Genomic DNA, 129,373 nt, shown 5'->3' on the forward strand with positions numbered 1-129,373 from the left:
TTTTTTAACAAGTAGGGCTTTCTTTTCAAATAATAATTATATATATATATATAAACCATCATTAAGTATGAAAAATATCTAAAAATGTGGGTGAATTAGGAAAAAAAAGGAAATATTTTGACATGTTCACCTATAAAAACTTAATATAACAACTCCAAAAGTGTATTTAGGTATTTGTCCTGTTTTTGGAAACACCTCATATGCCTGGTATTTATTTTGGCACTTACAGGGTTAAATATGAATGACACGCATCGCTGTTTCTAAACAAGATTTTTTTTTAACCCCTTAATGACAAATGCTCAAAATGCATTGTTTTCAATGGGTTTAGGGACCGCCCATTGTCCTTAAGGGGTTAAAAGTGGTATCCTGGGAGTTGCGCCCCTGGAGTGGCCAGAAAAAGAAAAACTGCTTTTTTTTGTCCTAAACATTTCAATAAAATTTCATTTTTTTTTTCATTTTTAACAAACCCATTCTATCCGAACAGTTTTTCAGTTTTTTTTTCCTGGCTGAAAAATGACTGAAAGAACTTGTGATTTGTATTTAGAAACACCCCCCCAGTACAGGAATACCCCATATACATGGGTAGGGTATGTCTCTTTGGCACTGCGGGTTCAAAATTGGAACATGTGCATTTCAGTTTTCGAACATGGAATTTTGACAGATCAGTTTGCTGGGTCCAGGTCTCATCTGAGACACGTAGACGTCCCATATTTCATTTTAACCCCCTAAAACTATATATTTCCTTAAACTAGACAGCTCAGGGTCTAGTTAGGGGCATATTGGCCTGTCCCGAGCAACTGATTCCACACCGGCCCCTTCCAAATGTAATCTAACAAAAAAAAGAAAACATTTTGTGGATGTGTGAAAAGACAGCGATACCCCACATGCATAGATAAGTCCTGCTTCTCAGACATTGTGGAGTCAAAACTGGAACATGCACATTTCAATTTTTAAACTTTTTAAAATATTTTTTTATTAGATTACTTGTAAGCGACAAGTTTAGGCCGCTGACATTGATCAGGGAGACCGATCAATAATCAGTGAAATGTTGTGTCAGGTCGTGTGGGGACCCAATCAACAAACAACCCCCTTCCCTGAAGCTGCCTGTTTGCTCCATCAGTGCAGCGTTAACCCCTTCAATGCCGCGATCGCAACATTTTATGAAAACGGATTTTGAGCTGACAAAATCATTCCGTGGGAGTGACTGAAATCACTGCTCTGTCAATCACACTCTCCCCCCAGCCAGATGCATATCTGGTAAGGGGCATTCCTGGATGCCTCTTCATTGATGCAAGACTGCAATGCCCCAGAGGGGGCTACACAACCTCAGTGTATAGTAAAAAAAAAAAAAAAGTAAAAAAAAAAATATATATGGTAACATGTAAAAAGTGCAATTATATTTATATATATAAAACTTTTTTTACGAGCAAGTCCTACAATTAGCGCTATTTCTTCCCAAAAAATATTGGCATTATAAATGCCCATAGGGAGCCTAGTTTTAAAAAAAAATTATGATTTGATGGGGTAAATCGAATTGGCCGGGTTCAAAGATGTCCCAAATATGGGACGTGGGCACAGAGTGACCAGATGTCTAAACTGCAAAAAAATACACACCTCACAAAAGGTGGCCTTTAACCTTCCAAATAACCCAACAAACCCATGCATGTGGGGTATCGCCGTACTCAGGAGATGTTACTAAACACATATTGGGGTGTTTGACACGGACATATACCAGGAGCGGTAAATTCATACCTGGAGTACAACGTGTGTGAAAAAAAATACAAAAAAATGTTGACTACCATAAAGTTTGACAAAGGCTAGTGGTAGAATTAGTGCATGGAAAGGGTTCAAATACAAGCATTTCAAATATCTTGGGGTGTCTAGTTTTTAGAAATATATGGTTTGATAGGGTAAACTGCATTGGCCGGCCTCAAAGATACCCGAAATAGCACATGGTTTTGAAATAGCTAAACACTACTGGTACTTATTGCCCCATAACGTGAGTAAAAGATTTTTCAAAGAAAAGTGAGAAAAGGTCATTTTTTTTAACAAAACAAATATCACATTTTATCTTTTTTTTTTTATAGTAAATTAGATATGATACAAATAATGGTATCTAAAGAAAGCCTTGTTTGTCCTGAAAAAAACAATATATAATGTGTGTGGGTACACAAAATGAAAAAGATGAAAAATACAGCTAAACAGCAACACTGAAAAATGTTAAAAGAGCCATTTTCCCAAAATGTACTACGAGAAAAACAGTATTGTCATTAAGGGGTTAAAGAAAAGCCACAATAAACCACATGTTACGTCTATACTGGCGTGTGTATTGGGAGTTTCTTGTCAAAAACCCGGCCCATCCTGCCACAATATGCATTTTCTAAATTAGCGGTTCACATTATCAGTGTAGATTGACTCACAAGGAGGTAGATGGCTAGCTATAGAACTCAGGACTGGATAATATAATTACATATATACTCTACTTATATGCATACCAAAATATATACTACTTAGTTCACTAACTAGTACATTTAATTAGTATTCAGTGGTATGCAATAGCGCAGTATGACTTGTCACAAAAGTAATCCATTAATCCTATCATGAGGATATGAAGATTAATATTTGCAGCTAGAATTTGTAATATTGTAAAATTCAACCATACATACAGCATTCAAAGCAACCCCATAATAGTTAGTGCTAAAAGGCACAAGGTGGTATTAAAGCCAGAAGTAGAAATGAGCAAAAACTTTCACCCACCTCTGTAAATGAAACATAGGATCTGATTGCAGATTAGATCCATTCAGCCCATCTACCCTCAAACGTTATTTGATCCTTGACCTTGTCTTATACTTAGCATAGGCTTATACGTGTTTCTGGCACGTTTACATTCCCTCCCTTTATTAATCTCTACCACTTTTTTGGAAAGCTGCTTTTCCACTGAGTGCTGCAATATTTTAGGAAACGTGTAACACGCTACAATAATAACAGCTCATTCTGCATGCATACTTACTTTTCACTCCTAAAAGGATTCCTGAAGAACACCCTCCTACAAAATAGTTGAGTGGGTCTTCTGGCTTCTCCCGAATTTGAGCACTAAGGCAGGTAGTCAGTCCAAAGATTGCACCAAGGGAGGCTTAAAATGAAACAGGAGATTTCTCAGCAAAGTAGATTTCATGCAAACCTTTTCCGATTCTCTATAGTTTGGCTTTGCAAAGATCCTTTTCGGATCTATAACGTGCCTGGCCTGTTCTGAGGGATTTATTTCAGGGCTCTGTACAGACCAAACCAAACTCATCAAACCATTTCTTTATGGACATTGCTATGTGCACAGGGGCACAGTCATGGTGGAAAAAGAAAGGGCCTAAACTGGTTCCACAAAGTCGGAAGCATACAAATGTCTAAAATGTCTTTGTATGCTATAGCATTACATAAGTTATGTGGGTAAAAGGTGATGGAAACCCTTCCACTTAAATTTAAGGGGTAGTAGAAGTATTATTAAACACTCATCTACAGACACCAGACAAGCCAGAAATCTCATGGTGCTTCCACAAGGGATTCTGGGTAGGCACGAGGCACAAGACAGCCTTTAGACAAAACTCGGGAAGAGGTACAATAGCCAGATCACCACTCATGGACAGCTGTTTCGTCCTTCATGGGACTCGTCAGCATGAGGTTGTGATACTGGCTTCCCGAGTTTTGTCTAAAGGCTGTCTTGTACAGCGGGCAATTACTTTCAAGGGATCCATGTATAAAGTGGATATAGAGGCAAAGGTGATAATTGTTAACCTTATTTGCATGCGCCTACCCAGAATCCCTTGTGGTTGTGGAAGCACCATGAGATTTCTGAGGGAAAAACAAGCCTTCTGGCTTGTCTGGTGTCTGTAGATAAGTGTTTAATAATACTTCTACTATGCTATAGCAGTAACATTAACCACTCTCACTGGAACCAAGGGGTCTAGCCCAAACCCTAAAAAAAGCACCCCAGGCCATTTCTCATCCACCAAACTTTACAGTAGGCGCTACGTATGTTAGCATAAACCATTTCCGCTGTTCCAGTGGCCGTGAGCTTTACACCATTCCAGCCAACGCTTCGCATTGTGATCTTTGGCCTGTGTATCGCTGCTCGGCAATGGAAACCTATTTCATGAAGCTCCCGATGAACAGTGCTTGTGCTGATATTGCTTAAAAAAGCAGTTTGGCAATATGTAGTTGGTGATGCTACAGAGGACAGGCAATTTTTAATTCAAGGCTGCACAGTGGACCAGGGTAGCTCTATGAGGGCACTAATTTCACTACATGACTTGACTTGTGTCAAGAGTGGTATCCTATACCACGTTTAAAGTCACTGAGCTCTTCAGTACAACCCATTCTACTGCCAATACTTTTGGTCACAGAGTGTATCTCCACACCAAACACTTTTAAAGACAAGACTAAGATTTAAATTAAGCTAAAAGTATTGGGGAAATAAACTAAGTGAAATATCACTATTCTGTAAAACTAAAAATTCTACAATTTGCTACAATCGTGTATTCCTTTTGTTACACAGACTTTGTGTACCATGAAGCTACAACTCTAGTCTCCAGTATTAGAAGGAAAAAAAAACAAAGAGGGTCCCAACCCATGTTTTGCCAAAACCATTAACTTCATTGGTTTATGGTTTTTTTTTTTTCCTATGCTTGAATAAATGTTCCATTATAGTAATAACTTTATCTAACTTTCCATAAATTTTAGTTAGGGATCGAATAGCCTTATTTATTCTGCTGGTTGTGCAGACATTGGTTTTAGGTGTCTTGTTTAATAATGGAATCATTAACATACTTAAAAAAAACCTTACTGTTCCTTACCCATTGTGAGGGTCCCCATTGTTGCTCTTTGTACTCCCTGTATTGCTGTTTTAGGCTGAAAAGCCACAATATGGTATGCAGACCCAACCAGACCTAAAGAATAAAACCCAAGAGTGTGTTAATCAACTTGACAAAAGTTCACATAAGAGGAATGTGAGTATGTCACAGTAATATTCTGAGTTCACAAACAATATGGCAGATGCATGTGTGGTATATTATTTTAAATATGCCCCATGTCAAATAGATTTATGTGCCAAAATAAAACAGCTATGCTATAAATATCCTTCCCTGTCACATGTCCGATATTTATAACCAAACCTATATTCCCACTCCAATAAACAGGGCCCTGATTCGATGTCAAACCTAGTAATCAATCATTTCAGTTAACTTGTTAAAGAAATAAGAAAATAAACTATAATGCAGCCATCATGTAAGGGACATTTGGTAGAGGCAATTTTGTATTTTATCAAATATCAGTTTCCCAGACAGGATCCATGCTTTAACTGCTGCACTTTATGGTAACGTCAAGGACAAGGAATGAGACTGAGGCGCGATTACAAAATGTAACACAGACAGTGCTGTTTAACAGCACTTTATTAGTAACCCAAATACTAGTCATTTCCAAGAAAACGTACATTATACACAACGGGAAACAATTGCCTTTGCTCAAGACGGTTGTGCGGTCTCACACACAGTCATTATATGCGCCTTTTTCTAATATAAGCTTTGCTTGTAATGTCCACATCTATAAAAATATAAAAAAAAACACTCATATTTAACCCACCGATCGCTGCCCCTAATTTCGTGGTTATCCATGTCTTCTCGACACACTGGGTGCCGTCTTCAATATCCCAGTACCCCATCTTCCTAACGAGACCAAGGACAACGTCGCTCCTCTGACGAAACACGTCCGTCGCTCTGGCTGGCAACGTAAGATAAAACCTAAGGCATGAGCGCCATCTTTTGGCTGTCACTGCGTCTCTCGCTGATTACGCCATTTTGTGCTAATGGCGGCGCCATGTTTTTACTAACGTTGCCACATACTAAAGCGCGAGAAGGTGGCGTGATTAATTAAAACTCAATGCCATACACACACATATATATATTCATTGGAGACACTTTCTAGTAGTACGGAAGACTGTCTCACAAACTATGCAGCATTTCACTCTGTGTGGGCTACACTGTTTTGTGGACTACAGCTCCCATCGCCCTTGTCGGTATCAATGTTGAGCCTCATGGGAGGTATATCCTCATGGGGATATAAATTCATCACCTGCCTCTTTTATGGCGGCATTATTGGTGGTGGCAGTGTGGGAAGGGGTATTTGTAATGTCACAGCCTCTGGATGCCAGTAGGCATATTGGAGGTAGCAGAAAGCAGCACACCAGCTTATCAAATGGCACAAAGCAGGCACTGATGGTTGTCGCCATACAAAGTGAATGAGTCGTTTTCAGGTGTGCGCTGCATGCCTTTATCACACTTATTTGATAACACAAGCCAAGATGACCTTTGTCTTCATTCAGCAGGCAGGTTAAGGTCCATTGTCGAGAGGGATAGGCAGTTAATGTTGAATACAAGAACCTCAGAGCCTTTGTGACAAAGTGGGATCTTCTGTCCCTCAAATCAGATGAGCAACAACAGGAGCAGGCTTCAGTGAGTACACGCGAAGGCTGTATATAGAAGTGTTTAAGCTTTAATTACACATTATTATAAATGCATAAATTTACCTTTTAGAAGTTAAAAAAACAAACTGTAGCTAACCTGCTACATAATTTCCACGCCTTTTAAACTTACCTTGGGGATTACAGCAACATATTATATATAGTGATAAGTACACAGTAATAGATTGTTTCCCTAACTAGATGACACAAGTATCGGTTTGTGAGCACACGATGATTGTCTTCTTACCTCCTTTTTCCAGTCATTTGCTTTCCATTTCTTGTGATGGCGCCATCAAATTCCGTAGCGCTGTACAATGGGTGGACAGGGCAAAACAAGTAGAATGTAACATAACAAATGGACTAACAAACAACAGGTGAGGAGGGCCCTGCGCAAACGAGCTTACGTTCAAACATATTACCATCCATTCTCTATTACAGATTTCTTTTTTTCCTCCCGCAGGTAACATCTTTTTTACTCAATAAATCGTCCTATACATAATGTAACATTTTCTTTGTACTAATCTCCCAGCACAGTTATCACTGTTCTTTGCCCCCCCACCCCCACTTGTTACATATACCCCCTCTATTTCTTTCCCCATCTCATCTATGTGTCCTCATGCCCCTTCGTGGTAGATTGTTTTTATACCGGAACAAACCTCTAGATTAATATTATGGGATAGATAACCCAAGAGACTGGTAATAAATTGTATTAAACTTTATTATTTATTATTAGAAATAGTCATATCACTTATACCCACTTTTTTTTTTTTTAATCTGATGGCCCACTTTAGTTTTCAAACCAGCTTTATTTATTAAAGCTGATTTTGAAGCTATTATCTAAAAAAAAAAAATATCACTTTATAAAACCGTTAGCTCTGTATTTACAGATCCATATGCATGCAAAATACAATTGTTGGACCCGCTAATTTGGCCAGAAGTTTTTTAATACATAATTTTCAGAGAAATAGATGTTTTTGACATTTTTACTTATTCTTCAGGAGAGCCTTTTACACATATTAGGCTTTTTTGGAATGGTTTTACCATTAAAAAGGAGAGGAGCAAGGTAGTAGAACATTGCAAATAACTTCAATCTGCATTATGAGAGGCCAACATGTGTTTCTTCTGCATGGAGGACCCATCTGGCCCTGTATAATGAATAGTTAAATTAGTGAGATGGCGTTCAAGAAATTTCCCCATATTAAATCCACATAATGCTAGAACATACCAGTCCTATTTGCATAGAAAGCTTACAGGTTTTGACCAATCATAATGCCTAGTTAACTCTGCAATTTCACATATGGGGCTCTCCTGCAAACCCTGTGTTGGTGAATACACCTGAAATGACTACAAGCCAAAAAATTATTTTGACACAGAAAGAATATGAAGTCTGCTGGTTCTTTATCGATTAAGCACTGTTCCTCCCATTTAATTGTGTGTTTTGTATAGGAACCATGATGAGTGACTATATAAAGTTTAATGTATAAAATGTTCCCTAAATGAACAACCTCATTTTTCAATTGGAAAATTACCCTTGTACAGAAAAATGTAATTAAATGAATGTATAGAAAACAAGTATCATTATTTTAACATACTTGATTAAGAATATATCTTTAAATATAAAAATTTTCTTATCACATACAGTCATGTTCCACATCCCATATGGCTAAAAATAAACTAAAGAATGTTGTCATTTTCAAAAGCAAATGAAAACAATCACAGTTTTCCATCCCACAACATCCTGCGTAGAGTTAATTGTCAAACCCTTTCCCATACCTATTAAAAGTAGTATGCCACAATGTCCACAAAACTGTAGGTTACGCAGATTATTGATATCAGGTAGAAATCCGGTAAAAGGGAAGTATTTATCACACTGTTCAGGGATTACACACTTCCTCATTATTTTAGGTGGTACAACTGGAAATTCAATTCAAGACACTTATTTCCAGCATTTCAAAAATGGTCATTGACCATTGAAGAACAGACCCCTACAGTAAAATGGATAGAATTACAGGAACCCTGAAAAATGTCAGAGGAAAAGCAAAAAAAAAAAATCCACAAAGCTAAGTACCATAAATATAGACCCAACTCCAATGTTCAGCTGTGATGTGGGTCGAAAATATCCTGCTGTCTCAATGTAGCAAAAGGAGACTAAAGAGAATCAGTGGCAACCTTTAGCACTTACAAAAAGAGTGATCCGAAACACTCGATGACCATGATTGCGTGAAAATTTTTTTATCAAAGCTTTAAAATAGCCAGATAAAAAAAACAAAAAAAAACCAAACATACACACTAGAGGTGCACCGTTTTTTGTATCCCATTTGCCATTCTAGGATCACCCCTTTGAGTGCTAAAGGTGGGCACTGTCGGTCCCTCTTCTCCAGAAGAAGAAAAAATAAGTGCCAAAACATTAGACTGTTGTCCCAAATAGTGTTCTGTCTACATCAGAGTCATCAAGGTCATCTTCGCTTTGTAGGTAGTCTGGAACGTTCGAAAGACCGTTTCGATCATCCACTGCTGGCAGGCATGGTACACCCTCTGCTTCTACCATGAGGGAAACCAAGGAATCCAAGAGAGGACGACTACGACACATTTGGGCCAAAAGATGACCGTGGTGTCTCAGCCGTTCCAGCTCTCTGTCCTTTTCCTTGATAGTGGCCACCAGTCTCTGCATTGCCTCTTCAGACTGTACCAGTCTCTGACGGAGTTCAGAAATTTCACTAGAATGCAAAAGGAACAAAAGGTCAGTCTATTCCAAAACACAATACTGCATATGTTAGCCTGGTCCTCTATGACAATTAATAGCATAATTCAAACAATTGAAAGTAACATACAAGTTAAAATAAAGCAGTTAATCAGAAATAGAGGGTCTGTTGTATGCAATGAAGTATCATATAAAATAGCTAATCCGTTATTAAATTGAAGATTAAAAAAAACAAAAAACTGTTGTTTAACACAACATACGGGTGCCAGTGTTCTTTCCCCAGCTATCAGGGATGTTACATGTGATGTAACTTGCACGCAACCACATCCATGACATTTGAGTTTATTCACTAAAGAGAGAGTTGTGGAGTCTAAAAGCCTTAATGTTCATTAGTCCACAGTAAGACACATTCTATAAATGGAGACAGAGCAACACTCTCTGCCTAGGAGTGGGTGTCCAGTAAAGACGACCGTATGAGCAAATGATGCTCAACGAGGTTAAGAAGAATCATGGAGTGTTTGCTAAAGTCTTACAGAAATCTACGGAACGGGCTGATGTCTCGGTTGATCATAGGTAAACTTAGTAGGCTCAGTAAGCTCCTGCTGTCCAAAAAACCATTGCTGCAAAAGAGCACATGCCCTATTGGCATATTATTGTGTGGATACATAAAAACAAACAAGTTGTTAGGAAGGAACACGTCCTGCCATGTATTGGGAAGAAACGACACAGTCGCCAACATCGTCACATCTGTGAAGTATGGTGGAGGGGATTTGGGGCTGCTTTGCTCCCTTAGGGCCACAATAGTTGGCCATAGTATATGGAAAAATTCCCAAGTTTACCAGGACATTTTGCAGAAGAATGTAAGGTTCTCTATCAGCCAATATGCCAATTGAAGCTCAACAGAAGTTGGTTGCTGCAACAGGACAACAACACTACGAACAGAAGTAATTCAACAATATAATGACTCCAACAGAAAAAATACACTTTTTGGAGTGGTCCAGTCAGGGTCCTGACCTCAATACTGAGATTCTGCGGCATAACCTCAAGCGTGACCGATTCACACCAGCTGTCCCAAGAACATTGCCAAATTGAAACCATTTTGTAAAGTACAACGACCCAACATTCCTTCTGAGTTGTGCAGGGAATGTTTGGTTCAGCTTATTGCTGCCATAGGGGTGTTAACCAGTTATTAAACTGAAATCCAGGCAATTCCATATATGTTTGCACACTGTACAAACCTGTCTTCATTCAATACTGTTTTAAAAAAATTTTGAGATCACAATTGGAGTATTTATGTCTCCAAAACTGTTTCTTAGTCAGCGCCAAAGAATAAACGCGTGCCCCGCTTTTGCTCTGACCACTAAATGACACCTACGCAGCAAGCGTCTGCAGTCACATTAATAAAAACATTACAGGGACAATCCAGCCATCATATACACTTTAATGCAGGTGAGAGGCCCCTTTACATTTCCATTGTGTCCCTTTTGTAAATGCACAGCCACTTCTACCACCCAGCTATTTTCTATGCAGGAGATGCGCTCGGCTGAACACATCTTGTAGGACACAGTATGCTTACCATCAGTCAGCTCCAGCGCTGGCTTTGTGAGCGCTGTGGGTGGGGTTCATATAAACGATGGGTATTAAAGTGATCATAAAGTACTTCAGTATGATTTGCTCCCCAAATATACAGACTGGAGGGCAGCATTGGGGCATTTCCCTGTTACCTCTTGGTGGATGTACACCATGAGAGCATGTTATTTCTACCAGATCCAATGGGATGTATTCCACTGAACAACCAGCACACACTGTATTAATGCAGTCAATCTATAGAACGTTGTTAGGATCATTACCTATATACCTTATGCAAAGACACAACTGACCTGTCCTTGTCATCAGCGATCTCCCTCATGGCGGCCCGGTACTGCTCGTCTTTGCGGATTAGACTCTCTGCTTGTTCCCTCACAGTGCCCTCCAGTTCTGCCACCCTGTGGTGTAGAGCTGCCAGGTGGGCATTGGCCTCCTTTATCTGAACTGCACTCAGAGCAGACATGTTACAAGTATCCCCAAAGCTCAAGTTATATATCTGAAAAAGTCATCTTTTCTCATGTGCAACCAACCTAACAAGTGCCACATCTGAGAGCTACATACGAATTATAACATATGCTGTCACTACATCAAGACATTCATTTAGATGATGTTTACAGGCAAAGGAACAGAACTGATCCAGTGCAACTAGGTAGTGCCTAACTGCGAGCAGACGACTAGACCGTCCTCATAATTCCACTGCCAGCTTTTTGAGGGGTCCAATTCCAGCTGTAGTAAGACCGAAATCTCTGTGACCCAGACCAGTCTCTCCTGTCTGTATTGCAAACCGGTAAGACACTATCACCGATGCGATAATCACCTAGGGCTACCTCAGCATCCCACAGTCTCTACCGTCAGGTCGTTAATTAGCTATGTAATTAACCAAGGAAACTTCTGCAAATATTTAACTTTCTGCAGTCACGGATACAGGAAGCGTGCAAATAGGGGCTGCTGATTGGACGACATGCTACCGGGGAATCTACACGCTGGTTGGATGGCTGCTTTTTTTCCTCTTCGTGCTCTGATTGGCTGTTTAGTTAGCTGAGCTGGTTTGGTTAGCCAATTAGGTATTATAGCCGGGGGGCGGGCCGTAGTAGGTACAGGGTCTTAGCTGTGCCGTTATGGCGCGTGGGCTGATCACAAGAAGTCTGGGTACGTCTAGAGCGGTGTTGGTTAAGTCCGCAAGCAGACGTGCGTTTTAATTCTGAGGGGCGTATTCTTTATTATTTCGTTAGTTTATTATAATATCTAGAAGGGAATCGCTGGAACTGTGTACAATGAAACATAACGTGAAAATAAGTAAATTTGTTCCCCAAAATGATCTGGACGCCTTGCGTCAGGACACAATGGACCTTTGTTGAAAGAAGAGTCTATTTCTCCAGCTACTGTTATAGATAAAGCATTCCACGGGTATACAGTCTAATACATGCTTTGCAACCAATTTGAAAGTACTGTTAAATAAAAGTACTGCAGAGAACAGATGAATCAAGGCATATTTATGTTCACGTCTCCTCTACTTCATCATTCTAGATTGTAAGTTTGCGAGCAGGACCTTCCGTAACTAATGTGTTTGTCGATTCTAGTGTTGTTATCCCTTTTGAATGTATATACTGTAAGAATCGCTGGGTAAATGTGGTACTCCCCAAGCACATGATGGCCAAGCACCTGTATGATTGCAGATATTACTAAGAAATGCTTGGATTCCCTTCATATTGTCAATTTGCCACTAGGTGGCGCTAATGTACTTTCATTGGCATGTTTTGAATAGCCCTGGCTACATATAAAGGGCTGGGCTGCATTGTAGGGGTTCAAATAAAGGTCGGGCAGGTAAGTTGAGGTTAGGGTCAAGAGTTTAAATTTTTTATATATATATATATATATATATATATATATATATATATAGATGGAAGCGTCTAGGTGCAATCGCATTAGCTATTGGGAATAGGTGGGAATATACACTATAAAGGTGTTTTGGCTGCAAGCACATTGCCTGAGGGGAAACTGCAAGCTGTCTGCACTGACCTTATACAAGAGTCTGGTGAGCAGCAGCACAGTGGGAGAGCCAAAGGTAGAAGCATGGAGGAGCTTCTTTTTAGGCTCCTATCGTTTCACCCAAAAGGAATATTCATTTTAAATAAATTATTTTGTGGTGGCTTTTATTGGGGTTAAAGGTGCCCTCTTGTAAGGGTTAACTCGTTGTTTTTAGTTTTCCTTCTGGCTTAATGGCGGGTGGCTTGTGTTTAGTGTGAATGCTCAATAACTTTGAGACACAGATTCTTCCCAAAAGAGTTGAATAAGCAGATTTTATTGCTCGTGCACACGAGGGAGTGTCATCAGCCAGACTACTCTCTCTCCATGAAAAAAACACGTCTTATATACCTTTTACAAACAAGACAGCTACGTGCTAAGATCTGTCTACGTAGCAAGTGTCCTGAAAAATACATACAGAAAGATACAGAAAACCATTCATCCTATTATGGTCAATTTATGTCAAAGACCATGTTTGCAGCTGAGATGATCAATCACTTCTGACCCCCTTCATTGTGGTCCTTGAATAGACTTGGTCAGTTTCTTTTAACTTACTTGGAGCAAGAAATAGACAACCACCTGTCCACTCTTAACCTTTCATTGCACATAGAGTCACACAGAAAAGGACACTCAGGGTTAACATAATAATGTCTGCTGAGAAGCTGAAGGCACATATTCAATATTCACAGTCCTCCCTTTTTATTCTTAACAGATCCTGTTAAGTAATCAATAATTTGTTTTTGGACGAGATGGAGCTTGTTGCATAGTGAACCATGCGTCCATTAATTCCTTTTGGTCTTTAAAATCGGGGGAATTCTTCACCTTCCAACAAAGGCATTACGTGGCTAATGCCAGTACACTATGGATCCCATTCCTCATTGCTTTATAAAACTAAACCCATTACCTAGTTCCCGTGAAACCCCCGACCTGGCACAGGGACACCCAACACAGGGAGCACCCGCAGCATGTGGAACAAACCCACACACCCAACATGACTGATCCACACCCGAAGCTCCACAAAACATTCTGCCTATGTCAATATGCAAACCATCTCTCTCCCAATATTAAGATATCTCCTAATATCTCCCTTATGTGTCTGACAATAGAGTTGACCACTTCTGTATTAGACCGATAAAGGGAATTCTACCAACATGCACAATCCCATAAAAATCTAACAAGACATGCAAAAAAACATTTAGATCTTTCTTTCGGCTTTTCCAATATTTTGCTGCATGGTTTCACGAGTGGCCTCTTGACCTTTCTCGGCTTTCCCACGTAGGTTAGTCAGCTAGGATTATTGAGGACTAACTTGTTGATTTCCTTGGAATTGGGAAAAGCATTATATGGCTGCAATGAATCCAAGAAGCAATCTCAGCTACCTTTACAGCTCTGTTGGTTACAAGCAGACTTGATATGGTTGAAGGTTGAAGAACTTTCTTTCTTTGAAAACTTTTGACAAACAATACGTATTCTCCTAGTTGGATTTGGTGAATTGGTTTGTCGTCCTCTGTGTCCGTGCGCACTGCTTGCACCTGTGATTTGAGAGTCTTACAATACATGCTAATTGTGTCATCTATCAGCATAATCATGCACTAATACTTCTAGAGAATTAGCTGCTAGCATAGGATGTCCCATTATGAGCTTGTGAGGTGTAACCTTTATGGCTGCATGAACTGAGTTAGCTCTTTCTACTTTTCCTGCACTCTGAGGGTGATATGGACAATGCAGATGGTACACAATACCTAAAACTCTAGCAAGCTCCTGTACTATATCAGCAGTAAAGTCCGTTCCTTGATCTGAAAAGATGTGCAGAGGTATACCATATCTAGGAATAAATTCCTGTAGTAGATTCTTTGCTACTGTTCTTGCCTCTGCACGTTGGCATGGGTAAGCTTCTATCCAGCGGGAATATGTACACACTATAACAAGGACATATTTGTAATGCAAAGATCTTGGCATTTCAATAAAGTAAATCTGCAAACTTCTAAAGGGTCCCATGGGACACGGAATCCTCCCATGCCCTTGTATTTGTACTCGCTTACCCACATTGTGCTGTTGAGAAATAACACATTGTTTACAATATTCTTTAACAAGGGGCCGTATACCTGGGGCCCACCAATCAGCTTGTATAGCTTTAACCATTGCTTCACTAGACACATGACTCAGGCCATGCCTAAATGTTGAAAAATTTGAGGGCCATGCCAAAAACCAAAAAACATTTTCTTCCACTCCTCCCTTTTGTTCCCAATATTGTTGCGTTTTCTCATCAATTTGGGAATAAAATGTCTTTAAATCAATGGGAATTGTTAGTGAGGTGGAGTCTGCATTCGCAGCTCCTTGAAAAAGTTCTGTGAAGGGCAAGCCTGCCGCTTCTTTAGTTGATTTATCAGCTAACTCATTGCCTTTCAATTCTGCATCAGTGCCCTTGGTATGAGCTGCAATTTTAATTACAGCTATTGCACTAGGCATCATGAGAGCATCTAACAATGCTTTTACATGTGTATGGTTAAGAATAGGGGAACCTGATGAAGTAAGGTAACCTCGCAATCTCCAGATGGCACCAAAATCATGTACAACTCCAAAGGCATATCTAGAATCGGTATATATGTTCACTTTCTTTCCTGTAGCTATTATGCATTCTAGTGAGAGCCACCAACTTGGCCACCTGTGCTGAAAAATTAGCAGGTAAAGGTCCTGACTCAATCACCTGAAAACAGTCAACAACTGCGTAGCCAGTCCTTCTTTGTCCTTTTGGGTCAATGAAGGATGAGCCAATCTACAAATTTAGATCAGCTTCTGTAAAAGGTATCCACTGTCTACAGTATCCTGCCATTCCCAGAAAAGCACGTAACTGTTTCTTTGTACAGGGCACTGGACAATTGCTAATTAGTTTTTTTAATAATTTGATAACATGTACAAATAATACCCCACTGATGTCAGCATCAGGGGAACCACCAGTTCCAACAATGTTTTTTTAAAAGAAGTCTATATATATATATATATATATATATATTATATATATATATATATATTACTGTTTTTTATGTGCAAGTCCTAAAATTAGCGCTATATCTTCAAACAAATTCTCACATGGAAAGAGTTAAAATATTACCATTTTAAATGCCCATGGGGTGCCTAGTTTTGAAAAATTTATAATTTGATGGGGTGAATCAGATTGGTCGGCTTCAAAGGTGTCCCATAAACAGGACAGATGTTGAAATTCCCCCAAAAATGCACGCCTCACAAAAGTGGCCTTTTACCTCCCAGATAACCTGACACTGTATCAGGGTATCACTGTTTTCAGGAGATGTTGCGGAACACATATTGGGATTGTTTGAGAGTAACTTATACCAGGAGCTGTAAAATCATACATAAAGTAGAATGTATGTGGAAAAAACACACAAGAAAATACTATGGCAAACTGTGACAAAGGATGGTGGTAAAATGTGTGCATGGAAATAGTTAAAATACCAACATTAGTATCACTGTACTCAAGAGATACTGCTGAACACATATTGTTGTTTGGCTGTGGCATATACCAGGACGTGTAAATTTATACCTGAAGTAAAATATATGTGGGAAAAAAACCACACAAAAATACTACTGCAAATTTTGACAGAGGCTGGTGGTAAAATGTGAACATTGCAAGTGTTAAAATACCAGCATTTGTAATACCCCAGGATATGTTTTGTTTCAAAAATATATGATTTGATGGGGTAAATTGAATTGGCCAGCTTCAAAGATCTCCCAAATAGGACATGGAGGCAAAATTTTCAACATTACCAATTTGAAAAATTCACACCTCCCAGATACATCATGGGTCCTGTAAGTCATGACATGTAACTGGTACATTGGTCATGAAAGAGCCAATGCTCAATTCCAGGGCATTTTTTTTATTTATTTTTTAACCTAAATAGCATTTGCCTTGTTTTATGACAATTGTTTTTTTTATTTTCTGTCTTCCACATCTGACCTGTGCATGGTTATTCTGTACACCTTAAACAACATTACATACTCTTTTAAGGCACTTGGTGCATTATAAGACTGTACATATATATACAGTGGATATAAAAAGTCTACACCCCCCCATTAAAATGCCAGATTCTTGTGACCTATAACGTGAATAATTCAATTGCAAAACAAGCTGAAATCTTTGAGGGGGGAGGGATTTTTTTAAAAAAAACCTCACAATAACCTTTTGATTTTATTACAGCAGTCTATTAGCATGGCACATCTTGACGTGGCAATATATGCCCACTCTTCTTTGCAAAAACAGGACATCTCCTGTGCACAGCCCTCTTCAGATCACCCCACAGATGTTTAATTGGATTCAGGTCTGGGCTCTGGCTGGGCCATTCCAAAACGTTAATCTTCTTCTGGTGAAGCCATGCTTTTGTGGATTTGAATGTGTGCTTTGGGTCGTTGTCGTGCTAAAAGGTCTTCAACTTCTGAACGGATGCCTGAAGGTTTTGTGCAGGTAGAATATTAAACCACCTTCTAATTATGAGATCCAGCTGAGTGAACTCTGGGAGTGTTGGAACTGCTGGTCTGGGATCCTCGGCTGCCATATGTTACAATTAAGACGTAAAGTAGAGTGCTGGCCCACCCTAAACTCCAAATGGATAAACTCCAAATCAGGATTGTTCCACATTTTCTTAACATAGTTCATATGAGCACGTGCACAGGTCTGTGTATATACATTTGTATGTATCTGTTCAAGTATTTATGTATATGCTTTTATTGTTGCATTTTTGTTTGGTCGTGGCAAATAACATTCAAGATTAATGCCCTTGTAGCACTTATTTGCATCAACAGTGGAATTGGTCGTCTACATTTTGATGACAATTTATGTGCCAAAATAAAATTTAGTGGACCAGAATCAAAAGTTTTCTTTTTTGTGTATCAATGTTTTTTGGTTTCTTTGATTACTAGATAGTACGTATCTGAAGATGATGATAACGCTCAGCAGCGGGCAGGGTTGTGCCTGCGACTATGTAAGTGCTGCAGTGACGCACAGAGATGCTAAGGTTACCACAGATACAGAATTCAGAAAACATCTGTATCTGGTACACAGTGCTGCAGCTTTCACCAAGGAGGACGCACGAAGTCGAAGCTGAAAGATTTAACTAGCTTTACAAGACAGCGACACATAAAGAGGTAAGTCTACATTAAACAGGTAATTCTAGAATGTTTCTACTACAAGAAGGGTCAACTTGGCTCCATTCTACATGGATAAATCATCAAGGTTTCTTGAATGTCATCTCTCCATGTACAATTATGTGTTACACAGGGAGAAACCCAGCCCTTTACTGTAGTGCAGGGGTGTCCAAGTTTTTTCTGCAGTGGGCCGCTTCATCAGAATTGTATAAGTGCGAGGGCCGCACTCATTTTTCACTGAGAGAAAATATGGCCTTTAATAAAATATGCAGATTAAAATAAATTAAATGACACAAAACCTTTACTTTTCCTCTCACTGATTTCTGGGCCTACAAATTCAGGATTCTGGAAAAGTAAAAATAAAATAGTTCTATTTATTTTAGGGATGCACTAAAATGAAAATTCTGGACCAAAACCGAAAATTCAGGGTTCACTTAGCCGAAACTGAAAGTGACCCCCCCCACATTTTAATAAAAGTAAGTTACACACTAAAATTGTACAAAAAACTTATATATTATGATTGTTAACAGCAATCTCAGGCATACCCAGATTCCAGCATGTACTGGTTGGCTGGGCATTGTATTTTTTGTCCAATTTTAGTGTGTAACCAACGATAAATCAACGATATGACTTGGCATGATAGGAGTGTGATTGCTAACAGCAAACACACTCTTTTTATACCTAGGCAACCAGTGAATGCTGGAACCTAGGCATGATGGGACTGTGATTGCTGTTAGCAGATTGCTGTTAGATGTTAGCAATCACACTCCTATCATCCCAAGTCAGCCAATACATGCTGGTGCAGACCCCATACTGCTGGCAGCATCAATACACAAGGGGGGCAGCTAGCCAGGTTTCAGCATGTACTGGCTGACTTGGCATGATAGGAGTGTGATTGCTAATAGCAATCACAGTCCCATCATGCCTAGGTTCCAGCACTTACACATCCATGCTATCACACACACAAATTAATTCATTCACAGATTCATTCCCTTAATCAGACATACTCATTCACACACCCTCCCCCACCCCCTTACCTGCTCTACTGCTCTCGATGCCGCTCACAGACTTCAGCAGGAGGCACGGCCTCCCTCGTTCTCCCCACAGAGGAAGAAGGACGGAAGCAGAGAATAGGCCCTCCCACAAGTAAGCAGCAGGGCTCTTGTGATCCTGGCTGCCGATCTCACGCGGGCCACACCTCGAGGTTTCGCGGGCTGCATTTGGCCCGCGGGCCACACGTTGGACGCCCCTGCTGTAGTGTAATGCTTCATTGCAGTGCACAAAACTAGAATAATTTAAGCTCCCAGGGCACCTGCTTCTTATAACCATATATAGAATATATATCATAGAATTTTAGCTCAATTTGTAATATGATTTCAAAGAGAATTTAGCAGCCAGGGAAACTTGATGGCCTACATGAACATGTGAAAAGGATGCATCAGCATGCAGAATTTCTTTTAGCTGAATGCTCAGACCATGAAGAGATGTCTTGAATATATAACTCAATGGAGACAGGCAAAATGCATAGATAAAGGCGCCTATTCACTAAAGGGAGAGTTGCCAGGAGAGTTTGTTGGAGCTATGTGGTTTAAACTCTTTCATTTAGCCATTCATTTTGAAGGGCCAACCCTAGAATAATATATCCCAAAGTTATACCCGGATAGGTAGTGACACCGTCACAAGTAGTGACATGCATAGAAGTAAAATGTGCAGACAGCTATGACATTGGCACATAACTATATGAAAAATAAAAAGTGTATTAATAGGGATACGACTATAACACCACACACACACGCACCTAAATAGGACAAATAGCATGGTTTAGTAGAACCATTTATGACTTAATGTATCACACAAAACAGAAATTGGGAAAGTAATAGATAAAAAGTATGGTTAAGGCGTAGCAAAGTCACAAGAGCAGAGCCTGTATGCCCTTATGTCTGTTTGTTATTTTCAGTTTTGTTGTCACTTTTTGTGTTATTTTGTATTGCCCCTTTTGTAAAGATGCTTAAGAATCTGTATGTGTGTAAAACAAGTAGTTTAATGTAGAATGTTATGGCAACCACAGACGTATTCTCGTGGTCCCTCCAGGATTATGTGATTATAATGATCCCTCAGCTATTTTTAGCTTCTGGTACCTGCATTCCCGGATACAAAACACACAACAACCAACAAGGGATTTCCTGTGTAACAAGGGATCATAACACGAACTGTTGCTACCAACAACAAAACACAACAAAAAAGGCTTCTGGAGTTGAGTCATTCAGTCATATATTTCTAATATTATTTTAGGATTAAAAAGAACCTTATACCACTCATCAGGGTCAGATAGCTATTGTTTTTTTTTAATACAACTCCCGTGATTCACTGTAGATTTATAAGGGACATCAATTATTTAATTTTTAGAATTTACAATACAAGTCATTTAAATCATGTCCTAAAAAAATCATAGTAAACTTTATTTGTGAATGCAAGTGGCGAGATAACAACCTGAGGGTCCATGTCCTGGCGTGTTAGTAAGAAAAGAATAATAGTAAAAAAAACGGAAAACCTCAACCAATAAAAAGGAAACATTCCTAAACCTAAAATATTATTTTTTTTACTGTGGTTGCCAGTAGCAAAGGGCAAGGACCTAATATTAGTAGATGGAAAAAAATAAAAGGGAGAAAAGTGTTACGTCTCCAATTAGTGGAATTCAACCATGCTGCCCAAATATTAGGACGTGTTTAGCCATATTCAAAAAAATATGATTTTAATTGGCAATATACCGACTATAGAACATATGACAAAACATTCTCCTAACTTATCTCCATTGTCTAGCAGGAAACTGTGAAAGAAGTTTAAGGCAATGTCACCAAAAGTAATAGTGACCCTATTTCCCCTTAAACTTCTCCAACGTTCTGCAGAAAGAGGGGGATACATTTTAGAAATACAGTAAGTAGCAACTGAAACTTAGTCTCAATAGCTCCCTATTCCCAAGGTCACACATTAGGATTAGCACATGCTAAGAAAAGCTTAATTCTACTCCTTTCAAGAAAGGGGTGGCCTTTTAGCATAAATAGGTCCATTCATTAAAAATACCAAAGGCTGTGTGTTTTACGGTCCACGTGTAATTGCTCTAGACATATTAAGTTCACCTTACCTCGAACCAATTTTCTATCCTGGAATTCTCTGTCCTCCTCATTCCATCCTTACAAAAGCTGTTTTGAACCAACTTAAAGAAGGAGATAAGACACTGGGCACACAATGTGTAAATTGCATATTCTTATCTATAAACACAGTTACATTGTAATTTTATTTTTTATTTTTAGTACATACAACCTTATAAAGTAGAATTTGGGGAAACTGAAAGTAAAATATTGGCAATTCAGCAATTAGCAAAGTCAGAAATCTCTGGGTCTATGTATATCTGGCTGCTACCTATCTCCTGGCAGCACAGCCATGGGGTATATCCTAGTTTCCCGGTACTTTCTCCCTTCTTTCAGGATTTCAAATTTAGCCCTGCCAACAACCATCTGACACAGTGGCACAATAGCCTTCTAAACAGAATAACTTAAAAGGGGCAGGAGATTTAATATAATTAAGGAACAGAAATATCAAAAAATAAAAATCTGATTTAGCTATTTTTAATTGAAACTACAATTACTAGACACTGTGTTTGATGACAGATCTTTTAGATATAATAGTTTCTGGATACTAGCACCATCCTTTAAATACTAGAACATATTTGTGTATTATCTTCCTTATTTTAATTAAATAATGTCTATCGTAGACATTGGTACCTCGGTGACTTCTACTCAATAATTTGAGCCCTTCTTGGGTCTGGAAAGAATCAATAAGTGATAACACCACACTACTGTGCTATTAGTGCTTATGAGGACTGGCCCTAGACCAAATGGCACCCCAGGTACGAATACTCTCTGATCTGCCCCCATGTTTTCCATTTAAGAAATGTGTTTTTAATGCAATTATTGTGTATTAACACAATTTAATTTGTGCATCGCTCTTTAATCTAAACATTACTGTGACTTGATGGCTGATGAACTCCAAACATTTAGAAAATGGGGACATTGGGGAGGAAAGAGGCACACAAGGATTTGTGTTCCATTAATTTGACTGGCCTAGGTGCTGCTGTTACTATACAAATGTCTCATGAGGAAGACTATGTTCCTGAATAGTGCCACCTTGATTTAGTCACCACAGACAGATGGCTGGGGCTTAGATCGACCCTTGTGCTTATCAAAAAGCACTCTAGGGTTGTGGACAGTTTCCATTTGGTTTGCAAACTGACTCTGTTATACCCATTATTTGTTGATTTAGAGCTGTGCATTTCATTGGAGCTACATAAATAATAATCATAGCTATCAGGCTATCATCAATTACTGTGCTTAAACATTGTTACCTGTTCCACTTCCCATAACCTGAGTACAAAATCAGCAAGTTGCTTTTGCGTGTTCTCTACTCCCTTTGTCTTGTGTTGTAGCCAGAGAGCATGGCTGGAATATCTCAGCTGGAGAGAGACATGATGACCAAAGCTCGGCGCAAGTATCCACTCTGCCAGGACCCCGTGGAGAAGCTGAGGCTTCAGTGCCTTGCTAGAGGGGCATCTGGAATTAAAGGCCTGGGAAGGTAAGCAAAATAAGATGCAACATGGTCTATGTATCTGTGTAGAGTATTCAGGTATAGTCACCATGTGAGCTTTGCTTTCCTTTCCCCTATATTACTGTTGATGTTCAGTCTATTAAGTAACTGTTTTTGTGTTAAAAATGTAAGCAGAGAATAGTTTAATTTTTGTTTGTTGCCAAAGCTAATGAATGAGTAGTGAACAATCATTGATTCTGTTTTTTCCTTATGTGAGATGCACTGATAAACAGCAAATGCATACCTAAGTCAAGGCCAGGAAAATACGGCCATTGAATGAAGGTGCTGTATAAATAGATATTTAGCAGCTAGAGCTGAGCAAGCCAACTTTGGTACAGCATGATGCCAGGCTGAGCTAGAACCCTGAGCCCAGGAACATTGGCCATTTATGGAATTATAAAATGTACCTGGTGGTCTTAATTATTGATTTTTAAGCAACCTAGGGACAGTCACCTCTCACCCCTTTTTATTTTTTACAGTTTTTTTTCTCACATACTCCCATCTTTGAATTTTTTCTGCCCTCTCAGGGCTTTTAGAATCATGGATGATAACAGGAGTAACGGTCTGGACCTAGAGGAACTCTCCAAGGGTCTCCAGACATATGGATTATTCCTACAGCCCGAAGAGGTGCAGGAAATCTTCCAACGGTTTGACACAAATGGAAATGGTACTATTAACTTTGATGAGTTCCTGAACTCCGTTAGGGTAAGAGAAAATTATATGTTGTATGTGGAGTAAATAGCTTAATTTAAATGTATTATTGATAAGTGTTAACTGAATTCACACAGATCATAAGTGACCTAAGTGGACCAAATGAGAGCAGAACCTTCATACTTGAGAGAAATGGGATCAGTAACTTCAAAGTCACATTTAACCTTTATTACCATATTTGCTCGATTATAAGACGACCCCCCAAATCTGAATATTAATTTAGGAAAAAAAGAAAAAGCCTTAATATAAGACGACCCTATAGGAAAAAGGTTTTACCAGTAAATGTTAATTCATGTAAACTATTTTTTTTAATAAAAGCTATGATTGAGAAAAATATTTTGGTTTTATTTCCTTCTATTTTCCAACCTGCCCCCCCAGTTATGCACATCTGCCCCAGAAATGCCTTATACCCTCTATATGCCACTGTGCCCCATGATATGCCTTTTGACCCCCTATGTGCCACTCTGATAGATCATGGGATTTGGATTACCATGTATTAAACTGTGGCCGTCAAGGGTACCTAAGAAGGAGGAATAACATTACTTCCTTTTAACCTTTTGGGGTCTTAGGGCACGTTACTGCATTTGGAAAAAGTGGCTACAATGACCACTAGGATATAATAGTACATCCTATTTAAAACATTACAGGGCGTGCATCTTTTATGTTACCAGCTGGTTCCCAGTGCATGGATTTGCCACACAACCAAGGTAGTCTTGTTGTAACCAATGGGAGCTGGGCTAAGTCATGTTATCACTTTGATCACCAGTTTCAGGATATCCGGTTGGGTTAGGTTAGTTCGGTGGGTACAATGAATTGGGGGTTGAGGAAAGGAATTTAATGCTAGCTTTCTTCTTTTTCCCTGTTTGCACATATTTGAGGTTGTTGGCTCCTCATCAGTCTGGTTGCAGCTTGTTGTCCAGGGGTTAATTGGGAGGAGGTTTAATTGCACCTCCCCCAACACATTAATAAGGTTTTGGTAGCAGTATAAACTGCTTTGTGTGCCCACTATGTAGGAGGTGAGAGTAGGTTCTCACGCTATTGAGAGTGTGCCTTGACATGGCGGGTGAGCTTAATTTTACAGCAAGACAGGAGGCTTCATATTTTGCATAACCTTCTTTACTGAATAACCTCCAGCAGCAAAGGAGTTAACAACCATCATAAAAGAACCAATCAAAACAGACATAACTCTATATCAGTCCCAACATCTAGCAACTCCTCCTCTTTCTTTGCTGCTTGACCTCCAGGTGAGCAATTTCCAATTACAGTCTTTATCTTATTTTTTAAGATATTCATTATAAGTTATTATTGTTTTCTCATATATATTATATTCTTTTGGGTTAGGCCTTTTCCTTTGGTTTTTTCTATTCATACCGTTTTATTTCTGTTTAGCCTTTTATTTCATTACTATGGTGCTGTTTTCTTCTGCTAGGCCCTCCTTGTTTCATCAGCAATATCTTTCTGGTGACAAAGTCCGGGGAGTTCCGCCCCGTTATAAATCTCCGTTCCCTGAACACTCTAGTAGTTTACCGTCACTTCAAGATGGAGGGTATCCATCTTTTGCGGGATCTACTCCGCGAGAACGATTGGTTCAGGCGGTTGGATTTAAAAGACGCTTATCTGACGGTTCCGGTCCACTCAGAACACAGGAGGTATCTCCAGTTTCGTTGGAAGGACCTCCTCTGGCAATTTACCTGTCTCCCGTTCGGCCTCAGCTCAGCTCCGTGGTGCTTCACGAAGCTTCTGAAGCCGGTCATGGAGTTCATTCGCGCTCGCGGCGTTCGGTGCATCGTCTATCTGGACGATTTGCTCCTCATGGCTCCCGACAAAGACTCTCTCATTCGGGACACGACCCTGGCAGTCCGGCTATTGCAGGACCTCGGGTTTATCATCAACGAGACCAAGTCGGTCCTCGTCCCTACTCAGTCCATCCAGTTCCTTGTATTCAACGTGGATTCTGTTGCGGCAATGCTCCGCTTGCCACGGGACAAGGTTCTGGCTATCAAAAAGGAGATTCGGAAAATTCTTCGTTCTCCATCTGTCTCCCTCAGGTCACTGGCGCGTGTCGTAGGTCTTTTATCGGCCTCCATTCAGGCCATATTTCCCGGTCCCTTCAGAGGTTGAAGACTCGGCATCTTCGGGCGTCGGGTTCCTACGACCTTTTCGTTCCCCTTTCCGACGAGGCACGGCTGGAGCTTCGCTGGTGGCTCTCCCACATGGACGCCTGGAATGGCCGGGCCATTTTTGGCTCGGCTCCAGATCTCGTCCTAGAGTCGGACGCCAGCCTGCTTGGCTGGGGTGCGGTGTGCAACGACACGGCGACGGGGGGTCTCTGGTCAGACGACGAACGCGGTCTCCACATAAATTGTTTGGAACTCATAGCGGGTTCTTTTGCCGTCCGCAGCTTTACCAAGGCTGTCACTCATTGTTCCCTTGTCCTCCGCATGGACAATGTGTCCGCGGTTCGGTACATCAACCGGCTTGGAGGCACAAGGTCTCGACTCCTGACGGAGCTCACCAAAGAGCTCTATCAGTATTGTCTGGACAATCACCTGTCCATTCGGGCGGAGTACCTGCCCGCAAAGACAATTTAGTGGCGGATTGGTTTTCGCGCCATTGGAGGGATGCCAGCGACTGGGGTCTTCTTCGGGGGGTGTTTCTGTCCCTGGATCACTCCCGGGGTCCTTTTCACCTGGACCTCTTTGCCTCCAGGATGAACCGCCAGACGGAAGATTTCTTCAGCTGGCTTCCGGACCCTCTCTCCCTGGCGGCGGACGCCTTCCTCCAGTCCTGGCCCCCTCTGGGCGCTTATGCGTTTCCTCCTTTCTCCATGATTCTGCGCACGCTCCACTGCCTATCCAGGCAGGGGGTTACGGTTCTTGTGATCACTCCGTTTTGGAGGACTCAGCCGTGGTTCCCGTTGCTGCTGGAGTTGTCCTGCGAGGACCCTCTTCTCCTCCCCTCCTCTCCGGACCTGATCCTGGACCCGGAGGGGAACCCTCATCCCCTGATTCTTCAGGACCGCCTGGCACTAGTGGCTTGGCTGGTTTCAGGGGATCCTGGAATGTGCCGGGCCTATCGGCAGCGGCTAGGGAATTGCTTTGGGGCTCTTGGGCCCCTGGAACTCGGAAGTCCTATCTCCTGGCCTGGGGTGTGTGGTGTCGCTGGTGTTTGGAACACAATTTCGATCCCGTTACGGCTCCTGTAGTAGCTGTACTTAATTTTTTTGCGCACCTTTATTCTCAGGGTAAGTCTTACCGGTCCATGAATTTGTTCCGGTCGGCTATCTCTGCAGCCCACGTTCCCGTTGCTGGTCTAGGCGTCGGTAAGGATCCCTCTGTGTGTCGCCTCCTCCGAGGGATCCGTATTTCTCGTCCCCCTTCGGCGTGCTATTCCGCCTTTTGGGATGTCTCGAGAGTTCTAGACTTCCTTGAGGCATGGCCAGATAATTCCCGCTTGTCTTTACGTCAGCTTTCCGCTAAGACCGCTCTGTTGTTATGTCTGGTTTCCTTTCGTCGGGTTTCCGATGTCCGGGCTTTTGACGTGGACTCTTTTTCCTTTTCACCGGTCGGGGTTTCCGTCTCCGTTTCGCGTCGGACTAAGTCTAATTCGGTCTCTGTGTCGTACCCTTACTTCCCCGATAGACCTAGACTTAGCGTTGCTCAGTCTGTTAAGGCTTACCTTTGCGCGTCTCGTCCCTTCCGTAGCTCTTCCTCGGGTCCGCTATTTATTTCCTATGTCCGGCTGTTTCGTCCTGTTTCTTCTCCGACTTTGGCCAGGTGGATTAGATGGATCCTTGGCCTGGCTGGAGTTGAGCCTTCGTTTGGGGCTCATTCGGTTCGGGGTGCGGCCGCCTCGGCGGCTTTGTCTCTCGGGAGTTCTCTGTCCGATGTTCTTTCGGCTGCAGATTGGTCCCGGGAGTCCACTTTTCGTACCTTTTATTTTCGCCCTCAGCCGCATGCTTCCTGCGCTCTGTTGCGGCGTTAAAATTGCAAAATATGAAGCCTCCTGTCTTGCTGTAAAATTGGGGATTACTCTAGCCTTGGTGCAGTATTAATCTAAATTTTATTAAAGACAGGAGGCGAGTATTTTCCCCCCCTTTCTATGCCCTCCCTATTTGTTTTGGGGGGAATGTCTCGAGTTGTCCCTGCTCCGCTGTGTTTTACGGTTCTGTTGGGGATGTCTATTTTGTGCCTGGTATTGTCACTTTGCTTCTATTTTCCAGGCCGTTCTGCAACTCTTTGAGTATTCCGGATCCAAGGTCCTGTTTACCGGCGGATTTCCTGTTGGTTCTGCGGTTGCTGTTCCTATCTCCGGCTGTTCGGTGGCTTGCCCTTCCTGTTCGGCGTCACCGCAAAGAAAGAGGAGGAGTTGCTAGATGTTGGGACTGATATAGAGTCATGTCTGTTTTGATTGGTTCTTTTATGATGGTTGTTAACTCCTTTGCTGGAGGTTATTCAGTAAAGAAGGTTATGCAAAATACTCGCCTCCTGTCTTTAATAAAATTTAGATTAATACTGCACCAAGGCTAGATTAATCCCCAATTATGCTTTGGCCAATTCATAAAACCAAAACCTCTCATTTATATTATGTTTATATATTTGTTGCCAACTTTATTGGGGTGTGAAGCGCAGGCAGCCAATACACTGTATTTGCAGCATGCTCATGCCTGTTTGGTAGGCCTCGTATTACACATTTGTATTATTTGAGCCTGAGATTAGTTTAGCGTACTGACTTTTTTTCTTTTCACTGTCATTTATATATTTACACCCTTTATATGTCTTACAGCCCCCAATGTCAAATTGCCGAAGACAGGTCATACTGGATGCCTTCAGTAAAATGGACAGGACAGGAGATGGGGTGATCACCATTGAAGATCTCAAGGGCGTCTACAACCCTAAGTGTCACCAGAAATACAGGAACGGAGAGTGGAATGAGAAGCAGGTGTTCCAGAGTTTTCTGGACAACTTTGATTCATCCAATAACAAGGATGGGCAGGTGTGGAGCACTTTTTACAACTTCATTATTAGCCCAAGCAAATTTTCCTGAAAAAAACAGGGCATTTCTCTGATGCTATATGACTAGTCCCTGAGACAATTATATTGGGAACAATAGACAATGGAAAACTAGGTCCATTAGTTAACATTTTATCATAAAACATGAAAAGTTAAATAAAGTTTAAAAAAAAATATATATATGTAAAGCGAATATCAGCTTTATATAAAATAAATATAATGTAAAGCTAATTTCTAATCAATAATATTTGAACTACCCTTAGAGGTGCAAAACAGTGGTACTTTTCGTATAGTCTAATTCTTGGTATAGGACAATTCTGATTGTCCTTTTGTTGTCTACATTTCTATCCAAACGTCATAGAATAAATCAAATGATGCAACTATTTCATATAGCTGGGTTCATGGGCATAGGAACGGGAGGGGGACCGATAATGAAGACCCCCCCCCCAGGGCCGTAGGGGTTTCCTACGCCCATGGCTGGGTTATCAAAAAGGAAGGATTGCAAGGTAGTTAAAACTCTGCCTTGCTTTCCATATCTTGGCCCCTCTGTCTGTGTGAATGGTTTAGATACCTGAATGCTGTGCAAGCACAAGCCTTGCTTATCCCACATTCAGCAGAAAAGAAGCAACATCTTGGCAACTAAGAGAATCAAACGATGATACAACTCGCTAAAAGGTGCCTCCCCAGTACCCCGTGATCTTAAGGTTAAAAAAATATAAATAGAGAATTGAGCTGAATGGTTTGGCACCCCCTAGAACTGACATCTGTAGAGAACAAAAATCCGGCAGTGTACAAACCGCTTAATAACTGCCCTTCAGAACAAGTGTCCATTTTCTCCTTTTTTTAATATTCCCCCTTTATGTTTTCCTGCAGGTGACAGAGGAAGAATTCCTGAATTATTATAGCGGAGTCAGTGCCTCTATAGACAGTGATGCTTACTTTGTTGTCATGATGAAGAATGAGTGGAAGGTATAAGTCTCTGCTTAAACGAATTTAAGCTACACAGAGAAAAGAAATTTTGTAAACAAATCATACACTATAGTGTCCCTTACTGCCCTCAGCGGGTTTTCCTTTTGGAGTGTGTTCCTTAATATTAATAATGCTGTGCTTCTACTGGTTGTGACATGTTTATGCCAGTCTTTATAATCTAGGGATTATACATCAATTGAGAGAAACAAGTATCAGGCTAGAATACATTAATCTGGTGATATATGCAAGCATTTCCAGAGCCTTGGTATTTTTTCTAGTATATTTTTTTATGCCTTTTGCCAGCAAATAAGTACTGCTGTTCTCTAGAACCAAAGAAAATGTGCATTGTTTGATTTCTATTGCATTTATTGAAAACCAGTTATGATTTTAACCTGCGATCGATTCAGAGGTTTGACAATCTTGAAACTCTTGGAAACAGCTCTTTATGCAGAAATTATTCACTGGCACTTTTCATACAATCCATGATTACATCCACCTTAAAAAGCATATATTCTATTTATGTACACAATATGTTGATTTTTCTTAAAATGGAAATTATGTCTGTAATAAAAGTAGCTACCCTACATGAATATGTGTACTGTGTGTGTTTTTATAAAGAATCAATCTGTATGGACATATATGAATATGTAGATGTAGAACAATTTAAATGCTGCAAAGTTACGAGAACAAAAAGCTTCTAAATTAAGTTGCACAAGATCAGAAAATAACATGCTGGACTTCCGGGGCGGTATCAACAGAGCTCCTTGAGATTGCCTAATGATGCCCTCTTATACTAATATGCTGCAGCTATAGATAATTACATTGAAAAATCCCAACAGAAGACCACTCTCAAATCAAACCAATCTCCTGCTAAATCTCAATCTTCAAAGTACTTTAGCCCCTATTTCATGCGCAACTTCTGGAAATAAGACTCAAATAAGAATCAAAAGATGCGGTATCCCAACTACAGGAACAAGTTACTTACCGATCTGTAACAATACAGTATAGTCTTTGTTTTCCAAATTGCCCATCTTTTCCAACAATCTGAGGATTTAAACCTACCTGAATCGGTGAAACCATACCAGTTATTGAAAAATATTCAGCGTTGGCTTCCGAGAGCATTAGACCTTTACCAATCAAAAGATCACCCATTGAACAGGTACGTCTGATGGAACATAGGATTCACTCATGTTTAGGCTGAGGATAACATATCCCCCTTAATATTATATCTCCTACTGTTAGAAAAATGTTTATGTTAAAAATGCTTGTTATCAGAAATATTATTGCTGACAGGAACACAAAAACAGGAAACGTCCAGTCTATGAGATTATATATATATATATATATATATATATATATATATATATATATATATATATATATATATATATATATATATAGAGAGAGAGAGAGAGAGAAATATATATATTATGCTATCCTTGAAATTGCGCCAAAACGCCTAGAATATGCTTCTCTCGAAACTGTGCAAAAGGTCAAGTATATGCTTTTCTTGACGTTGTGCCAAGAGGCGTTAGCTGCTTGAAATAGACCAATCAGAATATATTACTAGGAATAGATATAGATGCTATATAAACCATTTACTATTAACATGTATTCAGACAACGCTTCGACTTATGTTTGTTGTGTGCCTTGTTTCGATTATGCGCATGATCTAAATAAAGAAATCTTTCTGAGGAGAATTCGACCATTAATTCAACCAACACCTACTGTGTATACACATGATAGATTATCATTTATTACATGGAATGTTAATCGTCTAAATTCCCCAAATAAAAGGAAAAGAGTCCTATATCAACTTAAAGCCCAAGTTATGTTCCTTCAGGAAACCCTTTGGCGTTCTGATACTAAAGGTACCCTTGAAGGTAAAGTCTAGAGGAGGTGTTTAACAATTTAATTTACAGCACCCTTTTCAATGATTCTGATAAACGGTTGTATTGCACTTCATTGGCTAAAATCTATGATTCTCCTGCGTCTTATGTGATTGTAGGTGGCAATTTCACTGTTGTGCTGGAATACACCTCACTCACACTCCCAGACCAGATGACAGGAAGGGTAGGCTTCCTACTCTCCCCTACTTGTACTTTTCAACCTATTCCCTCTGCCCCATCATTCTCTTTCTCTTCATTCGAAGTCCATGCTATCCGACTATTTCATCCCATCTCCATACGTATTGCTGTTATATACCGCCCCCTGGCCCGGCTAACATCTTTCTTGATCACTTCTCCTCATGGCTTCCTCTCTTCTGATATTTCTTCTGTTGTCCTTTGGGATTTCAACATCCCAGTTGACACCCCATTAAGTCCCATGGCTTCAAAATATTACCTCCTCTTTTGATCTCACACAACATATTAACTCCCCTCCTCATGATGATGGTCACACCCTGGACCTTATTTTTTCTAGCATGTGCTCTCTCACTAACCTTTCTAATTCCCCTTTTCCCCTCTCTGACTACCATTTCCTTTCCTGCTCTCTAACCTTGCCTCCTACTCACTCCCTTGCACCCCAACCCCACCTAACCAGAGACCTTAGCTCTATTAACCTTCAGAACTTCTCAATCAATTTACTCCCTCTCCTCTCTCCTGTCTCAAACATGACGTGCCCTAACAACGCTACCTCTGTCTCTAACTCCACTCTCACATCTGCTCTTAAGCATGTAGCATCAGTTTCTACTCGCTCCTCACGACATTTGTGCTTCCAACCCTGGCACACGACTGTAACCCGACACCTATGTCGATGTTCCCACACTGCTAAACGTAGTTGGCGAAAGTCTAATTCCATGTCTGACTTTCTGCACTATAAATTAATGCTACGTTCCTACAACTCTGCTCTCAACCTTGCTAAAGAAACCTATTTCACCTCCCTCGTCTCCTCCCTGTTCTCACAAACCTAAACGACTCTTTAATACTTTCAATTCCCTTCTTCGACCGATCCCTACTATCCTATCCACTAACCTTAATGCATCTGACTTTTCCACATACTTCAATGATAAATTTCAAACTGACATATCTGCACAGTCACCACCCTGCCCTCACCCTCCCTCTGACTACCCACGGACCTCTTCTCCCTTCACTACGTTAACTAATTTCTCTGCTGTCACTGAGGAGGATGTACATGCTCTTTTGTTTTTAACTCTTGTCCAACCACATGCCCCCTTGACCCGATCCCTTCCCATCTCACCCAGTCTCATTCATCTACCCTTGTCCCTACTCTAGCTCATATCTTCAACCACTCCCTCACTACTGGATCTGGCCCATCCTCCTTCAAGCATGCTACCATTGCTCCTATCTTGAAAAAGTCCTCCCTTGACCCGACTGATGTCTCCAATTACCGTCCCATCTCTCTACTTCCTTTCACCTCCAAGCTTCTTGAAAGAATTGTTTATACTCAATCCAGTTTCTGGATTCCAACTGCCTGCTTGACCCTCTTCAACCTGGTTTTCACCCTCGACACTCTACTGAGACCGCCCTTACTAAAGTTACAAATGACTTACTCACTGCTAAATCTAAGGGCCACTACTCCATGTTAATACTATTAGACCTTTCTGCTGCTTTTGACACTGTGGACTACCCTCTTCTCCTTCAAATGCTTCATGATCTCGGCCTCTGTGACACTGCTCTCTCCTGGTTCACTTCCTACCTCTCTGGTCGTACCTTCAGCGTCTCCGTCTCCAGTAACACTTCCCCCTCCCCTCCCTCTCTCAAGTGGGGTACCCCAAGGCTCTGTTCTAGGACCCCTTCTGTTCTCTCTTTACACTTCCTCGCTTGACAAACTGATCTCATTCTTTTAGACTGTAAGCTCGTTTAAGCAGGGCCCTCCTCAACATTTTTTCAGATTGATTGGATAAAAAAATGAATGTAAACTTTTCATTTATTTAAAATAATTTAATAAACAAACAGGATGTTAAAAACAAACAGCAGAATAAAAAAAAATTTGATAAAATGCATTTTTTTGTTTTTATTTCCCAACCTGCCCCCCCCCCAAGTTATGCACATTTGAGCCCAGGCTTGCCACACTGCCTCCCAGATATGCCACATACCCCCAGATATGCCACACTGCCTCCCAGATATGCCACTCCACCCTCCCCACATATGCCTTATACCCCCTGATATGCCACTCCATCTCTCCCAGATATGCCACTGTGCCCCCTGATATGCCTTATACCCAGATACGCCACATTGCCTCCCAGACATATGCCTTATATACCCTATATGCCTTATACTCCCAGATATGCCACACAACCCTAGATTTGGCACTCCGCCCTCCCCACATATGCCTTATATCCCCTATATGCCTTATACACCCTGATATGCCACTGTGCCCCCTGATATGCCTTATACCCCAGTATGCATTATACCCCCAGATATGTCACTCCGTCCTCCACAGGTATGCCTTATACCCCCCCAGATATCCCATAGTGCCCTCATAGATTCACAGACTCGTTCACATCACAATGACACAATACTTTTATAAATACAGGATTAATCTTCACTGCCCCCAGGATTTAGATTCCCCTTAGTTTACCCCCTTTACCTCTTACTGCACCAAGTTAACCTTATTAAACTGCCCCTAAATTAACCCTAAAGACCCCATCAAGCACAACTGCCCCTAAGTTAACCCTAAACACCCCATTAACCCACACCTCCCCTAACTTTCAGCAGCCCAAATATAAATTTTATACTCACAGTTAGATGAGTGTCTTAGCCATGTGGATGCTATAGGAAATGGGCAGGGCCAATTGTCAGTGTGACAGCAGGGAGGGAGTGGGAGAAAGAAAGGGGCGGGGTCAGTCATCAGAGTGTCGGTGACTGCAGGGAAGGACTGTAAGTAGTAACTGCTGCTGTGAGTCATACTGAATGAAGGATTATAAAACGATTCTTCAGAGCATTTTCATTATCGATTTTATCGATTAGTTATTGCAGCCCTACTTTCAACTTTGTGGGAACAGTTTAGGGGAGGCCCTTTTCTATTCCATCATGACTGTGCCCCAATGCAGAAAGCAAAGCCCATAAGGACATGGTTGGAAGAGTTTGGTGTGGAAGAAATATTTATTCTATAATGCATTGTATGAAAAGCATCTGCGTCAAAATTGGCTTATTCAAAATTGATGTCTCCTATAGGGGAAATAAAACTAAATTGAGACTTAATTGCAGCAGCTAGAAAATCAATTCTCCATCAATGCATCCATGAGGATCCACCTACACTATTCCTGCTACATTCCAAATAATTTGTCACGCAGATGATTTGCTTGGGGCTAGCTTTAACAAAAATACAAAACCAAAAAGTTCTTCTTATTAATAACCATGATGACCCTCAAAGAGGGAACTTTATATTATATTTATCTTTCAATATACATCAAGGTATTCAGCAAGTTTAACCTTAAATAGGGCACAAATCACCATTGTCTCACCTACTTAAATGGATATTTCCTGCTTGCGGTTTTTTATATCGGTTCCAACACCTATAACCGAGACTGCTTCAGAACAAGGGTTAATAAGGTTTAAGTTTAATAACTGATACTGGGTTGCTCATAACAAACCTTTTTCTATGGTTTATTGTCACTTTATTATAGTGAATTTCCTGTCTTTGACGACGATCCATGATAACTGTGAAAACATGGGTTTCAATTATTTTGGTGGTTGCAGACTCATCTACACAGGAAAGAGAAAAGAGAGGAGAAGGGTTTACATTCTATTTCAGTTTTACTGATCCTCACTGTTCATTTTTTTTATGAATTTTAGTAAAAAGTATTTAAAAGTAAATAAAATACCACTTTTAAATTTCCTGTATGTGGGTACTTTTCTTGATATGTGAGTAAAAAAAAAAATGTGTGAAAGAAACACATTAACTGCTGTTCCCTCAAGAGGTAAGTAGATATAGGCAGCAAGAGTAGGGTAACTTTGGCCACGTTTTCCCTGAACAAATAATTGTCACATATTGGTTACCTGTAGTGTGCTTTAGAAACTTTTTTACCGCGTCTCTGCCTTTTGGCTAAGATCAAGTGAGTACATATGGCAGGGGAAAGCTTAATCCTTAATCAAGCCTTAATGCAGAAACGGTCTGAAGGCCCAAAGTGTTTTATACCGAGATTAGTCCAGTATCTGGGTGCACACAACTTTCTCTGCACACTTGCACATCTGGACCTTCCCCACATTTGTTTTTTTCCCCTTTTACAAGTCCCAGCTTTCTTAAGCTAAAAGGCTGAGCCCTTGAGCAGCGCTTTTTTTTGCTACGCCTTCTCTTAGATGACTTTCCAATAGACTTTACCCTTGCATTTGTCAGATATTTTATGATAGAAAACATGTATTCCATATATTCTGTACTTTACATGAACACAAAATGGAGTCAGAGCCATTTTATTTTACTTAATCATGTAGTGATGATTTTTTTTTTTTTTGTCCTTGTTCTTTCTATAATTGAGAACAAAGAAGTATTCATGTATAGAGATGTTTCAGTATGTATGATACAATTAATGTTATCTTCCATGAGAAAGTTAAGGAGTAGACGCTGCATATCTTTAGAAATGTAACTTGGAATGGGGGATACGTCGTAAGACTACCATGGCCTGAGTTACTATCTAGGAGGTAACACCTGGCGATTAGGGTGACCAAGGATAAATTCCAAACACATATGTAATGGTTTTAAGTTAATTCTTAGACCAGAGCGTCTCTCACAGGTAAATTAAGAAATTACAACGGTGTAAATATGAGTAGAAATCCTAATTTTAATGGGTAAAACCCACCGTTATGATTGGAGAATTCCAATCAAGAGGTGGAGGCTATGATAATAAGCTCTGCTTTTAAGCTTATGTCTTGGATAATTTAAAAAAAAGAAGAAGGAAAAGGACGGACTTATTCACCAAATTTACCCCAGAGAATTGGAATCTTAAGATTCTGGCACCATATTTCACTCTTGGAGTTACTTTGAGTTCTAACCTATATAACTGGTAGAAAGTTATATTCTTTTCCACTTAATTTCTTGCCAATGAACCTGGATTAATTTCTACAAGGACCAGTTGGACAACAGCAACAAGTGGTGGTAAATATAATTGTTTTATTATTCTGAATAGAGATGAATTTTGTCTTCTTCATATAGAATTCCCTGTTTCTGGGAAATAATATATTGCATTATTGTATATGGCGGCTTGTGAGACTGCAGCTTATAACCCGTGATAATAACAATAATGAAAAGGTATTTTTAGCTATAGATGAAGTTTGACATTATTTGCATCTATTATGAATTTCATTAATACTCTTAGACACAATTAAATTATTTTTAATTTGTTATATTAGTTGAACTAATATTAGAGAGATAGTGATATTTTTATTACTGCCCTGATTATCATCAATTTTTGGTTGCTGAGTGGACTGGAAATTGTGTGTTAGACTCATAAAGTACTAATTCATATTGATAACTATCGATAATATATTGTATTTGAATTGATTCATTTTTGACATGTTTTAAGAACGTTGTGTTTTATATTATGCACTGTGTGACTCATACATAGATTTTATAAATTGTATTCACAATAAATAAATATTTTTGATTGACTATCGTGGCGATATCTATCTAATTTGAATTATAATTTTCGGCGATCTGAAAGAATTTAGGATCGGCGATAAAATATAGGGTATCTCCTTAAATTAATATTGTGGATGTGGTACTGCAATGTTTGGTAGCGTCGTTATTTTGTGTGTGTGACGAAATATTGGTTTTGCCTATTTTGTCTCATTAATATCCCTAACAATTGAACATACAAGAAAATCTGACCACCCCAGAGGTCTTTTGGCAGGGGAGGAAGGAAGGTGGTCGCTCCTGCCGCAAAGACCTAGGGGATCTGGTGGCTACTGTGGCCCTTATGGGCACTAGCACCACTTTTCACCCGTTTTATTTTTGTTTTCACGTGGAAATCAGGGCTTCAACAAAAAAACAAAAAAAAGATTTCTAACCTAATGGACAGAACTTTACAAGTGCTTTTTAGCGATATCTACAAATCGTGTCCCGGTCACCCTAATTTCCAACTAGGTTGTGTTTTAGATATATTTGGCTACGAAGGAGCCTTTTCTCATTTCACTACGAAAAGTAATCACCACTTTTGCTTTTGTAATCTTGATCTTCTGTACTGAATTTACAGAACCTGTACTAAAACAATCTTCAACCTCATTTTCCAAGTTTATCTCTTATTTATATTTTGGACCACTCTTAATTCTGCCATTCAGTAATTACACAGAACAGGCAAAATAGAAAATGGCTTTTCAAAAATAGTTTACAGTTTCTCACCTATGCTACCACCATTAAGTTTAAAAAAGTTTTTAAAAAAAAATCATAATCATAAAAAAGAATCATAAAATTCCATTATAACATTATACAGTATTTAAATAAGCTGCTAATAAATACTAGTAATACCAATGTATAATTTATATATAAAACTGGAAAGATTCAAAATTATTGTTATTCTACTCTGCTTTCTCAAACCATTCCATATTAAACTCACATTCACCAAACCGCTCCCCACACAGGAAATTCCAGCAAAACAATAAAACAAGGCAGCGTTCTCATACATTGCTTTCAAGGTAACACATTAAAACCTAACTAAACAAAATGTTTTATACTTGTGTGTTCAACCAGTTTGCTTTTAATATGATATGGGGAAGAGGGAACACTGCTCCCCTACTTCACAAGCAGCTGCATTGGCAGAAGCACCGTATAGGCAACGGCACAACACACATTCCTGCGCTCTCACTTCTTACTCACCTAGCAAGATTTCATTATTCAGGAATGAACCCTTCCAGCATTCATTCACCTTGCTAAGCAACCTTAGACTTTTGAGCACTTCATCTCCCTTGTATCACCATGCATTATAAAAGGCCGGCTCTTCTGCACCCATAAAGAAAGCCCAGCACAATACAAAATTATCAGAAGAATCTGATTTAGCTAAGCAAACACATGACCAGTTCTGTACGTGAAATATAAGTACTGTCTTTGATCGCGTTCTGAACAATATTAAAAATTTTACTTAAGGTTATATTTAACTAAGTGGTTAACTCAGGGCTTGCCAACAATAGTTGTTGGATTATGGCAGAATCAATTGTCACCATGTCCCTTTAATTTGATTTAGCCTGTAATTAACAGTAAGTGGTAACAGTAAGTGGTTTAGGGAAGCTGTTTCCTGATCTTCTGCCACTTGCAGTTTACTACGGAGTATACAAGTTCTCCTAGTCATTTATCCCACAGGCAAAGTTCAAAATGGGCAACACTAAGCAGCACTTATTTGGTAGAATTTCACTAAAAATTATATTAGATGGAGGGGGTGTCTGGTGAAAGCAGTATAAATATGCCATTACCCTCAACGTGAACACAGAACAAAAATGACACTACCCTATCCCAAAAAAATTGGAATACCAAATGCACCAGATTATTTTTTTTAACCCATAAACAAAGCCCATAGTAACTCAAAAGTTTCACAGTTAAAACCTTATATGGTTGATTACAATTTGAGGATAACCATTACGTACAGGCAGAATATGGGAACTAAACTGAAGATCTGTAGTTTGTGCCGGATCAGCTGACGTGGACTCAAGTCCATCACCTTTGGGTTTACCAGGCTTGTTGGAACAGGATGAGAGTTAAGCTTAAACAACCCACCTTCCATGACAGGGCCCAAATACACATCTTATTGCCCAATGCATGGGACAGGCAGGGCTGGACTTGCCCATCAGCCAACATCTAGTTTATGCCACAAATGAGGGATGCAAATGGGAAAACAAGCCAAATAATATTATTTTCGTTTGTCCAGTCTGTGTCCTCTTCAAACCACAACTAGACCCCAACACGAACTCAGCGGAAAATCAAAACATCCGTACAGCTGTAGTATTTTTTATGTAAGCGTATAAATGAATTCTTCGGATTTAGGGGATACCGTTGCTTTAAAAGATGTCACACCACCCCATCCCTACAGCTCAGTTTTTACATAAGAAAAAAAGACATATGCAGCTTTCCAATACATACCTAAAAGAGTTTCCAACATGCATTCATATTATACACTTTATTGTTCCTCTATAGCCCCTTCTCAATAATTAAAATATGCCAATATAAAAAAAGGATATTTTTAGACAGTGAATCAATCCATGTTAATCTATGGCGCATAACCCACAGAGATCAACTGGAGCTTTTACTTCTCATACGTCCAATTTTCCGTCCAACACACTGTTTTAGAGTGGTTTCCAGTTTCCGTACAACTTTTAGCCTTCCCCATAGTGGAAGCGGTTATAGCTGCATCTGTCAGACTCGTTACAAACTTGTTCGCCCCTCCTGGATTGTATCACTTTCTTTAAAGTGCTTAGTTAACAATCAGCATAAAACTTCATCAGCATGACCCTATACACCAAGAAATGCAAGAGGATTCCTTTCAGTTAATCCTAATACATGTACAATAATGCTAAAGGGAACACACTGAAGCAGCTTTAGTACATTAAGCTACAAAAGCAGCAGGGGATTCAGTCCCTTGTAAAAATGTGTGTGTTGATTAACACTCAATAGAAATCAAATTCTTTATACAAGGTTATCTGGATCTTAAAAAAGTAGTAATGGCTTCCAACGACAGGGTTTTAAAAGCATGTTTTAGAAGTGCGCAACAATAGTTTGTTGAAAACATAACTCCCGGAAATGGTTTCAAAATAAAACAAAATGTGTGCTTGTAAAAGCCCCCCAAAATGCAGATTTGTTTTTTCTTTCCATTTGTCTGGTTGTATCGCCTGCCTCTACCAATAAACAATGTCCACTATAAGCAGCATATCCTAAGATACGTAATGACATGAATAGTTCTGTTATTTTCGTAAAACACATCGCTCTCACAGCACGATCTGAAGAAACATAAACCCTGTGTATAATGTTATTGGTGCATGAAAACACAGAACATTCTTATAAACCTGTACCAGTGGATTCTACTAAAGCATAAACATCAAGAGATGAGGATTCAAATCTCAGCCCAAAAGGGGAAGGTTGTATCTATTGATGCATCAATGACAAATACCTGGACTTTAAGTCACAATTAGGGGAGATGAAAAGGCAAAAAAAAAAAAAAAAAAAGCCACAAAGCTCACATTGTTGCACAAAATGGGTAAAGAAACCCACATGCTTTTATAAAACCCATATTCATATTACCATTACTATTTTTTTTTATTTTTTTTAATTGCCACAGCTCTATTGGTTGAAACAAGAGCACATAAGGCAGAGGAGTAAGAATGTTGTGAATAGACCATACAAAAGGAAGCTATTATAATAGATAATTCCTCACAGTTGTCCCTTAAATATGTGTACAGAAAAAAAAAAAAAAACAAGAAATGTTTCACTTTATCATCACACAGATGCATATTATGCCAAAAATAAAAACAAAAAATATATATAATTTTAAGCACAACATTACACTTAGGAAAAAAAAAAATAAGAAAAGGAGACTGGTGAAGAACTACTTCAGTTTATAAGGAACAGGTTTCAGTCTTGAGAGGAAGAAGGTGACTCCTATATCAAGATCAACATAAAAGTTTATGTGGCTGGAATATTTATTTCAATGCAAAAGAGGCGTTGACTTAAATGGTGAAGGGATCCAAGAAAGACTTGAAGGTTCTGTACATTTTCAGGTATCACATGGCTCCAGCATGGGAATGGAATCAAAAAAATAAAAGCAACCAAGTGGAAGAGAACATTATTTACAAACTTTTTTTGGGGGGGGGACCAGGGGCTGTCAATAAACAAACTAATATTCCTGCTTATAAAACAGCTGAAGTGTTGATAGAGGACTCAGATTTTTGTAGCTGGAGGAGTGAGAAAATATTTCTGTTGGCTCATCAATATGATGAGCTGTTATATTCGCAGACATCCAGGCAAGTATTGAAAAATGCGCTTAAGTTTGGATAATACCGTTTAACCCTTCAAAAATAAAAAAAAAATGGGAGCCCAAAAGTTTTTTCTATCTGCTGTGTTTAACATGAACAAAAGATTAAACAGTTCCTGGGGCAGGTGAAAAGTCTGTCCTTGACCCTGCCTTGATATCAGAAGATGGTCTTAAATACTCCAAGAGGCATGAGGGAAAGGTAGCAGTGGACCGCCACCCTGCAAGGTGGGCCATTACTGGTAAGTGGCTGCTATGTACTGGAGGAAGGTGGCTTGTCTCCTTCATCACTGGGAACTGAGAGTAAAAAAAAAAGAGCAACATTAGTTCTATTATATGCTGTTAGCCTTGAATATTACAGATTAATCCCCTTCATCTATCTATTACCATTTTGATACATCAGTAACCATTCTGCAACAATGCTGAAATTAACACATTTAAATACAACACAAATAGTTCTAATAGTATAGGAGTTGCACACAATCTTAAAATACGTACTGCTACAAATATTTGTAACTGCTGAAAGTACACATATACTACAGTGTAACTGAAGCAATAATCTTTTTCTATGCTTGTCCTCTGCACCCGCCAAATAGTTTTTCCACATTTTACCTCCAGCAACTGTTCCTGTTGGGGTCAGGACGTCATCATCGCTGTCTTCCTCATTGGACTGGGTCACCTCCCCAACCGGTTCAGGGCACTTTATCTCTACTTCCTGTTCTGCGCGACTCCTCAGGGCAAGAATACGGTGATGCAATGCCGCAAAGAGCTGTCCGGTATCTTTAGAGCTTGCCTAGAGAGAGAGAGAGAGAGAGAGAGAGAATAAATACATTTTATTTCTGTCATTTCTAACTACATGATGAATTCGGATTTTGCACGTTAATATATCTTCAAGACTGTTTGGGCCCCACTCACCGAAATAAGAAAGACTTTGACCCCTTGGTCTTCTGTATCCATTGCAGTTATCCGGATACTCTTCTCACTGGCTTTATCGATTTGCATCTGGGCCCAGAGTTTGGTGTTGAGGATTAGCCTTAAACTACCCTGGGTGCGCATAACTTAAACCAAAAAACGGGGAAAAAATAAAACAGTAAGCCGATTTCTCATGCTTAGCATTTAAAGTCGATATTTTGTTGGGTGTAGATTTTTAAAAACAAGCCAATAATATAACTGGATGTTTTAGTATTATTCTGCCTTGATATTTGACAAATGAAAGGCACAGTGGTTTTGATAAGGACATGGCATGAATCTTTGGAAAAATTGACAATTTGTGTATTGAGGTTAAAGCTAGGAATGAAAACTGGAATACTGACAATACTATTATTCCCTTAATGTAAATAGAAAGCAACCCTCTTACATGCCACAAAACCACTAGTACTCGAGTATCCAGTACGTCATGGTCCTTTTATAAAAATAAAAAAAAATTAAATGCGTGAGAAAGTTCAGAGATTTCGACCTGGTGACATCACCAGTGAATCCACTTGATCGGAAAACATTTCATGTAGTCGAAAATCCTAGCCATAATGGTGTTTTCAAAGTTTATATATTATTACCCCCCCCATAACAGTGCTTTATAATTATGGCCCACAAGTTCTTCTGAAATTTACATATTTAGTAAGAGAATTACAACCCACTCACCTAGCCTAGACTGCAAAGTGCCATCTTCAGTGGAGGCCATATCGTTGAGCCGCAGTAAGCCACGGCCTCTCTCCACCCAGGATTGGGACACCTTATCAAACACAAACAGCTTACACTGGATCTGTGTGAAAATCAAGAAAAAAAAATGCTTAGCTTTTAAATTTGGCACACTTTAATCTCAAGAAGGGACCCAAATGTGGAAAAAATGTATTAATTTTCCAAGTACCACCAGTCCCATCTAAAACGGGATAGGGAATGTGGACAGCTAAATAACATGTCCTAACGCACAAAGTCTGCAAAGTGTATAAACACGTGTCCTGTGCCTGCAAATACTGCCATCTTGGTCTTTAAATAATTGACCAGTAGTGAAAAAGAAGAGACCAGGTATTTGTCTAAAGGGGACATTGTCCAGTACAGTACTGAGCAGCTTGTGTGCTTCAAGAATACCACGTTTGAACCACACTGTGCTGTGTTTCTACTTACAACTAAAGAGCTTTAAAGATTTAAAGAGCTTCTAAATTAGACAGTCTGTAGGATGTTTGTGCTGCTTATGGAGATGTACTATACAGAAGTTGGCTACCAAGGTGAGACGTGTCTTTTCTGTCCGAGCAATAGCCAAATGGCCTGTCCTTAAAAGAAACAGAATATTTTTTGTCTGCCCTCTGCTAGCTTACTGCAGCATTTTTTATAATGCATTTTAAATGTGTCTGCATACGGGGGGGCACAACTCTTTTTGGAATTACACATAAACAAAACAAAAGCTCAAAGGTCATCACCTGTAGTACATTGCTTTCGGCCTCCTCTCCTGTGATAACCTCCACTTTCTCCAGTAAACATTTCTTAGCAGTGGCCTTTGTGTAAGCAGCTGCAGATTCAGCCAGTGATTCAGAAATGTTATTAGCTGCAGAGATTAAGAAAACAGAGGAAATAAAATATTCACAGGTAGAGAGTTGCACATGTGAGCAGTTTATTACTAAATTTCAATGAAACGCCATCTAAGCATAAACCAGCACACTGAATCCATGACCTGCTGTCGTTCTCAGATTTACCTGCAGGGGCCAGAGCGGTTTATTTCCTGCACTGATGAGATCTATCAACATTTATTAGCTGTACATTGGTGAAATGACGACTTATGCAAATCCAACTCAAAGTAATGTGTAAGAAGTAGCAAGCTTTGTTTTTATGTGCACTTGTAGAAGCATTAGTTTTCCTGTTATAAACTATGAAAACAGAAAATCTAATTAAAATTATGTGCGGTATTCAGAATAATTCATAGGTTTAGCATTGAGCTTGTAAACACAACAGAGCCAAGTAGACTTTTGCATCAACTAGTGCAATCCCTCATATACAGACGGATATCCACGGTTTACAGAAAAATTGTAGCAGTAGATCCTGTATTGGAATGTAATTTCATTAATGTCTTTAGCTTCAATTTAAAAAGAAAACACAATTGCTTTACTGAAAAAAGGAATTTAGTCAAAATAAAAGAGCCCCAAAAAGGTGTTTGATAGATGACATTTTCCAGTTTACAGGACAATCATTGGTTTATTACAAATAACTTATTACAAGAGGAAGAAAGGATTCACAGAGACATGAAATGTTAATTATGCCCCTACACTACACGTGAATGAGTATGCTACTTAGGGCTACATACCATCAAGTGAAGCTTTGCAGATTAAAAATGAGGCAACTTAAATATACTACATTAATAAGCTTGGTAAATTAATTAGCCCCTTCTGCAAACATTGTCTGGCTACATATTGATTCACCCCACAAAGCCTGAAAGATAGAAATGTGGACCCAGAATTAACCTCTGGCCTGCAGTACTTCCTTACATTTTTCTGGCGTGTTCTCCAGCGAAGAACCCTCCGATCCAGATTCCAAAACTGCATTTTCCTTGTTGCTGTCTGAACTGGTCTCGGCTTTGGGTAGACTCTGCACACCCAAAATAAAGAAGTTAACCAAAAGTGATCAAGGAGAGGAAATAAAGCAAATATAAAACTATAGAAAACACCTATATTAACATACAGTGCGACTGAGCATCTAATAAATGAGCAATTACAAGTTCAATAAATAACCATGTTTTGTTAATGGAATATCATTTGTGAAGTGAAACCCAGTATTATAATTTATTGCTTAATATAGCGCCATCATATTGCACAGCACTGTACAATGGGTAAAGAGGACATTATCTAATTAAAATGGATGATTGCCATTTTCAAAATCACTTTGGAAGAAAAAGGTTTAAAAAAATATAAAAAAAAAAAACAAAATCAATCCTTGGAACTATTTGAGACACACACACACACACACACACACACACACACACACAAAATGGGAGCACGTGCCGCTCCTACATACAGCAGTCCAAATAGAATCCTGTATACTCAACCATTATTACTCTCTACATTTAATTAATGGCTACAGTTTTACACTGTTTATTATTTTATTTCAGTGATTTGTATGGTTTTTATCATTGACACTTAGTCTTTATTATCCACAAGTTCGGTATACGAAACGGCATAGGGGAAGTGGAGGTTAATATGGGTAAGCACTACAGCAATTTTAGGACATTTTTTTTGATCGTTTGGATTACTTATGTATTTATTGAAAACGTTATAAGTCCTTTACATGTTTACAGAATCTATGGGTGCACTCCATAGTGAGTAATAGGAAATAATATTGGAATGACTAAGCACTTTATGACTGATTCATTGTTTACATGCACTTGAGGCACTTTATGCATATGCAACCATAGCTCCTCCATATGCTCTGATTAGTTTCCTGAAACCTCTGTTGTCTAAATTACGTAATACTGTATATGTTTTTATATTTAAAAAATTTTTGTACAATAAAACAATATTTTTTAATATAAGGGCTTGTGTAGAACTCTTTTCACATAAGGTATACAAGTTTATAGGAGTTTCCCTGTTTTGAGGATGAGATCCTTATTTACACCACAGTATTTATAATATGTTGTTTAAGGAAGGTGTGGTAGGATTCTTTTGTGGTATGTATGTATGGTATATATATATATATATAAAATTTTCTGCAAGTGCAATATATATTTTTGTAGCACCGTTGGGTGTTTATACAGGTTTTTTTTGGTGTCCTCGTGTTGTATATTGCTTTTCAGTAGGTTTTGTGCTCTATCGCACGTCTTATTTTTCTTTCCATATTCAAAAAAACTAAATTTTACTGAATCAGATAATTTTGGGATGTTAAAAAAATTAAAAGGGTCTGCAATCCCTTAATACGCATGCATTTCACTCAGATCTGAGATGCAGGTTTTGCTCAAGTTGGACACCTATATTATAGCCTTATCGATTAAAAAGCATGAGTTAACGTTAAGTATGAAATTAAATAAGTCAATTAACAAAAAATTAAATATTTTGTTTAAAAACAAAATATAGTCATCCTTTCTTAACCATCATATAAGATAAGCCTGTGCCAAGGCAGCTCTAGAAAGTAGTAGCCACCTTCCCCATCGCTGTATAAAACTGTTGGAAAGAAGCAGTGTGGATAAGAGAAAGATGATCCTGCACATTTGAAGCATCTAAAAACAAGAAACAATCCGTATAGAAGTATTTTGTACATTCTGCAAGTTTTTACAGAGCGAGAGTAAATACACAGAACACTCACTCACCAAAACTCTCTCTATCATGTTCTGCCCAAAAACAAATTTGTTGCCGGCTGCTTCTGCTTTATGAGCCGAATTCTCTAGGCTGCAAAGAAAGGACTTAATCATAAGGAACTTCATTGTGAAAACAAAAACACACAATTTTACATAAAGGGGATGTTTTCATTAAACATGATTGGCTCTCGCGCATACACAAAATGAAACAATGCATTTACATTAATGTTTGATTACTCCTCTCACGGTTAACCTGTCTGTGACATAGGACACACCATTGCATCCTCAGAAAAAAGCCCTGGGTGACAAAGGATGTAATATGATGTCATGGTGCAAAAACCATGGGACATACTAAGGAGCATCCATTTAGTTCTAAGAGAGATCCACAAGGTCTTTAAATACCTCGAAAGGATCCAAGCAAATGGGGGGGGGAAAAAAAAAAAAAAAACTTAATAAAAAGTTTAAATAAAAAAAAAAAAACCCCCTCCAACTAGAAACATATTGGCCAAAAAACCTCTCGCCCGCAATCCAAAGTTCAAAAACAAGAAAAAATTATGTAGAATGTAAAGGAGCATTTGTCAAAATTAAAAAAACAAAAAAAATAAATAAAAAAAAAAAAACTCATGAATGGGGATTATTTAACTCAGAGGAGGTTGTTGGACATAAATAAGGATTTATTATTTTTAATCAGTGGGAACTTATTTGTGGGAAAAGTAAAAGTGCAATTTTTTTAAAAAACTTTGACATAATAAAGACAGACTATACAAGAAGACACTATTTGTGCAGGTACACTAAACATAGAAAAGTGGAATCATGGTTGAACAAAGATGCTAAAAATGACAAAAAAGCTCTGGTCACTTGGGGGAGGTTGTTTTTACCTACCTTCTCGCATAACTGCATAATTACGCAAGATACAAACAGTTACAATTTTTATCTACATTCTGAACAAAGGTTACTACTTTGTACAAACCAAAACTTAAATAGAAAAGCGGTTTCATTTACTGGAATGTAGTAGTAGTATTAGTAGGGGTTATGTTGATAACAAGTATCAAAAAGTTTCAGTATTTTACCACTGTGACAGTTTAGAACACTATGGTGTGGTTTATCTTGTTTGTGACATTGGGAAAATTAATTCGGCTGATGAATGCACACAAAAAAGACGCCATAAAAAGTGGCGTAATTTATATGTAAAATTATTTGGGGAGTTTGCTTAAAAACGGGACTAAATAAACCGGCACTTAGTATGTAGCTAGTGTGATATATTGTGGCATCCTAAGTAAAAGGTATTGCATATTTCTGAAGACACTGGAATGCAGTCTTGCAACAGCTTCATATATTACCACCAGTTTATATGTTTTTAAGGCACTTGACATTCAAGTATCACTACAGACATTATAGAGCAGGTTATGAAGAATTATCAATGCTAAATATGGCATCTTCTAAAAATGAATCTTTTTTTTGGGGGGGGGGGGGTTTGAGACAGGTATGCTGGCTTTCACCAACGTATACAGTCTCCACATAGCTTTTAAACAGAGTTAATTAAAAATACCTATAGCTTTGTTTGTAATTGTTCGGGGGATCTACAGTTTCAGCATTTACAAGCAGAGATTTATGTCACAGGAGTGGCATGGCTAGCATTAACTATGTGTAAATGTCATTAAGACACCTGTCCTGGTATACATGTAACATGGGCTTAACAGACCTTACCTCGAACTGATGTACTGCAGGAAGTAGTTGGTCTGTGCTGGAGCGTCTGCATTTTGCATTCCTGCGTTTTCCCCATCAACCGATGCTTTCCTTTCTCCTTCCAGCTGCAACAAAGTGGATTTAAAAATATATGATTTACCAAGTTTTTGACATAACAGAAAATCAAAAGCAGAAGCAGTTAAAATGGTTACTTGACACATCATCAAGTTCTGCTGCAATGATGCAATTTCCAGTGAGTTTGCAGCAGGGAAGTTGGGAATGACAGCACCCCATAGCTTGAGTGATGTCATGCAGTTACCATGGTTACTACTCCAAGTAATAAAACATAACACGGTAGGGTGGTTCTTAACAGCCAGTACATTTTTGGAGGGAACCCAGCAGTAGGTCACTTACTTTCACTCTGTCCCGCAGATTTTGACCAAATACAAATGACTGCGGGGAATTCTGATCAGCTCGTTCTGAGCCTTCAATGCCATCTCTGTCAGACTCCTGAATGTTACCGTCCTAAAATAATAATAATAATAAAGCTGTTTAAATAAAATGCAGGCTAGTGTTTCATTAACAGAAAAGGGCCAAGCAGCTCTGAAAATAACACGACTGTTCCTTCAAAAGCGTCCCTGCTACAAGCTTTAAATACATTTTAAAGAAAGGAAAAAACACTAGCATTATTCTTTACAGCAGTTTAAAAAAATGCACAGTGCATTATGCGTATAATACTGCCCTAAGGAAGACGTGTTCACCTTTATCTCAGCATCTGAAGTAACTTGATGAGACGATGGATTGCTCATTGTACTATCTGGGGAGGACATAGATGTTTCAGAGGTCAAACTGACACCATTTGTTCCACTGCTGAGAACTAGAGGGAAAGAGAAGGTGTCAGACAACGTGAAGATAGGACACAAAAAAACTGGAAGAAACACAGAATGTACATTAAATATCTCCATAAATAAAAATTACACTTTTTATCATCTCGTCTTCTAGCAGACAACAGTAGGAGGCAAGATGGAAGTTTGCAGTTCTAGACTTTTAAATGCAATAAGGATTACCACTTTCTTATGAGGAAAAAAAATGTTCCTGTGTTTTTCAGTTGGATCTTAGATATTTACTGTACTTAAATTGTGTTCTTTTAAAGTGCATTTGCTTTCTCCATACTGTGCAAACTTCATTGGTCAAAGAATTAGTCACGCAATTTTGTCATTGCTTACATGATGTTGGGAAACTCTTGGGTTGGGGAGCTTGTAATACTGCTGGACGTAGCACACTGCGCTGCAGCTCCTTCGGTTTCTGGCTAGGGAGACCTGGAATTTTCAGAAATAACCACTAGTATACAAAATATTATTGTGAAAAAATAGCAACACCTTCGGATTAAATGCAATGTAGTGAACTACATCAGGAAGCATAACAAATACGGCAAATAAAAGGTATCCTTTAACCCCTTCGTGACAAAGGCTGATTTTACTTTTTGTACCCTTCGTGACAATGGCCTTTTTAACATTTCTGCGCTGCTCGTGTTTAGCTGTAATTTTCTTCTTTCAAGTTTACTGAACCCACACACATTAGATATTGTTTTTTAAAAAAAGTAGAAAATATGGTGAAAAATTTAGAAAAAAATGACTGTTTCTAACTTAGTTGAAAAATCTTTTACTCATCTATAAAAGGTAATGAAAAAACCTGCTAAATAGATTCTACTATTTGTCCTGAGTTTAGAAATACCCAATGTTTTTATGTTTTTTTTGCTTTTTTCTACACGTTATAGGGCAATAAGTACAGGTAGCGTTTTGCTATTTCAAAGCCATTTTTTCCGAACCTGGTAATTCTCTCCCCCCCCCCATGTGTCATTTCGGGGATCTTTGAAGCCGGCCAATGCAATTTACCCCATCAAGTCATATATTTTTGAAAACTAGACACCCCAGGGTATTTCAAATGCTAGTATTTTAACTCTTTCCATGCACCTTATCTACCACCAGTCTTTGTCAAACTTTGTGGTAGTCATTTTTTTGCATTTGTTTTTTCACACACATTTTACTTCAGGTATGAATTAAAAGGTTCTCGTATATGACACTATCACAAAACACCCCAATATGTGTTCAGCAACATCTCCTGAGTACAGCGATACCTCACATGAATGATTTTGCCTGGCTGTTTGGGGGCAAAAGGGCCACATTTGGGGCATGCGCATTTTTCAATGTTGAACTTTGGCGTTTGGCGATCCACTGCCCATGCCCTATTTGGTACATCTTTGAGCCGGGCCATTTCGGTGTGCCCAACAAAACCATATATTTTTGAAAACTAGACACCCCAGGCTTTTTTAAATGCTGGTATTTTAACTCTTTGCATGCACACATTTTACCACCAGAATTTTTTCAAAGTTTGCAGTAGTATTCTTTTGTGTGTATTTTTCCCACACACACCAATGTTATGTATGAATTTACAGCTCCTGGTATATGCCGCTGTCACACGACACCCCAATATGTGTTCAGCAACATCTCCTGAGCGCAGTGATACCCCACATGCATGGGTTTGTCATTTTTTGGGGGAACTAAAAGGCCACATTAGGTACGTGTGCATTTTTCTAATTGGAAATTACATGTGTGGCCATCCTTCCCCCAGTGTTAATTGGGACATCGTTGAACCCAAATCATACATTTAATATGCCAGTATTTTAACTCTTTCCATGTGAGAATTGTTTTAAGCTAATATGCTAATTTTAGGACTTGCTCACAAAAATATATTTTTTAGATATATATTTTATTTATTTTTTGCCTTTTTTTAAAAAAAATTAATTTTTCTCAACTTGAAGGTTCCCCTGATAGTGACATCAGTGGGAAATTATTTTTACATTTTACTGTTTTTTTTCTAATTATTGTTAATTTTATTTTTTACTAATCACACTGAGATTAGAAAGCTGGGCTCCATTGACTTGCATGGTTGAATGCAGTACCTGTATTCAACCTGCAAGTGGAGCCAGAGTTCTCTAGAGGGTCTGGAGACCGTCTAGCGAACTTTTTCTTCTTTATTGTTTTTTTTCCCGGGCCGCAGCCATCTTGCAGATGGCGAAGATCACCAGCAGCTGCGGCTGTGACCGCTCTCCGGAGCGGTCACAGCCCATTGAGAGGTAAGTGTTTGGTGTCGCTGGATGCCTCCTGATCGAGGCATTCCAGCGACACCATTTAAGTTTAGGTTAAACGCTTTTAAAACGGGCGTCCGCCGCCATACAAAGTATAGCGGATGTTGACGCCCCGGGGAGGGACCAGAGATGGCCCCTTTGTGCCGATCATGGCGTTGCTGAATGCCTCGAGGTCGAGGCATTACAGCAACGCCGTTTCGGTGCAGAAAGCGAAAATAGATCGCTTTCTGCACCCGTTTAAAGACGTGCCGGTCCTGGCACGTCATTTGTCGTTAAGGCCTTGATTTTCCGCAACGTGCCCGGACCGGCAATTGTCATCAAGGGGTTAAATGACCCCACCAAGTGCACACGGCATCAAAAAAATTTTTCAGTCTAACCCACTGAGGAAAACGTACAAAAAAAGGCGAGCTTATATCCTTTTCACATAACTTAAAGAAGCAATAATTTTAGGTGTATAAGCACTTTTGAATAATACATTTAGGTGTGTAATCATTGGCATGTGAGAAAGCATTACGAGCTGCGAACTGCTTGCTGTTTTCTGAATGTGACCCCACTGGTTTAACTGCATCAACACCAAGTTATTTAACATACTTCAGAGAGAGGACAAGTATTATAGTTACAACGCTTAAGACACATTGAGGCAAAGATATTTTGTCCTACAATATACAGTGTTGTGCTAAATACAGACCACACCCATAAAGTTTGAACAAAAAACAAAACAAAACACACGCATGCACAACCAGAAAGCTAAAAGCTTATATCCTCAATCACTCATGCTCTCTCACACTCTCAATGTCTCCCTACTTTATACACTCTCCCCCTTATCACCGGCACTTTTCTGCAAAAGGTCAGAGCCTCTGAGCACACCCTCTCCCACAATAGGAGAAACTGGGGAGAGGCTGTCCCTGTGACTCTGTTCTTTTGCAGAAGTACGCTAAGAAGCCAGAGTATTTCAGACAAATTTGAAAAAGAAAAAAAAAAAAAAAAAGGGGGTGCAGAAAAGTATTGCTTTCTCTGCAAAGCACTGAAATTTTGGGGCTTCTTGGGGTAGTTCTGCACAGAAGACAGCCTCTCCCCATTCCTTAAATCGGGGGAGCGGGTGTGCACAGAAGTTCTGCTGTTTTGTGGAAGCTCGTCAAGAGTCAAGACAACAAGATACAAGAAATGAAGCAGAGCTGTGTGAAAGGAGACAGGGGCACTGAAGCTGTATGAAGTATAGCATGCATATTACATTTCACATTTATGGCAAACAAAGTGGATACATAATAGTACTTAAAATTACACAGTCATTCTTTTTACAGCTTTCATTAAAGCTATTAGGTGGACTTTGGCCTCTCAACACCGACTTAAGACAGTGTTCTCTTGAAACTAGGTTCATATCATCAACTACATCCAAATAAACATGAATGTTAGGCCTTCAGAAATCAATCTGCTATACCCATTTTTAATCATGATTACAAAATGGTAAGATCCTACATACATACCGGCACTGGGAGCCTGACCGTGGATAAGTGTAGGGGGTTTTAGCCTGAATCCACTGCACTTTTCCTCTGAAGAACAAAAATACATTTTAAACGTCTTAAGACTCATAACCAAAAGTTATAAAAAATTTTTGGTGATAATATCACAGCTATTAAACACATTTATTAAAACTACCTATAGACTACTATAGCCTTTTCTTTGTGTTGGTCAGTGTGATTATTCCAGAGATATTTAGCTTAAAAATAAAACACGGGGAGGAGCCTTTAAAAGCAGCTGCGTTTTAGGATAGCTTTGTGTCCTGGGCTCCACAGGAGATATAACCCAACTGATATTGCATGAGTGAGCTGAACCGGAGCAGGATCCCTAGACAGTTGACATGTCAGGCAGCATGCAGACTGTGTGTCTGTTTCCCAGAAGTCTGCGTGGCACACGACCGGTGTTGCGGACGCCAGACAGGCAGAACAGCAGTCGCAGGGGTCCTTCAAAAGGAACTTGGAAAGTACCCAGCCTCCACAGCAATTGTTGGGGGAGGGGGGTATAGGGAGATACGTTACCTATTTGCTTTATTATAAGACGACCCCCCCCCCCCCACAAATTTGAAAATTAATTTAGAAGAAAATGAAAAAGCCTGAATATAAGACTACCCTATTTTTTACTAGTAAATATTAATTCAAAAGTACATTTTTTTCATATTTAATAAAAACTAAGATTGAGAAAAATGTCCTTGTTTTTATTTCCTTTTATTTGCCACTCTGCCACCCCCCAGATATGCCTTATACCCCCCTATTTGCCACACTGCCCCCCAGACTTACCAATGCATCCCAGACTTGTCCCCTGTGCTTCAGCCTTCCTGGTGTCTAGTGGGGGCAGCCAGTGAATGTCTGTGCGATGCGCGGAGACAACCTCTGCACTTCCGTCAGGGTTCTATGAATGAGCACCGAAAGGTCACGTCACGCTGGCGCTCCGTGACATGACCTCCCTGTGCTCCGTCATAGAAGCCCTGGCAAAAGTTGACTGCACGCATCGCACAGGCGTCCACTGGCTGCCAGAGAGGAGGATTCAGGTCCCCTGCAGGGCTGCCGGGGATCTGGATGTTAGTCTTGTAATCAGGTGTGATTATAAGACAACCTCAAATATAAGATGAGGGGGCATTATAATGCTTATAAATTTTTCTCAAGTTGATTTTTTTTTGGGGGGGGGGGGGCTCTGACTTGAACAACTCTAGACACAAGACTTTACAGAGACAAGCCCATGCACTTTTTTTTTTTTACTCACAACCTGCAACTTACTGATCCTTGGCGGATCACTCACTCAGGCATGTTAAGAGCCCACATGCCTAACTCTACTCTTGATAACTTGATAGCCATGGTAATTCTTCAAAATCGTGAGCATAGTGGTGTCAGAGCATGCATCCGTGTGGCCGACGCTCTCCCAATGCGTTCACCGCACAGTCCACAATGGGTTTCCCCTCTTAATAGCAACAATTTTAAATGCCACTTAGAGAACAGTTGGGCAAATTACATGTATGATAACCTAGAGCGATGAGGACAGCATGCTGTACTGTGATGAGGGGTCAAATAATATCCTACACTGCCAAGCAGTGCAAGGATTGGTAGGAAACATTTCATATACTTAATAAAGCTAACAATGGGCTTTCAGGAGTGATATCTTAACGGCAAAGGGCTGCTTGAAACTTTCTTACTGGAGAAGGTTCAGGTTAGATTGGAGTACACAAGAAACAAGTTATTTAGATTGGGAAACAAACCAGAAAAACACCGCTCTACCTTGGCCCAACTAAACAGACTGTGCCACAGAATCCACAAAATGTTAAAGACAGATGGCACTCAGACCAGACACGAGGGAGATCGGCACCCTTTATTGCTCTTTGAGTGCCCATACAGGACACATGACGACCATAGCACTGTTGGTATAGACCTAGCACAAAAAGCAAAGCAAAGGTCTAAGCTGATCATCAAGCAACATGAAGCCTTAAATGCACACAGCTCAGAAAGGGATCATGCAAATGAACAAATCTCAGGCAAATTGCAGGGCACCAGGTCGTGATGGCCTATCAGCCTAATATTATAAATTACTGGCACCCAAGGTCAGCCCTGTACAATGCTACTTTTATCGATAACACACCTCCTCAAGCCCTAGAAGGACCTCTTCAGATAGGCCCATATCCCTACTTAACCAAGACATCAAAATTTTGGCGAAAATATTTTTCAAGTAGGCACCCTTTCTGTCATTACTCAGGCACCATCGACTGGGCTTTGCAGGGGTAGAAGCATTACTACACAAATCCACAAAGCCCTATCAGCTATCATTCCCTCTTCTCAGTGTTCAGGTGGTGCAGACTGGGCCCTTCTCAGCATAGATACGTTGGCTCCATTAGTACAGGGTCCTTAAGTTCAGAAATTTTAGGCAACCATTTTTTTTTGAACTAGGAATATCAATAATAGGCGGCAGATTGTCATTACTGTTAATGGCTGGGACACACCTCCCATGAGCTTAGAAAAAAAAAAAAAGATCTGTTCAAGGGTGCTGGAGGTGGCAAACGTTTTTACAAGTATAAAAATAGGAAAGAACAAAGTAAAAACCACTGCCATTGCAGATGGCGTCTTATTGTATCTCAAAAATCCAGTCCATTTTATCTACTCTGTTAACACACACTAACGTGTTTTACAGTCAACTGAGACAAATCAGACGCAAGAGTCGAGGAAGGCAGAGTGTTAAAAAAAAAAGTTCTCAATTTGCCCCCTGTGGACTTGTTCTTTCATGGAATTGATATGACTCTAGCTTTGAAGGGGTAACAAGTACATCTGTACGAGAGTTTTGATTGTACACAAAAATTTCGGTACAGGACACTTCAACTATTATTATTGTTTGCACTGATAGTAAGTGAAAAGAATCTCAAAGACTATTTAAAACAATAAAATTTAAAAAAAAAGCCAGCTGAAATATAATAAACCCATTTAGTGGCAGCAAGTAAAACTACAATCCTAGTTACATTTATAGGAAGGCTACCATTTTTCATACACAAAGTATGGGCAACCAACTGGTCTTTACCTAGCCATTATATCTATAAGAACCTTACAAAGTGCTCACCTGGTTCTGAATCAGAGTTACCGGTGGAAGGCTGGCAGAAATTGGATGGCATGAAGACATTGTTCTTAGATACTGCAGAGAAGACAGACAGCAGTATGTTTTTATAATTAAATGTTCTAATGGAGTTCTCATGCAGATTGTAGCAGGTGCGAAAATAAATAGCAAATGGTAGACCAACAATTTGTAGCATCACCCAACAGTTTGCCAAGTGTACTGCCAATCTTGCAAACTTACCAGACTGTGAAGGTGGGAACTGAGAGAAAGATGAGGTACGTTCACGTTTCACTGGTGGACAGTAACTTCCATCCTCTCTGTCAGAATCTGAAGAAGAAGAGCAGGTATGTAGAACAGAGGAGTATGCAAGACAAAAATTAGGCTGTCAATACCACAGCATCTAGGCATGGTTAAAGTGGATCTAATACCAACACATCATTAACAATATCTAAATAAATTTACCAATCCTTACTATTAGCAATTTTTATTAAAAAATCCGTGCCATGGAAACCGAGATCAGCGGCATATTGAGGCGGGGGTCGGTATAATCTAATTAAATTTGTGTCCTGATTCTGAAGTTATCGCCCTTCTCCTAGAACCACTATTACAAAGGTTTCCTAAACGGATGAACAATAGTAACTTAACAACAAAGCAGCAGTAACTCAATCAGGACGAATAATCACAATCATAATTGCGAGAAACAGAAGATTGCTGTCCTGTTTCTATACACACTAGGCAGGTTTTGTGTATATTTCATATTTCATATTTAAACCTCAAACACCCCTGCTAGCATTTTTTGTACAGAACTGTAAACATAGGGATTTGGAGAAAGTGAAACATCACATTTAAATATGGAATGGCCGAGAAAAGCCACATGACTGGCAAGAGAATACTGAAGATTTGACAGAGGGTAAGAGCCTATCTAGCTTGCCTATTCTCTATGTGTTGAAGATCTTATTGAGTGCATGGTCTTTTATTACATACATATATAGATGTACAACCTAACAGGTTTAGTGGTTTTTTTGGGGAGGGGGTGTTGGATAAGAAACTAAATCAACAAAATGTGAACAAACAACTTTTAGGCCAAACTTAAACCAAAACTTTTTGTGGGTTTGCAGTTCATACGTGCTCATATCAAGAATTATATATATTGAAAAATGCTTGCAAAAGGTCTCCAAGTTCATGAACTGCTACATGATGCATCATATTTCATACAGCAAAAAGCATGCTGTAAATGCTTTTTTACCTTCACCTTGCTCTGGACTGGACCCATCTGCAGATCTCTGGAATATGAAGTCAAATGTGACAATGCAGTAAACATAAGCAATATCAAATAAAATATACAATAGGACTGCATAAAAAAGGCATCAGCTATTACATCACAGATTCACAAGGAAACCTACAATTAGACCTCCCATGATTTTTACGCGGGTTGCCTGTGCTCAAGCTGGGATAATCAAATCTTACGCCCTGTTTAGATCCCTAGACTGGAGTTATGCACTAATGATATAAATCAAGAAGACCACAGAAGTACACTGCAAACAGCACTAAAATATGTATATGTAAAAGCCATGCTGCCCCCATAACTTATTGTACATTTGGGGTTTCCATACGGTCCATTTATTCCCCAAAACATACATTTCACGTGTTGCTGACTAGCACATAAAAAAGTTTACATTTTTTTTTTTAAAATGCCGCAGTATGTAGGAGACATTACTGTAGCATATGCGTTTTCTGTCAGTTTATACATCCCACATACGGCAACGTAGCAATTTACATGTGCTGGTCAGCACAACGCATGTGTGCCCTGGAAACAATGGCTGAAGTGGCCACACAGCACTACAGGACGAGATTAACTCAAAATACTGTCAACTGGGTCAAGCCAATTAAGAGTTCAGTCGGTGATGAGATATTTACAAACATTTGACATGTCAATCACCTTCCTTACCTTCTGCCCCTTGTCCTTTTGAAACACAAACACAGGAGGTGCTATAGCAGGCTTTTCTAAAGAAAAGAAATAAGAGTCAGCCAGTTGTACCGTAATTAGGTGGGCACAATGGTAGAGCAACTATTACAGAGAAGAAATACCTTATTGTACCACATCAGTGCAAACTTAAATCTCTGCATCTTGCCATTAAGCAACAGAAGATCATAAATGTATTAGTAGGCCTACCAAAAAGATCCTGAAATCATCTTTTGCTAATGAACATTTTAGAATTAGAACATTTTGTTTGGATGAAATCATTTTTTTGGTCCGCTCAGGCCTAGGTTGTCGCAGAACATTGTATGCAAGCGACTGATGTTGCATTGAGAAGAATGCACCAGCAGTTTTTCTAATGCTGCGAAGGAGCAATCCTCTCAGTAAAAAAAATATAATAAAAAATAAATCAAGCAACCCCCTTGAAAGTGTCCGTCTACTGTGGCTGCGTCTAGGAAAAAAATTGGAAGGAACACGTTTTCCCACTATACAGTGACTGCTTTAACTTATGAAAATGGAACATATTATAAAGATCCTTATGAAGAAACTATAGAACTAGCTGCACAAAAAATAAAAATTCAGCTATAGCGCCGAAACAAAACGTTACTGCGTGGAAAAAAAAACAGATGCTTTGTGGCAGAATACTGAAGACAATTCACTACCGGAAAAAAGATAAAAAGTATTATTTTAGAAATAAAGTATCACGTTCAACAATCGTACAGTAGTTTCTATTTCACGGGCAGGTTTCATTTGCCAACATTTGTGTTTCGTACTTTTAAAGAAAAAAAAGGCAGCCAAAAGTTACCATTATTTAACTGCAATTACTACAGTTAAAAGGTACAATTTAGTTCCCCTGACAGCCCTAATAAGCTGAATGCGTATTAAAATACTATTTAATATGCAAAAAGGGGGGCCTATGGAAAAAAAAAAAATACCTTGGGCAATTGCAGACCTCTTCAGTGGTCTGTAGATTCCTGCCACCGATTGGCTGTCAGAGTCAGGAAACAGCTCCCACTAAAATCACAGTGAGTGCTTTCCGTGCATGCGCGCATGGGTAAGAACAGATCTTACACACAACATTCACAGTGCAAGCTCCGGAGCCGACTGGGGTAAAGCATAGCACGTGCAGGGAGATGCGTTTGTCCAAACATACCTCCTGCGTGCAAAATAGTTGGGGAGGGGATTATAAAGCATGCATTTCACAAAGGGACACATGTAGATTTAAAAGGGGCCTCAACTCCTATTATGCATTCAACTGGAGTGGCCTTTAATATGACGTTTAAACATCAACATCTTACATGAGATTACCTTTTGGATATACCTTTCATTTGTTCATTTTTAAATGGAGGACAAGATTATAAATCATTAACAACTGATGAGGAACTGGTACAAAAGGGCTAGACAGGGAATGCAATCCCAGCATTCATAGCGACGCTGGATCGCGCATCATCGATGACGTACCTGGTACGTCCCGGTCTGGCGGTGACCTATGACCAGGAAGTACCAGGCACGTCCCGGTCTTGAAGGGGTTAAAGAAGTCAGACATTTTTATGATGAGAAAACAGCTTGTCTTCTAATTTCTGAAGCACGCTTCCTCTGGGACACCGACACTGGATCGTTGCAGGCAGGGATCAGGTTGCTGACATTCGCTTGCCGTTTTGCAGTGAGAAATGTGATTCTGAGCTAGATCAAGAGAGCATATTAACTAGATTTTGTTTGAAATGTAATCATATCTCACTGCAGGTGCAGTGAGGAAAGACATCCCATGCCTCCACCATGCCTCCTGCAAAACACTGCGCCTCAAAGGGTACGATGCATTTTCTGAAAATTCCAATGGCAACTTAAAAAAAAAAAAAAAAAACCCCAAAAACAACACACTAGTCTTTTCCATTATGAAGCAAATTACTTCTAGAACTTGCTAGCTACCTAGATAAATAGTACCATTCCAAAGCCATTACACAGTGCTTCTCAACCCACTTCCAACAAAGTATCTGAAGCAGGGAAGGTTTCTTTATGAGTATAACAGCTCCCTAAAAGGGTTTTTGTACCACAGGTAGGATAACACTGCTACTGAATCTTAAAGATTACGAAACAACGATGCAGTTTTTAATTACTTGTGCTGCATGAGAACCCTTTCAGATAAACACACAAGTAACAAATAAATCCCATGCTTTAGCAAGTCATATCTAACTTTGCATTTGTCAGTTAGGGACGTCTATACTGCCTGCAACAATTGTGTCAAAATAGTAAACAGATGATATAACCAACCCAGGATTACATCACTGGATGTGTCAAATGTAAGCGCACAAGAGGTTTATTCACTACGGGAAGAGTTGGCAGGAGGGTTTTCAAGATTTAAACTGCCCAACTTCATTATAAAAGACCAACACTGTGTGAAGAGCTGAGTCTGTATAATTAATTCTGCATGGCCATCCAAGCTCTTCCTGCAGCAGAAGCACACTCGGATTGGACCTGGATAACTTATTTAACGTGAAGGAACACAACTCTCCTGCAAACTCTCCCTTTATCCTTTCAGGGTTTATTCACTAAAGGTTCTTCAGTTGCAGTGGGAAGGGTAGGAACAAGGCAAGAACACAAAAGCTTACAGACTGGCCATGAATGTGGAGGGAAATTTAAAAAAAAACAAAAAAAAAAACTTGTGTATTATTCTGGGCCCCGCTAGAAGAGACCCAACAACATTGCCCCTCATTTCCAAGATGGGTCCCCGTCAAGGGGTATATGAGTGCTTCTCACCGTGGGTGGAGGTGCCCACATTATATCTGTAGAACAAAGCTGGGGTGTGGGAACTTTCATAGCAGAGGTGCACAGATAATACACAAAAACTGCAAAAAAATACGTGGAATCAACCATGGCCATTTGGCCATGAGCTGGGGATATGTCAACATGCAAAACTTTTTTCAGGTGCTAATATGTGCTTCTGTTAACCCGTTTCAGTTCTAAACAGGGACTTAAAGCTCAGAGCTTTCAACCTAACTTAAGTCAATCAAAACTACCTGTAAGTTACCTATTTATTGTTTTCAATCAGTGTTTATTGTACCTTAGCAGAGATGCAGCCTATGTTAAAGGCGGCAACTCTAGCATCTATTAATACACAAATAAATGTGACCTGGAAGACTTACTATAATACGCTCTGAAGTTGACTTTGATCATTTGTTTCATGCAGATGCATGATGATCTCAAACTTAGAGAATTAAGAATTACTAAAGTCACTGATATGGAATTCTATATGAAACTGCGTTGAAGCCCTCTGGCCATGGTAAGCTCTCTGCCCATAAATGTGGTGTACATGGATCATTACTGGGACCTATGAAGCCCTAACAAAAGTTTGACACATAAAATGACGATGCAGAGTTGAAATGTTTGATTTCCCTTCTGACAACGTACATGCTTGTAGCCAGAATGAGATGCCAACTCATGGTCTCTCTTGACGTTAAGAAAGGGAAGCTATCGTAACAAGTAATGCTCTCAAACTAACGATCGATGGGCTATTCGGTGCACGTGCAGGGGTCTTTCACCATGTGTATCACTGCAACATGAGAGCAATCAGAGAACATCTACTTGGACACGAAGTAGGAGGACCCCGAACTGGATTCATCTTTAGGCCTCTTCCAAACCGGGGACTCTCCTGAACCGCGCCCCCAGGCTAACAATCAGACTCCCGGGGTGCAGTAGTCTAGACAGGCTGGGAGGGTACATTTTAGAGCCGTTGCAGCGTCCAGTACTCTGTGCTACTCCCCGAAGTGTAAAGTTGTCGCCCGAAGGCCCGATAACAAGCACAACACTGTGTATCAACACGTACCTTCGTTTGCCAGATCCGCCATTTTACCGCCTCAGCCGCTCCCACAATGCCTTGCGGCCGCTTTCACAGCCAGAAGGCGGGGCTTGCCAGGCGGGAATTAGAAAGAGACGAAGTGACGGTTCGGTGCATGCGCAAAATGGGTGTCGCTAGTACGCATGCGAAATAATAACAGGAGAAGCCATGTGCCTATCCCGCCCTCCTTGGTGCTAATCAGGGAACTTGGTGGTTGGTAAACGCATGTCTGTACCCTGTGGTACACCCGCACGTGACTGTTGGCGCCAAGTACAACCCCTTTAAATTCACATATTTCAGTAAGAATGTGGTAATGCAGGAAAGAAAAGCAAGTTTTTTCTTTAGTATTCTTGTTACCAGAAACATATAAGGACAATTTGACTTCATAGTTTTCTGACAAAAAGTCTTCCCCCTCCGTTTTATATTTTCATGAATAGGAGTATTTTTTGTGGGGGATCCAACCCATTTTAAGGCATGTAAATTGATGCGTGTCTCATTTTTCTCCTCCGTTTATGTCTTCTGAAGAAAGTTTACTTTACTGCAGTGTTGCCTTCGAAATAAATACCTGTGAGGAGTCGGATTAAAATGAAATCCGGGGACAATTGGCAAATGGTAAAAAAATACATTTTATAAGCATATTTTCTTCAAACTATATATGCAGTGTGTTTGGTATGTGTTTATGAAGTGATTGTATGATATATATATATATATATATATATATATAATTCTTACATTTTGTCCTTGAGATACTTATTAAAATCTTTTGGGCAGGGCCAGATTAAGAGCATCATGGGCCTGGTGCTGAGGATTTTGGTGGCCTTTTTATGGAAACAGTGGCGGAACTACCGGGGTTGCGACTGCGACCGGGCCCTGGAGTTCTGCTAGTTAGGGGGGCCCAAGGGGTGCTCGGCACCCTTCTGTCTCCTTTTCTCCCTGCCGCCGCCGCCTGCCTCAATGCTGCCCCGACTTCAGTGGTGGGAGCGTGAGGCGTCTGTCTCGGGTGCCAGCGCTTCACGCTGAGCGCCAGCATGTGACGTCATGCCGGCGCTCAGCAGTGAAGCCGTGCGCACCGCGGCAGAACAGCGAGACAGAGGACACCACAGGACTGCACGGTAAGTGACCTACAAAGGGGGCTAGGGAGAGGGTAGATAGTGAGAATTGTAGATAGCGTGAGAAGGGGGGTAGATTGGGTTGGGGGGGCCGTTAACAGATTCTCGCACCGGGGCCCTGAGGCTTCTAGTTACGCCCCTGTATGGAAATAAATAGAATCTTAACTCCTCGGCATGTGGGCTGAATAAAGATGACATCAGTGCTCGGCAGATAATATAGGATAGAAACTTATGTGATGGGATTGGGGGTACATCAGTACACAAAAAAAGTCATCATGCAAGGGACGCCTGAAGCCACAATTTTATAGCGTGATATACTAAGACCTCACAGCAGCAAAGGAGAAAAACAAATAACAACCAATCAGAGACAGCCTTAGCATATATAAGTCTCATTCAGCAAGAATGTCTCCTCTTCCTTTGCTGCTCCTCATGCAGGTCAGTCATATTTCTAATATTTGTCTTGAGATATTTGCTGTCTACTTTTCATGACATTATCATTATTAATGTATTATCCGTTTAGTTTACTCCTCTATGGTTTTTTCTTAATCATGTGTTTTGCTTTAACCCCTTAAGGACCGGGCTCATTTTTCGTTTTGTACCCTGTGGGACCGAGGCTGTTTTGACACTTTTGTGGTGCTTGTGTTCAGCTGTAATTTTCTCCTCACCCATTTAGTGTACCCACATAAGTTATATATTGTTTTTTTCAGGACAAGATGGGCTTTCTTCAGATTATTATGATCGTATCATCTTATTTACTATAAAAAAAATTAAAAAAACATGGTGAAAAATTGAAAAAAAAAACACATTTTATGACTTTTATTTGAAAAATCTTTTACTCACCTAAAAAAGCAAGTAAAAAAACTAGCTAAATAGATTCTACTACTTGTCCTGAGTTTAGAAATACCCAATGTTTTTATGTTTTTTTGCTGTTTTTTGTAAGTTATAGGGCAATAAGTACAAGCAGCGTTTTATGATTTCCAAATCTTTTTTAACAAATCTGGTCAGTCTGCCTCCATCTCCTCTTTGGAACATCTTTGAAGCCGGTTAACTCAATTTAACCCATTCAAACCATATATTTTTGAAAACTAGACACCCCAGGGTATTCCAAATGCTGTTATTTTAACCCTTTCCATGCACCAATTATACAACTACACTTTGTCAAACTTTGTAATAGTAATTTTTTTTTTTTTTTCCACACAAATTGTACTTTAGTTATAGATATACAGGTGCTGGTATATGTCACTGTCAAACAACACCCCAATATGTGTTCAGCAACATCTCCTGAGTACAGCGATACCCCACATGCATGGGTTTGTCAGATTGTTTGGCTGGTAAAAGGCTACTTTTGGGGCATGCGTAATTCAGGTGGTCATTTGGTCATTGTGCCTCCCTCTCCTCTTTGGAATATCTTTGAAGCCGGTTAACTCAATTTAACCCATTCAAACCATATATTTTTGAAAACTAGACACCCCAGGGTATTCCAAATGCTGTTATTTTAACCCTTTCCATGCACCAATTATAGAACTACACTTTGTCAAACTTTGTAATAGTAATTTTTTTTATTTTTTTTTCACACAAATTGTACTTTAGTTATAGATATACAGGTCCTGGTATATGCCACTGTCAAACAACACGCCAATGTGTGTTCAGGAACATCTCCTGAGTGCAGTGATACCCGACATGCATGGGTTTGTCGGGTTGTTTCAGATTTAAAATGCCACATTTGGGAAGTGCGCTTTTTTTCTCCATTTTGGTCAGTCTGTACCTATGCCCTATCTTTGAGCTAGGCCACTCCAATTTACCCCATCAGCCATTTTTTTTATATATTAGACACCCCTTGGGTATTTGAAGTGCTTTTATTTTAACTCTTTGTTGAGATTTGTGAGAAATTTTAGCACTTGCTCAAAATAATAAACTTTATTTTTTAATTTTATTTTTTTAATACTTTTTTTATATTTTTTTTTACACATTTTGCTGGTACTGGATGGTTCATCTAGTGACATCACTGCATAATTATTTTTAAATGTTAGCACATTTTTTTTTATTTTTTTTTTCCATTTTTTATTTATTTTTATTTTTTTTGAATATTTTACTAATCACATAGTGATTAGAAAGCTGGGCTCCATTGACTTGCATGGTTGAATGCAGTACCTGTATTCAACCAGCAAGTGGAGCCAGTTCTCTAGAGGGTCTGGAGACCCTCTAGCGAACTTTTTCGTCTTTATTGTTTTATTTCCCGGGCCGCCGCCATCTTGCTTGATGGCGAAGATCACCGGCAGCGGCGGCTGTGACCGCTCTCCGGAGCGGTCACAGCCCACCCAGAGGTAAGTGTTTGGTGTCGCTGGATGCCTCCTGATCGAGGCATTCCAGCGACACCATTTAAGTTTAGGAGGCGATCGTTGATCGCCTCCTAAACGCTTTTAAAACGGGCGTCCGCCGCCATACAATGTATGGCGGCTGTTGACGCCCCGGGGAGGGGCCAGACATGGCCCCCGATGCCGATCTCGGCCTTGCTGAATGCCTCGACATCGAGGCATTGCAGCAAGGCCGTTTAAGCGAAGAAAGTGATCCTTGATCACTTTCTAAGCTTATTTAATTTTTTGACGGTTCAGGACCGTCAAAGGTCATTTAGTGACCTTCTTGTTATGACGGTCCTGAACCGGCAAAGGTCGCGAAGGGGTTAAGAGCTTTTTTCCTCCTCATATAGCATTTTTTTCTCTTTAGTTTACCTGATATTTTAATCCTCCATCTTCGCTGCTTCTGTCCAGGGCTCTCCCCTCCGTCACTGTGTTTAAACAGATGGATTCTCTATCTCCGTAAAAATTTCTGTATTTCTTCTTAGCGTTTGGGGTTGGGAGAGTACTGGTTTCCCACCTAGCTTGTTCCTTTGCTCATTTTTGGAACTTGAGGCGGCCAACATGATGGGGCATAGTGCCTTTTATATAAATACGTTATTTTCCCGCGCTTGCTGTGGTGTTTTAGAGTTTGTGTTTTCTCATAGTTTCACATAGTCTCCATTCCAGGTGAGCCCTGAGATTAATCTGTGCCATTACGTTCATTGAATACTTCTCTCTGAGTGAGCCTCACAACTTTAACCCCCTGTTTTCAAATTGGGAAATTTATATAATTTACCCTCTACATTTATTCTTGCCTATATTGCATTTGGGGAATCCATCATTGCTGATACAGATTCTGACTCTAATGATCTCCCTGCTGATATCGAAGCCTGGATTCAGGTGGCAATTAAAGAGGCTCTAGCCAATTTAACCACGTCCCAGCTGGTGTCCACCATCCCTCAGATCTCTTTCCCTCAGGCTCTGATTCAGAGAGCTCTGCAGGGTCCCCACCTCCCAAGAGACCTTGGAAAGGGTCTAGCACTCTTTGGCTCAAGCCAATAAAGGCAAAGGTCCGGCTAAACTTGCCAAGCGCCATGCTTCAGCTGGACCTTCCACGTTAGCAAACCCTTTGGGGGATGCACCTGATTATACACCTCTCTCGGGAGATGTCTGTGATTATTCCTCTGATGAGGACTCAAACTTTCAGTTGACCCAGGAACTTGGTTCGGGTGAGCCCTTAACCAGTTCGGAGGCTGCACTGCAATGCGCAGACCCATCGGAAGCAGACCTGGTCTTTACCCCTCAGGGTGAAACCCTATTTCACCCCCATTTTATACCCCGCCTTAGGTCGGCTGAGTGGACACCGGCAGACCATATAGCCTGCTATTTGCAGGTCTGGATGCACAAAGCCGTAGATAGAGAGGTGCACAATAGACTTAGGGCTGAATGCCCTCGGCCCACTATCCCGGGCAAAGTTATGGCCACCCCATAATTTGATTCTTTCATGGTCACATACATGAATAAAAAGGGTAGAGACCCGCGTAGGCCTTTGGAAAAGGGTTTAAAATAGGCACAGGATAAAATATTAGACGTGTCTGCCCTATAACTCCAATTTTGTGCTGGCTGACGAGGCAACAACCCAAAATCCCCCCCTTGACCCAGGGCTAATCAAGGATCGGGTACACCAAGATTATCTTCTTTCCTTCCTCCCCGCCCCCTGCGGCTCGTCTCACATTCTTTTCCTACTGATGGCACCTCATCGCCTGAAAGCCCGACATCTCCGGGCTCTCCAATCTTATGATCAATTGGTTCCCCTCCAGTCAGGTGTGCGCCTGGAACTCAATTGGTGGCTAGATCTGAGCAGGGCCCTCCTCACCTGTTGTCTCTGTTAGTCAATTTGTTATGTTACATGCTACTTGTTATGTCTTGTCTACCCATTGTACAGCGCTACGGAATTTGTTGGTGCTATATAAAACAATAAATAATAATAATAAAGCACATAGAAGCATGGAATGGCACAGCCATTTTCGGTACCAGACCAGACTTTGTCTTGGAATCAGACGTTAGCCTTTGGGGGGCGCAGATTCTGCAAACGGATGGCGCTGGTCATGGGACGAGCGTCGCTTACACATCAACTGTTTGGAACTTATAGCCGGATCTTTTGCGGTCCGCAGTTTTTCGAAGGAGATTTCACATTGTTCTATTTTGCTACGCATGGACAATGTGTCAGCAGTGCGCTATGTCAACCGTCTCTGTGGCGCTCGGTCGGAAGGTCTGTCCAACCTGACCAGGGACTTGTTTCAGTTCTGTCTTCACAGGCAAATCTCTTTTTCGGTGTAGTCCGGGTGCGAGCAGTTTGACTGCGGATTAGTTCTCCCGGTCGTGGAGGGATGCCAGCGACCAGATGTTGGACAGGCATGTTTTCTCGATGATCGCTCTTCGTTGGGGTCCCCTCTCAGTGGACCTGTTCGCATCCAGATGGAACTTCCAACCTTCCTCAGTTGGCTCCCGGATCCGGAATCAACAGCGGCGGACGCCTTTTCTGGGACCTGGCCTCAGACAGGTTCTTACGCATTTCCTCCTTTTTGAATGATCTCTCAAGTGATCCACCAAGTGCGGCGACAGTTGATTTCCTTTGTGTTAGTTTCGCCCCTGTGGGCGGCTCAACCCTGGTTCCCCGCTCTCTTAGAAATGTCCCACTGGGATCCCCTCATCCTTCCTTGGAATACTTTTCTCCTTTAAGATCCGGAGGACTCTCCACACCCTCTGGTGGTCGATCATTGTCCTTCTCGGGTGGCGTGGTCGATTTCAGGGGCTCCTGGAATCTGTCAGGCCTATCAGACTCAGCTAGAGACCTACTCCGTGAATCCTGGTGCTAGATGCTCCTACTCCACCGCTTGGAACAAGTGGAGTAGCTGGTGTATGGCTCAACAATGTGATCCCTTTACAGCCCCTGTGACAGACGTTATCAACTTTTTGTCTGCACTTTTTTCCCCAAGAGAAATCGTACCGCAGCATCAACGTGGCCCACTCTGCCACCTTGACTGCTCACGTTCCCATATCGGGTCTTCCGGATTCTCTTTTTCTCAGCGTTAAAAAAGCAAAATTTGAGCCTCCTGTCATTCTATAAACTTGGGAATTATTCTAGCTGTGTGAGCGGAGGCAAATATTTTTCACACCCATCTTTCCCCGACCCGGAATGTTTAAATTTGGAACCCCTTCTCTGATGTTTTTTTCTATTATTATATTCATTGTTTATATTTCTTTGAGATTTTATAATTATGCCGTCCTTATGATTGTATACCTTGCATGCGGTCCCATTACCAGATACTGGTATGGTTTTCTTTATGTTTCAGCATAATCCATTTTCTGCTTTGGTGGGTCTGGAAAATCTGTGTCCAAGGATTCTCCTTTGCTGCTGTGAGGTCTTAGTAAAGGAAGATATGCAAAATATTCGCCTCCTGTCTTTAATTAAATTCTTATTATTCGGTCACAGAGCTAGAATAATCCCCAATTTAGTACCACTGATCGTTTTTTATAAAATATGCAGATTGAAATAGAGTAAATAACGCAAAATCTTTACTTTTCCTCTCACTGATTTCTGGGTCTAGAAAGTTTTGTCCTCTGAAGTGACTACAAATTCAGGAGCGTTTTATCTCTGGATATGTAAAAAATAAATCCTACAAAAAGTAAAGTGCCAAGAAACAGATGACCAAATACACCGACACCCAAACACACACACCAGGACAGGTTCTGCCACACCGACACCCAAACACACACCAGGACAGACTCTGCCACACCAACCCCCAAACACACATGCCAGGACAGGCTCTGCCACACCAACACCAAAACATATACATATCACGGCAGGCTTTGCCACACATTGACACCCACATCCGGACAAGCTAAGCTACAAAAAAAAAAAAAAGTATTTTTCACACTGCTTTGTCGTTGACCCCCGGTCTTGTGTTTTTGCCCCATTGTATATCGTGCCGTATTGATGCCGCCAGCACAGATAAAACACTGCCCTGCAGGGCAGAATTTTATCTGGGCTGGTCAGCAATATGTAAAAGTTATATGTGTCCTGGAAAACATGGCCGATCTGGTCACCCTAATGCCTCCATGCCCTTTTGTATTGGCCCAGCTAGCCCTGCATTGTATATTTATCCCACCACCCAACCCCCCCCATGTGATGCCCCCCAGCCCTTTTGCTCTGTTCTGATCTTCCATTCCTTGCTTCTGCTTCAGCTCTTTGCTTCAGCTCTGTTTCCTTTATAAGGTGTGCCCCACCTGTGTGTTCTGTTTGTCTCAGTCTGGAGTCTAAAGGTATGTCTCAGTGCTATGTGTTTGGATTACATGTTTGGTTTGTTTCATACCACTGTCAGCAGGGATTAGCGTTAGGACCCACCGTCATTGGAGTACTTTGGCGTAGTGGTGGGCAAAGCATATATGGCCATATGATGTGACGGAATCTCCAATTGTTATCGCATAGTCCTGGGCTAGTTCCTGTATTCATGTTTGTCTGTCTCTTATGTACCTTTGCCCTTCTTCCCTGAATCATCTGAGGATTTCGGTTCCTCTCTCCTCTCCCCATGTCCCAGTTAAGTAGTTCTATCCTTGCTTAAAGGAGAAGCATCCGAGGATTCTGGCTCCTCACTCCTTCCCCTGTGTTCCTTGCCTTGTTCCCTGTCCTTTGTTGTGCCCTGTATCATGTATGTCTTGTCTGGTTATGTTTCGTGCCTGGTCTCCCTGTCCCTTGCTTGTTCTGTTTCTGCTATATTTCTCTGCTTAGGTTCCATACTTCCAGCCTGCAGCATCCTGCACGTGATTCTAGTGATATGTTTCATGCCTGCTCCAGGGTGCCTGCAGGATATCACTTCGTTTCATTTTGGACTACATCTGCTGCTATGTCAGGGCACTGGTATGTGGCTGCACAACCCTAGGTGCTCAACACCTGGGTGAGTGTGGCCGCCCTGCAACCATGCCCTGTCCAACTCCACTACTGCACTGTGACTCCTGCACACAATCTTTGGGCGCGCTGGGTCAATGCAGTCATCTGTTTGGACCCAGTTTGTGACACATGGCCGCAGGCAAACGGCCAGGAGTTCGCGGAGTGGAGTCTGCAGCATTCCAACCCGGCCAGAGGGCTACCTATCATGCACCCCACCAAAGGGGTTTCCTGTCGTGTGCACCCCACCAAAGGGGTTTCCTGTCGTGTGCACCCCACCAAAGGGGTTTCCTGTCGTGTGCACCCCACCCAAAGGGGTTTCCTGTTGTGTGCACCCCACCCAAAGGGGACTATCTGTCGTGTGCACCCCACCCAAAGGGGACTATCTGTCGTGTGCACCCCATCAAGGGGGCTTTCCTGTCGAGTGCGCCCCACCAAGGGGTCTTTCCTGTCGAGTGTTCCCCACCAAGGGGGTTTCCTGAGTTGCGGCCAGCGCCCCACTAGAGGACTCCCAAGATGAGTGCCATGCATCGCGACTCCCAGGATGAGTGCCTGCATCTGGACTACCCTGGTTGAGTGCCCTGCAAGTGGGCAACCTGCCGTGTCTGCCCAGCAAGTGGGCAACCTGTCGTGTCTGCCCAGCAAGTGGGTTACCTGTCGTGTCGGCCCTGTCAAGTGGGTTACCTGTCGTGTCGGCCCTGTCAAGTGGGTTACCTGTCGTGTCGGCCCTGTCAAGTGGGCTTATCTGCCTTGCTTTCGTCTGGACCTAAAAGTCCGCTAGAGATAACTTCCTCATTCCTGTTCAGATATTCTGATTCCTGTTTTGGAGGAGATTGGTCTAAGCGGCAGTGCTGGTCATCGAAGGACTCCTAAGTTTTTCAGTCTCCTGAGTATGCAGGTTCCTGGGTTGCCTTGTTTACGCAGTTCTTCCATCAGAGAGCAGGCCTTCCTTCTGTGTATGTTCGTGTCCGGAGGCCTCTCATTCGGAGGGGGATACTGTCACGTCCTACCCAGGCTGCGGAGCTGCATATCTCGCTCTTGCTTCAGTTTCCCTGTTTTGCTTCGATCCATTCCTGGATTTCCTTTTGCTCTGTTCTGATCTTCCATTCCTTGCTTCTGCTTCAGCTCTGTTTCCTTTATAAGGTGTGCCCCACTCGTGTGTTCTGTTTGTCTCAGTCTGCAGTCTAAAGGTATGTCTCAGTGCTTTGTGTTTGGATTACATGTTTGCTTTGTTTCGTACCACTGTCAGCAGAGATTAGCGTTAGGACCCACCGTCATTGGAGTACTTTGGCGTAGTGGTGGGCTAAGCATACTATGGCCATATGATGTGACGGAATCTCCAATTGTTATCACACAGTCCTAGGCTAGTTCCTGTATTCATGTTTGTCTGTCTCTTATGTACCTCTGCCCTTCTTCCCTGAATCATCTGAGGATTTCGGTTCCTCTCTCCTCTCCCCATGTCCCAGTTAAGTAGTCATATCCTTGCTTAAAGGAGAAGCGTCCGAGGATTCTGGCTCCTCACTCCTTCCCCTGTGTTCCTTGCCTTGTTCCCTGTCCTTTGTTGTGCCCTGTATCATGTATGTCTTGTCTGGTTATGTTTCGTGCCTGGTCTCCCTGTCCCTTGATTGTTCTGTTTCTGCTATATTTCTCTGCTTAGCTTCCATACTCCCAGCCTGCAGCATCCTGCACATGATTCTAGTGATATGTTTCATGCCTGCTCCAGGGTGACCTGCAGGATATCACTTCGTTTCATTTTGGACTACATCTGCTGCTATGTCAGGGTGCTGGTATGTGGCTGCACAACCCTAGGTGCTCAACACCTGGGTGAGTGTGGTCGCCCTGCAACCAGGCCCTGTCCAACTGCCTGTGGCATCCTAGCTTCAAACAGCATCCATGTAGCATCCTAGCTTCAAATAGCCTCCCTGTGCCATGCTCCCCCTACTTGCACATCCATGCTATCACACACATATTCATTAATTTACTCATTCACTCATTCATATACTCATTTACAGATACTCATTCCCATATTCACAGATACTCATTCATTCCCTCAATCATGCATACTCATTCATACACCTTCCTCCACCCCCTTGCCTGAACTATAGCACTCTCGGTGTCACTCGTAGGGGCCGCTGCTTTCCTCTGTGTTGCTCGCACTCCCAGGATGAGTGCCTGCATCCGGACTACCCTGGTTGAGTGCCCTGCAAGTGGGCAACCTGCCGTGTCTGCCCAGCAAGTGGGCAACCTGCCGTGTCTGCCCAGCAAGTGGGTTACCTGTCGTGTCTGCCCAGCAAGTGGGTTACCTGTCGTGTCGGCCCTGTCAAGTGGGTTACCTGTCGTGTCGGCCCTGTCAAGTGGGTTACCTGTCGTGTCGGCCCTGTCAAGTGGGCTTATCTGCCTTGCCTTCGTCTGGACCTAAAAGTCCGCTAGAGACAACTTCCTCATTCCTGTTCAGATATTCTGATTCCTGTTTTGGAGGAGATTGGTCTAAGCGGCAGTGCTGGTCATTGAAGGACTCCTAAGTTTTTCAGTCTCCTGAGTATGCAGGTTCCTGGGTTGCCTTGTTTACGCAGTTCTTCCATCAGAGAGCAGGCCTTCCTTCTGTGTATGTTCGTGTCCGGAGGCCGCTCATTCGGAGGGGGATACTGTCACGTCGTACCCAGGCTGCGGAGCTGCATATCTCGCTCTTGCTTCACTTTCCCTGTTTTGCTTCGATCCATTCCTGATCCATTCCAGGAACAGAGCAGGGTCAAGTTCACACTCCGTTGGCTTCCAGCTTCCCCCGGACAGAACAAGAGACGTTGCTTGCACAGTGTGTGCCCCTCAATACGGGGACTGTCCCGGAAACTGAGGATGCCTGGTCAGCCCTAGCATATTAAAGTATGTTGGAAGTACTTTAACCAGTAGACCCTCTGTAACTATTGTAACTCAGTTGCTTGCAAGAAGAAAATGGCCATTTAAAGGGTACACTTGGCTATCATGTACATATGACGGCAGGAGAATACTTTTTTAACGAAGTTTTTATTGATATACTATCAGAGTATAAAATCTGTTAGAGCTTTAATTTACGTAGTATGCATTATACAGTACAAATCACAGTATATCGGTACATTTTACTAAAGAAGGAAAATTAAACAAGAAATAGAGAAACTCAGATATGAAACTAGAAAAGTATATACATTACATTGCATTTACTTATAAAGCCCTGGTAGATTCCACAGTGCTGTTACAGTCAGTAGAACAAATACAATAACAAACTGGTGCAAAGGAGAGGAGGGCCCTGCTCTTGCAAACTTACAATCTAGTCGGTGGTTGGGGGGAAGTGAGCCTTTAAGTAACATAGTAACATAGTAACATAGTTCATAAGGTTGAAAAAAGACCAAAGTCCATCAAGTTCAACCTATATACATATTGTGTCCCTACTGTGTTGAAGTGTATGCAGTAAAATGATTAGGAGTCCATGCAACATCTGTTCCTTAGCAGGTCTAAAAATTAGGTAAATACAACCTCAGATGTACAACAACAGTGTCATGATTTATTCAACAAAATTAAGCCAAAATGGAGAAGCCATGTGTCAAAAACTAAGTACACCTTATGATTCAGTAGCTTATAGAACCAAATTTAGCAGCAATAACGTTTGTTATCTTTTTCTGTACTATCGGCCTCTCACATTGTTCTGAAGGAATTTTGGCCCACACTTCTTTACAACTTTGCTTCAATTCATTGAAGTTTGCGGGCATTGTTTTTATGCACAGGTCTCTTAAGGTCCCTCCACGGTATCAGGCTGAAGTTTAGACTTGCCTATTGCAACACCTTGATTCTTTTCTTTTTCATCCATTCTGTTGTAGATTTGCTGGGATCATTGTCCTGTTGCATGACACAATTTCAGCCAAGGTTTAGATGTCGGACATATGGCCTCACATTTGACTCTAAACTACTTTGATATACAGAAGAGTTTATGGTTGACTCAATGACCACTAGGTTCCGAGGTCCTGTGGCTGAAAAAAAGTCCAAACATGGCAATGCACATTATGGCCAAACATCTCCACTTTGGTCTTGTCTGTCCAAAGGACATTGGGATCGAAGTCTTGTGATTTGTTCAAATGCAACTTTGCAAACATAAGGCATACTGTCATGTTCTTCTTAGAGAAAAGAGGCTTTCTTCTAGTCCTTTTCTAATTGCACTGTCATAAATTTTAACATTTAACATGCAAAGGCATGTAGAGTCTGAGATGTAACTCCTGGGTGTTTTGCAATGTCTCTGAGCATTGCATGGTCTGACCATGGGGTGAATTTGCTTGGATGTCCACTCCAGGGACAGTATTGGCAACTGTCTTAACTGTCTTTTAATATTCTTTCTCACTGTGGAAAGGACTTTAAATTGTTTGGAAATGGCCTTGTAACCCTTAGATTTTTAGAGCTGCTGAGGAACAGATGATTATTATGTTAGGGACTACAATGCCCTGTTGAGTACGAAAGATTAACATGGTATGATTATAACTGTAAAGAGACGGGTAATTAGAAGGCTATGCGAAAGGGACAGTTTAGTATCCCTGACACCTCCACTATAGAAGAATGCATATTAAAATACTCTGTGAGTACTTTAATATGCATTCTTCTAAAATAAAAATAATGACCTAGATTCTCCAGTCCTGCTGCACCAGCCGCCCTCCTCTTCCTTGATCCAGCACTTTTTGCCACTGCTTGTCTGCAGTCAAGTTACTGGAGAGTGCTCCCATTCAACTCAATGGAAGTACTTACCACATATGTTCACAGGGGTCTGAACAGTCCCCTGCATGCAGCCCTCCACTAGCCAGTGCAGGGTATGACTAGAAGTAAGTGCAGCCAAACACATCACCTGCAGGGCATTTCGCTGTGGGGTGTGGAGAGGTGCAAATGCATGTGAGGGGATTCTGCAAAATCTCCCTATGCATGTGCAAAAACACAAAAATCTAAATAGCCCACACAGTTATCATATGTATTAAAGTGCATATGGTGGCTGGAATGTCCATTTAAAGATGCTTCATTTGAAACGGAAGTAAACCAGTGATCACCCAAAAAATTTAAGTTGTGCCCTTGTAATTTCACAGTGTGCCACATGGCGTCACTGTTCAATAAATTATACTCGCACCAAAGGGACCGAAAAGTACCTTCTACAAGTAAAGAAAACCTTAAAGGGCTTATATTCATAGTATACATGGATGCAGCCAATTAATGTTCAGATAGGTTTTATAACATATTACAGCAATGCAATAAGATATGATTATGACATTTATATTAAGACCACAGACCCCCAAAAAGTTAGTGATAAAATATAAAGTGCTTGAATCAACAAGCAGGGCCGGACTGGGACTGAAAAGCAGCCCTGGAAAAATTTGGAGACCAGCCCCATATAGTTTCTCACGGTCAAGCTCTTATACCCACACGCACCCCTTATACATACCCGAGTCACACTATTCGCCATTCTTTTTATCTCATTATTTGTATTAAAATGCCAGAAAGCAAAAGTGTTAAAAGGCCCTAATAAATTAAATACATTACACATAATGGGATGAAAACATTTGCTACTGCGAACATTTTTAGATGAAAAAGTTCCATTTTATTCAGTGGAACAAAACACTGATCACATTATTCTTCACGATATTCTGGTAAGAAACTTTTATTTCTTTATTAATTCATGTAGACTATTTTTTTCCATATTTAATAAAAGCTATGATTGAGACATGTTTGGTTTTTATTTCCTTTCATTTGACAACCTACCCCCGAGTTATGCACCTCTGCCCCCAGGCTTGCCACTCTGCCCCCCCTGATATGCCTTCTAACCCCCTATATGCCACTCTGCCTCCAGAAATGCCTTATACCCCCCTATATGCCACTCTGTCCCATGATATGCCTTCTAACCCCCTATATGCCACTCTGCCATATAGGGGGTTAAAAGGCATATCATGGGACAGAGTGGCATATAGTGGGTATAAGGCATTCTGGAGGCAGAGTGGCATAAAGGGGGTTAAAAGGCATATCATGGGGCACTCTGCCTCCAGAAAAGCCTTATGCCCCCCTATATGCCACTCTACCTCCCCGATATGCTTTATACCCTCCTATATGCCACTCCGCCCCATAATATGCCTTTTAACCCCCTATATGCCACTCTGCCTCCAGAAATGCCTTTTGACCCCCTATATGTCACTCTGCATCCAGAAATGCCTTATACCCCTATATGCAACTCTGGCATATAGGGGGTTAAAAGGCATATCATGGGACAGAGTGGCATATAGGGGGTATAAGGCATTTCTGGAGGCAGAGTGGCATATAGGGGGACACACTTACATACATACACATGCCGATTTTTTTTGTTTTTAACAAATACAAAAAAATATTATACAGTACAAAAAATACATTGGTTTACTGACCTTCTACTTCTCTTGACTTCGGTCCTCTGGTAGCTGCACACTGTTCTCCTCTATGCTGACAGGATGTCACTGACCTGACATCCGGTGCTGCAGCAGTCTGAGTACGAGGGGGCGGAGCTTTCACCCCTCACGCTGCTCCCATCACTAGACGGCCATCGCACACGGCTGCTGGGTGCTGATGCCGGCCGTCCGCATCAGCACCCAGCGGCCGCTTTGATTAGATTTCGGGCAGCCTGGGGGGCAATTGCCCCCCTGCCCAGCCCGCCCCTGGCGCCTTCAGGGTTAGTCTGCCGGCCGCCCAGCCCACGGACCTGCCGGCCCACCGGGAAATTTCCCGGTATCCCGGTGGGCCAGTCCGGCCCTGTCAACAAGCCAATAAAATCCAGATAAATGACAGAAAAGAAAATTTATGCTAAAGCCATACTCACCCCAGGGCTAACTTCTTAACCTTGCATATACATTTAGCTAAGGGATCTTTGATCTTTTTCTCAGCAAATGCTATTTCGTATTTAAAATAGATGCAGGTTAAAACACACCTCTTGATGGCAACTGAGGGCATGAGACATTGATCAATTAAGATCAAAAAGGCTGAGCTAGTCTCAAGTGTCCAGATCCCCTTCATATGAACACACAAATGCAACCTTTACTCACACACACATATATATATATATATATATATATATGTATATATATGTTACAACTGTTTTGCATACATGTGTGAGTAGAATTGAAATATGTATTATTGTAAGTACATTTAAATATGATAATATAAACAGTATTGTCCAAAGTGTTTACAGTAGGGGTGTGCGGGAAAAAAATGCTGTAAAGTAAGAATGCTTTCAAAAATAAACACACTAACAGTTTATTTGTTATTTAACAAAATACAAAGTGAGTAAACAGTGAAGTAGGCTGAAGTCATGGACTAAAGTACTGTATCCTGCAATCTTGAATTAATCCAAAGCCTCGGGCTAAAGTTATGGCTGTCCCACCAATGTGCTAACCTCCATGTTTAGCATTAGGTTTAACACCTGTGGAGTGGGAGGACAGCATACCCTCATAATTACACCGCCTCTAATAGTTTCCAGGCAGAGGGGTATGTTTAATGGAAGCACACCTCTCTACCATCCAATTTTATCAGGGGCCTGTCCACTATAAAAACTCTACATACTTATTCCACATTGCTCCAGTGTTCTGGAGCTTTGTTTCTTGTGTATCTTTGGATTCTAGTTTCCAGATCTACGCTACTTACTGTGCTACAGTGTCTTCTGTGTGTTACCCAGTATTTAAACTCTTACTTGTCTCTTGTATTGCCTTGTTTGTCTGTAATCTTGACCTCTGTTTGATGTACTCTTTTGATTGCACGCTGCCTTAGCTATTTGAACTGAATTTGATGGCACTATATAAAACAATAAATAATAATAACTGTTTCTGACTACTATCTCTTGCTGAACCCTTATTATATGCACCCTTGAAGTGGTGAAGACAGAGTGGAACAAACCCACCTTACATGATCAGTTCCACCTGGGTCTCTCTGCCATGCCCAAGGATGAACTGGCCATATGGAAGACTTGAAATATATACTAACTCAGAAGGATCAAAGACTCTGGGAGAGACACATGGAACATACCAGCACTGCTGGCTTTCCTCCTCGCTTGGTCTCTACACTTAGACCTTTCACACCAACTATGCCTACATTTACATTTCATTTATTTATAAAGTGCCGGCAGATTCCGCAGTGCTGTTACAGTCAGTAGAACAATTTATAAACACATACAATAACAAACTGGTGGAAAGGAGAAGAGGGCCCTGCTCTTGGGAGCTAACGATCTAGTCGGTGGTTGAGGGGGAAGTGAGACAATAGGAGAGGACTGCTTGGATGGGGATGAGTTGATCTGGTTCCGATAATGTGTCGAAGATGTTGATTGTTCAGATGGCTTGATTATGATGATGGTTGGGAGTAATGGGAAGGAATGTTGTACGCTTCCCTTAACAGGTGGCTTTTCAGAAAGGTTTTGAAAGTTGCGTATGAGGCAGAAAGCCTGAAGGAAACGGGGAAGGGTGCAGCGCGGGTGAAATCCTGTGTAGGGGAGTGGTAAGAGGTAACATAGCCGCAGAGAAAATTTAATCCAGCTGCAGTGTTGAGGATGGATTGAAGTGGTGAAAGGCGGGAGAGGGGGAGACCGATTAGTAGGGAGTTGCAGTAATCCAGGCGGGATATCACAAGGGAGTGGATTCGTAACTTGATGGTTCCTTGTGTGAGGAAAGGGCAGATTCGGGAGATGTTTTTCAGGTGGAGGCGGCAGGATTTGTAACTACATTTAAAGAAACCAATGCAATTAGGTGCAACTTGTCATCTGACACCTAAAAGGTAAAAAGAAGGATGAACCTTAGTTTATACTGTGCGGGTCATCAAGTCTGACTTTGTTCTGAGTTGTTCCGACTAGAGCAGGGGCGTTCAACATGCGGCCTGCAGGACCTCGAGGTTTGGCCCGCGTGAGATCAGCAGCCAGGGTAATCGGGATCACAAGAGCCCTGCTTTTGTACTGCACAGAGGAAGCAGAACCCAGCAGAGTCACGTGAATGCACGTGACATCACACGACTCTGCTCCAGTCTTGCTTCCTCTGTGCAGTACAAGAGAACGCAGAGGGAGGCCACGCCCCCTGCTGAAGTCTGTGAGCGGCATCGAAGCAGCTGCATGCAGGTAAAGGGTGGGGGATGGTGTTTGAATGAGTATGCGTGATTGAGGGAGTGAATCTGTGAATGTGTGTGTGTGATAGCATGGATGTGTAAGTGGGGGGGGGCATGGAACAGGGTGGCTGTAACTGATCTGCAGACCTCATACTGCTGGCAGCATTAATACACAAGGGGGGGCAGTTAGCCAGGTTTCTGCATGTACTGGCTGACTTGGCATGATAGCTACTTCAAAACCATTTCTTTTTTATTTTATTATTTTTGGACTTACTTTCACCGATACCATGGAAGCTTAGGAGGCGATTGTTGTTAACGCTTGAAGCTTAGGAGGCGATTGTTGATCATAAGTCCCTTTCTAAGCTTGTTTAATGCCAGTCACATCATTGGTTGTGACCTGACCATTTTTGCGTGACGTGCATGGCCTGTCATTGGAGTTAAGGAGTTAAAAAAAACAACTGTGTGCAACTGTATCTAGAAGAATTGATGCTGTTTTAAAGCAAATGATGGCTTCCGTTCACTCACTTGTTTATTTAATTATTTAATAAAATACAGATTAACATCTAAGAATGCTTTCAAAGATAGACATTACAGCAATTTTTCACACCTCCCTAAAGCTTTTGCACAGTACTGCATATAAATTCATTTTTGTTAAGTAGAAAAGCAATTATTTAGGCATTAAATAGGTGCCAGCATTGCCAGGTTATTTTAAAAAGCTTTTTTTACTGTGTCAAGGTAGCAAGGGTTATTTTTCAAATTTATTTTTATACTCAACATTTCAATTGCTTACATATATCTTGTAAACCCTTTTCCCTGTGGCAGCATAGCAAGAAGTATGTGTGCTCTCCAACCATTATTTCCCTCTTTCTCATTTATAAACAAATATGGCTTTTTCTTAACTTCTTCCGTCCCCTATGGGTGTACTGAGATGTCCAGATAAGGCATTGCAAGATGCCCCTGTGGACGCACTGGTACGTCCGTATTTTGTTGCATCAGCAGGAACATCTCCCTGCCGCGGGAGACCAAGCTGTGTTTTGACAGCCTGGACTCCCCCCCGCCAGCAGAAGTCAGCATCTCAAGTCTCAAGTCTCGGGAGACTTGGTTGGTGATCACAGTGTGATCTGTGCAGAGATGATATTTCTCCCTCTTCCTACAAGGGGGAAAAGTGTTTTTTTTTGTTTTGTTTTTTAATTTATGAAAAATGAATAAAAAAAAATAAAACCCTAACATCTTGCACTAGCACTATATGTACCTCTAAGTATTTTAACTATTTCTATGCCAGAATTGTTTTAAGCTAAAGCGCTAATTTTAGGACTTGCTTATAAATATATTTTTTTATCTATATAAATATTTATTTATTTATTGCCTTTTTTTCATTTAATTTTCTTTTAAATTTTTTGGAACTTGAAGGTTCCTCTGATGGTTACATCAGTGGGAAATTATTTTTACATTTTACAATTTTTTTTATTTTATTTGTAACTTTTTTTTCTTATTATTTATTTAATTTATTTTACTAATCACATTGTGATTAGAAAGCTGGGCTCCATTGACTTGCATGGTTGAATGCAGTACCTGCAGTGGCGACTCTAGAAACAATATATAGGGGGGGGCACACAAGATACCACAGTCAAACTGGGGGGGCATTAATAATTTCCACCATTAAATCATACCACTGAAAAAACACACACATATATATATATATATATATATATATATATATATATATATATATTGCCAAAAGTAATGTGCTATGGAATGATACTTTTGTTATTGGACAAGTACATTCAACATGGGAAGCCTGAAGCCACAATTTAGTAAGACTAATCCTTGAAATCCTTTAAACAACACAATACCTTAACTTTTGCACTAAATGATTTCAGGGCCTAATATTAGATCCTGCTGCTGATATATATAAATATTAGATCCTGCTGCTGATATATATATATATATATTAGCCCCTGCTGCCCATATATATTAATATTAGCCCCAGTTGCCAATATATATATTAATATTAGTCCCTGCCAGTGGCGACTCTAGAAACAATATATAGGGGGGGCACACAAGATACCACAGTCAAACTGGGGGGGGCATTCATAATTTCCAAAAGTAATGTGCTATGGAATAATACTTTTGTTATTGGGCTAAAATAATATCATTCAACATGGGAAGCCTGAAGCCACAATTGAGTGCGACTAATCCTTGAAATAAATATTATAACACAATAAATAACTTTTCCACTAAATGATTTCAGGGCCTTGAATGTTTTGTCCCCTGAAGTCACTACAACTTCAGGAGGGCATTTTTTTCTCTGGATAAATATAAATTAAATAATTCCTACTATAAATTAAGTGCCAGGAAACAGATTACCAAACACACACACCGACACAGGCTCTGCCACACCGACACCCAGACACACACACCAGGACAGGCTCTGTCACACAGACACACACACACACACACACCAGGACAGGTTCTGTCACACCGACACCCAGACACACACACACACCAGGACAGGCTCTGCCACACCGACAACCAAACACACACACCAAGACAGGCTCTGCCACACCGACACCCAGACCAGGACAGGCTCTGTCACACCGACACCCACACCAGGACAGGCTCTGCCACACCGACAACCAAACACACACCCACACCAGGACAGGCTCTGCCACACCGACAACCAAACACACACACACACCAGGACAGGCTCTGTCACACAGACACACACACACACACACCAGGACAGGCTCTGTCACACCGACACCCAGACACACACACCAGGACAGGCTCTGTCACACCGACACCCAGACACACACACCAGGACAGGCTCTGTCACCCAGACACACACACACACCAGGACAGGCTCTGTCACACCGACACCCAGACACACACACCAGGACAGGCTCTGTCACACCGACACCCAGACACACACACACCAGGACAGGCTCTGCCACACCGACAACCAAACACACCCACACACACCAGGACAGGCTCTGTCACACCGACACCCAGACCAGGACAGGCTCTGTCACACCGACACCCAGACACACACACCAGGACAGGCTCTGCCACACCGACAACCAAACACACACACACACACACACACCAGGACAGGCTCTGCCACACCCACATCCAAACACACACACACACACACACACACCAGGACAGGCTCTGACACACTGAGACCCAAACACACACCCTAGGACAGGCTCTGCCACACTGACAACCGAACACACACACACCAGGACAGGCTCTGCCACACCAACACCCAAACACACACCAGGACAGGCTCTGCCACACCAACACCTATACACACACACCCGAGGACAGGCTCTGCTACACTGACAACCAAAACACATAAACAGCAGGACACAATCTACGTCACAGACGTCTACATCAGAATGGATTTTTCACACTGCATTATATTAACATTAGCCCCAGTTGCCGATAGCAGGTATAGATCAACACATTAACACACAAACCAAGCTTTGCATGTATAGATCAACTGAAATTTACTTGTGATCTCAAATAAACAGAATCAGACATACAAATCCTGTATTTGCAGGTATACAATAGTATATGAAACGTAGCATTGCAGGTATAGATCAAAAGCCAGTACATGCTCGAGGTGCGGCCCGCGTAAGATCGGTTGCCCTGGCTGCCGATCTTACGCGGGCCACACCTCGAGGTCTCGCGGTCCGAATTTGGCCCGTATGTTGGACGCCCCTGCCTTATCACTTTCTAACCCCCTCTCTTATCACTTTCTAACCCCCTCTCCCTACTCACTATCTACCCTACCCCTTTGTAGTAGTTGTTCTACAGCAGAGAACGAAGACAGAAGCCTCGTGCTCCCGTCGCTGGACCTAAAGGTGAGACAACTACAAAGGGGTAGGGTAGATAGTGAGTAGGGAGCACTTGAGCACACCTTAGGAGTTATATGTTACCAACAATTCTGGAAGAATGCAGAGATTTAGTGCTTTGTACCAGTCTCAGTGGAAACCAGTAGAATGTTCCTTTTTAATATCCATTAATGAAATTCCCATAATGGTTTTGGGAAACAGCAACAAATTAACATGTGATATTATTGATCTTGACAAAGTATTCCAGTAACATGGAAGTTCACTTTTGGAGTGCGTGTCTTAAGCATCTGACATAAAAGTTGGATATGAAACCATAGCCAAATGACACAGTTGATTTGAATTAACAACATTGTAACCCTGCAAAGAACCTGACTTGTTACAAACAAGCATGTGTGTTCGTTTGTCGTGTGGACACCGCATATGAAGGTAAAATACTGTATTTGCTCGATTATAAGACGACCCTGATTATAAGACGACCCCCCAAAATCTGAATATTAACTTAGGAAAAAAAGAAAAAGCCTGAATATAAGACGACCCTAAAGGAAAAAAGTTTTACCAGTAAATGTTAATTCATGTAAACTATTTTTTTTAATAAAAGCTATGATTGAGCAAAATATTTTTTTTGTTTTTATTTCTTGTATTTTCCAACCTGTCCCCCAGTTACGCACATCTGCCCCCAGGCTTGCCACTCCAATATGGCACTGTGGCCCATGATATGCCTTTTAACCCTCTATATGCCACTGTGCCCCATGGTATGCCTTTTGACCCCCTATGTGCCACTCTGCCTCCAGAAATGCCTTATACCCCTATATGCCACTCTGCCTCCAGAAATGCCTTATACCCCTATATCCCATTCTGGCATTTAGGGGGTTAAAATGCATATTATGGGGCAGAGTGGCATATAGGGAGGTATAAGGCATTTCAGGAGGCAGAGTGGCATTAAGGGAGTTAAAAGGCATTGTATAGAGCACTCTGCCTCCAGAAATGCCTTATACCCCTATATGCCACTCTGGCATTTAGGGGGTTAAAATGCATATTATGGGGCAGAGTGGCATATAGGTGTATAAGGCATTTCAGGAGGCAGAGTGCTCTATTAAATGCCCCCTTAACGCCACTCCAGAAATGCCCTATGCCCCCATTTAACACACACACACACACACACCCTATACCCCCATTTAACACACACACACACACACACACACACCCTATACCCCCATTTAACTAACACACACACACACACACACACTCTCCCCTCCCCTCCCCTCTCAGCCCTCTCTTACCGGTGCTTCCAGCCGGGGCAGCGGGTTGACGTCGCCTTCTGCTGCAGCCGGAAGGAGGTGGAGTTGGCAGCGGGGGTTTGTCTGCGTCCGTCGCGTATACTTTCCCCGGCTGTCAGAGATCAGAGTTCCCCGCACCGGTGCGGGGAACTCTGATCTCTGACAGTCGGGGAAGGTTTGCGCGACGGACGCAGACAACCCCCGCTGCTAGCCACACCTCCTTCCGGCTGCAGCGGACGTTGTCTACGCGGATCGCGTAGACGTCAACCCGCTGCCCCGGCAATACAGCAGGAAGCACCGGTAAGTGTGTGTATGATGGGGGGGGGGTGAGACAGGAGGATCCAGGTCCCCTGCAGCGGTGCGGGGGATCTGGATCTTAGTCTCCTAATCAGACTCTATTTGAGGTCTGATTAGAAGACGACCCCGATAAGAAGACGAGGGGTATTTTTCAGAGCATTTGCTCTGAAAAAAACCTCGTCTTATAATCGAGCAAATACGGTATCCTAGGTAGCCATGGCTCTTAACGCTGTACTACTTGTGCTTATTCTTCCTGGTTCCAAAAATTGTTCCACATAAATTTGTCCAACCTTTATGTTGCCTGCCTGTGTTGCAGCTAAATAAATTTGGGTTAATGCCAAAATCCAGTTGTATGTGGTGTGAGCAAAGTGTTAAACTATTGTTTTAAAGATCTGTTATATTTTAAGGATATCTCAAAAGGAAATTTTGTGTAAAATATGATATCAAATATCAAAAATATTAGTTGTTAAAATAGAAAATAAGTTGATAACTTGTTGCCATACACCATTTACAAATGATTACAGCCCCAGTTGTGATATACATGTTCACCAGAAAGACTATGTGGATCTCAATTTCTATTAAAAATTCTAATCTATAACAAAGGGAGCAGAACTGATGTTATCTTTAGACTCCTGTTGTGTAGACCACTGATAGGCCAATCCAAAGTGGTATCTGGTAAGCAAAGCAAGTAACAAGCCAAGTCTTGTCCACTAGGAGTGAAGGAAGTGAATGAGGCAAGCCAAGCCAAGACAATACACAGTAGTTAAATCTGAACTCGGAGTGGTAAACATGGCAAGAGACCAGTGCAGCAGGAACTAGAGACAGGGTGCAATAAAAAGGCCAAGGACCTGAAGCACTGAAACTACCAAATTGCTAGAGGAGACTCTACAAGCAGGTGAACACCATCCTTCAGGTCCTTCTAGTTTATATAGATGGGAGGAAGTCACTTAAAGGCTTATTTTAATTAGCTCATGTGTGGTAGAGGCTGTGCATTAATTCGCCACCTTCAGCTAACCAAGGGAAGAAAACTGCTTCTGCTGACCTCTGCTGGAGGTCTGCTACATTCAACAGTCTTTCGTGAATGTGATATAACTCAACATCATAAAAATATGATAGCACTGGGAAATATGGACCTATATAACTAGGATAATAGTAATAGCAGTTGTATTGGGAAGGTGGCTATACTGATAAAAAGGAAAATGCATCTTTTTAATGAAATTAGTGCCCAAAGACTACTTCTGCAATGGCCCATGTCATTTCAATTCATAACTTCACTATAATTGTTTTGAATACCTTTGGTTTAACCCATTAAAGATCTGTGACATATGTGTGGGATATTTCATGAAAAAAGTGATCCATGGGGTTTTCGCACTCATTGAACAGGAGATTAGCCTGTCAAATGACAGCATGGTCACTCCTCTGACAGCTGGGGCCAAAACGTGTGGCCCAGAGCTGTCAGATCAAATGTAATAGTGCTCTAATTCAACGTTGTTGCATTGTAGGGAATTTAAATGCCTGAACAGAAGTTTGCTGACGTTGCTGCAGCATTCCTGTAATGAGACCTGTGTGATCTGTAGAGACCCAGACCAGATTTTCTGGCACAGTATTTGACTGAGTGACCAGACAGTGTGGGAAACTCTTAACAGGTGTCACAATTGAAATCGCAGGGTGTTCCCTTGCGCTAATATAGAACTCTGGGTCATTAAATACCCCAAAGTAGATATCTATACATTGTGCCTTGCTGTATAATATTTAAAAAATATTTTTAAAATGTATAATATGTATAATATATAATTACTTGATAAAAAGTGTCAATATGGCCCAAGTGAAATACCCCAGGGTGTCATCTTTTCAGTATCATATAATTTTATGTGGTCGTATTAATATCTATGATAGATAAATATTATAGCATATATGGTGGTTTCCAAATAAGGACAATTTGTTATATTTACGTTATTTTCTGTACAAGTTATATGCATGTAAAAATGTGTGTGGGGGGGTTCATTTGGTTTAGATTTTATTTATACACAATAATGTCTTATATTTACATATATGGTTTGAAAAGAAAACGTCAATTTTTATGAAAAAAATATTAATATGAATAATACAAAATAATATAACTTGTGTAAGTGCATTAATTAAGAGGGACATTACGGGTGAACATAGTAAAAAAAAAAACAAAAGAATATTGCTCCTGTCCGATGGTGTAAAAAACGGCCTGGTCCTCAAGGGGTTTGGGGGGGAGAAAATGTATAGGGAACAGTGACGGTTACTGTACAATTAATGCGGCATGAATGTGATATAATGTCGCTTACTCTTATTTATCATGTTAGTTTATAGTGATAACGTATTTCTTTTGTGAGAGATTTGATTTAGGGTGAAATAAATGAACTCTTCACCGATGTGTTATCGCGCATGTTCCTTGCCCACATCTTCCGTAGGTCTTTTATCTGTAGTACTCGGTAGGATTAGCGAAAAGGGGGAGGTCAGGGTGTGGTGACACTGCCGTAATCATTCTCCTGCAGATACAAGAGACACGTATCTTTATCCGTACGACGGAAGCCAAATCTCTGAACATATGACAGTTATCATAGTCTTTTCCCGCCTATTTTGTTCACTGTAAGCACATTCCATGCATTATCCTTACTGTCCGGTGAGCAGTCTCCCAGTCTTTCGTTAGGTTTCAGTTGTATACCCTGCATGTATTTCATTAGCTCTTTCCCCTCTGCCTTTGTCACCCTATATTGCTCACCTTATTTTACCCACAGTTTTCGAAGCCCCCACGCCAGTTCCACTTTCTAAAGTTGCAGTAGTCATGTTTCTTATGTTAATCCATATGCCGGCTGTTCTTGGAACTCCCATCTGCATTGTAAATGTTGAGCCTTATTCTAGCTGTATAATACCGGCACTTTGTTTAGTAAACCTCAAACATAAATCAGCACCATTGTGTCAGTCAGCATTGCTTATAATGTAAAGGGCTATTTATTGCATCATGAAAGTTTCTTGTACTTTATGAACAATAATCATGTTGTTACTTTTGTTGCAAGAACAAGTCCAATATTAACTCTAGCCATCCCCCTTTAATATTTTGAAGACCTGAAAGAAACATGAATGAAGAGTGAACTGAACTGGCACATAGAAGAAATGAAGAAAATAGGTGAACATACTATTAAGAAGCCTGGGATATAAGCTGTTCCTGAATTCGTGAATTGCCTCACCCCTAAATAAACACCTGACATTGTTCCAAAGCACATAACTTATTTTGGGTCGTTATTGCGAGCGAATAATGCGTTACTGTGTTGATATACTCTTAAATGACTGGCACAGAAATCACATGAATACATGTGTTTATAATATGGGTGTGTTCCGCTCGATCAATCTATGATTGGACGTTGGCAAGGCACGCCCTCATTCCCTCCGGATATTTAAACAAATATTGGCCCACACAGGGTAGTCTAGAACCACGTGACTTAAGTCGTACGCAACTGAGTGTGAAAAAGCTTGTGGGGGAGAAGCAATAAGTTGTAAGCGTTGCGATCAAAATCCGACACAACTGATGTGTGTCTTTGATATGCTTTTGTGAAGCATGTGTTTCTTTGTGTGTCTCCTTTAATAGGTGTTCTATATAGATAAGTGAGAAAGCAATCTACAGTTATTGTGCAATGAAGCTCTTGCACAGTTAGGTATGTAACGCTGAGCCGATCTAGGCCAATGAGAATTAATTTGCTTCTTGCCTCACTCTGAATGGCAGCTTTGGAATTTTGGCTTCTAACCAGGCATCGGCTTCTCCTCCCGAAGCGTACCGTAGCAGAGCAGCCACTGAAGCCAGAAGCGATGTTGTACGAACAGCTCGAATTCTACAAATTCCAGGAACGGTGCAAGAACAGTGGATAAGATAACAATAACAACTTGAATGCTAATATGTTGCTTTATAATACTAATGTAATTATTTTATGTTGGATGAATTGGTCAGACACAATTCTGTAGCAACTGTATCAGTAAGTTTGCTGGGAGGTGTATGCTGGTGCGCACAAGTGTATACATACTGGTATATATATATATATATATATATATATCAACCTATACCTTATTGGCTCGATTATAGGCCTCACCCGAATATAGGCTGCACCCTAAAAGTTAGGTGCTTTTTTAAAGAAAACATTTTCTTAGTAAAAAAAACACTTAGTGGAATAGAGGTGCTGCCACTCTGTCCCCCCCCCCCATGTGCCCCCCCAAGATATGCTGCCGTTCTGCCCCCGAGACTTACCAGTGCAGACTCCCCGGGGTCTTGTGGGGCCGGCGGGGGACATCTACACAGTACGCGTATACAACTTCCGGTGCCGGCACTTCCGCAGTGGGAAGTGCCAGCAAGGAAGATTGTTAACGTACATCACGCAGACGTTCACCAGCTGCTGCGATGCGAGCGTAAACAACCTCCGCTGCCGGCACGTTTCCCGGCAAGGGAGATCGTTAAAGCACATCGAGCAGACGTGCCGGCAGTGGAGGTTGTTTACGGTCGCATTGCCGCAGCCGGTGAATGTCTGCACGATGTGCTTAGACAACCTCCCGTGCCGGCACTCCCCCCGTGGGAAGTGCTGTCAGGGAAGGCTGTCTCAGCGTAGCGAAGAGTAGGATGCAGGTCCCCTGCAGCGCTGCGGGTGATCTGTATCCTAACCCTGCTGCCTGCCCGGCTCCTGGAACTGCATGTCCCGGGCGTCGGGCGATACGAATTGCACACTTTAAGTCAGGAAAAAGTGCGGCCTATATTCGGGCAAATACGGTATATATATAATATATATATATCATAGTGATCCGAATAAAATAGCCTGCAAACTACCTGGCTCCTGGGATTTAGTCAGAACTTTTTAATGTTTTAGAAATGAATGATTCTGGAGAAGCTCTGTATTCATTGTATAGTAGACATTGTGATTGGAAAGGCCATATGATACATCAAAACATTCACGTGGCGTTCTGACTCTTCCCCCTGACTAGCACATGTGCCATGTTCTAGCCTCATTTTTGCATCTGTTTAAACACTTGTTTATTCCTTTTTTTTTAACAATTAAGCAATAAACCAAGTTTTGCAATAGCAGAGGTGATGTTTCATACAAGAACAATCCCTGAAGGCATGACTGAGAACACTTTTTTTCGTGCGCCACACCCAAATGTGTTTTTCATGCATTGTTTGTTCAGCTTTCTGTTTCCACATTTATTTATGAATCCAATTGTTACAGCATGCTAAGAGTATGGCCTGGTGAGAATTCTAGAGATGTTCATGTTCTACCAATGAAATGAAAGTGCACTGGGTTATGTTATGCCTTGACCATGTGCCCATTCTGTTTGCATATTAGTTTGGTGATTTTTAACTAAAACAGGAGCTACAGATAAAATTTCAACTCGCCATCTTAATTTCAGCATTTGCGGATGAGCCACCTCTAGCATTGTTCTCCTGTGATATAGGCCTAGTGGAATCGGCTCACACAGTTAGTGTGGTTATGCTGGCCCACCTGCCTGGCTGGCAAAGGAAATATGTTACACTCGGTTTAGTGAATACACCCCTTGTTCAGTTAGATTTGATAGATTTTAGTACCATGTAATAATTGTGTTGTACCTATTGTGCTGCAAAAAACATACTATAACTAAACATGCTATATAGCATTAGGGAACAGCAGCCTCTAATACTAACAAATGTCCACATTTTGCTGTAAAAATTTCCATGTCAATTTTTACACTTTCTGTGAGGAAAATGAATTCAAGCTTGTTGTCAGGACACGGAAGTCTCTTATTGGTTGGAGGCCTTTGTCACCAAAAACAACGTTTCTGCAACACTTTTTTGCAGTATTTATGGGATTAAGTCTTTCAAGAAAGGAATAGACATATCTATTTTTATTCTTTAATATGGGAGACACTATCTTAATGTTTTATTTGCGGCACATAAGACCCATTCGGCCCATCTAGTCTGCCTTTTTCCCCCCTCTGTAAAGACTCCATAACTTAAACAATCCTTGTTCTGATTAGTCATGCATATTCCATGCATGTCTAAATTCCCCCACTGTGTTAGCATTTATAGCGTCTGCTTAGCGGCTTTTCCATTTATCTAATACCCTCTCTGTAAAGTAAAAATGGCTTGTAGCATATCATAACACTAGAAGGAAAACTGTTTGTTATGCTATGGCATATATGTAGCATGAGCCAAATGGTGCACATCTGTTTTGAAATATCCAAAACTGTTCCTTGGCTGCTTGATTCAGAGGTAGGCAGCGTGTGAGTTGTTGCATAAGATAAATTCTTAGCGATAATATACATAATGAAGTCATGTTGTGCTACTTGACAGTATCTCTGTTGTACAAGAATGTGCCCTGTCTTGTTCATTCTCTAGCAGTATCTATACCTCAACATTGGAAGCATCAGATATTCTGTAATGATCTCTGATGTACATTTCCATAAAATATCCTTAATCGTAAGTTATCCTTGGTGTATCTACCATGTCTATATAATTTATTCACTAAACTGTGAATTGGCAGATGAGACAAAACATTAAAGGTTCCTGGGTTTACTACACATTTTCATACCTGCCAAATGTCCCAGATCTAGTGGCACAGACCCATTTTGTATCACTTCCCTATGACATATGAGGGTATTAGTACTCTGTATGCTTGTCTTCATCAGATATATTGTCATAGGATGCCACCTTTGCAAGTCAGTTCACAAAATGTCATACCTGCTAGAAGCAGCTAGATATTCCATGGTCAATATGCTGAGTGCTGAGGCACATGGTGCGTGAGCCGTCAATGCTCTGCTGATTCCATAGCTGAAGAGTCCAGTGGCTCTGTTTCGTCTGATGGGCATGTCTGGGTTTGGTGGATGCCAGGAGGCGTTTACCTGACTGACTGCATTGAGCCAACTGTAAACTTTGGTGGAGGAGGGATAATGGTATGGGGCTGTTTTTTGAGTGTTTCAGTTATGCCTCTTACTTCCAATGAAGGGAAATCTTAATGCTTCAACATGCCAAGACATTTTGGACAATGCTATGCTTCCAACTTTTTGGGGAACAGTTTGGGGAAGGCCCTTTTCTATTCCAGCATGACTGTTGACAGTGCACGAAGCAAGGTCCATAAAGACATGGGTGGAGGAGGTTGGTGTGGAAGAACTTGAGTGGCCCACACAGGACCCTTACCTCAACCCCATCGAACACCTTTGAGATGAACTGGAGCGGAGACTGCGAGCCAGGCCTTCTTGTCCAACATCAGTGCCTGATCTCACAAATGATCTACTTGGTGAATGGGCAAAAATGCCAAGAGCAGAGTGGAAGGTGTTATAGATGCAGAGGGGGGACCAACCAGGCCTGGACTGGCCATCGGGCACACCGGGCTTTTTCCCGGGGGCCCAGGGCCGGATTGACATAGGGGCCGATGGAGCTGCAGCAGTTTTAAATTAAAACATCGGGTTTTTTTTCGTTTACTTTTATTTAACATCCTTTATGTTAAATAAAGTTTGTTTAACTTTATTTAACATGGAGGATGTTAAATAAAGTTAAAAAAAAAACAAAAAACCCCCCGATGTTTTAATTTAAGCCCTGTGCGGGCGCACACCCCTAAGGCTGGCCCTGGTGGGGGCTGCCCGGCCCCCTAGAGTGGCGGACCCGGTCGTAGTTGCTGCTTACTCCGGCAACAAGGTGAGTAGGGTAAGGGAGCGGGGTGCAGTGGGAGGGGGAGAGGGGTTAGATAGAAAGGGGTAGAGGGGATAGATAGTGAGAGGGAGTACATATTGAGAAATGGGGAAGGGGGTACATAGTAATAAGGGGGAACATAGTTAGAAGGGGCAGATAAAATGGGGAGAGGGGGTAGTGTGAATTGTGTCAATGCGTATGAGAATTAATGAATTTATGTGTGGATGAATTTCTTAAATGATTTGTGAGACTGCATTAATGAATATGTGTTAATGATTTGTGTAAATGAGTGAGTAAGTGTTTGTTTCTATCATGAATGTTTAAGTGATTTGGGGAAATGCAAAGATGGTACATGAAGGGTGGGCTTTAACAATAAATAAATAAATAAAAATGGGCTGCTCAGTCTTAAATGCCCGGGCCTATTTTTTGTCCCAGTCCGGCCCTGGGACCAACTATACAGTCTATTGATGTCTATGTATTTTGAATGCAATGTCATTAAAGTCACTGTTGGTATAATGGTCAGGTGTACCAATGCTTTTGTCTGTATGTACCGTATTTGCTCGATTATAAGACGAGGTTTTTTTCAGAGCAAATGCTCTGAAAAATTTCCCTCGTCTTATAATCGGGGTCCTCTTATAATCAGACCTCAAATAGAGGTCTGGCTATGAGACCAACATCCAGATCCCCCACAGCGCTGCAGGGGACCTGGATCCTCCTGTTTGGTAACCTCCGCTGCAGCCGGAAGGAGGTGCAGCGGGGGTTGTCTGCGTCCATTGCGCAGACCTTCCCCGGCTGTCAGATAGGAGAGTTCTCTCTGACAGCCGGAGGGTGTATGCACGATGTATGCTGCTAACGGCACCTTCTTCCGGCTGCAGCGGAAGTTGCCTACACGAATCGCATAGATGTCTACGCGCTGCCCTGACTACACACCAGGGAATCAGAAGTACCGGTAAGTTTGGGGGGGGTGTTAAATGGGGGGCATAAGGCATTTCTGGAGGCAGAGTGCTCTGTTATGCCTTTTAACTCCCTTAATGCCACGCTGCCTCCAGATATGCATTTTAACCCCCTTTATGCCACTCTGCCTCCTGAAATGCCTTATACCTGCCTATATGCCACTCTGCCCCATAATATGCCTTTTAACCCCCTAAATGCCAGAGTGGCATATATGGGTATAAGGCATTTCTGGAGGCATAGTGGCACATAGGGGGTCAAAAGGCATATCATGGGGCACAGTGGCATATAGAGGGTCAAAAGACATATCATGGGGCACAGTGGCACATAGGGGGGTATAAGGCAAGCCTGGGGGCACATGTGCATAACTGGGGGGCAGGTTGGAAAATAAAAGGAAATAAAAACTAAAAAATATATCTTTCTCAATCATAACTTTTATTAAAAAAAATTGTTTACATGAATTAACATTTACTAGTTAAACTTTTTTCCTATAGGGTCATCTTATATTCAGGCTTTTCTTTTTTTCCCTAACTTAATAATCAGATTTCGGGGGGTCGTCTTATAATCGAGCACATATGGTAGTGTGTATCTATTTATACACTGATCAGCCATAACATTATGACCACTGACAGTGAATAACACTGATAATGTTATCATGGTACCTATCAGTGGGTGGCATATATTAGGTAGCAAGTGAACATTTCATCCTCAAAGTTGCTGTGGTAGAAGCAGGAAAAATGGGCAAGCCTAAGGATCTGAGCGACTTTGACAAGGGCCAAATTGTGATGTTGTATCTCCAAAACTGCAGCTCTTGTGGGGTCTTCCTGGTCTGCAGTGGTCAGTACCTATCAAAAGCAACCCAAGGAAGGAAAAGCTGTGAACTGGCATCAGGCTCGTAGGCAGCCAAGGCTCATTGATGCACGTGGGGGGGCGAAGGCTGTCTCGTGTGGTAAAATCCAATGGACGAGCTACTGTAGTTCAAATTGCTGAAAAAGTTAAAGCTGGCACTGAAAAAAATGTGTCAGAACACACAGTGCATTGCAGTTTGTTACATATGGTACTGCATAGCTGCAGACCAATCAAGGTGCCAATGCTGACCGCTGCTGAAAGCAGCTACAATGGGCACGTGAGAAGGTGGTTTGGTCTGATGAATCATCTTTTCTGGCTTACCTGGAGAACACATGGTACCGGGATATATCCATGGAGGCCCCAACTCGCAACTTAAGGGATCTAATACTAACATCTTGGTGCCAGATACCACAGCACACCTTCAGAGGTCTAGTGGAGTGCATGCCTCAACGGGTCAGGGCTGTTTTGGCAGCAAAAGGGGGACCTACACAATATTAGAGAGAAAGAAAAGGGATGCTCACTTTATAAATATTGTTTAGTTAATCAAATAGAAATATTTTGTCTCTTTAGAGGTTGATTGGTGTAGGTACAAAGTAACATAAGTGCTAGTATGTTTCATAAAGGCAATTTCCATCAGTGGAGAATACAGACCTAACAGTTATATCTTAAATAGTTAGAGTGTCATCTTTAAGAACAGAATGGCCTAGCGGCAGTGACACGTAATGATACAAAGAAAGTACGTTACACAGACTCATATACAAAGCATTAAAGACTGACTTGGCGGCAAAAGTGTTAATGAGTTACCTCCCACCCAAAGTCACTCCCACAACCTCCACTTCCAGCTTCACAACTCTCTCTTCTCTGTATCCATATGGTCTGGGCTCCTTTTACACAGTAAGTACATTTAGTACACTTTTAACCAAAGGAATTTAGCTTGAGTTTTGTATAGATTGCTACTTAGACAGTCTACAAGTTTTGGATTTGGTCAGCAACATATTTAGTTACATATTTTCTGTATTATCCCTGCAAGTTATTAACCACGCTTGTGTTCTTAACAATGAACATGTGTTCATGGCAGCTGTTTAACATATTCATTTTTAGGTATACGGCATCCTTATTTTTCTTCTTATTCCTACTAATTTTAAGCTACTCCATAGGACTACTTCAGTTATTTAATGTTTATCTTTTTTTAATAGGTTGTGTCTATCTGCTGTCATTTCAGCATAATTTATTCATCTGGTAAGGAATGCTGTCTTTGACCAGACATAGTAACCTCTTAGTAACTGTAAAACTATGTTAAAATAAGAAGTGATCAGGCGAAAGAAGGTTTGTTGAGCAGTGTACTTTAGAATCATTACTCATGGCATAGCTTTTACTTAGGTATCAGTCTATTTTGCCTAGTAATTAGAATGTCTCTAACCCGAGTGCTATTAAAAAGCAATGATCTGTCCCTGTATGTAAAAATGCTATAAGATTGATGGCAATGATTTTGATGGGCCCTGCTCTCTAAATTTTCCATAGGCATTCCCAGTTAAAGGGATAATATAATCATCATATATTAGCATATCATAGAGTTAATATTTTAAATGTAGATCTGTACCCTTTTTGTTGTCCCTCTTATATCTGTAATAATTATTACCAAGATTAGATGTGAACCCAGACATCCTTTTCAGGGCCCATCACTCTTGTGAGCTGCCATCACCCCTTTGGAGACTCATAACTTCTCTCCAGGCAGCCTGGGCTGAAGGTATGGGTCCCCAATGGCAGCTCAGAAGAAGGAGGGGTTCTCAATGGGGTTTCTGTGTTGACAGTCCTTTGAAGGCCTATAACTTCAGGGGGCGAAGGGTTCTGAAGGCATTGTCTGGGATGACAGCACTTTCAGGATCCTTCACTCCCCCCTAGCTGCTGTCAGCCCCCTGCAGACTCACCCCTTCACCCCAAACAGTCTAGGGTAAAGGGATGGGTCCCCATGGGGGATGGCAGCTCAGAGGAGGGTCTATGGTGAAGTTCAGGGGGTGATGGGCACGCTCCACTCCCTGCCCACTTTCTTATTAAAAATATTGTGTGTCCTTCGACATTAGCAGCAACATCAGCAGAACACCCTACCCACACCCTGCAAGGGGTTCCCCGGTATGCCTATCACATGTTTAAGATGCTGTCCCTCCACCTACAGCCCCATGCTTTCACACCTGTCAGTCTGGGATGAAGGGATGGATGTCCTAGGGTATAATGGCAGTTTGGGAGAGTGATGTTCAGCATCCCTGAAAATCCCTTGACAGCTCTTCACAGCCTTAGGCGCTCCAGGAGGTATCTGGAATTAAGTTATCATCCCACTGAAACCTCATTACCCCCCTGCGGACCCATAATTTAACCCGAGATTGTCTGGGATGAAAGGATAGATGTTGATCGCATCTGACGATGCATCGATGGTCCTCAAAGGGGCGTCAGAGATAAAATCACTTTTACCGATGTGAGGGGTTGAGTACGAGCCTTGAAGGGGTCTGGAGTGTCTGCACCCTTAGACCCATTTCCCTTTTGAGGACCAGCCTATGAACCCATAGACATTCACCATATTGAGGACAATTCAGCCCATTAACCCTGTGAACTCTTTGCTCCTTCTGTAAGTTGTAGGTCAAAATATTAGCCAAGCCAATCTACTGTAATCTACTGTAGGTAAACATTCATGTTTATAATAGTTGTTGAATTCATATTTGGTAAAACATTTCTATTTAAGAAGACCTATACTGTGTCAAAATCGTTACATGCTTTCAATGAGCCAATGTAGGTAAATATGTTTACTTTTATATTTTTCAGATTTCGTTTTTTTGTATTTATATAGTTATATATTTAAGATTACATGTGCAGTTTTGTTGTATTTTTCAATTGCTGCCCATATTATTCAAAATAAATGTGATAAGATTGTCATGATTGCATTGTAAGGGAGGGCATTGCCACACGGGGCCCATTACTTTTTGTTACCCGGGGGCCCTTGATGGTCTCAGTTCACCACTGCTGACCTATATATATATATATTATATATATATTTTATATATCTGTTCCTAGGCTGGTACTATTGGTCTGCAATATGTAGCAATATGGCAACTTTAGACTGCATTTTTAGTATATTGCGTGGTGAATTTGTGTGTGTATATTGTCAGAGCAGGCAGACATTTCATTTTGATATAGTAGACCAGTAGAGTATGTTCTACAATATGGGATAGAAAGATGTGTGCTTGTTTGTGCTGTTCATTTATCGTGTGAATATTTTGAAAGCTAAAATTATGAACACAAATATGATTACTAAATGTTTGTTTTAGCTGTTGGTGCTGCATGATAATAAAAAACCTTGAGTGGGATTCCAGTTTCTGTAGCTATTGGTTACTGTTGCAATACAGCCATAGCAACTAGCTCTAGAATAGAAGGCGCGATCTGGCTCTAGTCTAATGCCATAGATTGAGTGCCCACTTTAAGAATACTGACAACCAACCAGCTAAGTAGCTCACGGTTTTTGAGAATAGGCTAACGAGTTTTCTTGTATGAGCAGAGAGTTATAGAAACATTATGCTGTAGGAATGCCTTACAATCTTAAAGTGTGGGCCACAAGAGTTTTTTTTATATCATCCTATGTTTCTTCCTTTTTTTGATCAGTAGGTTGGTAGGCATTGGTTCTAGACAGAACAACTTTGTATATATATAATCATAACTGTCTGAAACTAAGAGAATGAGATTAAATTAATTTGTGTATGTATATGAAATATACATTAGCACAAAAGCACAAATAGGTCCTTTTTCAGGGTTATATTTTAATATATTAGACAAAAAAAACAGCTTTTTAGGAGATTTTCATCATTAGAATGTACTACCTCAGAAGCAATTTCTGTAACCCAACAAGTGTCCTTTACCAAGGGTAATAGAAGGAAAACCACTTAATATCTCTCATCATGTGTCTTTATTTTTGTGAGTACATGTTTAAAGATTTGTTTTCCTTTGTCAACAAGTATGCCATATGGGACATCCGTGCCAAAATAAGTTGATCAAAATGCTTAAGGTACAATTTGTAAAATGTTAAATCTTAAAATGTGATCCATACTATCTTGCAGAAGAATGGTTTTAAAATCACTTATTTTCTGTTAAAAGTAATACCGTTGCATGAGTGCCAGTTGTTCTTATGTTAAACTAGGCACCCAGTCATCTACTGATTCAATGGCAGGACTGGCACCTATTCTTAAACAACCCAAGGGACTATTGCCTATGATTAGATACTGTGTGAATGTGTATGGAAATGCCTCATAGACACATACACACTTTTAAATAGTGGTTGGCAGAAGGGTTGTTCCTTTGAGTCATTAAGCTATTTTCCCCTTTGTGGATAAAAATTTCATGAGTTTGCGCTCATCTGCCTCACTGAATTTGGATAGTTTGACTTCTATCAACTTCTGACTTTCTTAACCTTACTAATAACGTAACTCTCTTTTTCACTGATATGGATGAAATAAGTGGAATAGCTTTGGCGCATAAATAGTAGAGGGACTCAACAGAGAATAAAAAACATCCTCAAAATTCTCAGTGTTTTGCGTATGTGTCACATGTTTAGTGGGTAGCGAGTTTTATCAGGTTGGGACTAAATATAACACCTTGGGTTTGTATCAAGAAAATTTGGGGAAATTGGGGGAAACCAAGCAACATTGGTTTTAGGAGTAATGTGCTATAAGGAAGTCACACAGGGAGGAGTAACTAGTACTTTAATGATATACCGTATTTACTCGATTATAAGACTACCCTGATTATAAGACGACCCCCCAAAATCTGAATATTAATTTATGAAAAAGGAAAAGCCTGAATATAAGGAAAAAAGTTTTACCAGTAAATGTTAATTCATGTAAACTATGTGAACAATTTTGTTAATAAAAGCTACGATTGAGAAAAATATTTGGTTTTTATTTCCTTTTTTTCAACCTGCCCCCCCAGTTATGCACATCTGCCCCCTGGTTTGCCACTTTACCCCAGAAATGCCTTATTCCCCCTATATGCCACTATGCCCCATGATATGCCTTTTAACCCTCTAAATGCCACTGTGACCCATGATATGCCTTTTGACCCCCTATGTGCCACTCTGCCTCCAGAATTGCCTTATACCCCTATATGCCACTCTGGCATTTTAGGGGGTTAAAAGGCATTTCAGGAGGCAGAGTGGCATATAGAGGGTTAAAAGGCATTTCATGGAGCACTCTGCCTCCAGGAATGCCTTATGCCCCCCATTTAACACTCCCTCCCCCCCCTCCTCCAAACTTACCGGAGCTTCTGAGTCCCCGGTGCCTAGTCCGGGCAGCGTGTAGAGCTCTACGCAATTCGCGTAGACAACTTCCGCTGCAGCCGGGAGGAGGTGCGGTTAGCGGCGGGGGTTTCTGCGTCCATCGCTCGGACCTTCCCCGGCTGTCAGAGATCAGAGTTCCCCGTGATCTCTGACAGCCGGGGAAGGTCTGCGCGATGGACGCAGACAACCCCCGCCGCTAACCGCACCTCCTCCCGGCTGCAGCGGAAGTTGTCTACGCGAATTGCGTAGAGCTCTACACGCTGCATGGACTACGCACCGGGGACTCAGAAGCTCCGGTAAGTTTGGAGGAGAGGGGGGGGAGGAGGATCAGGTCCCCCTGCATCACTGCGGGGGATCTGGATCTTAGTCTCATAGTCAGACCTAGTTGAGGTCTGATTAGAAGATGACCCCGATTATAAGACGAGGGGTATTTTTCAGAGCATTTGCTCTGGAAAAAACCTCGTCTTATAATCGAGCAAATACGGTAATCAAAAATTGGTGGAACCTTTGTCTATGAAGGGCACCTGTAGTATAATATACTCAGTAAGGCGCCACTGGTGACAGAGACATACCTCCCAACAGTCCAGTTTTCAGGTGCTTTCTCAGGTAGGTGACACATTTTCTCCTTTTTTGCAGACATTGGGCAGCATGGGCTGGTTGATGAGATCTCATGATCAGCCTGGGAAGTGAAAAAACGAATTGAGGTATGTGGTGTTGCAGCACAGACCTCACTGCAGCTCCCACTTGCAGCCTCATGGGGTTGCTATTTGGGCGGATGGGTGGTCATGCCGCCTGTTTATTTCTGGGGTCAGCCATACCCCTAGCACTTGATTTAGGTATCTGGAATTTTGGGTTGTGCTATACAAAGGTGTGTTATGTGTAGTGGACCACCTTACGTTTATTTCTATAAACTACGCACAGCTTGATATTTTTCCAAGTGTTATTGGTTTAAAGATATTTGTTAGCAAATGTATTACCTTAGCAGTGATCTGAGGTAAACACAATAAAAAAGTGTTCCTTGTCATGACCATGCTTTCCAACTTTTTTCTTCTAGTTCAACATCTTCTACTTCTATAAAATAGGGGAATAATTTGGCAGATCCAGTTTTGATAGTGATTTCATACCCCTATTCAGTATATAAAATTGATAATCTTATGTAACCTAACACTTTTTTCTGTGTTGGCGAAGTCAAAGAAGATAAGAACTGTGAAATAATATGTGTCATGCTATTAATGCAAACATTTCTAGCAAAAATGTGTATCCACTGTTACTGTCTTTCTAAGTGTGTTACACTTTTTGTTAATATATTTATGGAAAAATATATACCGTACTTCAGTACCTCGGAGGTCCCAACTTCAAAAAGTGACCTCTGAGTTATTTTTCTGCATAAAGAATTAGCTAATATGAAATGTTTGTGAAAAAAAATAATAATGCCGCATACATTAGGAAACCTTACCCTTCGTGCATAAAACTAGCTAGTTCTACCCAACTTTAACAATATGAGCTATAGCTCACTTAATTTTATTTACTGGAAATTGTTGATAGGCGCTAATGCCTATGGACTTTCGTAGCAATGTAGCTACACACAGCCCAGAAACCCCTATTTGGGCACAACTGGGAATTCCTCCTTTTTAGCAATACCTTTTCCTAATTCCTTGCTTTCAATAAGCCTTTGTGTCTGTGGCAATTTACTGGGAGCAGATGGTGACTCCTGCCAGTAGCAATATTTTTTTATCTTTAGCAATCAGAGATTTAACCACTAACCTGCTTAATTTTGACTGTACAATACTCACTATTTACATAACTAATACCCAAACATTTTATATGGAAATGCCTCTTGTTTTAATTATGCCTTTCCCCTTCATAAGACTCTTGCCTTCTATTTCAGCATCCCTTCCTTCCTTCCTTGTGTTCATTGTCGCTTATGCCCTCTCATGTGAAATTCAACTCTTGAATCTGTGTTAATGCACTCTTGGCATCTATTACATACATGTTGGCCCTTTGTGTCATCTACATTCCCCCCCAACTAATAGTGTAACACTATAGGAAAAGCGCAAGCCATATGTGCGTAATGTGCACCTATGTAAGGACATTTGGTGCTGGATCTGGTAGGAGTCTCGATGCAGGGGCAGGTTCGGGTTCAGAGCATGGCTGTAGGCAGGCTGATGTATCCAGTTCAGGGCTGCGCTCCACTTTAGCCTTAGTCTTGCTCTTGGGCGCCATCTATAGGTGTTCTGTGTACAAGCAGGATATAAACTTGGGGTGACACGCTCAGTACAGGCAGGAAACTGGAAACATACCGGCAAGGCAAGTGGTAGGAGCACAGCTGGAATCCCTCTGGCAGGGCACATGGGTTGGAAGCCCTCTGGCAGGACACACGGCTAAGAAGCCCTGTGGCAGGGCACACGGCTAGGAAGCCCTGTGGCAGGGCACATGGCTAGGAAGCCCTGTGGCAGGGCACACGGCTAGGAAGCCCTGTGGCAGGGCACACGGCATGGAAGCTAGGTAAGCCTGAGACCGGCATCTGGTACACAAATCAGGATAGTTAACGTAGCCAAGAGTCATACACGGGAGATAGCTCAGGCGCAGCAAAGCAGTAGATCAGTATACCAGGCCAGGAACACAATGCTCTAGCACTGAGGCTAGGATAATGACCGGTTTATATTGGGCCTTAGTTGCTGGAACGAGGGGCAGGTGTGTCCAGAGCATGCAGGAATAACATGGCCAAGGAGAGGCAATAGGAAACAGATACCCAAGATCCACCTGGTGGGGCAGTGGTAGGTGATACACCTAGATTCCTACAAGGTTGCACGGTCGAATCCCTGTGGCTCCTGACAACCCACCAGCCACTGAATGCTTCTGCCCAATAATACCCCAAATTACTGATGTGGCCCTAGGACGTGAATGTTTCCTTCATGCACTTAACCAGTTTTATGTATTAAAAATAGTTTTTACTGCATCAAGCCTTGTCTACTTCTATATTTCAAAATAATCTTTGACTTTACCGAGTATTATTGGATTGAAGTATTTATGGATTGTAAATGTGCTTTATATTCACATTCTTGCACACTGCCCCATATATCACTGACCAGTTTTTTTTTAATAAAATGTTGCCTTTGTCCCTTTTGTCCCTCACCAGTGCTCCCTGCCCCCCCACTATCAGTTTATTTAGCTGTTTCAACCCACTGCTTCTCTTTTTTTATCACCCACACACAAACACATATTATCCCCCTCCATTCTGCTTTTCCCTGTCTATCTCTCCTTGTAACACCCCTTCCCACGTATGCAGCTTACTTCTCCCTCCTTTACACATCTCTGTATTCATTTTACAGCTCCAGAAAGTCACAGACCCTTCCCACAAGAAGAGTGGAAGTCAGAACAGTTAAGAGTTAAGGTAGCATTACAGAGAGCATCTTTATCAAGGTAAATAATATATTTCTTTCATATACAGTATTCATACAAACCATATCTTCTATGTTTTCTTTTTGGTTGCATATACAGCAATACATAGTTAGCTATCTTGCCTTCTCCTTATAATTGTAGATAAACTGCTTCCAGTAAGGACTTAAACACATGCACCCTAATCTGATGTACTCACTTTAGGACATACCATTTTCACCTTCCAGCAATATATCAGATGGGTACCTCTCCGTTACTCTTAATTACAAACATCAGAACACATTATTGGTCACCTCAAGAGTCATACGAATTGCTAGTGTAATTCTTCAGTTATTCGAGTTATTTTCATTCCTTGTGGTTGGTAATTAAGCTGCTCAAACAGCTTAATTAGAACGTGTGACAGATGCTTCAGAAGTTTATTCTGTTAAGGTAACAACGTTCAATTAGTCCAAGTCGGATGAAGAATGGGGATGCTTTTATATTTTTGATTGAGGTTCAAGTGAAAGATTTTTTTTATATGTTTAGGAATATTTAATTTATAAAGCAAGTATTATTTGTATTAACTATATCTTCAGAATGGGCACATGTATAAGAAGCTTTATAACTCTCACATTTTATTTTCAAATCAATTCATATATGCACATGCACTTAAAACAAAGGAACTACTTGATTTTTTATTTTTTTTTAACTACAGCCTTTTTTTTGACTTATATTCTATTTGCGCTGTGCTGACAGGGTGGACCATAATCTTGACACTAGGTGATCATACTTACACTTGAATAATCTCACCGACTAAACTATGTTTTATGAATAGACTTGCCATGTTAGTTCCTGTTATGAGATGGTCTTAATTCTCCTCTCATAATGTATAGTTCAAATCTGTAAGATTATATATCTGATTTAATACTATGAAAGACATTTTTCAACCATGTCTTAGTGTTAGCATCCTTGTGTCCTTTTATATTAATGTATATTTTAACAAAATGTGTCCTTTTTTGAACTTTACTTAATTTCTTAATACAGTTGAAGGTTTCAAACATGTCTACCCCAAAAATGGGAGCCTCTGTGTCCTTGAAATCCAATGTGTCAGGATCTATAAGTTGTCTTATAAATGGAGCTCTAGATTCTGGATACTGGTGAGGATCAGGCAACAGAAAGCTAGTTGTGAACTGAGCTACTAGAAGCATCTTTAACATGAAGATGAAACTATAATCCAAAAATTAGTTTTCAGGAGAGGGTTCATTCAATAGAGCCAGTTGCCCTGATTTAAAAGCATGTTCTGGTGGAATTAAGGAGGCTCATGTTCTGGTGGAATTAAGGAGGCTAACAGAATTTTGCCTATTTAAAATAGTTGAAGCATACTGAAGGCTATTCTAATACAAGCAAGACTTAACATTTGTCATAAAAGGTGGGCCAGTTGGTCCTCACATTAACCATCACGATGTACACTAGGGAATTAACTCACCCAACTGTTGGTGAAACCATCATTTTTTTCCCTTCATGTTTGTATTTTAGATTCTAGCAGCCATGCCGGATATCTGTTTCAACTCACAGGACCACAGATAACCTTAAAATAGGCACGGTTGGTTGTTCGTTAGGGACACATTGAAGAACTAGTCTTTTCCATCTTTTCATTTCAATATATGATGAACATTTTGACTCTTTGAGTTAGGTGCTCACCCCAAAAAATAATGACCTCTTCTGTTTGCCACTATCACCGTTAATTTAGATTCCTAGTTATTCTTCTGCAAACTACTAATAGGGCTGGTAGGAAAGCAAAAGAGATGTGGTTTCAACTGATTGATATCACTGTATACTGTATTATGAAGGTCCAACCACAGTGAGCGTCTGCTTCATTGTTTTCTTTTATGCATTACTAGGGTTAAAGACTTGGCCTCCATCATTTATATGTTTTTGGAATGAAATAACCTGTGGTCTGAAAAGAAAATGTGTTCTTCTCTATTTCTCTTTATATTCCTGCAACATATGTTCCCCTCATTAAAAATAAAGAATAAATGTTCTAGTAGCATGAAGAAATTATAATATAACTGTGGATGTGCAGCTTTCTTTCTCGTGTAAACATTCAAAAAGTAGGGGATATTTTACAGTTGTGCTATTGTTAACAAATAAGAATACTCATGGTAGTTGTGGGCTTATAAATACTTCTAGAGATGCAGGGGCGTCACTAGAAACCATCGGGCGCCCCAACTTCAACAACTAGTCTGTGCCATCATTGCCCCCACACAACTAGTTTGTGCCTTCTTTGCCCCTTGCCCCCCCTTCCAACATACAACATATTTAAACACACTTATGCAAATTACACACACTTACTCATACTCACTAACACACACTCCATCTCACCCCACTTACACAATTACACATCCGTGCTCATACACACACATACACACAAGTACACATGCATGCTCACACACACACAAGTACACATGCATATATATATCTGTACATAGATATATATGCCGTATATATGCAAACACATATATCCCGCCCCTGCCTACCTTTCACTGCTCCTGCAGCTTTCACTCCGGCTGCTTGTGCACACTGTGCGAGCAGCCTCGGGTTTCACCGTGGGGTCGCTCCTGTCTTCCCATGTCAGTTCAAAATAGTTTATATAGGGCTCTAAAGGGCTATAAAGGGTCTAGAAGAAAAGGACTCATTTCTCTATTGAAAGTTGGGATTTGTGCTGGCAGAAGTAGCATTTCAATTAATTTGACGGCCTGGTGTGATTATCTCCTCTCTTCACTTCCCACCTTTGTAAATGTTGCCTGAGTAAACCAGCTTGCACTGAAGAGGGATAGTAATATAAAGCAGCAGTTTACTGTCCCTAACAGCCCCACTGACGTAGAATACATATTCAACTACTTTGTGTGAGTATGTGAATATGTATTCTTTGGAAATTTCAAAATTAGAATAAATTAAAGTGCTTACCTTATGGCCTGATGATACTTTACACTGGCTGGTTGCTTAAAGCAGCCATTCAGTGGCAAGAAAGCACTATTATTGAAATTAAAATAGGAGAGCTTTTCATATTTTGTATATTTTTAAGGGGAGACCACTGAAACCTGAAATTACCTCCTAGCTATCATAGGCATTAAAGCGCTTGTGATGGCTGGAGTATCCTTTTAATACAAATAAAGAAATAACTTAATCATTATTGCATGCAGCACTGGATTTTATACTTAAGGAGGTTTGTTTCCCATAGCACTTCCCATTTAATAATCATACACTTGGTGGTGTATTATAAATGTATCAACGTCATTACAAAAACTGAACAATGTAATAAAATGATAAAAAGGTACTTACAAATAATAGATATTTTTCTGTTCATACACATATTCCCACATTTTTCTATATGTTTTGTCGTGACACTAAACACACTTAAGTTTTTCCTGTCTTGGAAATTAGTCACTTGAAATGTGGCAGTATTCTTCAAAGATCTTTATATTACCTCAAATAGCGTGTTTGCAACTGTCATGTTTATTCAGCTTCACAGCAAAATGTATGTCTATAAACGAGTTTGTACCAGGTTACATAATATTCAGGTATTTCAGAAAATTGGAAGCAATTGAGTGATAATGGCACAGTTCAGTGGTATTTTTCAGTACATTAGATACATTTTGATTTTGAGTCTGCAATGGACGATGGACTATACATTGCAAGTAAATTGTAGGGTTATGATCCATTGTCCTCTGTGTATCACTTGGTGCTTTTCTGATCCAAATGTACTATTGTCAATTCTGCAGCAATACAATCTGTGTTATCCTATACATACTAGTTAAATTGAGAGATGGTGGGATTGGGGTGTATAGTACACAATAACAGTCAACGTGGGCAGCTCTGCAAGAGATTAGATGGGGATTAGGAGGGGGATCTACCAACAAAACACAGGGAATAAGTAAAGGATAAATCTTGGATTGGCGATTTTATAGAAAAAGAACGTGGGCCATCTGCATATTTTACAGAAGGTATGACCCCAATAAGGACAAGAGGGAGAAAGGGCTCAGGGATTAGCGAGCAGAAAAAGAAGATGCTATGGTGCTTTTAAAATTGCGAAGGTTAAAGAGGCAGTAACAGCCAAACATAAAAGTTTTCATATGCATGTAATCTTCCTGATTTCACTAAAAAATACTCTTAGTCAAGTAAATGAATGAAAACTTGATTTTTGTTGTCACTGAATAGATCACTTGGTATGGTTTGGATTATGGAGTCTAACTGCTTGAACATGTTTGCCTTCAGATTCAGGGAAAATACCTTACGTATAATTCGGAAAGGTGCATGTTACTAGAACATGGTGTGATACCAATATACATTTGAAGATAAATATTTTTATGATTTACATGGGACAATCTAGATTTTTAGGATTGATAGATCCATGTTTGTTGAGACCTGGTAGTTGTTTGGTATGAATTAATTAAGGAACAAATGAAGCATGACTATAAATGCTATTTTATTTTGCTCTTATTGGACTGGCAGTTGGGGCTTTGGTGTTTTTTTTGTTGTTTTTTTTTGCTAAAGAAGAAGTTGGTGAGAGAATTGCAGTTTCTTTTCAATACATAACCCTGTCAGGAACTGGGTCCATACAGACACTGTAATGACCCAGAGCGCCCAAGGATGGAGAAATGTAGGGATTCCACATGCAGAAGCGGAGTCACAGGATAGGGCCTGGCTCAGGGTGACTGCACTCACCCAGGTGGTGAGCATCTAGGGTTGTGCAGCCACATACCAGCGCCCTGACATAGCAGCGGATGTTGTCCAGAACGAAGCAAAGTTATATCCTGCAGGCACCCTGGAGCAGGCATGAGACATAGCACTAGAATCATGTGCCGGATGCTGCAGGCTGGGAGTGTGGAAGCTAAGCAGAGAAACAAGTGAAACAGGACAGGGAGAGCAAGGAAGAAACATAACCAGACAAGACATACCTGATACAGGGCACAAGACGAGGAAAAGTCAAGATCTGAAATTAACAGGACCGGGGATACAGGACACCCCTCTACCGGGGATACAGGACAGGACTACAAACTACAGGGCTAACAAGACTGACCAGGCTACACATGACAAGACTACGCAGATACCACAGGACCAAACAGGACTAGCCTAGGACTATAAGATAACAATTGGAGATTGTTACATCTTATGGCCATAGTATGCTTAGCCCACCACTACGCCTAAGTACTCCAATATTCGGTGGGTCCTAGCACTAAACCTTGCCTATAGAGGTACTAAACAAACAAAACATGGAATCTAAACACATATCAGAGAGACATACCTGTAGACTGCAGACTGAGACAAACATAACAGGTGGGGCACACCTTATAAAGGAAACAGAAGCTGAAGCCAAGAACAGGACTGGAATCCAGGAATCAGAGGTTCAGGACAAAGCATACGGAAATCCAGAAATGGACCGCAGCAAGACAGGAACAAACAGAGACATTAAGCTCTGCAGCCTGGGTAGACCTTGACAAACCCTCAACATTTCAAATGTCCAAATAGTTACACCTGTGTTGGATGGTGTGGTAAGAGGTAGAGGGGGACAGGACTGGTCCTGGAAGTGGATGTGACTGAGGATGTGTCCACCTCCCCGCCTAACCATAATAATCACTTTACGACAATAGCATTTCCCCAGTATGTTCCCAAGACTGTAGGGCAACTATCTAGGACAGCAGGAAATTGCCAGAAAATCTGGACTGTGCCACAAAAGGCTTCTTTTACCTCATAAAGGGCCAATCCCACTGAGCCTCTGCTCTAAGATTTAGGTTGATGGTCCTATAAAAATTATTATGTTTGTGCTTGATTCCTTTTAACTTGCAAACTGAAGTGCATTTTTAAAAAAAAGCCAATCTAAAAGCTTACAGTCATGTATTGGGTTAATTATCTTAGTAAATGCTATTGCATTGTTATTAAAGTGCTTGATAAGGGTTGTGGAAGATGACCCTTACATACATATAACCTATTTTTTTTTTCTTCACACTGTTTGCAGCATTGTGTTTGAATTATTGATCGTTCATCTCGGCAGGGCTGTGAACTCCCCTTAGGAAGCATCTTCCATAGTCCTCGCATTATAAAACCTTTCTCATTTACCTCGCCCTTGGAGGTCTGTAGCACAGCTAGCAGGAGCAGGCAGTGCTGTGGCCCTCTTTTCCAATCTTTTACTTCTGATCTGGTTGACGTGGATAAATAGAATCTAGTGACAGCTTTCAAAAGCTGTATTTTATTCTACTTTTTTAAACAGCAAATAGAGGTATTTTATTTTTAAACCCAGAGAACAACTCATACTGATATATACATGCTGATATATCTGTTATCTTTTAAAACACAATGGTCCGATATGTGCTCAAACAACTCAAATCACATATATGACACAGACGGGAGCCAGGGCAGCAGAACATTTACCTTGATTTTTCACTAAAGATGGTCTGTGTTGTCTCTAAATTATATTTTTCCTCACAATACCATCTGTCTATTCTAGGGGATCAAGGTTACCAGTTCTAGTTGCATCTGCTGAAGAATAAATCCAGAAAAATGTTTCCAAGTATACTGTGTACTTTCTTGAAACACCATAGAATGGTCCATAAGCAATGTCCATACAATATCCAGTAACTTTAATTAAATAGTGATATCTACCGTCCCTCCAAGGCTCCCAGTACTTAATATACATTGTACAGTGCTGCAGAATATAATGGCACTATAGAAAACAATAAATAATAATATACACAAAGCTTATTATGCCAATAAATGGCCAGTACTTGTGCACAGTCATTTTTTTTCCCCAGTGGCAAATAGATGCAACTAGTGGAATTACCCCAATAGGCCTTTTTTCCAACTGAAAGCACCCCTTGGTGTGTGCTGGAAGATTGAGAATCCACTGTTACTTTAAAACTACTAGCTAACATTTTTATTTTGTTGTATATTCTAATATTACACTACATCTAAATATCAGTGTATTTGTTTAATGACATCATAGCATACCCAGCATTCTTATATTATAAGAACCAGTGTTACCGAAAGGGCATGTAGACCTCGGTAAATTTAGAATCTTGTCGCACTTAAAGTATAGTCTTAATTTTAACACCCCTCCCAGCTGTCACCCTATAGCACAGTTGGCCGTGTATCTGCTTTGTGTATATGAAGACACAAGTGTGATTCTATAAAGAACCCATTGGGTTGCTATGGAATTGCTATAGAAACTCTATCTTGTTGCTAAGTGCCAGTTGCTATAGTTGATCATGAATAACTGTGAAAATATTTCTGAAATAACGCATTACAATCTACATAAGTGTGCAAAGAAAATAACCCAAGCATACATATTTTATGTACAGTAGCATTATACCTAAATTCTGAGCAAAATAGATGGAACCCACTCACTTAAATACATTACTCAAGAATGTGATAATGCATCCACAGCAACCTATATCAACCCAATTGCCTGTTGAGCCATTTTACTTGAAACAGGCTGCTTTGTAGTATGCAATGTCCTCCTTTAATCTTCCTTTAGGAACAACACGACTCAGTATTTAAAAACCAAAACGTTTACTAGTTCATAGAAAGTTTATCATCTGCCCATCTTCCCTCTGCATCATATGTTTTAAACTGGAGTCTTGCTCCAGGATATTTGTGATAATAGCTTTAAAGGGAAACTGTGTGGTGGATATGCACATGAAGGCTCCTTTGGTGTGCTGAACTACTGTATTGTAACACTTAGTAGACAAACATAATTTTAGAAACTTCATAATACTGTTGAACCTACAAAACCATCCAGGAAACTCTTTAATTGTGTAAATTATGCCTTGTTAATAATTTTGCTGTAGGCACTGAAAAATGATCTTCATTTTTTTGTGTGTGTCATTAAGTATGATAAAATCATCCAGGGACTATTTACTTAACAAGAGAATGTGATAAATAGTTTAAGGAGAACAGCACCTACTACAGGAAGTGTTTTAAAATGTACTTGTTACTTGTTTTTTGTACTTTCAGCAGTTTCACCAAAATTTCTGGCACCTCAATGTGTTTATATATTTTCTATAGGGAAGAGCTGACACCTTCTGTTCCAAGGGCAGGTACAGCTGATTGGACCTCCAGCCCCTTGCCCTCCCAAGTAACATACACACTAGTGCATCCACACTGACACACACACTTGTACTAACTATAACATATACATACACTAACAATCACATACACACTCACTATTAGCATGGTAATAATGTAACTATACCTGTACTTCAACACTGCACACATGACCCTAAGGCCGTTTTCCACGGAGCATAGTAGAATATACTGTATTAAACTTCTGTGGACATATACATCTGTGCTTGGTGAAGCTTTTTTCTTCTCTGTGTTTTCCAAGTTTCTCTTCTGATCCCTGTCTGTGATGTTTCACTAAAAAAGTCACTTATTACCCCAATAGCTGTTTTATGACTTTAGACAAGGCAGGAGGTAAGCATGTGTAAGGGCCGCTCTAGGTCAGGCCCCATTCAGCCTGCGGAGCTGCTCATCTCTGGTTTCCTTGCTTTGCCTCAGTTCCCATGTTTCCTTGATTCCGGTTTTGCTCTTTGCTTCAGCTCTGTTTCCTTTATAAGGTATGCCCCACCCATTTGTTATGTTTGTCTCAATCTGCAGTCTAAAGGTATGTCCTTCTTGGTTCTGTGTTTAGATTCAATGTTTAGTTTTAGCTTATTTGTAATTCAGTAGGCACGGTTTAGTGCTAGGACCCACCGAATATTGGAGTACTTTGGCGTAGTGGTGGGCTAAGAATACTATGGCCATATGATGTGATGCAATCTCCAATTGTTATCTCATAGTCCTAGGCTAGTCCTGTATCCATGTGTGTCTGTATTTTGTGTACCTTTGCCCTCCAACCCTGAATCATCTGAGGATTTCAGTTCCTCTCTCCTCTCCCCATGTTCCAGTTAAGATGTCCTATGGACCCAGTTCATGACAGCATGCTCTAATAAACCCAATGGCATGCTGATGTACCATCACATTTAAATAAGTGGTGAGATTTACGTGCCTTGTAAAGCATTCCATATTTAATTAAACCCTATATTGTGAAGGATTAAACAACTTCTTGCTATGTAGAGGTGTAAGGATATTTATCATATATATCATACATATCATATGTATTCAATTGTACAGGTCAAAATGTAATTAATTAGTTTCTTTCTTATTATTGAAACATTTCTTACATTTTTGAAGGTGATTTCCTATAGAAATTTTGCAACATGACATAATTTATTTAATCTATATTATTATTCTGCAATAATAATGTATCTAAAGTTTTTTGTTTTTTTTTCTTCAAATGAAGATATGGCTTCCCTTTTGGTATTTTATAATTTGTGACGTATCTAATAGGTATAAACAGTCGTAAGTTCACCCTTCTTGTATTAGCAACTGCTTTATACCCTTTAGACATTTTGTATTTTCTGTATTGGTCAGACATTCAGAGAAGATGTTCAACAGCAATGTTCAAGAGGAATCCTTTACAAAGAATACCAAGGTAACTTATGTGGTAATATATTTTTTTATTAAAATGTCCTGCTTCCTTTACCACAGCTTTATTTCCTGGACCATTCTACAGTTTGATCATGAGTGAGAAAGATGCTAATGCTGATAGCCTGTTCCTGAAGGAAGACTCTGATAAAGGTCTGAAACCTGAGGGGAGAATGCACAGCTGGCAGCATGCCATGCAGAAGAGAGCATCGCGTGCAGGCAAGCACATCCGTGAGATGACCTTGGGTAGTTTTCGTGGATTTCTGTGTCGGAATGCCTTCGTGATATTGACCATTGCAGCTGTAGTCCTAGGTACGTAATTAGTTTCTTTCTTTTTGTGTTACCTTTAGGTTAGAACATTATTACCATGCTATTTTTATAATCAGAGGAATATAAAGTTATTTTTTAAAAATATTCTTCATTAATATTATAAATAACTGATTTTATTAAATAGATGTATTTTCTGATTGGGCTTATTTTCATTGAATAGTTTGTATTTTTACCACTCTCATGCATTTTTAATACTTATATGCTAGTTACATTAACTGTACTGTAAACTTTAGTCTTAAGAGTTGACTTTTTAATGTCTCTCCAGGTATTGTGTTGGCCTTCGTTTTGCGACCCTATAAAATGACATATCGGCAGATTAAGTACTTCTCCTTTCCGGGGGAACTATTAATGAGGATGCTACAGATGCTAGTTTTGCCCCTCATTGTGTCCAGCTTGGTGACTGGTAAGATCCCTCTTCTAAAGGTTTTAATCACCTGAATTCAATAAAAAAAATCAAACTGTAACCCAATGTAATAGTCAAGGTCTGAATCCAAAGGAGAGAAGCTACTAAGCTAGGCATGTCTCTTCAATTACAACAGCCCATTTCTGAAGAGTCAGAGCCCTTTGGCCTCCAAGACAAAAGTTATCTACCAAAGGATTTTTACCCTAAAAGGTCAGCGGAGTACCTTCATAAGACAGAGATAAACCAAGGCCTTGTTCACAGGAATAGGGTAGTGGTGACATTAAGCATCAAAACATGCATAGCTGTATAGAATTACCGAAACCTACTAATGAAATCACATGCAACTTTTTATCCACTGGGTGGAATCCATGTAGGACGCCAGGTAAGGATGGGAGAGCATACACACATTGGTTAAACTGCAGTCCTAGCCAGTAAAGAGGAATCACCAAAAACCTTCAGTAGAATACAAGAATGGATATACCTTTTTTGTTTTCTTAGCGATAATGATCACAATAGCCTCAACTAATTTTCATGCTTTGATTTCTATGTGCTGAATTTATTCATTTCAGCCATAGCATATACATACCTACAACCTCAGTGATCATAGTGTTGAACTTTTGTTACTAGTGGCCATTGGAATTGTGTATTTTAGCTTATTTGACATGTAACATTTTATCTTTCTAATTTTGCAAAATACCGGTAATGATACTTACTGCCTACACGCCAAGAAAGAAAATTCTGGAAGGTTTTGTGCCACCTACTTTGTTTAATCTGTGGTGATTTGCTATAGGTATGGCTGCTTTGGATAGCAAGGCATCAGGCAAGATGGGCATGCGTGCAGTGGTATATTACACAGTGACCACCTTTATAGCGGTCTTCATTGGCATTGTCATGGTGATCATCATCCATCCAGGAAAAGGAACCAAGGAGAACATGGCTGCACAGGGAAAAATTGAGAGGGTACAAGCAACTGATGCCATTTTAGACCTAATCAGGTAAAACAATCCCTTAACATATACTTTGCATTTTAGTCTCTGAAATGAATAACTAGTCTCAAATGATGACTTGTTACACAAAAATCACATTCAACCATATTTATATAGCACATTTTTTGTCCAAAACATGGATAAATTAGCAGGTATATTCCGTTGGTTGCTATGGTGTTTAACTCCGTGTTTATCACTTTGCCATAGACTCTCTTTTTATAAATACAGCACAGTATTATTATTGCTTGAAAGACACTTGTTGTTTGGTTGCTTTATTTTGGATTGATCTTTAGAGTGCCTGTGGCATTTTGATTTTTCTTGGCTTATAACCATCAGTTATTTATAGAAAGTATGTTTGGGGTTTTTAAGTATAGAGCTCTACCTAGTTTTCTTGTTTTGTTATGTGTCCTGGTCAGTTTTGTACCAAAACCTTCGGTTCAACCCATTTAATAAGGACTGGTTGTTTAATACAGACACAGCCGCATAATAACATTTGTACTGAAGCTGTAACACTGCATTCATGCATTGATCACTGCCCTATTTCTAGCACTCATTTACAGAACAGTCACAATAAAGTTTCGAGTTATACACATGGTTGCAGATATGGTGGATAATGGCCATAGTACTTTTTCTCAGTATGTGTAGTATTGCAAGAACATGACCGGACTGTTTTTTAAATGTTGTACCCTTCATGACAATCGTTTTCTGCGTTGTTTGGGTTTAGCTGTAGTTTTCTTCTTTTTCATTTACAGTACCCATACAAATTATGCATTTATTTTTGTCCAGGACAAGAAAGGCTTTCATTAGATACCATTATTTAGAATAATTTTTTATTTTATTTTTTTATAGGGCAGTAAGTACAAGTAACATATTGCTATTTATAAGGCAATAAAATTCCCCCTGACATTCCACACTATTTTTTTCCTTTTTTGTACTTTGGGGGAAGCACAAAGTGTTTGGGCACAAGGTTTTTGGGCATCTATTTGTAAATATTTTTTTTTGTATTTGTATTACCGTACTTTTACATTTTTCTGACATTTCTTTAGAACTGGCTGGTTCTCCCTATGATGCCATTACTGGAGTCTTTATTGTTTTTAAATGTTATAACATTTTTATTTGCTCTTTAACTATTTTTAAATTGTCAATTTTCTAAAATATTTTTTTAGTTTTATATATTTCTTTTTTTTTTTTTTAAACTTTTTATTAATTTTTAACAAAGAACAAGAACATCGTGACAAAACGATACAGCCACTGTCTCAGAGACATCAAGGAACAGTACACAGTCCCAGATAAGGGAGACAAGCGACACAATAACATAAAAACAAAAACAAAAACAAGTCCGCCCACCCCACCCACCCAACAACCATTTAAACCCATGGCCATGGACAGAAAAAGAAAAGAAAAAAGAAAATGCATTAATATATGTATATACATGTTGTTCGTCAGTTGTCTAGTCAAACATAGTAACAACTTAGGCGCAAGGGGTAGCACCTTGGAGTAAGCGGGCAGTGAACCACGAGGTATCCTGAAAAGTATGTATAATTCGTGTCTTAAGGGGTTCGTCCAACGTTTTAATAAAGGTTTCCCATTTCGTAAAGAAACGTTTAGTACCCTTGTCTTTATTGAGGGAAGCATCCAACCAGTCCATTCGAAGCAAATACAACAATTTAGAACGAACCAGGGACAGAGATGGTGGGGACACCTGTATCCAATGATGCAAAATAGATTTCCTAGCCACTGCCAAAATTATTCTGATTAATGTCACATCCCTGGATCCCCCCATCCTAACGAGGCCATGAATGCCCGCAGCCGGGTCAATACAATAAGCATCAGTTGATAACTGCCTCAAAAAGGTTTGGATAGTAGTCCAGAAGACACGAATTAGAGGGCAAGCCCAAAAATTATGAAACAGGTCAGCACCTGCAAAACCACATTTTGGGCAAGCGTCCACTGGTATTATGCCGATTAAAAATTGTCTGTGGGGAGATAAGTAGGCCTGATGCGCTATCTTAAGTTGCATGTTTAGTTTTATATATTTCTTAATATTTACTGGGCTACATTGCCCAGTATTGCTCATGGCAGTGCCTGTGATCAGAATGCAGTGGACTCAGGAGGGTTTGGACAGCAGAAAGGCTCTGACATCTTGGGAAAGGCATGCTGCCTTCTCACAAGGCGCCCCGGTCTTTATTTTTGATGTTGGGAAATGCCTCGATATCGAGGCATTTCAGCAACACTGGATGAACGAAGGAAGCAATAGTTGACTTTCTAAGATCCTTCATCCCCACGACATGCCAGGCACTACAATTATCATTAAGGGGTTAAAATTAGTTACCTAGGTGATTTATTTTGTGTTATTTAATCCAGTGCTAACCTACATTTTCAGATTTGTTTACAAATGCCCAACTTGTATAAAGTGGGCCATCAAAGCTTGCCTGGCACTGAAATAAAGTTAAATCAAAAATAATTTTAAGTAATGTTGTAATATTCATTTTTGTAAGTGGGAAAGGGTAAGTATATTGTAAGTGACTCTAATAGCTGTAAGGCTGACTTAATTTCAGCTAAATGTTAACAGGATCAATATCCTGACTTCACTTGTAGTTGTAGCTGCTCTGTTCCTGCTGAGCAACAGGGTTTAATGGAGAGTTAACTCTATAAAATCTCTAAACTAGTTCACATTGGTATTTGACTCATTAGTATATCGTATAAAAATGTGATTTTGGTGCAAAGTTTGAACATTTTCAAATCATTATAGCAACCCATGGGATCGTCTTGTTTGGTGGCTATGGCATACCTCTCAGTTGTCCTGATACTTTTGTCTGGTCTGGTCTGGTCTGGTTTTTTGGGTGGAGTTGGTGGGATTGGATTCCTTAAGATCCTTCCAATCTTTGGTATGCTATGTTTCATAATTCTTATAGTTGTTGTTTAGATGTGGTTGTAATTAGACTTGGGCACCAGGGGGCTCTTCGTGTTCTTCTTCGTGCTCGTCTTCGGGGAAAAAAAATCTTCGTATTCCACGAATATTCGCCTGTTCCTGTCTTCTCTTCGGGCGAATATTCGTGGACATTCTTCGTGTTCGTTTTTTCTTCGTTTTTTTCCGGTTAAGGGGTTAATACGGGGTTAACGCGTACCGCAGCAGCTCTGGCGCCAGGAGTTTAAATGTCCGTATGAGCAACTGATGGCAGACGAGCCCCCTGCTGGCGACCAATAGGGTCACTCGTACAGACTGTTAAACGCCTGGTGCCGTAACTTGTCCGGCAGATACCATTGGTCTCCCTGTTCTATCATTTATTAACTGATAGAACAGGGAGACCATTGGGATCTGCCGGGTAAGTTGCTGCATTAGGGTTTTAAAAGTCTGTACGAGCGACTCTGTTGGTCGTTCGTACAGACTTTTAGGCTCCTGGTGCACTTGTTGCACCTTAAGGGGTTAAGGGGCCGTGCGAGTGAGCCTATTGGTCGCTTTAACCTATGGATTTCCGCTCCCGTTATCTAACGCAGCATCGAAGGGGTTAACGGGAGCGGAAATCCATAGGTTCGCTGTCAGGGGTTACAAAGGCCGTGCGAGTGAGCCTATTGGTCACTGTAGGTGACCAATAGGCTCATTCGCACTGCCCTGTTACCCGTGACGGCGAACCTGCGGATTTCCACTTCCGTGAACTGCCGCGATGCCGCGAAGATAAGGTAAGTTAGAAGGGGAAGGGACCGGGGAGAGCGGTAGACGAAGAGGATCACGAAGATCTTCATGGTGTGTGTCTTTGTCTTCGCCTACGTTTTACCGCCGCTGTCTTCTCTTCGGCGTGTCTTCAGAACGAACATGAAAACGCACTCTTCGTGTTCATTTTCATGTTCGCCCGAAGATGAATGCACAAGTCTAGTTGTAATAGACATGAGTTGATTCACTAATCTGTGAGGAAAAACCTCAGCTGCCTGCAGGGGGACTAGAAACCATGAGGCCCTGGTGCAAAACATTGCCCCAGGCCCGACAACTTCAACAGCTAGTCCAAAGTGCCATCATTGCCCCCACACAACTGGTCTGTGCCTCCTGACTATGAGACTAAGATCCAGATACCCCACAGCGATGCAGGGGACCTGGATCCTCCTGCCCCCCCCCCCGGGCAGTGTGTAGAGCTCTACGCGATTCGCCGTGATCTCTGACAGCCGGGGAAGGTTTGCGCGATGGACACAGACAACCCCCGCTGCTAGCCGCACCTCCTCCCGGCTGCAGCGGAAGTTGTCTACGTGAATCGCTAGATCTCTACACGCTGTCCGGACTACGCACCGGGGACTCAGAAGCTCCGGTAAATTTGGAAGAGGGAGGGGGAGGGAGTGTTAAATGGGGGGCATAAGGCATTTCTGGAGGCAGAGTGCTCTGTGAAATGCCTTTTAACCCCCTTAATGCCACTCTGCCTCCAGAAATGCCTTTTAACCCTCTATATGCCACTCTGCCTCCTGAAATGCCTTATACCTCCCTATATGCCACTCTGCCCCATAATATGCCTTTTAACCCCCTAAATGCCAGTGGCATATATGGGTATAAGGCAATTCTGGAGGCAGAGTGGCAAGCCAGGGGGCAGATGTGCATAACTGGGGGGGCAGGTTGAAAAAAGGAAATAAAAACAAAATATTTTTCTCAATCATAGCTTTTATAAAAAAAAAAATTGTTCACATAGTTTACATGAATTAACATTTACTGGTAAAACTTTTTTCCTATAGGGTCATCTTATATTCAGGCTTTTTCTTTTTTTCATAAATTAATATTCAGATTTTGGGGGGTGGTCTTATAATCAGGGTCGTCTTATAATCGAGCAAATACGGTAGTTTAGAAAGGGACATTCCGACTTGGAGCGGTGTGGTCCATGTCGTAAGGGCCCTTTCTAAACAATCTTGAACCGGAACAAGGAGACAGGAAGAAGGGGTCGCACCGGGTTCCCTAGAGGCACGGGCCTGGTCGCAGCTGCGACCCCTGTAGTTACTCCAGTGGTTCCCTTGCTTTAAGGTACATTATGCATTCCAATTAATTTCTCCTGAAAGAAGAAGCTAGCCCTACGTAGTGCATACAGTCCAGTGAAATGACCTATTAGAAATCCATGGGGGTTCTTACTTTAGTGCATAAACATAGAACATGTAGGTCTAATGTAATCCTCTCCTGTTCTGTAACATATATATATATTTTCTTTTGTGTTTGCCTCTTTAGAAATATGTTCCCTCCAAATTTGGTGGAAGCCTGCTTCAAACAGGTAATACATATATGCAACATTATTATTTCAAGTACAGTGAAAATTCTATAAATTTATGTTTAGAATTTACTTTCACTTTCTAAGCTCTCATAATATTTACTATGCCAAGATCCACAAAAACATATGCTTCAGAGCTGTAGTTCTTATTTGTTCTTTTATTTGTAGCCACAAATACAAACACAAACAAGTTTTGGTGACTGTTAGGAAAAGATGGTTCACTAAAAACACTGTTAAACACTTAACGCTACAGGGTGAAGAACACTTGCAAAAATAGAAGTTGAATGTATCCGGCATATTGATATAATTATTACTTCCATAGTAGAGTAGTGCAGGCCAACAAGTACCAGTCTCTCTGATACTACCCAGATACCTGGTAACCCAATTATCACATTGGTATCTTTCACCTATTTGGCTGGCCATCTACAAGGTACCAGGTCACCCGATTTTCGGCTTTCCTTAAGTATATACTTGTGTAGACTAAGGTTCCCCAGTTGCTTAAGGATTTCCCATATGTAATAAGGGTTTTGATGTAGAGTGAACAGCACACATGAATATTTTAGTACTGGATGAAGTGACCATCTCAATGTCATCACAGTGTTCTGATGATTCATTGTCTTTTTTGCAGTACAAAACTCAGTATGGCACAAGGATGTATAAAGTGCCCATCCCTAGTGACAATAACTCCACAAATCACACAGAAGAGCTTACTGCTCCAATTAATGTCAGTGACATCCTGGAGAATGTGACCCGAGCAATGGGAAAGCTGCAGGAAATGATGAATGTAGAAGAAGTGGTACCTATATCAGGCTCGGCTAATGGTGTCAATGCCTTAGGCCTGGTGGTCTTCTCTATGTGCTTTGGGTTGGTGATTGGAAAAATGAAAGAACAGGGAAGAGCACTTAAGGAGTTTTTTGACTGCCTCAATGAAGCTATTATGAGACTGGTGGCAATTATCATATGGTGAGATTGTATAATTATAACATCGGTTCCTTTTTATAGTTTTCTCTGAGTACATCAGAGTACATCTATGAGTAAAGTTTTTTTATAAGAATTTTCATACTAATATAAGAACATAAACCACTTATTCAGAAAGAAAGAACATAAACAACTTTTGCATTTATCAGAAAGTACATACTAGAAATTCAACAGATTTTGTTCTGATAGCAACTTGAAGTATTTGAGTTTTAGTTGTGCTTTTCTGTTTTGATCCATGCATAATGTAATAGTTTGCATCCATTCCCCTTTGTGCATAGATATTCACACATATTCACATATTAGTTGTCTAAAGAATGGGTGTCTGTTTACAAAAAGCAAGGTAAAAGAATGCTAGAAAGAGAACATGTTATCTAAATTTGCATAGGGTGTTTTAAATGTACTCTTTTTTAATCTTTTCGCTACAGGTATGCCCCTATTGGAATTCTTTTCCTGATATCTGGAAAGATCTTGGAGATGGATGACCTGATGGTGATGGGGGGACAGCTGGGGATGTATACGATCACAGTCATCATAGGGCTTCTAATACATGCTCTAGTTGTCCTTCCCTTATTATTTTTCATTGTCACCCGCAGAAACCCTTGGCCGTTCATTGGAGGGTTACTTCAGGCCCTTATCACAGCTCTCGGAACATCATCAAGGTTAATACTTCAGAAATTGAGATTCGTATGTGACTGTCTGTCTGTATAGGGTTATTCCCATACATATCTTTTTTTTATTGAGAAAAAAACATTTAATGGTAGTCATTTAACCCCTATAGATACCTTTCCTGTATTGTTTTCTGTTTATGCATCCCTACTATTTCTATAGAGCCTTTCTTTCACTTAATAATGAAAGTGAGGTCTTACTAAGGTGAGTGCACATGCTGCACCTAAACACTGCCATTGCACAGCATAATAGAGACATTGCTGATATAAGTCTCTCCACTAGCGATTCTTCATGTTGCAGAGCCCCAGAATATGTTATTTTCTGGAGCTTAGCATCAAGTTGTGCACAGAACATGAACAATTGCTACTGGAGGTGATTGTGCCTGAAGCTGCAAAGACTTGGCCATAGAGAGCTGGACCAGCAGGCTCTAAATTTATTAATATCAGGTAACAAGGATAGACACAGAGGTAGCTAGGACAAAAGTTGAGTGGTCTTTGCAGAAAGTAGGACAAGCATATAAGGAAGAGGGCAGTTTGGGACAGAGAAAGAGGGTGTATGAAAGGTGTTTGTACAGAGAAAATGGGAAGGGTTGTACTGGGGCAGAACCAAATGAGGCTTGGGGCAGACAAAGAAAAGGTGGTCTGGTATATAAGATGAAGCACAGAAAGGGGAGGGCCAAAGAATTCTTGACCCTGGCATTACTCCCTTGACCCTTGTCATTAATGTGTTTTAGAACACTATAAAAACGTCACTTGGTTTCATCTTAATGCTATTGCTGCTTTATTATGTAACAGATCACTGCAATATGGAGTCTTGATATAATTTTCCTTCCTCAGCTCCGCAACACTCCCCATAACCTTTAAGTGCTTGGAAGAGAACAATGGTGTGGATAAGCGTATCACCAGGTTTGTGCTTCCTGTTGGAGCAACTATTAACATGGATGGAACAGCACTATATGAGGCACTGGCTGCCATCTTCATTGCACAAGTAAACAACTATGAGCTGAATTTTGGGCAGATCCTAACCATTAGGTGAGTGACCATACCTTTGTCACTTGTCAATATTGTGTTTCAGTAGTACGTTTCTATGTCATCTGAATGTGACAAGGACAGAGCCAACATCTTAAATCATTTTCATCTCTTTGACATCCTTCATAAATGTGATCTATTTATTAAAAATAGAATTTGGAGGAGAGTTGTGGTTTCAATCCCCCCACTTCACTCATCATTATAAAAAAAGAGCACTGGTAAGAATCTCCAGCAAGAAAGGCTGAACTTGCTTTGCGTAACTAAATGGGAGAGGAGGCATTCAAAAAACCTCACAGATATAAAGCGACAATAGAAAAACTTTAATGGTAATATACAGGGGTGGGCTGGGACGGGGGTCAAATGCCACCCTCTCCAGGCCATTGCAAGACTCTCAAAAAAGAAGCGAACGTGAGAATACGGCGGGAAAGAAACCTCCAGGAAAGTAAGGGTGTGAGGTGTGGGTGGGAGAGAGTAAGAGGAGGAGTGAGTAAGAGAAAAAATAAGGGAATGAGTGAAGCAGGGAGAAAGAGAATGAAAGAGATTATAGGGGTGTTAGAGAAGTAGTGAGTATGCATGCAAACATAAATGTTACAGTGATTGTGCATGTGTTAGCATGAGTGTGTGTGTTGGAGGATGGGCTTGGCTGTGTATGTGTACGTTGACATGAGTGTGTTTCTATTAGCATGAATGTGTATGTATAATAAATGTCTGTGCTAGCATTAGTGTAAAATTGTATGTGTGTGTGGTAGGATGAGTGAATATGTAAATGTATTTGTTACCATGCGTGTGTATGTGTAAATATGCATGCTAGCAAGTATGTGTTAGTGTATGTGTGTATGTTAGTGTGAGAGTGTGTCCCAAAAGATGCCTGCCCCCCCCTGGTATTATAGCTGAGTGTTACATTTAAATAAAAAATATACTCCTGCAAATGCATGATCAGAACCCCATTTGCATTGTGAATTATAAAATCTGGTAACATTTAAATAAAAATTTTATAATACAGTGATGTCACCATAAGGGGAACCACCCAGTTCCAACAAAATGTAATAAAAAAAAGTCCAAAAATATAAAAATAAAATAAATTCCTGAAATGGAAAGAGTTCAAATACTTGCATTTCAATTACCCAAGGGGTGTCTACAAAAAAATGAATTGTTTCATGGGGTAAATTGGAGTGGCTAGGTTTAAAGATGTCCCAAGTAGCACATGGGGCAGAATTACCAGATTTGGGAAAAAATGGTTTCGAAATAGTACACCGCTACTTGTACTTAGTACCTTATAATTTGCAAATAAAACATAAAAACATTGGGTATTTCTAAACTCAGGACAACTAGTAGATTCTATTTAGCAGGTTTTTTCAGTAGATTTTGCAAATGAGTTAAAGATTTTTCAAATCTGAGAAAAAGTGCTCTTTTGCAATTTTCATCATATTTTATAATTTTTTTATAGGAATTTAGATATGATTCAAAATAGTATCGGAAGAAAGCCCTTCTTGTTCTAAAAATAAACAATATGTAACTTGTACACCTAAACACAAGTACCGCAAAAGTGTTGGTCACAAAGGGTACAAAAAGAAAAAAACAGCCTGGTCCTTAAGAGGTTAATTATGTGTTATACAGGGTCAGCCAAGCTATTCCTGTAGAAGAAGCTCACTGGGTGTATGGTGAAGTCATGGAGTTTAAATGTCAACTAAAATGTCAGTAAATAAACCTGAATGTGGTGGGATATTTTTTGGGTCTATTTTCCTTTCATTTTCACTATGCTAGGAGGAGATCAGACTGTAGGGCGGAGGGAGAGGACTATACGTAACTTAATAGTTTTGCTACGTATCTAACTTTTGAGGAGGTAATATAATCTTTTATGTTTAAATTAAATACGTTAATCAGTCACAGTTATTGAGAAACTAGGTTGTTTTAATTTTATTAAGCTAGAGTTGAAAGTATCTTTTAAGTATTTTCCATAAGTGTATTTCCATTATGCACTTTACTGTTCATTCAGGGATACCCCATGTCACTGATATAACCACCACACTACCTCTCACCCTTTCTCTGTTCCTTATGTTTGTTACCCCAATCCCTCAAGATTGTAAGCTTGCGAGCAGGGCTCTCTCCACCTAATGTATCGGTTTGTCTTAGTCTGTCAATTCTCATCTTGTCATACCCCTTGAATTTATGTATTGTATTAAGTGCTGGGTAAATAAAAGATAATAATAATAATAATTCTCAGTCCCACTCTGTTTTCTCCACAGTATTACAGCAACAGCTGCTAGCATTGGAGCAGCTGGAATCCCTCAGGCTGGCCTGGTTACCATGGTGATTGTCTTGACATCAGTGGGCCTGCCTACGGAGGATATAACTCTTATTATCGCTGTTGATTGGTTCTTGTGAGTATTAGTTGTAGGGTTTGCTGCATATAATTAGACTGTGTTGAACTCATATGTATCATTTCATTCATGCTGATTGCGATTCAGATCAGTTCCGTTAATGGCATTTGTATGGAGATGGAGTTTTAATCTATATAACTTTAAGCTTGGCAGCTTTGGTATAAAAATTATGTTATATAGCTTATTCTATAAAGTTGATGATTACTCCTTGTGTGTTTCAGAGATCGTCTCCGAACGACTACCAATGTCCTTGGTGATTCGTTAGGGGCTGGTATTGTCGAGCACCTGTCTAGACATGAGCTTCAGAAGCGAGATGCTGAGCTAGGGAACTCTGTCCTAGAGGAGAGTGAGAAGCCATATCAGCTGATCTACCCAGAGAATGATATACAGAAACACCCCAATAGTGAGACATCAATGTGACTTAACGTTTGTGGGCTCCTGTGCAAGTGGCAATAGTACATATAATGTCTCTGTATTCATCATTTGGATCCATCGCTCCATGTATTTGACTGCAATGGATGCTGATGAAGGAAGCCCTGTAATTGATTGGCAATATGATGGAACCCTCTTCCCGAACCATACTAAACAAAAACACATGAACACTGGCATAATAAAGGGGGGTACAGTGCATCTCTCTCTAAAAACCTGGAAACGGTACAACTCATTAATTCATTAACCTCTTTACCACAACTGGCAGCAAAAGCAGTTGGAATACATTTTAATCCAAGACTTATTGTGGGAATAGGTATGAAACTGAATACGATTTATAGGAAATCGCAAAGGAAGCATCATAGTACACAAGGGTAATAACAAGGTTTCTTCTTGTGTTTGTTGTGCATTCCCATGGAATATGTAAAAGTGGGACATTTCAGCTATTTACCATTAAAGTAACCATCGCATTACTATTCTAGTTTACATATTACAGTAAGGTTCTATTTTGATGTCATGAATGATGGAATAGTCAAGACAAGAAGTAATATTTATCGGATATCATCCTTAATAAGTGATACCTGAAGCGAAAATGGCAGTTTGTTCATCCCTGGCACAAATGACCCAAGAAAAGAAAGATCCCCTTTGATTCCACCATTTTCAGGACAGCCCTTAACCACACTGTCTTTTCAAGGGTCAACCATGGTGAGCCTCTCTAGCAAGTAGGGCCGAGCTAACATAACTTCAATTGCCGAGATGATTTTAAAGATATTGCCGCAGATCCAGTAAGCAGTGTTGCCCAATGTTTGCTTCACTGATATTCATATATTTTAGCTAAACAAGTTGGTGTTTCACTTATTATCTGGTAAAGATGATACGTTTATTGGCTAACTGAGGTTTAATGGATTGCACACTTCAAGACTATCTAGGTTGATTATTAAATGCCTGCAGAAAAGACCTAGATAGTCCTAAAGCAAATGCAATCCATTATATGTCAGTTTGCCAAGAAAGGTATCATCTTTGCCAAATTTGCTTTCTCGCTTTCTACACCCAAGACGGTACTCTTTAACTTAGAAATGTTGCTGATTTTATTTTCCTGACAGCAGCTTTCCAGGCAGTGCCTCGTGTGTATACGGATGCCCATACTGAATCCAGCCAGGGCCTTTCCTTGACTTCTAATCGGGAAAGCTAGAAGAGGCCGACCAAAACTTTAGGCTGGGGTACCGGTGCTGACTTTATAATGAAATTCATTATAGAATTTATAATGAAATTCTAATTCTTGTCTTGGTGTACATTTCAAAGTATAGTATGGCTCAGGTATTGGTACCATGATGGGTTACTAAAACCCAAATTGAATGCACTTGACATTAACTGCACACCCTGTTGAGATTTTTTTTTTCTTATTTCACTTTGTCCCAGAATCCCTGCTCAAAGTTTGCAGTCAATAATTCATTCAGGAAAGGGTTTTTTTGTTGTTCATTCATTTAATGACCGGCTTTTTGTTCATATGCAGCTTCTATTTACAAGTTAGAAATTGCCCACAAAACTGGTGAAAGTCTTGAAATCTTGTGAACATGCTTTTTTGAAGTAAATATTGAACATGAACAATTTTATTACTGTGAAAAACGATAAGTATGATTTGGACTATGAAAATATGGAGGCTCGTGTTCAAAGCCTCTTGTTTTTTTGAACGCTGCAAAAGCATGCTGAATGTAGGAGCCATCTCTGGGCTAAGTTTTGGTGAATATATATATATATATATATATATATATATACACACATATATGTTTTAGTTATATTAGAAGTTACAAATATGGATTTTGTTTAATGTGTATGTGTTGTTTTTCTTCCTGTTATCAGTTTGTGATAAAAATGTTTGTCATTTAGTATATTCTATTATGATCTAGTTGCAATCTTTAGGTGCAGTCACAATGTAATGATGTTTCTATTTTATTGATGATGCTGGCCCTGAACTTTAACTGGATACATAATTGGAGTTTTCTGTACTCTGCTTACTGCCTGAAGACAAAGAGATGTCAACCAGATCCGTTTTTGGTTTTTTTTTTTAAACAAACATTTAATGTCATTCCCAGAGCTAATAATTTCCTGATAAGATTGAAATTATGATCCCCTAGGATCTTATATAGCCACTCAATATAAAATCCAGACCATGTGCTATATATTAACGTGCAACAAATTCTTCAATGCTGCAGAGGATCCTTTTCCCAAGGCTGAAATATTGGTCATTAAGGTTTATGCTATTGTTTTGGTGTCAAAAGCAGAAGGCCTACCCATGTACAACTATCTCTTCATCCTTCAAACCAACAAAATACCTCAAACTCAAAGACCTCAATTATTTCAGTACTTGAAATTTAGTTAGAATTTGCCAGCAAATTGGAATTTTACGTCAATTTTTCTTTGCCAGAGAACTGTAGAAAAAATACTAGAAATAAAAATTACTGTATTGTAGAACTGGAATTCTTTTTGCAGGCATTGTTTTTTAAAATTAACTTCGGGTTAAAGAGAAAACCTTGAAATGATACGAGTTTATTTGTCCAGCATTTAATTATGGAGGACAATGTTATGATTCTTAATTTTGTTCTTTCATTTTTTGTTCTGGGATGATAAGTCTTAGGGGGCTAAACATCAAATGAGACAAAAAAATATTCATTGTGTTTTTGTTTATCGGGTTAAAGCACTATATTCTAATATCAGCAGTTTTTCTTTTTTGCTTGCATGATTTTAGTTTAAGACTCTGGTCAGCCACAAAAATATTCTTTCAAAATGTTAGTAATGATTACATGATAAGATATAAATGCTACTTAAGATTTCTTTATATGTAGATTTTAACACTTCTGAGCGTATACTGAATAGAGCATCTGATACAGGAATAGAAATCAAGCGATGTACATACACATATGTAGGTAGATAAAGGTTTTAGTCTGCATGTTTAATGCTGTTTTGGTGAATAAGTTGTGTTTTGTGGTATTGCAGTAATTGAGCAGTTTAGGTGCAGGCAGGAGCAATGAGCAGGAATATTCCATTGGCTGCTATGGTGACTATAGCATTTTTCACCATAACCTCTATTGATCTTATGACCTTCATCTGTTTATCTCTTGCTAATATGTATAAGGACATTTTTAATTATTTTTCACCCTTTGCAGAGATCACCTTGTTCTCTCTGTATATATTGAAACTGGACACACATTTTCCCCATTTAATGTATCAATCCATCTTAATTCATAGCGCCATACAGTGGCTATAAAATGCATAGGCTTGTGTTTATTGGCAACAACCGGCTTTGATTTTTTTTGCAGAATGGCATACACAGTAGTGGTATAATTAGTATTCATATAAGTTTTTGTTTTTTTATGTCTTGTGTGACCAGGCAAACTAGAGTTGAGAATTTTTTTATACATGTCATCAGAGACAACACAGGAGTAAAATAAGTAACAGAGTTGTGGGACAGTAAAGCCCAACAGCAAAGGAGTGAACTGGGGCAAATATGTGCGATGCCCATGCCAAATAAGTAGGTTTTATTGTATAAAAGTGCATGTACTTATGAAAGGTCAACTAATGGTTTTCACACAGGGTTTGCAATGATTAACAAAAATCAGGTCAGCTCTAAAGAAGTATTCATGACTTAAAAATACATGTATTTTTGTAAGGAATAAAATAATTGCATCTGTGTACCATATGTGAAACTGTTACAATATCTTGTTCTGACGTCCTTGAAATAAAACATCTTTTGGTCTATGAATTTTCTACCCATTTGTAGCTGCTCGTCAAAAAGACAGCATGAGCCGGTTTTTAAAGAAATAATATTGTCCCCTGGGTGCCTCTACTGAAACCATGAATTTTAAGGAGGAAGTATACTGCCTGCGCATGACATCAGTGTCACTCTCATTGAAGTCACTGAAGAAGTAGTCAATAACATGTATACTAGCAAAATATCAGTGTTCAGATAGCATACATATGACTGGCTGCTGCTACTCCAATTCACTAGGATGTTAGTTCTACTAAGCCCATGCAAAACGGTTTTGCACTGAACCTGTTCCTTTTGGGGGCCTCTCTGGACTTTGGTCAGGGAGGGGAAAATAGGGGGCTACATATCCCCTATGGGGAGTGCAGCCCCAGAAGAAGAAGATTGGGGACCTGGTTTCCGTTGTGGCCCTACTACTTGTTCATTTTCTCCTCATTGGTCAATGAGATGCACAGGTTACCCTGGGCTTCAAGGGAAAAAATGTGCAAGAAGCACATTGTAGTAAACACCCTGATATCAGAAGGGGCAGCTGAGCAGGAGCTCCAACAACCGAAGAATGCCTGCAGCTATTTGTATGTGGAAAAATGGACTCAAATATGCATTTAACATGAAAATAGAGCTGGATACCCTCCCCTTTACTGTCCCTTTAGGTTCACTAAATCCAGTGATTCATATTTAAGGTTAGTTTGCATTTTTAATGTTATGGTAGAAGATACATATTCCAATTTCTGTAAAATACCAATGCATACATTTGTTGTTGTAAAAAATCTGCTTTTAAATTTGTTAAATATATTTTTGCTGTCCAAATCAGTTGTGGCGTATTCTTTTTTTTTTTTCTTCCCTAAAACAA

The 129,373-nt window shown here is 40.5% G+C and overlaps 4 protein-coding genes and 1 pseudogene across 6 annotated transcripts in view; 2 read left to right on the plus strand and 3 right to left on the minus strand.

The window, feature by feature from the left end:
- NDUFA11 (NADH:ubiquinone oxidoreductase subunit A11) overlaps positions 1 to 5,707 on the minus strand; it is a 7,252-nt gene extending 1,545 nt beyond the window's left edge. The window contains exons 1-3 of the mRNA XM_089505129.1: positions 5,629 to 5,707; positions 4,845 to 4,937; positions 3,011 to 3,133 (exon numbers count right to left, since the gene is read on the minus strand). Coding sequence (XP_089361255.1) covers positions 3,011 to 3,133; positions 4,845 to 4,937; positions 5,629 to 5,707 — 295 coding nt within the window. The remainder of the gene's footprint in view (positions 1 to 3,010; positions 3,134 to 4,844; positions 4,938 to 5,628) is intronic.
- Positions 5,708 to 8,912: 3,205 nt separating this feature from the next.
- LOC149274918 (vimentin-type intermediate filament-associated coiled-coil protein pseudogene) lies at positions 8,913 to 11,256 on the minus strand (annotated as a pseudogene).
- An 11,211-nt stretch (positions 11,257 to 22,467) lies between these two features.
- On the plus strand, positions 22,468 to 29,314 carry LOC149274919 (calcyphosin-like protein). Its single transcript, XM_089505123.1, has 4 exons — positions 22,468 to 22,604; positions 23,144 to 23,321; positions 28,113 to 28,322; positions 29,213 to 29,314. The coding sequence occupies exons 1-4, from the start codon at positions 22,468 to 22,470 to the stop codon at positions 29,312 to 29,314; spliced, it is 627 nt and encodes a 208-aa protein (XP_089361249.1).
- Positions 29,315 to 41,469: 12,155 nt separating this feature from the next.
- On the minus strand, positions 41,470 to 61,726 carry LOC149274920 (ran-binding protein 3-like). Its single transcript, XM_089505111.1, has 17 exons — positions 61,705 to 61,726; positions 57,855 to 57,910; positions 57,153 to 57,189; positions 56,147 to 56,233; positions 55,913 to 55,984; positions 52,807 to 52,872; positions 49,401 to 49,493; positions 48,936 to 49,051; positions 48,589 to 48,699; positions 48,196 to 48,299; positions 46,501 to 46,579; positions 44,690 to 44,789; positions 43,631 to 43,755; positions 42,855 to 42,975; positions 42,132 to 42,274; positions 41,829 to 42,009; positions 41,470 to 41,513 (listed from the first exon to the last, which is right to left on the minus strand). The coding sequence occupies exons 1-17, from the start codon at positions 61,724 to 61,726 to the stop codon at positions 41,470 to 41,472; spliced, it is 1,557 nt and encodes a 518-aa protein (XP_089361237.1).
- Positions 61,727 to 112,420: 50,694 nt separating this feature from the next.
- LOC149274921 (excitatory amino acid transporter 1-like) lies at positions 112,421 to 124,751 on the plus strand. 3 transcript variants are annotated; one of them, XM_089505124.1, is made up of 9 exons: positions 112,421 to 112,637; positions 112,921 to 113,058; positions 113,849 to 114,053; positions 119,239 to 119,281; positions 119,907 to 120,241; positions 120,682 to 120,915; positions 121,759 to 121,953; positions 124,197 to 124,331; positions 124,553 to 124,751. In XM_089505124.1, exons 1-9 carry the CDS (start codon positions 112,421 to 112,423, stop codon positions 124,749 to 124,751), a joined length of 1,701 nt encoding a protein of 566 aa, XP_089361250.1. The 3 variants fall into 3 exon arrangements, with proteins under 3 accessions (XP_089361250.1, XP_089361251.1, XP_089361252.1); XM_089505125.1 differs by lacking the exon at positions 124,197 to 124,331; XM_089505126.1 differs by lacking the exon at positions 112,921 to 113,058 and having other exon boundaries at positions 112,592 to 112,637.
- Positions 124,752 to 129,373: the final 4,622 nt, after the last annotated feature.

Source organism: Sceloporus occidentalis, unplaced genomic scaffold (genome assembly GCF_023333645.1).
Source record: "Sceloporus occidentalis isolate IW3139 unplaced genomic scaffold, rSceOcc1.0.p SCAF_311, whole genome shotgun sequence".
NCBI lineage: Eukaryota > Metazoa > Chordata > Lepidosauria > Squamata > Phrynosomatidae > Sceloporus > Sceloporus occidentalis.

Excerpts from the sequence above, each read along its gene's own strand:
- LOC149274919 (XM_089505123.1), top strand. The coding sequence starts at position 22,468 with ATGGCTGGAATATCTCAGCTGGAGAGAGACATGATGACCAAAGCTCGG. Across the intron at positions 22,605-23,143 it reads GGAATTAAAGGCCTGGGAAG|GGCTTTTAGAATCATGGATG; the intron begins GTAAGCAAAATA and ends CTGCCCTCTCAG. Across the intron at positions 23,322-28,112 it reads AGTTCCTGAACTCCGTTAGG|CCCCCAATGTCAAATTGCCG; the intron begins GTAAGAGAAAAT and ends TATGTCTTACAG.
- LOC149274920 (XM_089505111.1), bottom strand. The coding sequence starts at position 61,726 with ATGGCGGATCTGGCAAACGAAG. Across the intron at positions 49,052-49,400 it reads CAAGAGTTTCCCAACATCAT|TTCTCAGCAGTGGAACAAAT; the intron begins GTAAGCAATGAC and ends CTTTCCCTCTAG. Across the intron at positions 41,514-41,828 it reads AACAGGAACAGTTGCTGGAG|TTCCCAGTGATGAAGGAGAC; the intron begins GTAAAATGTGGA and ends TTTTACTCTCAG.
- LOC149274921 (XM_089505124.1), top strand. The coding sequence starts at position 112,421 with ATGAGTGAGAAAGATGCTAATGCTGATAGCCTGTTCCTGAAGGAAGAC. Across the intron at positions 112,638-112,920 it reads CATTGCAGCTGTAGTCCTAG|GTATTGTGTTGGCCTTCGTT; the intron begins GTACGTAATTAG and ends ATGTCTCTCCAG. Across the intron at positions 120,916-121,758 it reads GCTCTCGGAACATCATCAAG|CTCCGCAACACTCCCCATAA; the intron begins GTTAATACTTCA and ends TTCCTTCCTCAG.